The 144,179-nt window shown below is 43.0% G+C and overlaps 4 protein-coding genes and 1 long non-coding RNA gene across 5 annotated transcripts; 3 read left to right on the top strand and 2 right to left on the bottom strand.

The window, feature by feature from the left end:
* Positions 1-3,610: 3,610 nt before the first annotated feature.
* On the bottom strand, positions 3,611-6,140 carry RNF228 (ring finger protein 228). Its single transcript, XM_081191177.1, has one exon. It carries the CDS (start codon positions 5,803-5,805, stop codon positions 4,846-4,848), a length of 960 nt encoding a protein of 319 aa, XP_081047303.1. The 5' UTR covers positions 5,806-6,140; the 3' UTR covers positions 3,611-4,845.
* A 27,817-nt stretch (positions 6,141-33,957) lies between these two features.
* SGPP2 (sphingosine-1-phosphate phosphatase 2) lies at positions 33,958-64,002 on the top strand. The gene is made up of 5 exons (XM_081192703.1): positions 33,958-34,267; positions 42,550-42,708; positions 57,074-57,253; positions 58,567-58,656; positions 63,085-64,002. Exons 1-5 carry the CDS (start codon positions 34,055-34,057, stop codon positions 63,625-63,627), a joined length of 1,185 nt encoding a protein of 394 aa, XP_081048829.1. The 5' UTR covers positions 33,958-34,054; the 3' UTR covers positions 63,628-64,002.
* A 10,183-nt stretch (positions 64,003-74,185) lies between these two features.
* FARSB (phenylalanyl-tRNA synthetase subunit beta) lies at positions 74,186-104,086 on the bottom strand. The gene is made up of 17 exons (XM_081192642.1): positions 103,935-104,086; positions 102,614-102,669; positions 101,786-101,940; positions 100,848-100,920; positions 100,082-100,197; positions 97,916-98,066; positions 97,005-97,113; positions 96,440-96,510; positions 95,878-95,939; positions 94,823-94,874; positions 94,222-94,283; positions 90,565-90,772; positions 90,105-90,185; positions 88,881-88,973; positions 87,681-87,798; positions 85,917-86,069; positions 74,186-74,957 (listed from the first exon to the last, which is right to left on the bottom strand). The coding sequence occupies exons 1-17, from the start codon at positions 103,990-103,992 to the stop codon at positions 74,806-74,808; spliced, it is 1,770 nt and encodes a 589-aa protein (XP_081048768.1). The 5' UTR covers positions 103,993-104,086; the 3' UTR covers positions 74,186-74,805.
* Positions 104,087-104,375: 289 nt separating this feature from the next.
* LOC308586341 lies at positions 104,376-106,467 on the top strand. Its single transcript, XR_014007829.1, has 2 exons — positions 104,376-105,520; positions 105,760-106,467. It is a non-coding gene; the product is annotated as an uncharacterized lncRNA (long non-coding RNA).
* Positions 106,468-110,068: 3,601 nt separating this feature from the next.
* MOGAT1 (monoacylglycerol O-acyltransferase 1) lies at positions 110,069-138,397 on the top strand. Its single transcript, XM_081192677.1, is given in 8 exon segments — positions 110,069-110,434; positions 110,436-110,466; positions 110,469-110,855; positions 124,926-125,104; positions 126,137-126,341; positions 128,454-128,628; positions 131,180-131,379; positions 134,977-138,397. Coding segments are annotated over 8 exon segments (1,422 nt in total). The 5' UTR covers positions 110,069-110,344; the 3' UTR covers positions 135,132-138,397.
* The last annotated feature ends 5,782 nt before the right edge of the window (positions 138,398-144,179 follow it).

Below are 144,179 nucleotides of genomic sequence, written 5' to 3'. Positions count from 1 at the left end.
AATGGTAAATATTTCCATCCAAACCTTTCCAATTCTATGTGGATTGTATTGGTTGCCAGTATTCTACTTGTAACATCAAATGGTAGCTTCAGTTGCATGGTAAGCTTCAGTTGCATAGACTCCATGTGTCTGTTATAATGAACAGACAAATCTGGGACTAAGGTACACCCCTATAATCCATAGAAATCCACCTAACTGCCTCACAACTAGCCAGCCTGCCTTCTACAAGGCAGCTGGTAAGGGGAAGAGAAAGCATCTCTAGTAGTTCCATGCAGACCCAACATGGAAAAAGTTTATAAGCTCTTGGTTCCTGTGCAAGACTCATTCAGTGGCCCATCTCTTGGAGTGCTAATGATGCTCTCATGAGACCTTGTGAAACAATCTGACTTTTTGCAAGATCTCGTTAGAACATCCCCACCTCGCCTGAGAATAGCTAAAACCACATACGTTGAAAGTGTGTAAGAAGCAGGCATAGTGTAATGACAGAATCCAGCTGAGCTGACTCACCTTTAATATAGGTCTGTGGGCCTATATTTAAGAATAAGCCAACTATCCACAGCCAATTATTCAGTCAGCAGCAAACAAAAACAAAACCTGATAAAGATTAAATAATCTATCATAATCACACACACTTTAGAGCTTATCTACACAGAAAAAGCCAGTCATATGGTAATGCAGTTCCTGGACATTTCAAATTTCAATTGGGAGGTGGGACAAAAAAAAAAGGAAGTCCCCTTCACATTGATAGCTGTAGAGATTCCCTGATATCAAATTTTCTTTGTGAAGGGAGATTTTATAAATGAATTAATGGGAGGGTATTTTAACATTTGGGTCTCACATCAGCCTGAAGTGGTACAGTCCAGGAGCAATTTTACCATGCTTGAGAGACATGTAGACAAAAACATATGTCACATGCATGTTCAGAGGAAATTCACACTTGTGTGTTCATCACTATTTCTGTAGGTTCGCACACAAATCTAATTTGAGTACTGACAACTGAATGTGTGAACTATGTCTGAGGTGTGATCACTGTTCTGAAGATTCTACTGATGATTCTACATCTGTAATGGCTTGTTTACATACGAAAGTCACCACAACACTGCAGCCATGAGCATGCACATTTGAACAAGGCCTATGTGACTTTTTGGTGGCAGTAGCCCTTTTAACTTTAGCATCAAGCAATGGCTTGCACATGTGAATTGGCAATCACATATTAATTGCCACAGACAGAACTTTAGTATTATCTACTGTGAAAACACACACAGTATTTTCAGTGGAGAAAAGGCATGCATTCTTCAGAGAGCCCCCAAATATATGATGAATCAATACAATGAAAGGTTGGTACCTGGATGTCTGACCCACCAAACCCAAAAAGTGCATTTGGTGCAAAAAAAAAATTAAAATAACAAATCACTAGCACTCTTTTAGTATTTTTCCCTGGGTGTACTTAAAAAACAACCACTGATCTCTATACTCTGGCTTCTCTTCAGATTGTATTATTCTATAGCACTTGTTATTCTAAAGTGCTTCCTCTCCTCAACAGGTGTGGTCCACATCCTGACAAATGTGTCTCGTTGATTTGTATGGACCTGGATAACACCCAACATAGCATCTATCTTAGTTCCAATTCTAACAAATAGCAGGGCCTTCTTCAGACATTATGTTCCTTATGTGACATGGGAGGGAACAGGGATGAGCTCGTGGTCTCCACCTCCTCATTGTCCATCCCCACAGCACTCCATAAACTGAGGGCTTTCTGTCTGCATTGTGGAGCCTTATCTACTTGTCTGCCTCTTCTTTTTTTGTCCTGTCTTCTGGATCAGCAATTCTCAACCTGTGGGTCCCCAGATGTTGTTGGACTACAACTTCCATCATCCCTAGCTAGCAAGGCCAGAGCTCAGGGATGATGGGAGTTGTAGCCCAACAACATCTGGGGATCCACAGGTTGAGAACCGCTGTTCTAGATTGTAAATTGAGGGAAGGCACTGTCTTGCTTTTATTGATCTGGACTACTACTACTACTAATAATAATAATAATAATAATAATTTGTTTATACCCCGCCCATCTGGCTGGGTTTCCCTAGCCACTCTGGGCGGCTTCCAACAAAATATTAAAAATACAATAAAACAACAGACATTAAAAACTTTCCTAAACAGAGCTACCTTCAGATGCTTCCTCTGCAAGCCTTTATTTATTTTTGGCTGAAGAGTAAGGCAAACGTTCTTTAAACAAATAAATAACTAAATACTTGCTGGTTATGATAAATAGTCTTAAGGAACTTTAAACATTGCTTTTTTAAAAAAAATGAATAAAGTGTCAAACAATTGGTCAGAAACTCAAAAGATGCTAGCAGAGTAGTATCTCCCTATATACATAAGAACATAACATGTTGGCGGCCATGCCAACTGCAGCATGAGAAATAACAGGCCAGCCCAGGCACAGTGTTTAATAGAGCCTTGGTTAAATGTACCCACAGCAAGGTTTAATGGAGGGCTGAGGAGCCCTTAACCCAGCAGTTTAGCAGCTCGCTGGGCAAAGCAACTCACGTCCCCATTAAACACATCTGTAGGGAAGAGAGGCATTTCACAGAGCAGTTTAGTGAGCTCTGTTAAACCTTGAATTGGGTGGGGTTGACAAGCTGATGGGCAGATGGGATCTCACATCCAGACACTCCCGCATCTCCTTCAGACCTTCACTGAAATCTGAAAGCTCTGTGCTTCACTTTGAAGTCCTGACCTCACTATGACATCAGAGATTGACAATTGGAGAGCATGGGGGTGGAATGAGCTCAGTGAGTGAGTGGAAGGAGCCGGGGAAAATTTTTTGGAAGGTGTAAAGAGTAAGTGGAGTTGACAAGAAGAGTGAGCACCAGTGGTACACCTAGGTGATGATGACAGCAACAGCTCTAGCTCTGCTTTATCTATTTGATTGTGTAGTTGGAGCGGGAAGTGAACTGTCCTCTTCATTGTCTTACAGATGCAGTGGAAGGGCATTTCCTCTGAACTCATACAACCCCTAACACCAAGCCACTTCCTCAGCCTTATCCGGGTTTTTCTTATTTGGGAATAGTCTCATTCAAGTACTGTATGTGTGCAGAGCGGTCTTTCCCATAGGGCTTAGTGGTGCGTCGCGCCAGCGCGCTGGCCTCTCAGGAGCGCCCCAGCGAGTGGGGGAGCTGTGCGGCTTTGCCAGCGGCCTCCCCTTTCCCTGCATGCCTGCCAGCTGTGCCCCGCCAACCTTATGGCTGGTGGGCGTGCAGCTTGCCTCCCAAGCCTCTGTAGGGATCGCTCTCCCACGGCAGCATGGGAGAGAGTTGCAAACCCCACCCCACCCCGGATGACTGGAAGTTCGCAGTTTCACCGCCCCGCCCCCACTATCTGTGGTAATTTGGGGGTGCTGGGCAGATATTTGCACCCCGGTGCCGCATCTGCTAAAGAAATGGTAACATAAGAAATGGCAGTTTTACACATTTCTTATTTGCATTTCATAATGCTAGCTCCAATTCTTTTCTCATCTCTGTGGAAATATGAATGGTAAAGAACTCCCAAGGAACAATAAGTGGGTCTGGTTTTGCCACACCTTGCACATCAGAAAGACATACAGTTGCAATCACTTTCTAACCACTTCTTTCATTTTCAAAGAACAAGAATAAAGGAATGTGACATGAAAGAGCTGCCTATTTGAATGGCCTATCCCATACCCCAGCTTTGCTCCAGCTTAACCACAAAAATATAGCAACACATATGATTCTACATCATGATCAACTGCATGGGGTGCCACACAACAAATACCACATTTCTTCAGTATGTCTTGGGGGAGCAGTGCATAATTTCTGAGAGAGGAAAGCATTTGTCTGCCTTGGAAGGTGCACCATCTAATCTAGGATGTGCATGAGGATTGTCCTTGGAAGAAGTGAGGAAAAGGCACTCTACAGAAACTCACTCTGCTTTAAACATTCCTGGAGTTTTAACTTTGGCACAACAAAGAGATGGCAGGGCTAAGTCCAGTCCAGATGCAAAAAGGAACTTTGCAGGAGAGGCCATTGGCCTAAGACTTTTTTCCAGCCCATCATTCCTTCAGGAGGATGAAAGTTTCATTCTTTTATTTCTCTAACCTCTGGGACCCTCCCAGCTTGTGTGGCAAGCTGGGAGATTTATTCCTCATGGCCTTCCCACAAGAACGCGGGAGCTGCCATTGGACAAGTATTGACCACTTCACTTCTACGGAGTCTTTCCCAGCCCTACACAGAGCAAAGGGTAGCCCATAAGAAGAAGAAATCAAAAATCATATTAAGGCAATGCCTTTATTAGACCAGAGCAGTGTGGAAACTTCCAAGTTCTCCAGAACTCTTCAACCATTGAATCACATGGAAGAGCTCAAAATCTCACACACTATTTTGTGTCATTTGGGTTGGCCCAATAAATACATTGCCCTAATGTGGATTTTGGAGTTTTCCCTGCCTACCTACTCAAGGTCCCTTTAACTAGTGTTGAAATTGTGATATGCATGCAAAGGAGAGCTATGGACCCCTCCCTCCCCCCAAAACAACTTCCTACCTAGCATGCAAATCAGAAACCTTGCCAGGGGAAAAGGTGGCAACCCTGCCAAGGGTAGGAATCGCAAGCGTCCGGGTTGCCACATCTCTTGTTCTAACCAGGCTCCTATACCTTTAATAGTCGCCCGACGTGAGAGACATTCGGAAGAGAAAGCTTTTCCCAGCCCGGCTGTGCAAATGTGGCGGGGAAGACCCCACCTGCTTAAACATCATGCAGCTTATCATGCACCGGAAATAAAGGAAGGAATAAATAAATTAAAAGCGGAGAGGCCGCCCCAACCCCGCCAGTCTAGCAGCGGCTCCTGCCCTCGGCAGCCACGCGGCCTCCGGGAGTGCTGCGCCCCGACGCCACCTCCCTGGAGCCGCCGGCCGTGGCTCTGGCGAAGAAGATAGTCCTGGGCTCGCTCCTGGATTTGTAGCTGTACATGAAAGGCACGGTGGAGGCGAAGAGGAGCACGAGGGCCACGCCGAGGAAGATGGAGCCCGTCAGCCACTCCATCCACGCGAAGCCCAGCAGCACCATGGCCAGGAAGGTGAACACCAGGCAGACGCATCCCGCCTTCCGCCGGCAGGAGGCGCAGCAGTGGCCGTCGCCGGGGTCCTCCGAGCAAGAGGCATCCGGGCTGCCCACGGTGATCGTGACCGCGCCGCTGCTGCGGTCCGACGACGGCGAGGGCTGCCGGGCGGGGGGCCGGGGCACCTGCAGCAGCAGCAAGCGCTGGGCGCGCAGGTCGCGCAGCAGAGGCGCCCAGCCGCGCAGCTGCTGCAAGATGCCCTCCACCAGCTTGGTGTTGACGGGCAGGCTCTGCACGCGGCCGTCGGGCAGGGCCGTGCGGTGCCGGCACACCGGGCACGTGAGGTGGGAGTCGGGGGGAGCGCCCCGGCCCCGCGGAGAGTGCTCGCCGCCGCGCAGGTGCAGCTGCGCCAGGCAGTCCTGGCAGAAGGTGTGCAGGCACTCCAGCAGCTTGGGCGCGTGGCGCTCCAGGTCGAAGAAGTTGTAGCAGATGCGGCACTCGTACTCGCCCGAGCTGAGCAGCGCCTCGGGCTGCGGCGGCGCGGAAGGCGGCGCAGAAGGAGCCCGGATGGCAGCCTCTGCAGCAGCAGCAGCAGCAGGAGCAGGCTGCGCCTCGGTCCCTTTCAGCGCCTCCCCCTCCTTGCCATCCTGCCGAGCCCCTCCCTCGAGCTCGCCTGGGTTGCAGGCTTCCTGCTCTGCCTGCTGGTCCATGCTGTCCTCTTTGCCTCCGCGCATCAGGGGGCCGGGGCGGGAGATGCTCACTTTCCCCCTCCCCGGGATTCCGCGGGCTCTTCACATGCTCAGCTGGCCGCAGTTGCGCGTGATGCTCCCCCTTCCTTCCCCTCTCCTTTGCCTGGCGAAGGAGGCTTCGGCACACCCTCGGGATGGCTTGGATCTCAGCACGACTCCCCTCCCCTCCCCCGCCTCCGGTGCCCCTCTTAAGGCTGCTTCTCCCCAGCCCGGTGACGTCACGCGGGTAGCCCCCCTCCCGTGGCCCGAGCGGGCAGAGGCTCTCTCCGGTGGCGGCCCCGCCACTCCCTCTCCGAAGCGGTGGGCCTGCCTGTGCGTGAGCTCATTTCCTCGGAGAGGGAAGCCGGAAGCTGCAGCCTGGCTTAAGGGGGCGGGTTTGGGGGGAGCACCGGCACGAGCGGAGGAAGGGGAGACGGCGGGGAGCGAGACCCGCACCGAAGTGCTGCTATGCGGACAAGGCGATCCACCCCATCCCGTGTGTGTGTGTGTGTGTGTGTGTGTGTGTGTGTGTGCGCGCGCGCGCGCAAGTGCTTTCAAATCTATATGTATATTTATATAGGTATAACAGAGAAAGGTAAAGAGGCAAGAGAGCCTCTCCTCCCCACCAGATTAGTTGCAGAATGCATTAAATTCACTAATTCAAAACGCATTCAAATAAAGGTGCCCGTCCACAGCCTCCCGTGAGTCCCATGCTCCTTTGGAACCTTTTGTGAAATAAAGCTTATTTAACAGCACTATTCTTTTAGAAGTGTTATGGGAGAGAGCGAGAATCATAGAGTTGGAAAGACACTCCGTGGGTCATCTAGTTCAATGCGGGAATATTTTGCCCAATGTGGGGCTTGAACCCACGACCCTGAGATGAAGAGTCTCAGGCGCTACCAACTGAGCTATATAAGAGTCTGCACTACGTTCAGCTGCCTGCTTTTGTTGTTGTTTCTCTACCATTAGGTATCTTGCTGTTAATTTATCCACTAAGTCCCATGTTTGTATTATTAGCCACACTTGGTAAAAGTTTGGGTTCAGCTGTGTGAATGTTTAAATAATGGCTGCACTTAATAAGAGGCTGCAAATCATGCCATGCACATAAGGGGGTAAAACAAACTTTGCATTACAATTTATAAAATTCAGTATTGTCAAAAAAGAGTGATGAGGGGGAAAGGTAAAGGTAAAAGGACCCCTGACCATAAGGTCCAGTCGCGGGCGACTCTGGGGTTGCAGCGCTCATCTCGCTTTATTGGCCGAGGGAGCCGGTGTACAGCTTCTGGGTCATGTGGCCAGCATGACTAAGCCGCTTCTGGCGAACCAGAGCAGCGCACGGAAACGCTGTTTACCTTTCCCCCAGAGCGGTACCTATTTATCTACTTACACTTTGACACACTTTCAAACTGCTAGGTTGGCAGGAGCAGGGACCGAGCAACAGGAGCTCACCCCCGTCGCGGGGCTTCGAACTGCCAACCTTCTGATTGGCAAGCCCTAGGCTCTGTGGTTTAACCCATAACCACCCCCTAAAGGGGAACAACATTATTTTTGTTAATAACAGCACATACAATTTTGGCATGTATTTATTTTTTTATTACCTTGGGTTGAGGGTAGATGTTCTAAGGCAGGGGTGCTTAAACAACTACCTCAGTTTCATACACCTTGCCATCTGAAGAGGGCAGAGCATTAAGCCCAGAGCCTAAAATTACCAACTGCACATCTGTATCCCTGTCCTTGCAGTGATGCTGCTGCCTGCCATAGAACAGCCAGCACTAGACTGTATGGACCAAAGGTACCTTCTTATGCACCTTTTTCAGGCTCCACTGAGTAGCATTGTGGCTGGTTGGTTTTCATTTTTAAAGCATATAAAACATTTTGCCCCATCTTTCTTCCAGTGATGTTCAAGGCAGATCTTAACAAGAAAAGATTGAAACAAAATTCTAATACAAAGCAAAAAACACACAAACAAAACCCAGAATGATCCAAAGCCACAGACAACAAATAACAACATCCATTAAGACCAATTTCCAGCAACATTAGAACAATTTTCCAATCAGACTTAAAACACTTAGCGCCCAAAAGCCTTCCTAAAAATGCTTCAGGGGCATTAGCAAGAGATCAAAGCAGACTTCCCTTCAGAAAGAGTTACAGAGTTACAGAAGAAAGGATCCTTCAAATATCCTGACCCCAAACCATCAAGCAGGGATGGAGAACTTGTGGCCCTCCAGGTGTTGTTAGACTCCATGTTCCATTAGCCTCAGCCAACATCTGGATGACCACAGATTACCAGTCCATGCCATACATAAAGTAATCATCAGTATTTTGATTTGAAACCAACTGGAAGCTATTATCAATAACATGGTGTTCTATGTTCCCAACAGGCAGCCTGCTGTGAACAATTTCAGGCTAACAATCCTAACCTGCCCCCATTGACAGTGCTTGGCATAATGGCTGGGCTACTACCACATCCTCAGCCCTACTGATCATAGAATTGTAGAGTTAGGGACCCTGAGGATCATCTAGTCCAGCCCCCTGCAATGCAGGAATATGCAGCTGTCCCATACAGGGATCCAACCTGCAAGCTTGACTTATCAGCACCATGCTCTAACCAATTGAGCTATCATGGCAGCCATGGTGGAAGGTGAAAGAGGAATGATAAGGGCTGATGTCTTCACATGGCACTTAAGAAAACAGCTCAGGATCTGTCCCATCCCCACCATCCAAACACCCCATTTGGGGGGTTTCCACTGGTTCCCACCAGCAGGGAATCTGCCACCATGGCACTTTCCCATCTTGCAACTAGTGGGAAGCTGGCTGAGCCAGGGTAGTTGGGCAGAAGGACACCTACCAAACCCACCATCCCTAGTCCAGCACAAGGGGAGGATTGCATTGCTCTGTTATTCACCACTTTGTGGACCTGTTAAAGCTCCTGGACACAGGAGGCAGCCTCAGAGTGTGCTGCAGTGGTCCACATTTGAAAGTGTGTGTTATCTTCAAGTTCTAGGAACTGACACACCTGGTGGAGAAGCCTAAGCTGGGCAAAGATGCATCTGGCTACAGCCATCACCTAGACACCCAAGGTTAAGTCCAGGCCCAGAACCACCCATTCCACAAATGGGGCACAAAACGGCTTATCAGAATATCATCAAATAGTAGCAACATAAAATGTTACATGAGAGTTCTTTCTGCCTTATTTGGAAAACTTGCAATGGCTCACTCACTGTTGACCTTCAATCACACACTCTATTTCCTTGGCAGATCTCGTTCTAAAGTGTTCCCTTTACACAACAGATGCAACCCACATCCTAATTGCAAGAGGCTCGTTTATTTTAATGGAACCGAATCGCACTCCATGGCAGCTTTTGCTAATGTGATACAAAAAATAAGAATTTTAATTCTCTTGTTTGCTTTGAGGCAAAATGAATAATAAAAAACCCATTGTGACCTATCCAAAGATAGATAAAACAAATATGAAACAGGTTCTAACATGCTGTGACAGACGCCCTCACTGAAGGTGGGTGCTGGGTAATGTGGCTGATTTTATGGGTGTATTCATAGATTTAAAAAACCCTCCCGTTTCTAACCTCAGAAGAGGTCTATAATTAACTATTTCTGGTAATGTTTTTATTATTATTATTAAACAGCAGCAAAGTTCTGTGCTTCTGTGAAGGCTGCCTGATAGCCACTCTTCCCCCCATCCAGTGGGTGAAAGTATGAGAAATCACTTCTGCAACAAAACTGAATTGTTTATTTATTTACACTATGAGGGTTTAAAGTGTGATAGCTTCACAAGTGAGGACAAAGCTTCTTTTAAGACACACACTCATAACAGAGAATTTCAAAGCAGCACTTGTTTCCAAACCAAGTCTCAGGAAGACTTTTTCCACCTGGAATAGCTATCAGTGTCCTAACTAGCAACACCCACGTAGCCCCTTCCAAGATTTAGCTTCCTCTCAGGGAATCCAAACTGAGTTGCACTACCTGGCTCACCCCACTTAGATAGTCCAAGCTCCCAGCTCCCCACAGTAACATTTAGTCCCTATCTATACCCACTGACAGGTAATCCCTGTTTGAGCCCACAGAGATAGTCAGAACCCCCCAATGCCCACACTGATGGAAAGTCCCTTCTATCCTCAATGACAGATAGTCCCTATCTGAACCCTCTCGGTCAGAGACATCATCTGCCCACAGTGACAGAAAGTCCCTCTCTCTCACTCCTGATTGGCTGGGGGTTTCATCAGCTCTCGATGGTGGCTCTATCACCAGAGGCTGTCCCAGGGCCTCCCCACCACACATGCATTCTTTGAAAACTAGTATGAAACCACATGCTTTAAATACATTTTCCTGGATGTGCGGTATACTAATGGCCCCTAATATTACTAGACAAGGAGTTCCAGAGAAAAAGCAAGGATTGATTCCTTGCAATGAAACAATGGACATTATTTGGCATTTATAAAAGTGCCAGTTCCACAGACTTAAATGTTGAGAGGCTAATGTGTTCCTTAAAGTAAACTGGCCCCATTGGGCTCTGAAGGTAACACATTGGTAAGGTTATTTATAAGCACTTCAACAATTTAACCTCTTAACTCTCCACGACACACCCATTCCCCCCACCCAAAAAGCTGAATGACATCAGAGGGTGCTTATGCTATGTACAAAAGGACTGCAGTTATGGCAGTCACAATCAAACATATTTAAGTATCATAAATATTACAGTACAGAGAAAAAACAGCACACTGAAGCATGCATTCTAAGCATGGGGTGTTCCCTCCTGCATAATCTAAAATGAATGTTTAAAAGGACCCTTGAATTCAAGCTCCCATGTACAGCCTTTTATTTTACAAGTTGTGTACGAGCAAACCCTAGCCATTGTCAATGTTACACAGTTTCCCAAAGTTCAGATCATGCATATGAAATCTCAGATTCAGACAGGAATATTTTAGAGCATTTACAGTTTTAAATCTCAAAGCACAGCAAGCAGGACTTCAGATTAAGCAGCATTTGGAGTTTTACTTTCAAAAGGCATTACGTGTAAACCTAAGGTAGATATGTTTGGAACAGTTACAATGCAAAATATACAGGTACTTATCATCTGAGTATACACGTTCAGTTTACAGAGCTCCTTTACATAGCATTTATCCTTAATCTTTACCGTATTTCTCTTTATTTATTTAGTTTAGCATTGCATTTAAATCCTCCAAGGAACTCTAGGCAGTATAATACATAGTACGCCCCCTTATTCAGATGATCCATTGAGCTTCATGAATGGAGCCATGAACCCAGGTCCTAGTCCAATATGCTGACTCACTCAAAGGGGTCAGCAAATGTACAGCACACTCTGACACAGCAGCTTGGAAACTATAGGAGCTTCAAGACAGACGGCCATTGTCATAGCTTTCCTCAGGAAATTAGGTGGATCTAAGGCATTTCCCCCTTCCCTCTTGGAAATAAGCTGGGAGAATCACAACTGGAACTTTGCCCACAAGGCACTCTGAGTCCCAGACCTCATTTGGTGTAGATGCTTCTTCAGAAACAGGAATGGGGTTTACATTTGCTTTAGGCACTCATTGTTGTTGAAAGTTCTAGCAAGACTGGGAGACTCTAACCTCAATGAGATAGCTACTGCACGCTCAAAATGTTGTACAGAAACACAATAGTCCATGTTCGATTTATTAAATTTTATCCCTGCAACTTGGTAGGTTATGAGTTTGAGGTAAGGGGTTGTTAACCAGTGGCCCTCCCATCTACAGATACATACTACAACTTCCATCATCCCTGACTTTTATCATTCTGGGTAGGAGCTGATGGGAGCTGGAGTCCCACAACAATTGGAGGGTCCCTGTTTCCCCATCCCTGCTTTTGATCAACACAATGATCCATTCAAATTCCAGTGGATACACAGCTCCAAAGTTAGAGTTTAAAAAAACACACAATTGCATCTGTTGTGGGAGTGATAATGGGATCAGGCCACACATGAATTGAGGCTATGACAACCTTCTTTCTTCCTCTGCTGCAGTCCTGAGGAAAATCAGCTATTTGCTTTGGTGAGGGGCTTCCTTTGGTTGCAAGTCCCCACTTGCATATATTTAGCATTCTCAGTTCTTTGAGTGCTAGTCCTTATGTAGTACTGTATGTACCCAAAAAGGCACTGTCCATGCAGAAGAGGGAGCTTTGAGCAGGTTTAGGGGAAGCCCAAGGCTTGCAGAAGTATAGAAAGAACATCACAGGGAGGACAGAGTATACTCATTGGCAGTGGAATGCTGACTGGATGTTGCCAAGAGGGAAGGAAAACCAGGGGAGGAGTAGAAATGGACTGGATTGTCCTGGAAGAAGACAGGGCTGCAGCTAGCCAGCCATGAGCAGAAGCACTTCTTGCTGCAACTTTTTGTTGCAGGTTCCCCTTGTAGATATTAATAGCAAAATCAGTTCTTCGGGTGCTGGTTCTTATGCAGCCAAAGTGTCATTACCAAGAACAAGAAGGGGATATCAACACATTTAGGAGAAGTACAAAAAATATTTAGGGAGAAAAACTATGGGGCAAATGTCTTTCCCACCAAAAAAAACAAAACGTCCAAAGGAGACTGTACACACAGAATACTGTCTGACTGCTGGTGAGAAGAAGAGAAAGGAGTGGAACCCTGAAGAGGAGCATTGCCACACTGCAAGATGTCATACATACACATTTATGTACATTTCCTACAATGTAACTCATGCTATAAGATGCTATTTTTGTAGATGCATCATATGCCTTGTGGGTTTTTGCATGAACATGTTAATGATTTATATGAATGTTTAATGGTGTTTATGTTTTTAAGTATAAACCGCTTTAAGATCTTGGTAACAAGTGAGTAATAAACCTATTAACAACAACAACAACAACAACACTGATAATTCTCTATATGGAGACAAATCCCTTTAATTTCTGATTTCAGCAGTCTTTTAAAAGTTCATTTTCTTCTCTCACAGGGAAGAAGTGAGAACTGGTCAGAAAAATCAATGGAGAAATCAAATATTTTACTGTATCTGTGACCAGGCTCCAGCCTGTTCACCCCAAAACAAAAAGGTACAATCAAAAATAAAAGTTCACATTTATTTTATGTGAAACATTTGATTTTTTGATTTTTTTTATTTAGTTGTGGAATATTTAAAAGTGTGCCTTTTCTGCAGGCAAGGCAGTGGAGCACTGGAAGTGACTTGGAAGGACTGGGTTACACTTTGCATGAGCTGTTTTTTGACTGTGAATGAGCCTCAGCCCCACTTCTTACCAGCAATATTAACAGTAGACTACAGTGCAAAGCAATCTCAAACTAGTGTCTCTGAGAGCAGCTCCACAGCCTTCAATAAGGGTATAATAGAGCGGACTACCTTACACAGTTGCACTGTAACCTAGGCTGACTCCCAAGTTGTAACAGGTGATATGATGTAACTGGGCAACATGGGAGGGTTGTTGTACACAATTAATTCAACTCCTAACAGCAATATAATTTCAGAATTGACAGGGCTGTTGTAAACCATTATCTCTCAGCCACAACCCCTTCCAACACGGGAATGGATGCTTTTGCATTGGTATTTGCAATGGCAGGGCAATTTTTCAAAGGATGATGATGATGATGATGATAAAGAAATGGCTTAAATGCCTCTCTTATTATTATTTGTCTGGGGATGGAAACACATTAAAATCTGTTCCATTGATTTCTACGGTTATCTCCCACTTGTACTGGAGGGGTAGGGTCCATATTACAATGAAAGTCAGAAAATGGGAACCGCCCAAAATCTTGTGGCATTTTCAAGATTAACATATTTATTATAGATCATCTGCTGCCTTAGACGGAGCATAAAGTGCCCCTCTCCAAATTCAGGGTGCACAGTCAAGTCATTTTGGCAGCTTACGCAGAAACACCAGCATGGACCTCTTCCCCCCTCCCTGGCAATAAAAAAACACAGCAATCGTTGCTGAGTGTACATGGCTCCCCTAATAGGGCCAGCCTATTAGGCAGAGTGAGGTGTGGGCAGGGAGCAGTGGGATGGTGCTGAAGGGCAGAGCTGTGCATGCCATCCAGCCCCGTCCTACCCTGGCCAACACCCTTTAAGTTAGTCTGCTGTCCCTTCACCAGTGCTGAAGTACGATGCCGCTGCTAGCCTGGTTAGTTTCTGTGCATGGAATGGAAAGGCTTCCCGAAGTAAGCATTCGGCTGGCCACCGTGAGAATAGGATGCTGGTCTGCGATGGGCCATTGACCTGATCTAACAGGTCTCTTCTGACGCTCTTTGCCTAACGGTAGGGCCGGTCCCCATTAAGCCCTTAGGGTGCCAGAAGTCCACCAGAACGTCTTCAGATGCAAGAACCTAAAAGGGAAGGACCAGGCAGGGTGGGCAAGGAGGGGATTCCCTCTGGTATCTCCTAATCTCTGTGTAGCAGAGGATGAGGCAACAGGGCAGGATGCAGCAGAGGGAGGCCCCCAGGAATAGGACCCACGGGCTCCAGTTCCACAGCAGAGCGCTAATGAACGCTATGGAGAAGAACGCCCCGAAGAGGAGGCAGAAGGCGACCCACACCCAAGGAATTTTCTCCACGAGCCGCTGGGGGCGCCCGTGGCAAGTGTGGCATCCCGAGCCCGGCTCCGCTTCTCCGTCGGGAACTGCAGAAGGAAGCGGCTGGGGCGCCGTCCCGTCGCTGCTACTCCTGCCGCCGCCCTGGTCCGGCAGGGGGCGCTGCTGGGCAGGCTGGGGTGCCGCTTGCGAAGGCCGAACAGGCTGCAAGGGCTCTGGAGGCAGCGGGCAGCTTGTGGCGGCCAGTGCGCGGTCGATGGGCAGGTTGGACACGCGGCCGTCTGGCAGGGCTGTCCGGTGCCTGCAGAGCGGGCAAGTGATGGTGGCCGCGCCGGGGTTACTGTGGCGGAGGCCGCGCCTGCAGCTCTCGGCTTGATGTACCTGGCTCAGGCAATCCAAGCAGAAAGTGTGGAGGCACTCGAGTTGTCGGGGAGGGCGGCACTCCACGTCGAAAGGGCCGTAGCAGATTCGGCATTCCTCCGTCCTGGGAGGGGCGGACACCCCCGCCGGCTCCCCTTGGGAACCTTCCGGCTCCCCATCCGGACCAGCTTTTGCCTTCAAGCTGTTGTCGCCGCAATCGTCTGCGGTGTCGTCCATCGTCTCATCCGAGGGGTGGGGCGCCTCTCAGGAAACCTCCTGCCCTGCCCGGCCTTCCTCTCGGCTGGCTCGACTCCACGGGAAAAGGGGGTGGTGGGAAAAACCGCAGCTCCGTGGGTGGAAAAGCAAACGCTGGGCGGGGGGATATTGGCGGCTGCGGAGCGCTGAAGCCAAAACAGGTGGTCGTTTCTCTCTCCCTCTGTCAATGGATTTCAGCTTGCGTGGTCTCCCCTGTCACTGCTTCCGGGTCTCTTAGATCCTATAGCGGTCCTTTCCAAGTGTAGCCACAGGATGCTCCCCCTCCCCCTTCATCATGAGCTGGTCGATGATGTCATTCGAGGGGGTTCTGCATGGATTGCGGACATGCCAAGCAGTGATTCCAGCGTCAATTTCCGGAAACGATCATTCACTATGTAACCCTTCCATCTCCTTCCTTCCCCTGCGGATAGAAAGCCTGCATGTGGCAATGGTTTTGGTTGTTTTTTAAAAACAAAAAACAACACACACACACACATTTGTATTTCGATAAAGGAGGGCTGGACGTTCTATGAAAGCGTGCAATATGTGTTCATCTTCTGGAACCCCTCCTAAAATCTGAAGGTGGGAAGGAGGCACAGAAAATCACCCACATATGACGCTGAGGCCCTCAAGGCAGGACTGGGGAACCTACCGCCCTCCAGATGTTGTTGGAGTCCAACTCACATCATAATAGAATCCTAGAATTGGAAGGGATCCTGAGGGTCATCTAAGTCCAACCCCCTGCAATGCAAGAATTTCAACTAGCTCATACATGACAGGGGGACATCCATCCTCAGCCTAAAAACCTCCAAGGATGGAGAGTCCACAACCTCACATGGAAGTCTGTTCCACTGTCAAACAGCTCTTATCATCATAGAGTTCTTCCTAGTTTTCAGTCAGTATCTTCTTTCTTGTAACTTGAATTCATTGGTTCCGGTCACAACCTCCAGAGCAGGAGAAAACAATATTGCACCATCTATCATATGGTAAGCCCTTTAAATAAACAGGGGTACCTTGAGTTACATACGCTTCAGGTTACAGATGCTTCAGGTTACAGACTCCACTAACCCAGAAATAGTACCTCGGATTAAGAACTTTGCTTCAGGATGAGAACAGAAATCGTGCAGCAGTGGGGCGGCAGCGGGAGGCCCCATTAGCTAAAGTGGTACCTCAGGTTAAGAACAGTTTCAGGTTAAGAACGGACCTCCGGAATGAATTAAGTACTTAACCTGAGGTACCACTGTATGAAGATGGCTACCATATCTCCACTCACTCTCCTCTGGCCAGGGAAGACGAGAGTTGAAGTACACCACCACCACAGGGCCAGAGGTTTCCATCCCTCTGAGAGTGCACAGTAGGAAGAGCATTGTGGTTCCTTTTGGCTCCCATCCACATTCTTTCAATTCTGCCTTACTACTTATGTGGTTCAAAGAGCTGCCCCTTTAATATTATTAAAGCAGCCAAACCTTCAATCAAACCCAGTGTACCTGTGCATCCTCTGCCCCATCTTGTCTGATGAAAGTGGCATTCAGATCCCGAATAGCTAACCTGGTTTGCATCTGCAACACTGGTAGATGTTGCAACCACACTATGACATTTTGTTTTGTGTCCCTGTGCTTGATTGACTAAGTCTTATGATTTCTTTGCACATTACTCCTGAAAGATACACTTTCTCCTGGTGATGGGGAGGAGGGGATTCATATGAGAAATGAAACCTTTTGTGTTGATTTCAGAGAAAAGATGCACAAGCTTAAACATTGTTTCAAGAGGTGTGACCAAAATATGTCAATGAAAGACCTCTGTAAACAGGGATTAGGAGCACAGGAAAGTTGCCTTTCCTGGGACAGACCAGTTGGCCATCCCTAGCTAGCAGGAGCAGTGATCAGGGATGATGGGAGTTATAGTCCAACAACATCTGGTGACCCAAGGCTGAGAGAGGCTGGTCTACACTAACTTGAAGAAGCTCTCCTGCGTCCCAAATGAGAGTCTGTCCCTGGCCCACTTGGAAATCTCCTGCCTTTCAGGTAGGTAGTCCTTACCAGCCCTGCCTCAGGATGTTGGAGATTTGACCTGGGACCTTTTGCATGGAAAGCATGAGCTCTACCACTGGGCTATAATCCTTCTTCAAGGTTGGGGCAAATTCTGTGATGAAACCTAAAAAAAGGCTAGCATGCTCTGTCCAACAGATTATCACAAAATGATTAAGTAAATCAGTTACAGGTTGTCATGATTATAATAGAAACAAATAGATAAATAGACAGACAGACAGACAGACAGACGGATGGATGGATGGATGGCCTGGATAGTCATTTTAGGATGAAGTAAGTTCAATGGGTAAGTACAAATGGGTAAGTACCAACCTATTAGGATTTTGGCTGTGCCATTTTTGGAGAATATGCCTATCATTGATAAACAAATTGACTTCGCTTTCTCAAAGATGACAAACAGCTGTTGCTTCTTTGTCCCAGAATCCAAGGGTGTGACCTGATATTTGTAGCACCTGGGTGGATCTTTTTTCAGCCTATGGTCTCCTTCTTGGGCCTAAATCTACAAGCTGATCTCATGGATGCAACACCAGCTTTATACCCGCCTCCCCCTTCTTGTGTAGCATCTTGCCTAACTACAAGATCTGGAGGACTTGAAAGCTTGTCACATTTTAGGGATATTTGGGACATTCCCAATAAAGATACAGTGGTACCTCGGGTTACATACGCTTCAGGTTACATACACTTCAGGTTACATTCTCCGCTAACCCAGAAATAGTACCTCAGGTTAAGAACTTTGCTTCAGGATGAGAACAGAAATCGTGCTCCAGCAGTGCGGCAGCAGCAGTAGGCCCCATTAGCTAAAGTGGTGCTTCAGGTTAAGAACAGTTTCAGGTTAAGAATGGACCTCCTGAACGAATTAAGTACTTAACCCGAGGTGCCACTGTATTGCCTAGCTGTGCATTTTGGAATTCTTTTCTTAATTCAGCCTAATGCAGCTACTTTTGCTCTCTTTTTCATTGGTTGTAGACTTTAATGAGAGAATATTAATGCTGCTTCATGGTTGGTAGGTTTGGAAGATGGAAGGTGCAGAGAAACAGTTTGATGGGAGTTTGAATCTGAACAGTTGGGTTTTTAGTGGGATGGTGTTCAAAGAGAATTAGACAGATTCATGGAAGACAAGGCCAACTATTGCTACTAGCCACTACCTCCACAGTCAGACACATTGATACTTCTGAAAACCAGTTCCTGGGAAATGCAGGATGGGGGAGGGCTCCTGTTTGTGGACTTCCCGCAGGCAACTGGTTGTCCATTGTGAATACAGGATGCTGGACTAGATAGGCCACTGGCATGATCCAGCAAACTCCTCTTATGTTCTTAACTGGACTGTAAAAAGCCAGGGAGGCTGCAGGAATCCTACTGTTCCGGGAATCTGATGTGGAAACAGTGGGCGGTTTTAAACTAAATGGTTATGCCTGTACAATCACTTCTAGCTGTGCAATGTAACTTCTTCACACACACCCTAAATATGCTATTGGGTTTCTCCAACCCTCTGGAGCAGATTCAGGGACACAAAGTGAGAAAGAAATAAAATCCTGTAATGCTAACTCTGGGCTTTTCATTGCTTGGGGAAATGATAAGCGCATTACTACACATAGCAGGAATGAACAACACGCACTTTCAGTCATTTTATTTTCTTAATACATGGTTTGTTTGTTTTTTAAATGGCTTATTGCATGATCCAGGGAGTGTCCTCCTAACTGGATTTAGAATTGCAGGGAAAGAACTGGGATTGCAAAGGAAGAAGGATTGAATGTGCTACTATTCCCACCTCAACAACCACACCCCAACCGTAGCTGCTGGCAGCAAAGGAGCATCAGGAACTTCTTACTCATGAGTAGGCTGATGACTCTGGGGCTGAAGATGTATGCTGCATCATTGTTCTCCATCCCGAACCAAAGCTTTTTACACTGGCGCTAGGGTATGGCGGATGGCTCCATCTCCTCCTCTAACAGTTCCTGGGGTTCTTCATTGGCTATCAACCCAGAAAGCCACTGAAAGGGATGCTCAGCATTGGATTTAGGGGGCCTTCCTTCTCCTCAAGATCTTTGACCCACAGGGTGCCTGGTTCATTCTCTGAGACGTCAGTGTCTGGCCCTGGTCAGAGCTAGGCATGGCAGCTTACCATTGAATAGGTACGGACAGGAGGCAAATTCACATGCCTAGCTAAGCTGATGCAGCGAGCCCTGCTGTCTCTCTCTGAGGTGCACAGTTCACATAGACACTTCTGGGAAGGGATGTGCCATGTGGTTTGCTGGTCCCAGCCGAGCCAGTGGAAGAGTCTTGCCGTCTCACCTCTTCTGCACATAATGCAGGCAGATAGAAATAAATCTTTATCAACCAGAGAGACCTCTGCTTTAGATTTATTTTGTAGCAATTTATTTATTTCACGTATATACCACCTTTATCTTCCAATGATATCAAGGTTGTTTATGTCAGGAGCTTGTCGTACACTCGAGTAGGACCCTGGTAGAGACACATGCCCGACTGGCATGTTCTCTCCCTCCTGGTCGTTCGTTCAGGAGCGTCATAAGCTTTCTTCAGCCCGAACATCACAGCAACTGATGCCAACAAACACCGGCACACTTAGGGATCCGCAAAGTCTTTGCAGCTTGCGTAACAGACCTCAGCATTTTGGCTAATCTACTGTATTTACATATAAACACACACGGAGCACTGCAACATGGCTCCCTCTCTCTCTAGCATCAGACAGCAAAGCGAAAAGAACAAAGGACAATAGTCTCACTTCATGGAACACAGTAACACAAACATCCTGTCTCCATCACTTCCCACTCTGTGGAGTCATAACATACACTGTCATGTGATAGACAACAATCCCATGACTGCAGTCATGGAGCAGGAATTCTAACAGTTTACACGGTTCTCCTTCACATTTCATCCTCACAACAACCCTGAAAAGTAGGCTAGGCTGAGAGATGGTGACTGGCTCAAGGTCACCCAGTGAGCTTCAGGGCTGAGTGGGAATCCAAACCCTGATCTCCAAAGTCATCGTCCAACACTCTAACCATTACATCACAGTGTTTTATTGTGAACCAAGGAAGACATCAGACACTCTTGGAAGATATTTTTCGGATTGAGGAACCACTTATTTATATTCTGCCTTTTTGCTGCTTGACTGCATGACTTGACCACAGCTAGAGTTTACGTGGTGAAGGGGAACCTGCCTTATCTTTTATTCATGATATTTGCTCACATTTCCAAGAATGAGAAGAGGGGCCTAACTGCCTTGTGATGAGTATAATGGCTACCTCAATATTTTCATCCCATATATTACAAGTCCTAAGTGCTCACAATGACCTACATGATAAACTTCTGCTTCTGTCTATAAACATACATATTCCTCAATAATTTATACTTAAAAGTGGTTTTGAGCATCATTTCCCATATTTGGGACACAAGTGTGCATACTCCTAACTGGATTTAGAATTGCAGGGAAAGAACTGGGAATGCAAAGGAAGAAGGATTGAATATGTTAATATTCCCATAAGCCCTCCATATATATTATTCAGTACCGTCTCATTCATTCCACTGTTTAAACTGAATGGCAGCTGAGCCTGAATTTCCATTCTCTCCCTTTACGCTCAGTACTGAGCTATTTTTGAAAGCCTGAAAATAAAACCTTCTATAGCTCAGTTGCTTTTCCAATTCATGATGGCCTCGGCTTTTCCTTAAGATTTTCTCATTCATCCAAACAAGTATTCATTTGCTCTTGGCTGTGCATATCATTGCAATCTTTGCTGGAGAAACATGCAAAGGAAACATTTGTCATTTGGGTTCTCAGTTCCCACAATTTGTCTTCTTAATTCAGAAAGCAGTTGGCTCCATATGTTCCAGAGAAAATCTCCAAAAACTGCTATGACTAGGCCGAGAAAACTCAAGGCAGAGGACTCTAGCTTTGCAGAGAGGCGGGAAGTATTTGGACCATATGATGGTTTCAGAGCCAGTCTCATCATGAATTTTAACAATGACATCTTATTTGTATGAACATCTTTGTATAGCATTATTTGAATGAACATCTGCGTGTGTCTGGATGCAGAAATTGAGAAATAGAGGGGTTGAGCATGGTAGGAGCTTTTTGTTGTTGGTTGAGAAGAACAGAACAGAGACTCCTCACCCCTAAACATAGGCTAAGATTTGTAGTTGTTGTGCACTTATTTCAAATAGTTTCGTCTGCAATTGAGTCTTGCCTATCCTTGGTTATTCAGAAAGAGGATGATGATCCAAACCTGATTGTAATGGTTCTAGGGGTTGCTCGTGCATAAGCCGGTGCAAACACCTGGCTGGGTTGGGTTGCCTGAGTGAACCTTTTCTGTCCGGACAGCCACTCACCCGTGGCTGTCTCAATCGCTGGCAGAATCCGTCAGTGGGCGTTTCTTAAACTTCTTCAAGCAAAGAAGCTCTTTGACGCCTAGTCTCCTCCTACTCTCTCTGCGCAAAAGCCTTCTGCGCAAGCAGGGCGTAGGTAGCGGAGGACCTCTACTCTCCCCGCTGGTCCTCGGCAAGGAGTCATGGGACCGCCTCGCCGCTTCCCCCATCTGCCCCCCTTCTCCACTGGTGCTATGCTGATTCTCTTCCCCAGAAGATGGGCTGCCTCTCCCAATCCCGGGACGCTCTCTGGAATCCCTCTGGATTTTGCTCTCTCCCTCCGGCACTGATGGCAGTTCCCTGACACTGATCAACCAACAGCCGGCCCTATCAATTGGCACAGTAAGGAAGCTGTCTCAGATAGCAGTTATGGAGAAAAGGGGTTGTCAGCAGCCTCCCTCTGAACTCCCTAAAATAAGCTGTTACTCTCAGGTGTGGGGTAGGACGCTGTCCCATCACCAGTGCTAAAGTAAGATTCAGCTACTCATTTGTATGTGGAATTGGCTAGGGTGCCATCTTGTCCTTTTCTTCAGGTGGCAATGAACCATGAGCAGGTCCTGGTTCAACCACTCTTTGCTGCTGAAGCAGTCATGGAGACTGGATTGCAGAGAAGAAGAACATGACTTGCCACTACATTCTTTTCCAGTGTTCTACAAGACTTCCTTACCCCAGTTGCTTTAGGTACTAAGAGAGGTGAACAGCCTCAAGCCACACCCATCCCTGAACCAGTCAAGGGTTGTTGTTTTTTTAATCATCCAGGTGCTTTGTTATCCCAGCACCAACGGAGAAGAATCCATGTGTCAAGTACTTAGAACAGGTTTGTCATTTTTTGTCCTCTGATTTCAGTCTGAGCCTTTGATGACCTCTGCATGAATTCTGCTCCAACTTGAGTGGTGGTGGGGAGGCTTGGCTTTAAATGCAAATTACAGTATTTCACATTTCTCCTTCCATCCATAGTAGGGTGTAGGATCTTGATGCACTTACCTTACCTATGAGGTGGCCAAGGGGACTTCGTAAGTGTCCTTTCATTCTTCAAATAATATCACAGGAACATAGCAATGTGGGAAGGAAGGTGCTTTATACAGAATGAAACCACTGGTCTGTCTAGCTCAGTACTTCCTACACGGACTGGCAATGACTCTCCAGGGTTTCACATGGGGCTCTAACAGTGCTACCTGGAGATGCCAGGGACTGAATTTGGGCCCTTTTGCATGCAAGGAAGATGCTCTACCATTGAGCAACTATTACGCAGAAGCAAACACACAGCTGCTTCTGCATAACACATGAAACACTTCTCCATGGATTAAAAAACAGAATCATTTGGGTGGAAGAAGAATGGAAAAAATTTAAAGACTATCTACAGAAATACTGTAAAATTAATGAATGTTAAAGGGATGTTGGATTGAAAATAAGTGGTGTTAGTTAAAAGATTAATAAGAATATGAAAATATGAATGACAATGGTGGAAAATATATATTTATTATAGGTTAAGATGTTGAGTAAGGATGAATGATAGAGGGTAAGGACTTGCTGAACTAAATATCTGAACTGGAATACAAAAAGGGAGGTGTGAGGAGGTCAAGAAACTAGTGAATGAGGTATAAGATATGAAAATACTAATCTTTTTTCTGTTTTCTTTTTTGGTGTTTTTTCTTCCTTTTTTCTATTTTGTTAACTGTTTTTTGTTGTGTACTTCTATGTGTTTTGTTTTGTTTTTTTCCCATTTTTGTAACTTTTTTTGGTTTTTGTATTTTATGTTTAAATTTTGAAGCTTTTGATTGTTTAATAAATATTATTTTTTAAAAAATAAAAAATAAAAAACAGAATCATTTGGGAAGGTAGGATTGGGTTTAAAAAGGTAACGAATCCTACTATTTCATCATTGCTCAGGATAGCGTAGGAAGAATTTGTAAAGTATGTTTTCGCTTTTGTGGTTAAGACAATTGCTACCTTCCACTGCTTCCATCCTACCTTTTAAAATTATTATTTTGCAACCGTATCACTGAGCACATACCGTACATTGAGGGGGAATTGCTTTGGAAAGTCTCCCCCCCCCCGAATTGTGTTAAAACTCAACCAGCCATACTTCCTCATAACATTAAAACAATTTGGAAGAGATTAATTATTTTAAATGGCCTGCAAAACTTCAATGGAAATTACCCGTACCGTTTCGTGCAATGCAAATCATACATAATTACATAGCATTATCTGGTTACTTACCACATAAACAGGAAAGTTAATTGCTTCTATCTGAAGCAGATAAATATGCAGCAGGCAGCTGCTGTACTGCTCACCCTTTTTACTATTTCACGGGATATGTTTACCTCACAATAAAATTCACTTCTTTTGTTCTTATGGTACCTTGAAATAGAAGTGGATGCCAAATGCAAAATAAGCATGCTAATGAGCAGAATTAAAAATATCCCAGTAACTATTAGATCAAAAAAAGCAAAATCTGAATAAAACTATTTAAAGAACAGATTTAATTTGGGGGGCTTACTCTATAAAAAGTGGGCACAGAGTAGTCTGTATAATTCATACTGCTGTGGTCATCTGCTATCTGAGGTAAGCCAGGGTGGTGTAGTGGTTAGAGTGTTGGACTTAGGAGACCAGCGTTCAAATCTCCACTCATGAAGTTCACGAGGTAACCCAGAGACAGTCACAACCTCTCAGCTTAACCCACGTCACAGGGTTGTTATAGGATAATATGGAGAGACAGGGCAAACACGTATGCCACTTTGAACCTTTAGAGGAAATGTGGCATGTAAGTGCAATGATATATAAACCTTTGAGAGCTCCTCAAACCTGCATCCTAATTATTGCAGAAAAATGGGTTTCCTGTTTTGAGTCATCATTTAATTTCAGAATCAAGAGAGAGATTTCCCCCTTGCAAACAGACTTGCAAACCATAGGCTGTATTTAACAAAGTCATGTTCAAGTCATGTTCAATTGAAATTATGGACATGACTAAGGTCCATGCACTTGGAATCCTCTGCCCATTGGATATAACCCACAGTCATCAAAGAAACAGATAAAACCCATAAGACGAACCCTAGTGGTCAGACCAAAGGCTCATCTATTCCAGCATCCTTTTCTCACAATGGCCAACCAGATGCTTTGGAGAACCTCCCTAGTAGGACCTGAGAGCACAGCAGTCTTCCCACTTGTGGGACCAGGAACTGGTATTCAGAGGCAAACCACCTCTGAATGTAAAGGTACTATAGCCATCATGGCTAGTAAGTATTGATAGCTTTGTCCTTCATGAATTTGTCCAATCCTCATTTAAAGCCACCCAAGTTGGTGGTCATCAGTACCTTTTGTGGGTTAAGCCAAATTCCATCTTTTAAGCCAAGTGTTGCTTGAGGAAGTTTGTTTTCTTTATCTCTCCTGAATCTTCCAACATTCTATCTGATTGGATGGTCCTGAGAGTGGAAGGGAAAACAACAACCCTGTCCACTTTCTACACAGCATGCACCATCATATACACCTCTATCATGACCCCTGGAAAATATAGCATCAGAGGTTAGAACACCAGGGTCTATGGGCAGACCCACACCATACATTTAAAGCATAATCAACACTCATTTTAAAGCAGTGTTTCCCAACCTTTTTTGGGCAAAGGCACACTTGTTTGATGAAAAAAATCTCGAGGCACACCACCATTACAGCCCCGTGACGTCAGCGCGCAGTGTCGCGCCGGGAGGGACGCACGAAAGTGTAAGTTTAAATTATTTTCCCTCCCCTCCTGTGTAAAGGGGAATGCACTCTGCTAAGTAAAGGCACTTGCCACAGCAGCGTCAACGTCACAGCACCCACCAGCACCCAAGAGAGAAGGGGTCTCAGCAGCCCTTTTGCCAGGAGGAGGAGCAAGAACGAGAAGAGGAGGAGGAAGAGGAAGAGAGTCCCCCCCCAAAAAAACATTCTCCTTTTGATCTTCCTTATTTGCAATTCCTCATTGCAAAACAGCGGTTGATATACAGCTGATTTTTTTGTTATTACAGTCCCCACCCCCTCACCTAGAAAAACACCACCTGTCAATTTTTTTATTATTATTATTATTATTATTATTATTATTATTATTATTATTATTCCCCGCCACTGCTCTGGGCGGCTGAAGCCCTTTAAGGCTTCCTTCTGTCCACTCTCTGTGAATTACCTGCCCGGAGCGGGTTGGGGGGGCGCTGCTGCCAGTGTCCTCCCCGTCGAGCCTCGCCTTGCCCGGCGCGTGGCGGCCGCCCTTTCCCACACTCTGCCGGCTGCGCTGCCGAGCCTTGCGGCTCGGCCTGTCAGCCTTACCGGGCTTGGTGGGCGGTAATTCCCAAAGAAAGCCGGCGGCGCTTGAAGAGCTGGCAAGCCCCCATTTGCATGTCTGTTTTCCGCAGCCCTTGGAGAGGATTAAGTTCCCTCCTTCCTGCCGGGGAACCTCCAAGCTTTGGGGGTGGGGGGGAGGCAGCAAAGCGAGGCAGGAAGGAGAGTGCGGCTTGGCTGGGTGAGCTTTGGCAGGGGCAGGGAATGAGAGCCGCGAGGCAGGCGCTGTGGACGGAAGCGCTGCCCGCCAAGCTCGCAGGCAGCCAGGCAGGCAGACGGCGAGAGCCCCACGCTGGGCGGCCTCTCCTCGACGACGACGACCCGCCTCTCGCCGCCCGACTCGCCCGCCTCCCTCCCACGGAGGTAGGCTGGTGTGCCGTGGGAGGGAGGCGGGCGAGTCGGGCAGCGAGCACACGCGGGGCGGCGAGCGAGCTCCCTCCCACATCCCATCGCCGCTCGCTTCGGCCGGCCTACTGGGCTGTCGCAGGCGGAAGGCCTGCACATGCGCAAGGTTTTCGCGCCTTCCTCCAGTAGGCCGGCCGAAGCGAGCAGCGATGGGATGTGGGAGGAAGCTCACTCGCCGCCCCGCGTGTGCTCACCGCCGCCGCCCTGCCTCTCGCCGCCCGACTCGCCCGCCTCCCTCCCACGGAACACAAGGCAACGTTCCGCGGCACACTAGTGTGCCGCGGAACACCGGTTGGGAAACACTGTTTTAAAGCACACGGCTTTCCCCAAAGAATCATGGGAACTGTAGTTTGTAAAGAGTGCTAAGAATTGTAGTTCTGTGAAGAGAAATCTACCATCCCCATGATTCTTTGTGGAGAATCACATGCCTGAAATGTGTATTGAAGGTGCTTAAATGTGTGGTGTGGACCTGCCCCATTTATTTGCTAACCGTGCCTAGTCCTCTAACTATACTGCGTGACATTTCATATTTATTTGTTTTTATCCTTGAGGGTAGTATATCTTATACCCCTCCCCATTCATCTTGAGAACAAGCTTATTGTGGGAATGTTCTGGGGTGCAGGAGAGGATATATTGACTAATTATATCCTTATCCAACTTGTGCTAACAAGTTCCCAAAATATCAGCAGAGTTTATAGACATTCCCCTTTAAGTTCGCAATGGTAACGTCTGCACAGGTTCGCTAGAACCTCTATAATAATTACTCTGGACTTCCGGGTTAGCGCCTCCGGCAATGGCGGATTTCCTCTGATCGGGAGGAATCCGCTTTGTGGAAATTAGGGTCTGGACCGCCACGGCGAGGCGGAGACCCATCAAAAACCACAGGCGGGAGAAGCCTGTGGACATGGGATTCGGCAGGCACCTTTTGCGCCTCCACTACTCACGGGGAAACCCGGTTTCGGGGATCCAGAGCGACGTGGGGTGAGCGGCACGGTGCTTCGAATCGACTGCTCTTTTCACGGAGTGAAGCCGCATTGCTGTTGCCGGAGAGCGCTGACTTTTTCCTGTGGACAATTGGACTTTAAACAACTACCCGTGAGTAGAACGGAAAATTGGATCTTTAAACATCTTAATTTGGCACCGAAGCGGGAAGGTTCTAAACAGGAAGTCCGCCTTCCGCTTTTGTAAATAGATTGAAGCAAAGACATTGCAAGCTAAAGTCTGGAAAGTCTTTTGTAAAGGATTAAATCTCCATCGGCTAAAACTACTAACCCCCCCTTGGAAGCAGGAGAAGAGGGGGAAAGTTTAGATTGTTTAAGCCTGCAGGAGAGAGAGTAAAGAAAGATAAATTTCCACCGCCTTGAACCTGGGAACGGGTTGCTAGGAAGACAGACGTTTTGGGAAAGTCCATTGACTGTGAATAAAACGTTTGTTGACAGATAGTTAAAAAAGAGAAACATATTGATTCCAATGTTTCCTTTTGCATTTAAAAGGAACAAAATATTTGAAAAATGAAAGTAATTTTGTTGCTGGATCTGCTTTTAAAAGGACGGATACAAATAGAAATTGTTTCCCCTAGAGAGAGCTTTTGAAACTGTTGTTGGAGTCGATCTGGGGAATTCTCCAGCTGTAGAGATTAAAGATCGTGAGAACCAGACATTGACCTTGAACAAGAATGTGCCCAGAAGAAGCCTTAGTGATTGCTTTTTGCAAGACAAGCGCTTTATTGAAACAGCTACATGAGAAGATGGATTTGATGACTGTTGCAGTTAATAATTTTGGACAAACAGTGAATACCTATATAGAAACCTCTCAGGAACCGACCCAGGAATCAGCTTTGACAGGGCAAGTTGTGCAGAAGACAAAGGAGGAGGTTGCTGTTGAACCTCAAGTAATACAAGTGGAGAGAGCCGCGGCCTTGCAGGAACATAAGCTGTTGTTTTTGAAGACCGAACCTGGAGAAAGTCAGATTTGGAGAGATGGAGTCTCGTTTGGATTGGAGATGGGAAATTGGATAGATCCTCCTATGCAGGGCTGTTCTGGCTTCTGGGATCTGGTTCTGCGCCAGGGGGAGTCTGGAGTTGTCGGGGCCTTTAACTTTGGAGGGACTTTGAAACATGCCTTGAAATACCTTTTGGATTTTAGTGCTGACTATGTCGAGAAGGGATAAAGACATTGTTAGGTTAGAGTCTCCCCGAGATCTACTCCTCAGCGATAAAGGAAGGAAATTAAGAACAAGATCAGCAGAAGACAAAGTAAAGTGCAGGTATAAATATGAAGAAGATCTGCAGAAGGGACATGGAAAAGAGTTAAGAGCCTCGGATAGAAGATCACCAGGTTGATGGACTAAATGGAATGGATAGAAAGGACTGATAGAACCCGAGACCAGGAAGAAGAGACGGTGGATGAAGATTGGAAGAAAGTTTAAAAATTCATTTAGAGAAATATTGTAAAATTAATGAGTGTTAGAAAAAATGTTGGAATGAAACTGTTTGGCTTTAGTAGACATGCTATAAGGAGTTATGTACAAATAAGTTTTAAGTTTTAGGGCTTTTTATTGTAAGATAAGGTTAAAATAAATTAAGACAATTTAATGACAGAACATAGTGAAAGATGGAAAGGATTTGCTGAGATAATTAATAACTAGAATACAAAAAAGAGGTGTGAGGAGGTTGATGAAACAAGATAACGAGAGATAAAGATTTGGGAATATTGGATTTGTTTTTAATTTTTTGTTCGCCTTTGTTTTTGGTTTTGATGTATTGTGTGTTTTGTTCTCTTCTTTCTTTTTATTGACTTGTATTGTTTAATTTCTTTTCCCCCTTTTTTCTTTTTTTCTCTGTAATTTTAAATTCTCAATAAATATCATTTTTTAAATATATATATATATATAATAATTACTCTGGTAATTTCCCCTTTGTTCCCTCTTAAAATACAAGACACGACACAGTCTTCATAAAAGTATAAAAGAGTTTACTCACGTTCTGTTCACAATATGATCCCAGAAGGCAGACAGGCTTAAAAAGGTTACATACATTCAGAATCTATCTTGTAGCAAGATAGTCCTTATCTCCTCCTCTCTTGGCTGAGAGCCAAGAGAGCATCCTTAGATGTTGCTTCATTGAAGGAAAATGGCAGAGAGAGAGGCAAGAGAGAGAATGGCTGCCTGCCCTGTGCTTTTATCATTAGCTGCACAGGTGAGGCCACACCCACCTCTGGTCACATGCGGAGGAAGTCCGTCCCCAGGAAGTTTACCTGCTTGCTGGACAGACATCCCTCCCCATGTTCTAACATGTACACTCTAGGAATGTTGTCATTGACTGCTCCTGTGTTTACATCCCACACTTATAAGGAAGGTGAGGCTGAGAGAGACTGAGTAGCCAAGGTGATGGCCCATAGTGATGATGCACACTGTTTTGTATGCAGGGTTAATCCCTGATATCTATTTAAAACAGGGGTGGGGAACTTTTTGTTGAGGGCTGCATCCCCTCAGGGGTTAATTTGTAAGGGGCTGTATGCCAGCTGGTGGGCAGAGTTTGAGCTGCTGATTGGCAAAGACATTCCTCTTTTGATGAACTAATCCCAAATAACGGATCGCCCTCCTTCAAATTTACCGGTACTTCAGATTAGAATTCCCAGTCCTATTCAGGTCTACGCAGATAAGCTCTACTGGGTTGGAAAAGGTTACAGTAAAATAAGCATACAGAGGATTTTGATTTTTTTCTCCAATACAACTGACCATACAGCTACACACACACACACACACACACACACACCCCTCTACCAACTTGTTCTCAGATAGATGGGGCACTATTTCTTTTCCCCAAAGTCTTGCAACCAAGGAAAAAAAGTTCAAAAAGCAAACATTGATTTATTTCTATTCAATAAAATACAGTGGTACCTCGGGTTAAGTACTTAATTCGTTCCGGAGGTCCGTTCTTAACCTGAAACTGTTCTTAACCTGAAGCACCACTTTAGCTAATGGGGCCTCCTGCTGCTGTCGTGCCACCGGAGCACGATTTCTGTTGTCATCCTGAAGCAAAGTTCTTAACCCGAGGTACTATTTCTGGGTTAGCAGAGTCTGTAACCTGAAGCGAATGTAACCAGAAGTGTATGTAACCTGAGCTACCACTGTACTGCCCTTTCCAGTTGTTCTGAAATTACATAGAAAGGAGCAATTGCACAGGAAGGAACTCTGACAGGATGTGAGAGTGGGGCAGCTTCAGGAGACATTGGGGCTAAATAAAATGAGGCCTAAATAACTTGTAGCCCATGAGAAGCAGGGTGCTCACCTGTGATGTAAAAGCATCAGGTAGGAAGTGATGGCGCAGACCCTTCTCTAAGCCCCTGAAGAGCCACTTCCATTTGGAGTCAACAGTACTAAGCTGGATAGATCAATGGTAGCTTCCTGTTCCTATGGTTATTCAGAAAACATGTGACCAAGTAGCAAATTTGTAAGGGGCCAGTGTGGTGTAGTGGTTAAGAGCGGTAGTCTCCTAATCTGGGGAACCGGGTTCACGTCTCCGCTCCTCCACATGCAGCTGCTGGGTGACCTTGGGCTAGTCACACTTCTTTGAAGTCTCTCAGCCCCACTCACCTCACAGAGTGTTTGTTGTGGGGGAGGAAGGGAAAGGAGATTGTTAGCCGCTTTGAGACTCCTTAAAGGGAGTGAAAGGCGGGATATCAAATCCAAACTCTTCTTCTTCTTCTTCAAATTCGATCCTGTCTGTGTCTGCCTCTCTGTCCACTATAGTTACGTAACTGATTCTTATACAGGGAGAGAGATCTGAAAGTAGCCCTCTGGGATAACAAATGCTGGTGGCTTTGTTTTCCAAGAATTGCAGAAACCAGACTTTTCAGGTTTTTCTGCTCTCATGATCACCACCGCTCACAACTTGGATCCCTCTACGGCAGCATTCCCCAACCCGGTGCCATGCTGGCTACAGCTGATGGGAGTTGTAGTCCAAAACACCTGGAGGGCACAGGTTGGGGAATGTTGCTCTAAGGGGAGCAGAGTGAGTTGCATATGGTTGGAGGGGGTTGTTTTCAGGCAGTTTGCAGAGCTAAACCTGCTTAACTGAACAGTAGAAGGATGTTTACTTCCAGGCCATTCTGTGGGTACTCCTTTTTACAAACAGATTTGTTGGGGAAAGGGCTGGAGTTGTTGCTTTTATATTTAAAAAAAGAGGGGCATTAAGTTTCCTGAGGTTTCTAGGCAAAATGTCTGTGATGTGTCTTTGCAAAGTTTCCACACAAAAATGTATATAAAAGAAGATGAATCAGATACTTAATGTTCCATGATTTTAAATTAATGCTTCTTGGAAGTATCCTGATTGCATTTATGCTGTGTTACCATTCCAAATAATTTCACATTAAGCTTAAGTTAAACTCCGTTAACTCTGGTTTCCTAGAGCAAGGTCAGCAAAATATTGAATATATTTCAAAGGAATTGCATATAACACAATACTTTTTTGTGTTAATTGGCACCGTCTGTTCTACAGGCATACTGATGTTTTTATTTATTTATTTGGCTTCCTTGATTGTGGCACACTGTCCTCTGGGTTATGAACCTTTACAGTCCAATCCTATACAAGCGTACTCAGAAGCCCACAGAATTTCATGGGATTCCCAGGAAAGCATGAATAGAATCGCAGCTTTAATCAGTGGGAAGGTGCTGTGTGAACGAGCTTTCTTTGGGGCATTAGTATAGGTGCAAATGGGGCTGGACCTTAAGATCTCTCCTTACGCTTTGAGCAGAAGACCCTCTCTATTCTGTGTGGCAGAACGCTGGGACCACAGTGAAGTGCACAGCACAAAGCTTTGGAAAGACAACAGCATCAAAATGAGGGCACCAGGCTGTGCTGAGAGCAGTACTCTGTAAACAGGCACATCTGCATTGCAGTCTTGTTTAGCCCCAGTTAAAGCGGCAGCACAGCCCAAAGTAGGCTGGCAGATAAGTAGCACCTGCAAAAGGAAAGAGCGACTTTTTCTACAAAATCAACAATAGACTCAGAGAACCACTTGATGAGCTTTTGATGTTATTTAATCAGCCAGGACAAATTAAAGGTGATCCTATTATTTCAAGATGAGCATAGTGATACAAAGCACTGCTTTATGTGGGTCCCAAGTGTAACGCAGCTGTGTCAGACTTACTGGACAGCACCTCTCCTGATTCTGGCTGAGACACTGGAACTCATACATACTAGTGAATGAACTTTAACTAAGGCTGCAGTCCCAAGTCCACTTACCTTGAATTCAAAGGGGAATCTGAGCAGAAACGGTTTGGCTCATGCTGTAAATTTAGCAAATCTCTTACCTGGATTCAGTAGCTTTCTTTGGCCCTAGCACACCCATTGATTTTGTTGGTTACATTTCTATTCCACTTCCTTCTTATGCTCAGTAACTAAGGCTATGGCCCTAAACAATTTACACAGCAGCAAGCCTCACTAAACTTAGACTCATAGAATTGTAGAGTTGGAAGGGACCTGGAGGAACATCTAGTCCAACCCCCTACAATGCAGAAATATGCAGCTGTCCCATATAGGGATCGAACCTGCAACCTTGGCGTTATGAACACTATGCTGTAACCAAACCGTAAAAGGATTTCCTTCTGAGTGCACAAGATTACTTGGGACAGTGTGTCCCTGCATCCCTTCTCTTTGTCCTCACACAGAGAGGTTGCACCTAGGGGCTGGTTTGGTTGGCCCTTGCCAAAGGTCCAGGCCCAAGGAGGGCACAAAAACCAAACCTCTCCCCTCGGCTTAGAGTAGCTAGAAGCCAGTCTGCCCATCCACGCACTGCCTGGACGGCCCTTCTGCTGCTCTGGTCATCTGGACAAGGTTTTCAGGCTCCTCCAGGTGCCACGGTGGGGGAATCCAGTCACTGGTATGGGGCATAGCAACAGCTCTGCGGGGCCTCCTTCTCAGTTGGCCAGCAGTGCTATTAGAAGTGTGAGTGGACTCAGAGGGGAGAAAGAGGGAGAGAGTAATAAGAGTTGCCAGAGGAGGGAAAGGAAAGGAAAGGAAAGGCAGAAGGAGGAAGAATGGAAAGCAGTGAGTGGAAGGAAGGAGGAAGGCTGGGAGGCAGGTAGACAGACTGATAGAGGAGGAGGAAAGGCAGAGCAGACCCAACCTTGATGGCTGTGGACTTTAGGCTCTCAAATTTCAGCGGTGCCCTGTGTGGTACTAAAATTCAGTGCCCCTGTCTCTCAGGCTCCATTCTACAGCATTGTCACAGCGCCCCCTGCAGTGTGGCACCCAGTGCTGCTGAACCAGTTGTACTGCCCTAAAACCGCCTCTTAATGGAGGAAGTCACTGGAAGAGCGCGAAAGGCAGTGAGAAGGAAACTTTTGGGGTTTCTGGTCCTTGGTCACCGATACATCTCATTGCCAAGGGTGCAAGAGCTGAGGTACACCTCTGTCCCTGAAACAGCCTTGAAGGCACGTTCAGCTAAGAATCAGTGCCTTGTCCAAGTTCCTTCAAGGAGCTTCCTGGCGGAGTGGCGATTTGAACCTGGGTCTCAGCCCAACATCTAACCACCACCAGAGCAGATGCTCTAAATAGCCAGAAGAAAGATCGTTTGCAGTATTTCCCAAGGAAGGTAGGATAGTCAGGCAGCTGTGGAGTTGGCTGGGTTTGAATGGCATTGGTTTCAGCTCCACATGGAGCAGGTTCCTGCAGCAATCTTGCGCTCCTGTCGGACTAAGAGATCACCCTGTCACCTCTCCCGCCTTCGTCATGCAAGGCGGGGCGGGGCGGGGCAAGGAGGGTCGTGGGCAGCGGCAGGGGTGGGCGGGGCCTCGCCGCCTGCACCTGTCCGCGGGGCGCCTGGAGCCCCGCCCTTTCTCCTTGGCTCCTCCGCAACGCGGTGGCCGGCCGGCCGGGCTGGGCTGTGTTTGCGCGCCGCGCCTGGGCGTGGGAAGCGAGTCCCCAGCCGCCGGGAAGGAGGATGGCCTGCCTGCTGGACTCGCAGCCCGTGGCCCGCTTCCAGCGCTGCTGCGGGCTCTTTCCGGCCTCCGAGGGAGCGGCGGAGCAGGCCGGCAAGGTGGGGAACGGCAGCCCCCTCCACCTGCCCGCGAGGGACGTCGCCAATGGGCGCAGCAATCCGGCCAAGCAGCGCGCCCACCCTCCGACCCCCGGCGCCGCCAGCAACGGCTGGAAGGTAAGAAAGTTACAAAGGGAGAGGAAGGGGTTAATTGATACAGCGGCGGGGAGGGGGAGAGGAAAAGGTCCCGGGGCTCAAGCTGTAGCCTCTGACCCAGAAGTGCGTCCTAGAGACAGATAAGGAGCTTGGCACGTTGGGCGGAAGAAATGGCACCTCCTTGAACGCAGGTGAGTTGCGAGACCGCGTGAAATGCTTGCTATCCCGAGGAAACGGACTCTTCTCAGTCGTGCGCAGATTTCCCCTGTCCGGGTCTCTCGCCCCACTATCTCGCTCCTTCCCCCCCCCCTTTTTCTCGCGGAGGCAGATGGATTTCCTGTTGTCCAAGTGAGGAAGGTTAAAGGGAGGGGAAGAGGAAAGAACTGCAGCCCCCGTTCCTTAGCTCAGCAATAATTGAGTTGCAAGTCTAGGACATCAGGGATAGCCGAAGATATTGTGCAGGGCGCTTTTCATTTCAAGCCGAGCACCACAGCCTTCGACCTCGGTTGTGCTGAGCTCGGGTTGACATGGCAGAGCACAGATAGGGAAGGCAGACTCTGCAATATCACGGAACGAGATTGTTGCAGAAGAATTTGGCAGTGTTATACCTACCTGACTTAATATCTAGCAAATTTCCTAGGCTGCTTTATTTTTCAGGTTAATTTTAAATGAAAGCAAATTGGGTGATTATAGGATAACCGCCCACCCCCACCCCAAAGAAAAGGACTAGCGGGTGATGAGATACTTGCTTCAGGATTTGTGAATGAGTTGACACTTTCCAAAGAGTTGCTGATTTGCATTCATTTGAAATAAAGTACAAAATCAGGGCCTAGTGTGACAGAATTGAATTTGACCTTACATAGGTAGGGTGATGGCATTTTCAGTGAGAAACTAGGTGAAGAATTGGACTCCGCCCTTCAATAAAACTGAAAACGTGAACATTGTATTCCTTCCTGCTCCCAGAACTGATTAACTTCTATGATGTCAGAAGAAAATTATAATAAACCTCAGATATTGTGACATCATAAACCTATTGGCTTGGATCAAAAGATGTAAACTTTAAAGGAGTTCCTCCAATTTAGCCCTTACCCCAGATTGTTTAAAGGCTCTGTTGATCCCAAAGCAATACTTTTGGGCGGGATCACAGGTGGTTATAGGGAAGAGTAAGAACTGAGAAACTTTCCTATTGTACAGTTCCTTAAGTAACCTTCGTATCCTAGCCATTGATTTCCTTTGTACCACCAGACTGGAATGATTCTGTACTAACGCAAGCAGGAACTTGATAAGGTAATGTTGGCTTACTCTTTGAAACTGTAACGCTTCCCTTGAGCATGGCAAGGCTGCTTAAGTGTTAAGAGATCTTCCCCCCCTCACAGTACTATGTCATAGAATTCCATGGAGACCATTGTGCACAAATAGAAACAATATGACTCTGTGATAATAGCTATTGTGATATGCCCAAACTGAACTCTGTTGAAAAGAGACACAAATTAATTAATTTTGATTGTGTGGGCACTGACGCACCAAGAATCAAGTGTGCTACCTGCGAAGCACTGCTAAAGAGGGTGTATGTGTGACTTTTATGAAATACTTCACTATTCAGGTGGACTTTGTAGATGAGCTAGTAATATCTGACCACTTCAATTTGTTTATCCTCTTGTCTCTAAAGGCTGGAGGTTTCTGAGCAGGGATCTATCACGTAAATGTACCAAAAGTCTCTTCCCTTTGTATTCTGTCCTCCCATGCTCCATTTATTATCTTATTTGTTTCCAGCTTATTGCTTCTGCACTTTACAGTGCAGTCCTACATACATATTTCCTTGGAATCGCGTCCCATTACGATCCACAGGACTTATTCCCAGAAAAGTGGTTCTAGGGCTGCAGCTTTAATTTTTCTTTCTTATGCTATTGTTGTTCCTTCATAGGAACACAGAAACTTGTCTCATGCCAAGTGCAGCTCTTCAGTGTCCCAGACGGGCAACGTTCTGGGCCCTATCTAGAGATGTCTGGGCTAATAATAATAATAATAATTTATTTACACCCTGCCCATCTGGCTTGAACCTGAGACCTTTGGCTTACAGAGCGGATGTTGCAGCCTTCCCTGCCTTCCCTGCCTTCCTCCTCTTCCTTTTCCAAAATTTGGTTTGTTTCTTGTGTCATCTCAGCCAACTACTTTCCTCCTGAATCAAGTTCATTTTCCTCCCCCCTCCCCTTCTTTTGTTCCATAGCTTTCTCATTTTTTCCTTTCAGATCCTCTCCAATCCAATCCAAGCAAGCCGGTCTTTACTCTGATGTGAAAAACCCTTGCGTCAATCCAACAACACTGGGAGCATCTAACAACACTGGGAGGGTGAAAGGTTCTTCATTCACACTCTAGTGGGATAAATGAGCTTTTTCATATTCAGAATAATGGAAACATTAAAAAAAAACTTCTTTCCACCTTAAAGATCTCTATTGCCTTGCTCTTTCCTACCATTCTACTTACTCTGTCCTTCACATGTCTTTTTTAAATATATAACACACATACTCTATGCTGGTGTGCAGATTTTGTTTCTCCCCCACCCCTTCTCCAAGATGCTTTTCCTCCCTCCTTCCCTCAATCAACACATTAGCTTAGAACTATGCAGAGCAGCTCCAAAGAGCAAATTTCTAACGCAGGTGTGGAGGTTTGGCCCTCCAGGTTTGGCCTTCCAGGTGTTGTTGAGCTGCATCTCCCATCAGCCCCCGCAAGCATGGCCCGTGGCCAGGGATGATGGTAACTGTACATCTGGAGGGCCAATGGTTCCCCATGAAAAAGATGGGGAGTCACTTAATTTCTCTCTTAGAAAAGCCAGGCACTCACATCTGAATGCTGCGGTTCATGGAGAAAGTTTGGGCCCTGTCAAAAGGAGGTGGGGAATAATTCTACCCTTCCTTCCTCTGGTGTGGCAAGCAGCTGATTGGAAGAATCCAATTCTGTTTCTTCTCCATGCCTGGTTCATTTCTGGTGCTGGGCTTTGGGTTTGGACAATTGACTTCAGGAATGATGATTCAACTCTCTCCCTTTTGAGGTTATAATTAGATGGATACAATTATGGATAGATGCATGAAAGTGATGGTGTCTGCCACTGTTGCATCTAGTTTGGCCCCCATAAAGGTAGTTCTCCACTTAAAATCTAGCAAGATCTCGTATAGGGTCTGCTTATGTTATGTGAAACTGACGTTGCCTTGTAGGTGTCTTAAGACCCTAGCTGCCACTTTTACATGATTTCAAAATCGTTAAATAAATCTGCAAAGTATGCTAAAATCCTACTTGCCTTCAGTCCTGCAACATTTGGTAACTGCACAGCAGAGCTAATGTATTTCAAATCTTGGAGGCCAAAATATCTGAAAGACTTGCTTAATTTTGGATTGCATTGCCTTCAGCATTTTACAGAACAATATTAATTTGGCACACAAATTATAGTTACTTTAAAAAATAAGCCTAAGTAGAGTCAGGATTGGCTATTGTGCATTGTGTGGGTCTGATTATGAGTAACACTCAAATTCTAATCCCAAATCTGAAAACACCTATTTACTTGCCTTCGGCAACTCATTTTTCTACATAAAGTAGGGGTGATGGCTACATTAGAGTAGTGGAGCTTAATTTATTAATGTTGTACAACCCTTTGAAGATACAAAGCTCTAAATGAATGCTGAGGATTAGTATTGTCGAATCATGTTCCTCAGCTGGGTATTAAACTATAGAAACTCAATACGATATTGCAATTCTTGTGCTGGTGAAAGGTAAGGAGGAGGAGCAGGTTTGAAGTTTTATGGCATTATGTTTATTGCTGAAAGCAGAACAGGTAGGGGTATTTGTGTAGAAATGCATGTGTTCATGAAGAAAAAATCTGGTTTACAACCACACGTTATAATCTTCTGCTTTAGATGAAGGCTGAGCCAGATCTGATAAACTGATGCAGCAGAATTTTGTGGCACACAGACTCTCCTAAATGGAAGGGAATCACATTTTTGAATGCTCCATGGTGACAAATAGTCCCTGTGCATTGAAAACTAGCATGTCTTTTGAAAATTATTCTTGAAATTACTGTCCCTCCCACGTCTGGAGCTCAGCTCAACTGAATACTGTTTGTAACTAGATCATGTGTTTAATACTTCATAAGGGAAATTTAATAATTTAAGACACTTGCATCCTTCAGTAAAGTATAACCATTTTTAGATTGCTATGGGAGTCTCACAAAGAATTTAGATTTAAACATCCATGTAACATCTCTGGAAAAATACAGGGATGGTGAGTTTAGACATGTCTGCTGCCTAGAACCTGAACAGAGCCTTGAATGCACACATTTTTCATTCTTGTGGGAGACTTGAGCCATTGGGAGTGCCTACAGTCCTGTTTTCACATCACTTTTCAAGGGAACAGGTTGTGAAATATACCAGGGAACGGTCCCATCTACACTGCCACAGCATCTTAGGAAGAAGGACAATCAATTCACAATTGTTGTAATATCCAGTGACAGCTGGAGGTAAGCTTGCAAGTTGCAGGCATCTAGGTGCAGCCCTGGGTACAGTGTGTGGCTCTTTGCCCATCAGAGATTTAAGCTTCTCTCAAAGTCCTGTTGTAGCTGGTCCAGGATAATGTTACAGGATAACTCATGTGCATCACAATAGGAGAGCATTCCCTACATGTTTCTTGGAGTCAGAAAACAGAAAGGCTTAATCGCTGCCAATGATGGCAAGGTGCTTATATCTGGAGGCTATTCACAGAAGTCATTAAAAACTTGTTGCCAACACAGCTGCCCTGCTCTTTAGCTGTTTTCCCTTCACCTTTATCTTAACCACACACAACTCCTCTTGTCCCTAGGTTCTGTGGGATTTCCCCACAGCCTATTGTTTTTCATCTCTCTCCTTTTTTGCACCGCTTCTCATCCTCCCATATTTTCCATCTGCCCTTTCATCATGTCATGCTTCTGTATCCAGGTCCTCTCTGACCATTGTTGAGCTTCCTGCCCAATGTTCTTTGTAAACTGCTTAGAGGTGTTTTATGCTAGTAAGTGGTGTGCATTTTTTTAAAATGCACACATTTTGTTTTTATTTATTGCATGTTCATCCTGCCCTTTCTGCAAGCAACCTAGGATGGTCTACTGTACATAATTTCCCACATTTTGCCCTCAAAATGTTCTTACCCTGGTAGGTAGAGAGATGAGGGAGAAATTCACTTTGCTTTTAAAGGCAAACCAACCCAATTTTCACCAGCAATACATGAACCAACTGTTTGCAAGCAATGCATGAACCAAAGCGCAGTTGTCTTTCAAAATTTGCACTACTCTGAATTTTGCAGTGCAGTGTTCCCACCAAGCAGTGAGTTCAAAAATACATATTCCACGCTAAAGTGTGCATGAAATGAAAACAACATTAAAAAATGCATTGTATTGGGGGAAATTGCCTTGCAAAAATGTGCATATTAGGCTAAACTGCATTAAAAAATGTTTATTTTGAGAAATTCACACTTAAATGCTGACGAATTTTCAAGAGGACTTTAAAAAAAATCACAAACTGATGTGAAAATGTAAAGAACTGAACTTAAGAATGGAAAACAGAGAAACTAAGAGAGATCAAAATTGTCTGTTTCACCTATTCCTCGTGGTAGACTTTGCTGAGAGAAGAATGCATTAAAGTCACACACTGAGCTTTGTGGCTCAATGAGATTTGAACAGCCACCATACCAGACTGGCTGGCAGTTTACTGCTCCCAGGGCCCCGCTTCCATTTAGCTTTACACTTCCTGTCGGCATCCTTCCTCCATGGAAAGCTGCCTTTATACTGAATCAGAGCATTGGTCCATCTAGCTCAGTATTGTCAACACTGACTGCTAGTGGTTCTCCAGGGTTTCAGGCAGGGATCTATCCCAGTGCTACCTCTAGTGCTTGGTGTTTTTGGAGTATACAGTCATGCTGGCTGGGAATGATGGGAGTTGTGCTTCAAAATCTCTGGAAGACACATGGTTAGCGGATGCTGCTTCAGACCATCGTACAAAAAGGAGAGACCTTATGAAACAAGCTGCTGTCGCTACTCACTTTGTTGTTGTTCAGGCTGCTTATCCAGTCTGACCTCAGAGTTCAGTTCAGATGAATTTACCACTGTTGAAGTTGTGCCCCAAAAGTGTCTTCAGTCTATTTGCTTATTCCATTTCGTTGTGTAAAATAACTTATTGTGTAAATATTATGTGTGGAAATGAACACTGTGATGAAGCGGTGCTGTTGCCTGGAATGAAAAGGAAGTATTAAAAATGGAGTTGCCTTGAAGGAAATTACTCTGAAAATCAAGCAGGAAGAAAATATCATTAACGCCAGTTAAGTTATGTGGTTCAAACTTCCCCGCACAATGCATTTCATAACTATGCATTTGTTTGGTTTCTGAGTGGACAGCCCCCCTCTCTCCCTCTCCCTCTCCCCCCTGTTTTCATTAGATTTGCATAGCTTGTTCACTTAAATAAAACTGAGCTTTCCCAAATATAGTTAGAAGGGGACAAATAAGGCCAACCCATCCGTGAGGCAAGGAGAGGTGGCTGCCTCAGGTGGAAGGATTCACAGGAGCAGCAAATCTGGCCTTCAAGGAATGCATCTCCTGCTGCCACTCCTGTGGTGGCAGCTATGGCTGTGGCATGCTCCTTGGAGACTAGATCTGTCTCCTCCCTTTCAACACCTTCCCCACAATGATGCCTCTACCTGGTGGCTTCTTGGTGAATAGGAGGCTATACTGGTCTCATCCCACCCTTTGGGAGGAAATGGTGGGGGCTCCTGGGCTCTGCACCCACTGGGTGTGATTCAGAGTGGGCCCCTTCCCACGATGGCCTTTTGTTCCACTTCAACCACTGGGTAAGGTTGATTTGAGTGCCTCCTGTTCTCAGTGTAGATCTTTATTCCCCCCTTCCATGTTCTTGACATAAATCTTCACTCACATCTTCTTCCCTGATGGGGAAGTCACCATTTTGTGGTTCCTATCTGATGTCTTTCTTATCTTGGCCTATATAATGTTTATGTTTCTTTGTTTGTTATTGTTTTATATCATCCTCAGCAGGATAAGTGTTTCATTAATCGCTGATGGCTATATTGATTTTTAAATCTTGTATCCTGGAGTCTTTTGTCCAGTGACAACTAGATCTAGTGACGATGAAAAATGAAAAGCATCGCATCTAGCTTGGCCTTGAGAACCCAAGAACTGGCTTCCTGTCTTGGGCCAGAATTCCACCCAATCTGGTTTCCTGTCTTCAAAAGTGCCTGGCCACATGCCCTGCAAAACTTGCAAGTAATGCCAGTTTTTGTACTGGCAACTTTGCCCCTCTTTATAGTGCCTTGGGGAGGCAAGGATGTCAGTGAGCAAATGCTCAGTCTGCTGTCTCAGTCACTGAGAGTAAGATGTCTGCATCTGCCTTTGCAACTATCCATGCCACCTTAGAAAGGTGTCCCTCGTCCTTTGAGAGCAGTTGGCTGTTTGGGAAGGCATATGCCTAAGTGGAGATTTTCCTTTTGTTTTCCAACGAACAGCTCACCCCCCCCCAAAAAAAAATACGAGAAGCAAAGGAAAACTTAGAGGAAATGCTGCATCCTGTCCTCTGCCCCCACTGCCTGCACACATCAACACTCACATAAGAACTTTGTTGATTTGTGGGTGTTAATGGCATTCTCAGACTAGAAAAACGCTTTTCTGTTGAGAAAATAAATACTGGTTGCTTGTATCTTGTCCAAGGAAGAAGATTTTCATTGTGTGCCATTCACTGCGATATAGTAACATTTAGATAATATTGCAAACAAAATGAAATGAAGTCTGAGGTTTTAAATAATCAGCCCTATAAGTTTTTGTTCTGATCACAGGGACAGATTAAATTAGGGTGTCTTGGTTCTCCTCCTTGTTATGTATTCAGAACAATACTTTATCAGCATGGTATCTTGTACAACATGGATTTGATTCATTATTTGCTTATTATTTAGTTGGTTTTAGCTTAGGAGCAAATAGAAAGCAGGCTGTTACTTCTTGAGCTACGTTAGGCTTTTAAATTTTTTGGTGCATTACCAGCATTGTTTGTTTTGCATGATGTAATAGATTAATGTGGGTTAAAAGACATTTTTAACAAATTAAATTTTATAAAAAGGCCAGTTAGGCAGGAAATGCATTGCACCCATGTGTTAAAACATGAGGACCCAAATGTCACATGCAAAGAGATCATTTGAATAACAAATTAGTTTCTGGAGGGCTGTTAGAGTGGTGAATGAAGAGCATGAAGAGCAAAACATATTAACCTTTACAAAACAATTTCTCTTAGGACTGTTCACAAGAATACGTTGTAAAGAATTATTTCTACTACTACCTGTTCAGGATTTCCGCTGCAATGGGTCAAGAGGTTTTCTACATCACATTCCTCCCATTCAGTTACTGGAGCATTAACCCCTATGTTGCCAGAAGGCTGATACTTATGTGGTCTGTAAGTATTGCTCGGATTATTACTATATATGTTCAAGTTGTTGTAACATTATCAGCTGTTTTTTCTCTAGCTTTCTGGTTGCCAATCAAGCTGTATAACTTTTGACATTTCTAGCAACGAAAGATCTAGGGACACCCTAAAGACTAACAGCTTTCTTGGACTAGACTCTACTTCATCTTGCATCTAAAGGGAATGGATTCTAGTCAATGAAAATACCTCATACCATAATAAAATTGGTTGGTCTTTAAGATACCACAATACATGCTTTTGTTTTGACTGCAACATAATAGCATGTCCACCACTCTGGAAACAGAAAGGATGATAGTGTGCCTTCTAAAAAGGTAACATTAAAAAACGGTACTTATTTTATAGGTTGAGCTCGATTTATATGCAATTATAATTTTTGTATTAAATTCATTTTTTCGAAAAGTTTCACCTGAAGTTCAAAGTTCTTGTCCCCAGTTTGGAATGTACAAGTGTCACACTTTACACAACTGGTATTGCATCCAGTTGGTGGTTGATTCCTAGCATGTGTTCATACTGTTTTGGGATACACCAGGATAAAAATTTAGCAAACATAACTGCTTGCTCTTGCAGTATTTGAAAATCTGTGGGGGAGGGGGGTTGGGGGGGCGTGTTTGTACAGTTGTGGTGGACATCCTTAAGTTCAATGTTGTTTGGTATCAAGTAGTGCAAAATTAGTCAGTGGCACTTATTTCACTGATTTTTGAATCAGCCCTATACAAGATGTCATTCCATAGTTTTAATATACTGCTTTGAAGCCATAAAAAAGAAACATGGCACCAACCAATCCAACACTTTCAACTCCAGCCCAAACATTCCATTGTGAAGTAGATGCAAGAATCTGTACAGCCATTCTTGCACCAGCACTGAATAGCCTTTTGAGAAAAGGTAGAGCTTACCTTCATTGATATTCACCCCTGACAGTGTGTGTCCAATGTCTCTGCAGGAGATGGTTGGTTGGTGAGTGCTGTTGAAGGCGACAGCCCTAGCCACCAACTGAACTTTGCACACACACCTGATAGACACCTGGGCACATAAATTGTGTGCATTGGCAGCCTCTTTTGCACTGTGTCGAAGCCAGCAGGGAATACTTGGCAAGGATCCCTGTTTCTGTGACCAGACCTCCCTCAGTGAATTGGGGCAATAAAACACTCAGTTACAGAACTTCCGAGCCATGTTATTGCTTCAGTTTTCACATGGGTTAACGCTTGTTGCAAATTTGCACATCTCTTAAATGCTCTCCACGCTCCATGTTCTAAAGACAAACAAACAAACCCACCTTGCCATGTGAAAATGGAGATCATATGATCCTCCCATGCAGCTGTACCCACCTCAGTGACAGACAGTGTAAATTGGCCTTCATATGCTGTAGCTGAACTGAACCTGGCAAACCTTGCTTTTTAAGTTGAAGTACTCACGCCAGTTGGTTGCACTGGTTCTCCCTCATCGATGATTTTAGACTTGCTAGCTTTTCAGGAGTTTTAGGCCCAGGCTTTCTGGAGGACTTTATTCATCCACACACACCTGCCTGGGCTCTGAGATCTTTGGGTGAGGCCCTTCTCTCAGTCCCACCACCTTCATAGGCGCGCTTGATGGGGATGCGGGAAAGGGCCTTCTCAGTGGCTGCTCCCAGGCTTTGGAACTCTCTCCCTAAAGAAACTAGACTGGCTCCCTCCTTGTTGTCCTTCCGCTGGTAAACAAAGACTATTTTATTTCAAAAGGCCTTTGGGGACTTTTTTTAAAAAAAGAATAGAAAAGAAAGAAATAGCTTTGCTGTGCTGTACTGTACTGTTTTTGGTATGTATATTTTAAAAGGTTTAAATTCTGTTAGATTTTAATTACTTTTCAGCTATTATATTTTAGCCTTTTGTATTTTATCTGTGTTGTTTCAATTTGTGTAAGCCGCCTTGAGTCTTGCTCTGGGGAGGAAAGATGGGATATAAATAAATGTTATTGTCATTGTTGTTATCAGAACTGGACACAGAATACAGTGGTGCCTCGCAAGACGAAATTAATTCGTTCTGCGAGTTTTTTCGTCTTGCGAATTTTTCGTCTTGCGAAGCACGGTTTCCCTGGGTATTAACGGTTTTAAGAAAAAGGAAACAAACTTGCAAGACATTTTCGCCTTGCAAAGCAAGCCCATAGGGAAATTCGTCTTGTGAAGCAACTCAAAAAACAAAAAACTCTTTCGTCTTGCGAGGCATTCGTCTTGCGAGCCATTCGTCTTGCGAGGTACCACTGTAGTTTGGGCTAACCGACTGAAAGCAGACAGTGAGCTTTGTCCCCCGCTCTATATTCATTCTCCAAAATCCATATTCATGCCCGTATTTTGAAGCTGCTTAATAATATAATTCTTGACATAAACTTAAAACTTTTTGCAGCTGTGTATAGTAGTGACCTCTGCTGGAGCCTGCTGGGTGTTACTAAGAAAGACCAAACGGATGCATGGAGTGTGTTTCACCCTCTGTTCTCCCTCTCCCTTGTAGTTCAGATGTTTTTTGAAAAATCTCAAACAGAAAAGATGAGAGGGAGAGACCAATACGTTCCATTTTTTTGAGTAAGATGCATCACTTTAGGCAATATCTCTGGTTCCAAAAGAGAGTGTCTCCCTGCTAGAAATAGACATCGTTTTCATTCCCTGCATGCTGGAGATAATATATAGGTACATTCAATAGTTTCTCCCAAGGCTTGGTGCATTCAAATGGCCATTCTTTGGTTAACACACAGGCAAGCCAGTTGCTTAATTTGCTAAGTTAAAAAGTATGTGGAGTTGTGACTCAGTGGTGGAGAATCTGCTTTGCATTCAGAACGTTCCAGGTTCAATTCCCTGCATCTCCACATAGCACTGGGAGAGAACCCAGTGTGAAACCCTGGAGATCTGCTGCCAAGCTGTGTGGACAATACTGAGCTAGGAGCATTGATGGTCTGACTTGGTTTATGGCAGCTTTCTAGGTTTCTAATTTTTTTGGGGGGGGAGGGGGCATTTTTAGGCTTGTCAGTATATCACAGCGTTTAAGTATTGGGAATGATGCAGTAGCCACTTCTGTCTGAAAACTATATTTCTGCTAGAGTTAGCACACACAAAAAGTGAATTTATAGGTAGCTTGTGTTTAACAACGTTCTACGCTGCCTGGTATTGGGAGATGTTGCTGCTGCACTCCTGCATGTTCCTCAGATAATGCCATTCGACATTCCAGAGCAAAAACTATGACGTCTCCCACTTGGGGAGACAAACCTAAAAAGTATTGTGGTATGTACCTGCTTTCTCACACCAGCCCTGACATCCTCTGCTTCAGGAATGTCTTGAAAACCTCAATTTCATAAGGAAATGAGAAGAGCCTGATAGATCTGGCCAACAGCCCAACTAGTCAGGATCCTGAACTCGTGGTAGCCAACCAGATGCCTGTGGGAAGCATGCAAGCAGGATGTGAGCACAAGATCCCACTGCTCTCCTGCGGTTTCTAGCTAGCAAAAAGGAATTCAGAAGCATTACTGCCTCCCATTGCTAAGAGTCATTGATAGCCTTGTCAGGAGTTCAGCCTACACTCGAGTAGGACCCTGGCAGAGACACATGCCCGACTGGCATGTTCTCTCCCTCCTGGTCGATCGTTCGGGAGCCTCAAAAGCTTTCTTCAGCCCGAACATCACAGTAACCGATGCCAACAGACACTGGCACACTTGGGGATCCACAAAGTCTTCGCAGCTTGCGTAACAGACCTCAGCAACTCAGCATTTTGGCTAATCTACTTTATTTACATATAAACACACACAGAGCACTGTAACATGGCTCCCTCTCTCTCTAGCATCAGACAGCAAAGAGAAAAAGAACAAGGACAATAGTCCCACTTCACGGAACACAGTAACACAAACATCCTGTCTCCGTCACTTCCCACTCTGTGGAGTCAAAACATATACTGTCATGTGATAGACAACAATCCCATGACTGCAATCATGGAGCAGGAATTCTAATAAGCCTCCTCCTCCATGAATTTGTTTACTCCCCCTTTAAAGCTCTCCAAGCTGGTGGCCATTGCGGCTTCCTTCCTGTGGGAGTGAGTTCCATTGTTTGTCGTAAATCTCCCAACATTCAGCTTCACTGAATACTCACAAGTTCCAGTGTTATGGGGGAGGGGGACATTTCTCTGTGAATTTCCTCTATGCCAGGCATAATTTTATCAACTCCTGTTGTGTCACCACTCACCTTGTCTCTAAACTGAGAACTCCCAATTGCTTCAAGCTTTCCTCATAGGGAAGTTGCTTCATCAGCTTTCATCAGCTTCTTCCAATGTTAACTTGGACATTATATATTGCCTCATTCTTCACATGACAGGAATGGTTTCAGCAGGTTTTGTTCATGAGAAACTGAAGTTCTGAGCAAGTAACCTAAATGGAATGAACTGCCATGCAGTTTTCCAGTTACATTGTTGATCTTATTTGACTGCATTGACTTGGCAAGAAGATGCAAAGCAGTCTTTAAAGATAAAGGTAAAGGTACCCCTGACCATTAGGTCCAGTTGCGGACGACTCTGGGGTTGCGGAGCTCATCTCACTCTATAGGCCGAGGGAGCCAGTGTTTTTCCGCAGACACCTTCCGGGTCATGTGGCCAGCATGACTAAGCTGCTTCTGGCAAACCAGAGCAGCGCACGGAAACACCGTTTACCTTCCCGCTGGAGCAGTACCTATTTATCTACTTGCACTTTGGTGTGCTTTTGAACTGCTAGGTGGGCAGGAGCTGGGACCGAACAATGGGAGCTCACCCCGTCCCAGGGATTCGAACTGCCGACCTTCTGATTGGCAAGCCCTAGGCTCTGTAGTTTAGACCACAGTGCCACCCGCGTCCTAAAAGCAGTCTTTATTTGTACTAAATTAAGACTGGTGTGGAAATATGTAGGCTTTAGAGTTTTGCAGAAGTACACACCCCTCCAATGCCTTAATAGGCATGTATCTAAGTTTTAGCAGTTCCTTAGCAATTTGGAAATTGTTGCCACATTGGTGAAAATAAGAGGGCTTTGCTCCAATCTCCTTGATTTGTTTTATTGGAGATAAGAAATCTGGTTTTGAAGAATCTGTAGTTGGGGAGGAAACTGAATGACAAACTGATCAACTCTGAAAAGCAGGTGGTGTAAAACATATATATATATATTGCATTAGTCTGTGTCCCAAAGTTTACTGGAACACTCATGGATCAAGGAAGTTGGTTTTCCCATTGCCAGGGTGCACAAGGAAATACAGAGAACACAACTCCTATTTGAAACAGGCTTTTAAAGCATGTGGGAGAAGAATTTTCCACCTGCTTAATCTCAGTGCTATTGTAAGAAGATTGTTAAGCTATTTGACTATCATGGTTCTCTATATTGTTCAGAACCTGTGGGGACAGGAATTGCTCCATAGCAGGAATAAACCTCCAGATCTCTATCCTTGGCTTTCGGAGTTCTGCCCAGGCTTCACCCTTCTCCACAACATGCCCAGTTCTGCACACACTGTGAGTGCTTTTACCTGACTGGACTAAGAAGTTTTTGGGTGGTGGTCTAGAAACCACACCGACCTTTGTGTATGAAAAGTTCCTCAGGAGGGAATGTGGCCCTGAAGCTGGCAAAAATTCCACACGCCTCCCTGCTTTATAGATTTACAAATGCACACCGGCATGTGCTGCCAGCTCAGGGACTCAAGCAGCATATTTATGTGTATCTATGTTGAAGGGCTGAGCAGTGTGGACTTTGGCAGGGGAGTGTTTCATGTAAACTGATAGATTGCAGAAAAACAAGATGCCTGGCAGTAACTGGTGGAGAAATATTAGTGGTTGGATGATTTATTCCACCCCACCCCACCCCAGAAAACCAAGAGTGTCTCTACAAAGTGTGCACTGAGGTTTTTTCCAGCATTTTCATGATTGATCTCATTTTTGCTGTTCAGAGCATCTGTTCAGACCCCTCAAACATTTCATCAACAATGAATGTGCCTCATTGTATTCAATCATTAGATTTTAAAAGTGTGTGTCCTGCTTTTTGATGTAAAATACAACCATTGCAACTGTGTCAAGAGTAATTTTGACACAAATTTTAAAATGAGGCTTGTCTCAAAAGTACTATTTTACAACATGCAGAGAATAATATGCATAAACAAAACAGAGAGAGGAGCTGAGGGAAGTCTTTGGAGGCTGGGAGAGGGAGGGGGAAATGTAATTGGTTACATTTGATTCATAATTTGATTTGTTAAATTTGTTTAATAAAAAATATTTTTTTTAAAGTACTAAAAAGCCAGAGGCAGCAATGCAACTAAGTATTCTTTTTTAAAAGCAGGATACAGAATTAGAACAAATGTTTATAAAATAAAAGACTCTAGCATGCAGGATTGTTGAAAAGTGTGTGTGTGTGTGTGTGTGTGTGTGTGTGTTCCTGTGTCTCCATATTGAAAACCTTGTTCATAGGACTCCTTCAAAATAAGAATTAGAGCTCGAGGACCACGGAATCCACCAAGCTGATTGGGTGCTGGCCACTAAATTCATTTCTACAAAATCCTCATTGAGAGTTAAATTACAACTGAAAATTATCTATCTGTACAAATACAAAAACCGCTGCATTAGTGATCCTTCCCGTTGATCTGTGCTGGTAAATGGCATTAAGCTCTTCAGGTGGGCATGCTCTGTGGTTTTTTAAATAACTCTCATAATCATGAGGTCAGATGATAGGTTTCCAGAAGAAGTCAAAATTTCAAAAGAGCTTTCTAATAGAAAAGCATTTCACAAACTTGAGAGCATCAATACATTGCTTCCCCCAAGGAAGAAAAGAACCAGCAGCTTGCTAATAACTGTGGGTTCTCAAATAATCCTGTGCATTAGGTCCCCTAATTACAGCTGTGTGTTCCAATTTTGTATCTTACTTGGGACATTTAATTCCATTTGCCTCTGGTGTGTGTCACTTCTTGGGGGTTTTAGAGGAAACCTGACATCATGCGGTCAGTGTAATTGCATGCAGTCACAAGAGGAATTCCCACAGCCTCCAATCGCTAGTCAACAAATGCACCCTGCCTCAAAGCCCAGACAGTTAATGCAGAGAAGGGGACAGCATTTCTGGAGAAATGATCCCAGTGCAACGTGTCTGCTGGAGAAGGGATGAAGGTCCAAAATGTTATTGGACAGAGCACGGGCAGCTAACACCTGGCCCAGGAACCCGATTAAACCCTCAAGCAAAATTTTCCAGCACCCCAAGATCCCACCAGTTTTGGTGGTGGTGATGAAAAACAAAACAAAAATACCGTATTTTTTGCTCTATAAGACTCACTTTTTCCCTCCTAAAAAGTAAGGGGAAATGTGTGTGCGTCTTATGGAGCGAATGTAGGCTGCACAGCTATCCCAGAAGCCAGAACAGCAAGAGGGATTGCTGCTTTCACTGCGCAGCGTTCCCTCTTGCTGTTCCGGATTCTGAGATTCAGAATATTTTTTTTCTTGTTTTCCTCCTCCAAAAACTAGGTGCATCTTGTGGTCTGGTGCGTCTTATGGAGCGAAAAATACGGTAATAAAGACACAAGGTTGTGGTGGGGCAAAAGGTTTGAACTTTTCTGAGCTTGGGTAAAGATGCAAATTGCACCTTTCTGGGCCACCAGGTAGGCCATTTGAGAAAATAAGAGTTGGTAACTGGCTCTCCTTGACTGATCTACTTATGCCCCTGTGTGTACACATGTGCAGGAGTGTGGTGTGGCCACAGCTACTTGTGGCATGCAGTTTCCCAGAGGTTTGACCAAGGGGAAATATGGTCCTTGAGATAGAGGCAAAGAATTGGGAAGGGAACGGTGCCACTAAAAGAATAGTATGTGGGACCACAAGAATTGTGCTATCTGTGGCGCGAACAAGGCAGTGAATATGTGGTGGTTGAAAAGTGCTGGAAAATCTATCGGGAGAAGGCCATGAGGAGGAAAGGCATCTTTCAAGTTGATGTGCCACTTTTCTGCCATCGTTGGTAGAATCAAGGCAGCTTAATAGAAGGTCATAAACACAATGGAATAAGAACTCCTGCAACATGATATGATATAATTAATGGCAATGCAATCAGGAGAACAGGCCATTCTTACAGCAATAGGAAAAGCAGAAGATCTGCTCTACCTATCCACCCACCCAAACATTTACACAAGAATGAAGCAACATCTGGAAAAAAGGGGTGCATCTTGGAGTATTTTAAATTTATTTTCGAGACTTCGTTAAATGAATCCCGGTGATTCAGCAGCACTCTAATTAGCCATCTTGGAGAGCACATAAACATCTAAATGCAGCTGTCTTCTGTTACAGTAAATGTTTCTCTCTCTCAAATTAGGCCCACTTCCAAGTGGAAAAAGCCTTTGTGTTGAAGGTTGCATTTGAACGCCGACTAATTGGTTAAGAGCCTATAATTCGGTATTGGGTAGGCAAGGAAGGAGGTCGGGTGTGTGCTTCCACTGCTTGGATTTGAAATCTGAGACCAAGTAATTCCTTGTATGGATTAGAAATTTAAGTATATAGGAGTTGTGAGAGAACATGAAACCAAAGGTGCAAGCAGCGTTTATATCTAAAGTAATACAAAAGTGAGGGGGAGGGAGCAAGAAATCCCTCTCACTCCAAACCCAAAATAATTAAAATAAGTGAACAGGGAAGTTCTGCCACATGTCTAACTTGACATGCTCTTTTACTCCTTTACTGGTACTCTAAATTATGGACTATATACCAGATTTGTTTCTAATCTTGGGCTATCAAAATGGTCCAATCACATTTAGGCTGTTTTCATATATATTTCAGAAGTTCAGGAGCTTTCCTCTGTATTTCTGCTGAAAGAGGAGAGAAATATGTTGCCTTTTGTATTCCCATATCCCCCCCCTTTGTTTACTGTAGCGCCTCTTTCTCCTTCTGTTTCCTAGACCTATACTTTGACCACACCACAGTACCTTCCCCCTCCTTCCAGTCTCTTCCATACATACAACACTTCCTGTTTTTAGATCTTGGGCTGCAGCGTTCCTTGGAAATGAAGGAGTTAAAACTGAGCTCTAAGAGGAAGGAAAGCATTGTGAGGTGTTTCTGTGCTTTACTTCAGTTTTCTAAATGTTGTGCAGAAAATTAGTCATGCTTTTCCCCCTCAGTTTTTGTGAGTCACACAATTTTAATCCCCATGCATTGCTTTGAAACTGTCAGCCTTGCTATCTTGCACTATCCATTATGTTTCCATTTTGCTGCTGCGGTAATGGGACCAAGAGCTCTAAATTCATTCTCTTCCAGTGCAAAAAAGAAGCATGAAAAGCATACTGTTTGTATTCTAGTTGCTCTTTAAAAATTCCCCCTGTAGTTGGTCTGTATGGGTCAAGATCTGTAATGAAATAATAATAATAATAATAATAATAATAATAATAATAATAATAATAATAATAATTTATTTATACATACATACATACATGCCCTACCCATCTGACTAGGTTTCCCCAGCCACTCTGGGCAGCTCCCAACCAAATGTTAAAAACACAATACAACATTAAACATTAAAAACTTCCCTAAACAGGGCTGCCTTCAGATGTCTTTTAAAAGTCAGATAGTTGCTTATTTCCTTGACATTTGCTGGGAAGGAGTTCTGCAGGGTGGGCGCCACTACCGAGAAGGCCCTCTGCTCGGTTCCCTGTAACATCACTTCTCACATCACTTCTCACAGTGAGGGAGAACGCCCTTGGCGCTGGACCTCAGTGTCTGGGCTGAACAATGGGTGTGGAGACGCTCCTTCAGGTATACAGGGCCAAGGCCATTTAGGGCCTTAAAGGTCAGCACCAATACTTTGAATTGTGTTCAGAAATGTACTGGCAGCCAATGCAGGTCTCTTAGGACCAGTGTTATATGGTCTCGGCGGCCACTCCCAGGCACCAGTCTAGCTGCCGGACATCCTTTAAAAAAAAACCTTTGACAGAAAGTCTTTAAAAAGAAGAAGAGAGAGACTTGGAACACTAGCTGTAAATAAAAATTGCTTTGAGAAAGAACATAAGACTCTTCATATTTGCAAAATCACTATCACCTCCATCATGGGATCATGGACAATTCTGTCCCAAGAAAACATTCTATAGTGAGAGGACACGGGGTAGGAAACCTCAGACCTGGGGGCCAAAGGTGACTCTCCAGGCCTCTTTACCTGACTCATAAGATTCTCCCCAGGCTACACACTTTCCAAAGACACACTCCCCTCACTAGCCCTACTTTCCACTCCCCTTGTGAGTTTTTTGTTGGCTGGGATGCATCCTCGAACTCACATAATGATTGCCTGAGTACACGTTTTGTTTGTGTGTGTGAAGAAGCCAGCCTATAGTCCAAAGGCAAAATCACATTTTGTTGCTCTGCCCTCTTTTGCCTCTGGCACCATCCCCACCACTGGCATGTGGTCTGCAGAAGCTTGCCCCCAAGGAAATCAGGTCCCACTAGCCAGAAAAGGATTCCCCAGTCCTGCTAATATGGTTTTCAGGTTTTGACTTGTAGAGTTTTCAGGTTTTGACTTGTAGAGTGACTTAATGAGCAACAGTTGGATTAAAAAGTTAAAAACAAACCTGTCTGGCACCAGCATCTAATTTTGCACGACCATCCCCAGGGATGGGCCTTCATGTGCAAACTGGCATACAATTCCTGCCCAGGAATTTCCTTGTATGGAAGTTTCACACTCTTTCAGGACACACAGTAAGTGCATCATTCCACAAACCATTCATTGCTCATGCTTTCAATTACAATGGTACCTCGGGTTACATCTGCTTCAGGTTACATATGTTTCAGGTTACAGACTCCGCTAAGCCAGAAATAGTACCGTGGGTTAAGAACTTTGCTTCAGGATGAGAACAGAAATCGTTCTCTGGCGGCGTGGTGGCAGCAGGAGGCCCCATTAACGAAAGTGGTGCTTCAGGTTAAGAACAGTTTCAGGTTAAGGACGGACCTCCAGAATGAATTAAGTACTTAACCCGAGGTACCACTATATTACTATTCATTCAGTTTATATCCCACACTTCCTCCCGTCGAAGCCCAGAGCAGCAAACATAGAAATAATTGTGATATTAAACGGTTATTATCTTATCTTGACTAAAGCCTTATTAGTAATTCTGCTTCTCTCACACACTGGGGGGGGGGGGATTGCCCTCAAGAGTGGCATTTCAGGTCTACTTTGTCATGAGCCAGAGTCACTTGCCCATAGTTTCCTTCCATTCATCAATGGAAGGAATCATCAAATGCCTGAGTAAACAGAACAGCTTTTTAATCTCCCCCCCCCCTTCCTGAAAATCAATAATCAGGAAGACAGACAGACAGACCTTATCAGGGAGGGCATTCCACAAACAGGTAACTACCATTGAAATGGCCCTGTCATGCCATGTTCAACATCACCTGGGCAGCCCATTTGTGTGATGTAAGTGCATCTTAAAGCTATCCTACAAATTAGTGGCCTTAAAAAGAGCAAAGACTAAAGCCAATGGTTTTCCCAGTAGTGATGTATGGAAGTGAGAGCTGGACCATAAAGAAGGCTGATCACTGAAGAATTGGTGCTTTTGAATTATGGTGCTGGAGGAGACTCTTGAGGGTCCCATGAACTGCAAGAAGATCAAACCTACCCATTCTTAAGGAAATCAGCCCTGAGTGCTCACTGGAAGGACAGATCCTGAAGTTGAGGCTCCAATACTTTGGTCACCTCATGAGAAGAGCCCTGGAAAAGACCCTGGTGTTGGGAAAGATGGAGGGCACAAGAAGAAGGGGACGACAGAGGACGAGATGGTTGGACAGTGTTCTTGAAGCTACCAACATGAGTGTGACCAGGAGGCAGTGCAAGACAGGAGTGCCTGGCGTGCTCTGGTCCATGAGTTCACGAAGAGTTGGACACGACTAAACAACAACAACAAAGCCAATGGCAGCTAAAAGATGTTGCCGCTAACTAAACTTGTGACATCCGCTTTTGAATTCTCAGCCATCCAACAAAATACAAGAAGTGATTCGCTTTGATATCATCGCTGGCTACGTTGTACGTGACAGCAGTAGTGAGCCAGAGTACTGATCACTTTTTAAGTGTTTTGAATCCCAGTGTCTTGTCTTCAACCATTCTGCAGTTGTGGTTCTGAACCAGAACAGTCGCTTCTTGTTCAGCAAAACTCATTTGTAAAAGTGAGGATGAAATGATGACAGAAGAGCATTCACACAAAAAGCTAAAATCCTCCCCAAAGATGCTGATGTGACCTGATGAGAAAAGACCTAGTTAGCCTTTTGCTATGATCTTGACCTCGTGACCCAGTTGAAAAAGTCACTACAGGCACTGTCCGTTACTAAATGTGTCTCATGGTCATCAAAGGAATTGTAACACTTCAGAAATGAGTGATTCATGCAGGAATTGAAGGCAAAAGCTGCAGTTCATGGGCCTTCAGTCTTGATTTTGGGATGGGGATGGGGTGTTCTTCAATAGTTCTGTGACCTTCACTGCTGCATGTGTGAGAGCATTCTGGGAAAGTTCCTTGTACATGACAGCCAAATATTGACTCTTTAGCACCACGTCTTTATTCTTTAAGACCTTCACAGACATATTTAATTAAAATTTAATCAACTTAAAAGGAGCTGCTTAAAGGCAATATAATATATTTGGGGTTTTAGCTCACCAAGGAGGATTGTGAATTAAACACAAAAGGAGGCCAGGAAGAGTCTTGGAAATAAAAGCAGGAAAATGATATGAAACTTATTCTGGAGGGGGATATCTGAGAATGTATAGGGAGTCCCAAGGAGAGAGAAATTTCATATGGTGCTTGGTAGGGAAGAAGCAGGGAGATAGAAAACACAAATCCCATGGATAGCAAACCACTGAGAACCTCTATGTCAGGCATAATTTTATCAACTCCTGTTGTGTCACCACTCACCTTGTCTCTAAACTGAAAAGTCCCAAATGCTGCAAGCTTTCCTCATAGCTTCTTCCAGTGTTAACTTGGACGTTATATATTGCCTCATTCTTCACATGACAGGAATGTTTTTAGCAGGTTTTGTTCATGAGAAACTGAAGTTCTGAGCAAGTAACCTAAATGGAATGAATTGCCATGCAGTTTTCCAGTTACATTGCTGATCTTATTTGACTGCATTGACTTGGCTAGAAGATGCAAAGCAGTCTTTATTTGTACTAAATTAAGACTGGTGTAGAAATATGTAGGCTTTAGAGTTTTGCAGCAGCACACACCCTTCCAATGCCTTAACAGGCATGTATCTAAGTTTTAGCAGTTCTTTAGCAATTTGCAAATTGTTGCCACATGGGTGAAAATTAAAGCGTTTTGCTCCAATCTCCTTGATTTGCTTTATTGGGGATAAGAAATATGGTTTTGGGGGATTTGTTTAGTTGGGGAGGAAACTGAATGACAAAGTGATCAACTCTGAAAAGCAGGTGGTGTAAAACATATATATATATTGCATGAGTCTGTGTCCCAAAGTTTACTGAAACACTCATGGATCAAGGAAGTTGGTTTTCCCATTGCCAGGGTGCACAAGGAAATACAGAGAACACAACTCCTATTCGAAACAGGCTTTTAAAGCATGTGGGAAAAGAATTTTCCTCTTGCAGTGAGATATGCTAGCACAAATTGTTATTTTTTCAGGTCTTTAATAATCTAGCTCTTCATGGCTTGCCATATCTTTACCCAAGGCATATATTTGCACAAGAAACTAAGTTCATAAAAAGTGGAGCCCTTTTTTTTTCCCTTTTAAAGATGAAATTTGCTCTTTTTGTTTTGATGGTCCCTGCTGTGAAGTTTAGCATTTTTAACCTGCTTCTTTCTATACACTCCAGTAATATTTCCTGTTGTTATTTCGTTCACAGCAATATAAACTACAGAAAGCCAGAGGTAAATTATGCAATATTGCTGGTGTAACTTACCTCTTTTCCAAACTCTAAACAGGATCATGGGCTCCCCTAGCAGAGGGGTAATAATCCCTTAAAACAGAGTTTGACATACACCACTTTTTTGCCAGTATAACTTTCTCTGGTTCCACTTTTTTGCCAGTATAACTTTCTCTGGGTTACTTAGTCACATGTCTCTCCCCGCACCCAGTGTCTTGTCCCCACCATTCCCCTGAAGCATCCTTTTGTGGGGACTTAATTCAGTGTCAGCTTTGCTAGCTGAGCCCCAGTTGAGCTGGGATCAAGGAGCTATGCCGGTATATATCTGGCTGAGCTGGAGAGATGCTTATATGCTGGTCTCAAAAGTACCATGCCAAGATGACAGGAGTGAATTGCTGTAACTGAAAATGTGTCTGAGACTTGAGGGGGGGGTGTGCTACTTGGGTGAAAGGCAGGGTATAAATGAAATGAAATAAGCACATCTCTGTTATCTGTGTGCTGTCTCCAGGTGGTTATGTACATTGGCCAAGTCTCAAAGGACCTGCTCAAGTGGCCCCGCCCTTGTTCTCCACCTGTTGTCAAGCTAGAAAAAAGGACCACTGCAGAGTATGGAATGCCATCCACACATGCAATGGCAGCAACCGCCATTTCTTTTACATTTGTGGTTACAACTGTGAACAAGTACAAGGTAGGCATGCAGTGTGATATGCTGGATAAGGCAGATCTTTCCAAACTTTTCGTGTTGGTGACACACTCTTTAGACATGCATCATTTCATGACACAGTACAGTAGTACCTCAGGTTACAGACGCTTCAGGTTACAGACGCTTCAGGTTACAGACTCTGCTAACCCAGAAATAGTACCTCAGGTTAAGAACTTTGCTTCAGAATGAGAACAGAAATTGTGCTCTGGTGGCACGGCGGCAGTGGGAGGCCCCATTAGCTAAAGTGGTGCTTCAGGTTAAGAACAGTTTCAGGTTCAGAACGGACCTCCAGAATGAATTAAGTTCTTAACCCGAGGTACCACTGTAATTCAGTTTTATTAGCAAACTGGAGGTTAAACTAACCCCTTTCCAGCCCCAGAAAGTGTAGCCTCTCCAAAAACTTTGGCTTAAATCTAAGAAGTGTAGGCTTGGTGTGTTCCCTTTCTCTCCCTCCCACACCATCTCAGGCAAACTTGCCCCACTGATCTTGCCACACAGGGGCAGCTCTAGCTGAATCCAGCATGATCTAAAAGCCTTTCCCTTTTACTCTGCAACCAGACCCCACATTCTACACATTCATCTGTATAATGGCATCATGACCACTTTGTTTTCAAGCCGTGACCTAATAGTTTCTGTTATGTGCCTTTTCCAGTGATCTGAATCTCTCTTTCTGATGTGAGCTTTTCGCTCAGATCATTCCTAAGGATTTATAGCCAATTTGTTTGTTTGTGCTGATGTGAAGTTAGAATATTCTGTTCCATTTGGCTCCTGTCTGCTATTCTGTTACATAGCCATACAGTTTGGAGACCTTATTTAGGAGCCCTTCACAATTGAATTTTGTATTCTTGACTGACTTTGCCATCTGCAAATGTGGCTACATCCACTGCTTGATTCCATATATTTATGAACAGGTCTAACGGCACAGGTCCAAATACGGGGGTGAGGTCCTCTTCACTATCTGTTGGCTTCTTCATCCAGTGTTGGTCTAAATAGAGTGCAGCTTTTGCATTTTCCATTCCTAGGGCTCAGTAGCACCTGTGAAGGTTGAAATTTTATCCTTTTCCAACAATTGTAGGTGGTGCATTTATTCTAAGGATAACATTACAAATCATCACTGCTAGTCCAGGTTGTTTGGAAATGTTACTTGAATACATCAAACTTCTGCTGTTCCAGAATGCAGTTGATTCTGAATTAGAATGGCCTGGCCATTGATAAAAGTCTGATGGTGCCTTATTTGATTCTTTGTGATATATGCAACTGCTATTAATGTTTCTTTCACTCTCCTTTTATGTTTACAGTACCCACTTGAACTAGGCCTGCTGGGAGCCTTCTTATTTTCAACTCTGGTATGCCTCAGCAGAATTTACACTGGAATGCACACAGTTTTGGTAAGGTCTCTCCTTAGTTTATTGCCCATTTTTTAGGGATTTATATCCTGAAGCATGAACATAAACCAGTGCACGTTAAAAGCAAATGGCACACAAAAACTGCCTAAATTGTATTTAAGCCCTCTTCTAGAAATAGCACATAAACTTGCAGCTCAACCTATTCTGCATCCATTTTCTCTCTTTTCGACCTATCTTTTCCATGCAAAGCTCATGTATGTAACATATAATAAACAAGTAAGGCTGTTGTCATGTTGCAGTTCTCTTGGTGGCTGACAGGTGGCTGCTGCAAATAACAGCATGATGGTAAACTTCTGATAGCTGTTGGCCATTGGATGAGGAAGACAGAAGAAGGCAGGTATAAATAAAGGGAGGGGTGGCTTTGGTGGCCTCTAAATGGAGCGGGTGGGGTAGATGGGGTTGGTAAGTGAAGCAGAGGCACAGCCCCTGGTTTATAAATAATATCCTATGCTTGAACATCATCAGCCTCTCTCACTGCACCCATACATTGAGCACCATTCTTTAGGCATCTCTTGTTTTTACTGTAGTTACCCCTTGGGGCAAAGCCTTACTGGTAGAATTAAGTACAGTAGCTTGCTAGCTTAGTGGTGAGCTGGACTTTCTGCTCCTCCTTCTCCCAGGGCTACAAGTATTTCTGGTGACTGGGAAGGGCTGCAAAGCTGGGTGATTTGCTTGCTGGAATGCATAATCTTAACTCATAGTATGTTACATGACTACTCCTACATGTAGCCTCTTTCACTGAAAATTAGGCCTGATGTAGCTACTGTAGTGAGAAGAGGTGTGCATCATTTTTCATAGTGCCGCTAGCTGATTCTATACCATGAGCCTCCTGGATTCACACATGACATTTGCTTGTTTACCATCCTCATCAGGCACATTGGTAAAGGTCTTGACCTCAGTAGATCAAACCAATAATTTGAAAGGGAGGATGTCTCCAGTCTAGATTTAACTAATGACCTAAAGTCAGACAGTAAAAATTCTCTGCATATTTCCCTTGATAAGTGATAAGAAGAGACTTTTCTAAATTCAGATGGGGTTGGTGGTAAAGAAGAGAGAAGCCTTTGTTGACATTCTTGAAAGAACAAAGCTACTTTAATTTGGGTGGGGAGGGGAGTCCCCTCCTTTCAATAGATTTAAATTATAGTTCTGTGAGATTTTTTTGCTATCACAAGAACATGAAATACAGTGCAGTCCTGTGCATGCCTATTCAGAAGTAAGGTCCATTCCATGAGACTTAGTCCCAGGTAAGTAACTGTTGAATTGTAGCCTTAAAAGATTTTAATATGGTTGCATAATTGGTTTATATATATTTTTTGTAAGTCACTTAGAGGCCTACTGTGGCATTTAGCAGTATATAACATAATAAAGACTAATAATAATAATATAGCAGCAAAAGAATGTTCTGCAATTTAAATCTATTTGAATAAACTTAGTTATCTGTATCTAATGTAGAAGATTTCTTGAATCTTGTCCTGATCCTAGAATAACTTCCACTCTTCTCTCTCACAACACCCTGGAATGTTGTAGATTCCAGCATCATGGAGGATGTAAAATGGTGATCTGACCATCAACACAGTTGCTACTACTATCACCTACAGTGGAAAAAACAAAACTAAAAAATAGCAAAATTGGAAGTCTGTGCTAATGGTGAATTCCATCCCTGAGAAACTGTTGGAGAGATTCCTTGCTTTGCTCTTGCCCTAAGAAATTCAACAGTGCCCACAATATATTTGCATCTGCACCCAAATATGGAGAATTTCAAGAGGCCATTAGTGCATAGCTCTAGGGTGAACCACTTGGAGGTTCTGTTTACCATCAAGTGGTATATACATTTTGTTTAAATAATAAGTAGCATATTATTACAAAAGTTGGGTGTCACACCCCCCACTCTCTACCAAGCAGTAGCAAAATTTCAGGGGGGTTCCAGGTGCTCACCCAGGGTCTGTGCTCCTTTGGAAAATTGAAAATGTGGTGGAGACGGTCTTAGCTTTAAGAAATATGGTTGATTCAGCTATTTACACCTTCAGTCTGCATAGAGGGAGTCAAGCTCTTACAGCATAGTCATCTCAAGAAGGGCTTGTTTCCCACAGCAGTGCAACTTTGGAATCAAAGGCATCACAACCAGTCAGCCTTCGGCCAGCCGTCCCAAGATGGATCTCAGTCTTCTCTTTCCACCCCCTCTCTTCTTCTTCTCACACATACCCCATCACCTTGGCAACCTCTGCCTGCCCAGGCCCAAGAAGGGCCATTAACACCTTTTGTCATGTTAATGCCTCTATCCCAGGTGAGCCCCTAGCTTGGAAAGGAACCTTAGCATGTATTTATCCACTGGCCTGCAATCTTCCCTTCAATACTCCAAATAATCAAAATCAAAATTTCTAGGGTTTAGCTCCCCTGCACCCTGCATACCGATAATATTCTTCATTTTACATTCACCATGGACTGCAGATGTGTTGACATGATTTTAACATGTTATTCTTCTCGCATGTAATTGACAGTAGCTGAAGTCCTCTAAATGGTCCTTTCTTTCTTTCTTTCTTTCTTTCTTTCTTTCTTTCTTTCTTTCTTTTTTGCTTCTCTTAATAAATTCCACTCTGACCTGACAAAGCTGGTTTCAGGCTGCTCAGCAGCAATCCAGACTTCAGTGTTAACATATGTTTTTGCCTGAAGATGCCTGTGCTGATCTACGGAGAGGCATAACTTAAATCCTTTGAACTGCATTCATCTACTTTTGTGATGGTTTTCTCCTTAATCTTTTCATTAATAGAGCTTCCTCCTTGTGCAAAAGTGGATGAAGGAAACATAATCCTCCTTTGAAATTAAGAGATTTAACAGATTATGGGCGGGGAAGGGCTTGGCATGAACAGAAACCTGTTGTTTAAACTTGCTTTAGATGTGTTCCTGAAACTATTTGCTTCAGTGAATTTGTCGCCAGTTTTTATTTGGGGGTTATATTGATGGTTTCATTGTCCTTTGGCAAGCAAAAAGAATGAAAATATCTATAGGGTTCTCCATGTGTACGGTGTGCACCAGAGGTGCCAGTATTTGGGCACACTTAGATATTTTTGAGTGAGCACTGTCAGCATCACTCTGGTCACTTCTGCCCCCTTATCCCTGCCCCACACACAGCAGGAAGAGTGTGTCAGCAAACACACTTTGCTTTTACAAGGGCTCTGGGTTAAAGTCAGATCTGGTAGACTTGATGTGAGCCTTGAAAAGCACCCATAGCTGAGAGAGAAAATGCAAAAGACTTTGATTCTTCCAGCTTTCTTCTTCCTTCAGCTGCATGCACTTTTTCAAGGGAGAAAAAGCTAACACCTTTGTGCTGGTACTGCAGTAGAAGTTTCAAATATGACCATAAACTCAATAGCTTTAAAATGATAATTATAACAACAATGGGAGCACTATGGAGGAAACAGAGAAATTCATAGAGGCTTGGGAAGAATGTAGTCTGGATTCTCTGGAACAAACTGAGAAAGTACTACATAAATATTCGGGATAAAAGTTCTCCTGCTTCTTGTTTTAGCCTTTGAGTTTTGCTGCATAGGAATATGGTTGCTGCTGCAAATACATGAAATGGTAGGAAAATAACTTTTAGCAAAGAACTGGTGCAGAATGCACAGAATGTTACCAGGCAAGGAAATCACCTGCAAGGAAAAAAGTTTTCTGGGTTGATATAAATAAGGTAATTTTTTTTTTGTGCTGCCAGGTAGATGAACCTATATGCACACTTTTCAACGGGCATGCAGTTGTTCAAGTCCTTATCCAAATGCATTCTAAAGGAAGTGATTCATCTGTTAATCATTAACCTGGTAATACATAAAGCAAGATGACACAAGTTCCAGGGCCATAGCCTCAGAGGCCAAGGGTTGCTATGAGACTTTAGAGCCCTTCCTGAATTTTCAGCATTTTATTATTTCATTTGATTAAAGTTAATCTTTAGCCCCTGTACTTCATTCTTGAACAACCATGCATGTTTTCCTTTATATGCCCGTAAGTAAACTGTGGCCCCACCTTCCTCTGTCCCACCTAACTGGTTTGCAAAAGACACTAAGAGGAGACGAGCATTTGAAACTTTTTTGGTTATGAAGTTATACATTTAACTTAAATTAATTTGCTTAATTTGCCTGTATTTAGGCTTCCTGGGTAGCCTTAAGGTCCATTTAATTTGTCAGCGGTCTTGCGAAGCTCCAAAATGCATTAACTTCAAAACAATTTGGCTCTGTTGTTCATAGGTTTTCTGCTCAGCATAGTTACATGTTCAATATACATAATATGCTCAAGCATCACAGCTCAGTGATCTTTAGCAATTCATCAGATACCCATTCTTACAGTTACTTTGGGAGAAGGATGGTCTGCTTGAAGGAAATAAGAATGCGCTGTACGCCTAACACCTCTATGTCTTTCTAGGACGTGATTGTTGGCAGCCTGATCTCAGCCATATTAACTGCTCTGGCTTATCCAACTTGGGACCTCCTTGATCACCTGATGCTGACCAGCCCCTGGTGCCCCATGTTCTGCATCGTTGTCCCCCTCATCTTATGCTACAACTACCCCAAACTGGATTACTATAGCCCCACTAGGGCAGACACAACCACTATTCTGGGAGCTGGAGCTGGAGCAATTACAGGGTTCTGGATAAACAACCACTACGTTTCAAATGTTTCGGCTGAAGAAGCGACACACAGCATCCCTTCGGTCACTGGCGAAATGCTCTTGATGGTTCTTGCACAGTTTTTGGTGGGAATTGCTGTACTGCTGATTATACGGCAGATCATCAAAAGCCTGGCTCTTAAATCACTGTGTTCTTGGTACAAGGTTTCTATTAATGACATTGAAGCTATGCAGCAAATAGAAATTGAAGTGCCCTATAAATTTATAACCTATTCTACCATCGGCCTGAGTGCTACAGTGCTTGTGCCATTGCTGCATAAATTATTGGGCTTAAACTGAATGGTGCACACTTTTTTTAAAGAAGCAGTCCTGATTATAGGGTGCAATAAAAATGCACGCAGAAGCAAAAACTTGAGCAGCAAAGTGTCGTGCCTTCCTGCATAGCTCTACAACACAGATAATAGTGGAGATCTAAACTGAGTTTCCAATCATTTTTGTTCGCTGCAATCTTTTAACACGCTGTGGCTGCTTCAGCGACTATGGCTGTCTGAGCTAAGCGTTTAGTGCAACTAGAAGCCTGCCATGACAGACAGTCAGATCTGTTCTTCCTAGATCTAGTGGTTTGAAGAGGTTCTTCAGGGTTGTCAAACCTCAAAACAAGCCCTTCAAGGGATGCAGCCAGATCAGGGTAGTTGGAGAAGAGCCTCCCTTTTAGAAGACAAAGCAAAACTACAAAGTAATTATCCTTACAAGCTTAACAGTCTGAGAATTGGGAGGAAGATAAGCACTCTCAGGGAGAAATAAGATGCTGTAAACAGGGAAACTGGGTTGGCACTGAAGCTGGCTGCCCATCTAGCAGGATGACGAACACTGGAGTCATATCTTGCAAAACAGACTCCCAGTCATACAAATTCACATGTATGGGTATAATTGTGTTGTGTTCTGAACATATCCATGTTATTAAATTAAGCTGTGTCATGTCTGAAGCTGTGCTCTGGTATGGTATGCTATGGCATTGGCCCAGAATGTTGAAAACAATCACTGCTGCTGTGACTTGTAGGCCACCAAGAAATGAATTGCAAGGACCAAGTAACTGACGGCAAGTGCAAATGTGATTGCAGATTTATTTTTTAACTAATAAGATCTTCATGTCCTCTTTGTTTCCACTAATTGCTCTTGTGCAAAGTGGTATTTCCCATTGGCAATGAAGGCTCCAGCAAGACCTGTGAAACAACTGTTGCCCTTTTTGGAGCTTGAGGACAGGATGAAACTAGCATTGGTCTGACTTTGACGCTGCCATTCCAGGTGTTGGTAAATTGCTATCTGCCTGCTGCTTTACATAGATTCCCACTGTAGGGAAGCAAATATAGCACTTATCAGAGCCTTTAAATGAAATGCTGCTTAGACATGCAGATTTGAGAATTAATGTCTAAATGTTAACCTAACTTTAATATAAACAACAACAACAAAAACCTAAACTAGGAATGGCTTAGGATGGGAGGGCTATTCTGTTCATGTCTTGCCCACGGGTTTCCAATAACGGCATCTGGTTAGCCACTGTAAGAACAGAATCTTGGAACTAGAAGATGCTTCCTTCTGATCCATTAAGACTGTTCATATATCCTTAAGCTTCAGTATTACATTAAGGGTATAACTCCTACGTATATTCCTGCAATTTGAACTTGTCCTATAAGAAATACAGGGCTCTCATCTTTCTCGCCATGCTCATTCTTTAGTTAACATGTTCTGTAAAATGTGGGGGTTGTATGAAGGCAAAGACCTGAAACCCACGGGGATTCTAATGACAATACAGAACTCCCCTGGAGCAGAATTTTTCAATATAAGTGGGGTTCTCTTCATCATGCTAAAGTAGACGAACTTGCAAGGTAGTGCTGGCATATATGGTATACTTGCTAAACCCCTCAATCTTCATCTAAATTGGAGGTGAATCTGTTGAGCTGGTAGGCAAGAATATGGGTTGTAAGAGAATATAAGGGTCCCTCCCATCTGCCAGCTACTGCATTCTCAACATCTCAGCAAATTATCGGTGTAACAGCAAGCTTGAACAGAAATGTGTGGTTGGACAGGGATATATATTTGCAAGTAAATTTATGTGTCCCCGCCTTTGCAATGGCTTCAGATTTAGCTGTAGCTCTAAAACTGCTCTTTTAAATGCATCTATTTTATTCTTTTATGATCACGTATGTATGCTGCGATTTATAAACCACAACCTGCACAATTTCTATTTTTGTATTGTTTTACTGTAAGTTGTAAAGTGTATTCTGAAAATTCTGACTTTATTCAAACTGAAAATGTTTCCAGAAACTATTTTTTATTAAAGCTTATTTTGTCACATACATTGCAAGTGTATTATATAAAGTAGGAGGCTTCTATGAAGCAGGCAGGCATAAATGCCAAGTGGGCAGAAGATTGAAGGGCAACCCACTATTTTCATGCAGCAGATTTTTTGTTCATAGAATAGAATTGTAGAGTTGGAAGGGGGTCTTCTAGTCCAACTGCCTGCAATGCAGGAATCCCAACTAAAGCATCCATGGCAGACGGTCATCCAGCCTCTGCTTAAAAACCTCCAAGGAAGTAGAGTCCACCACCGCCAGAGGGAGACCATTCCAGTGTTAAATTACTCTTACTGTCAGAAAGATGCTTAGTTGGAATCTCCTTTCTTGTAACCTGAATCCACTGGTTCAGGTTCTACCCTCCACAGCAGAAGAAAACAAGCTTGCGGCTTCCGGTGGGGCGCGGATCCGGTTGCAGGCGAGGGTTTGTCTCTCCGGAGAGAGCTCTAGCTTTTTTGCCGAATTGGGAGTTTTGAGGGCGATAAAACTCCCGCTAACCCTCTGGAGGGTATCCAGAGGTCTAGGTGCCCAGCAGCGCCGAGGTGCCGTTTGTCTGGTCGTCAGGTAGCCTTTGAATAAAGGTGAAGAGAACAACGATACAAGCGGCGGCTTATTGGGTGGCCATTACAGCGGCAAATCAGCGAAGCCCCGAGCCTGCAGGCTAAGCGTCCCGTTCTCGACACAAAGAAACTCAGACACTGAAAAGAAGTGTTGGAAACAGTGTGATTTGGGAGGCTAAGGAAGTATCTGAGTAGAAAGAAAAACATCCGAGGTCAGCGTAAGTTTGTCTTCAATGGAACAAGACGCAGCGCGGTTTGCAGAGCCGAAGGAGAAAGTAAGTTACTGCTAGCGGCTACAGTGTTTGTCCCTCTCATAGACTTTCATAGAAGTCAATCCTTCTCCTGGAGCAGAGGAGAAAGGGAAACAATTGAGGGAGGGCAGAGAAATACGATGTTGGAAGGGACTCAGTCGATATAGCAACAAAGACAGTGTTGTATAAAGAGGATAAGGGAGAGTACTGTTGAAAGGACTACTGTTGAGACTTTTGGGAGTCGTTATGCTAAGCAGCTCTTAAAAAGCTGTGAAGAAAGGGAAGAAGAAAAGTACTTTGGGCATTGTGAGTTACTGTTCTCTTTTTTGTTCTCGGACTTTTCTTATTTGTTATTTCCCCCTTTGGACTCAATTTTAGGGCCATAGAGTCAGGAGTTGGGAGAAAACAGTGTGAAAAACAGTGTGAAAAACAGGCAAACAGGAAAGCCTAATTATCTAATTATCCAATTACCTAAGCATTTAAGCACCTAAGGACCTTGCTCTCAAGTTTAAAGGGACTGACTCCCCACGGTGGACTGTACTAAGTATTGCATCTCAATTTGGGAAGCCGACTGTTTTGGGACTAAGAACCTTATAAGTCAAGCTGTTATCAAAGGACTGGTTGGAATAGCCCAAATAGGGGCAAGAAGAATACAAATTAGGATACCACTGCGACGGAAGATCAACCATCCTCCTCTAAGCCTTAGAAAGGAGGACAATACATAAACATATTGGCTAAAACGAACGTTTAGAGAAGAGGGGTTTGGGGTCCTCTTTCTACCTTTGGTAATCTACCACCTGTCTTTACGTGTGGTTAACATTATATGTTGTTAATATACAAAGGGGTTTATAGCAACTTTGGAGATTAATATCCCTTAGGGGTTAATTGAGCAACTGGATAGCCCAACTATAAGGATAGGAGGATACATACCGGGAGGACAGGTGATTTAGTGACATACGTAGCAATACAAAGGAACCCACGAGGTTTAAAGAAAATGTCACACACTCAAAAGAAAGGGGCAGAAGGAGGAACCCCAACTGATAGGAGAGCCTCAAAACAAGAAACTGAATTTAAAACAGAAATATTGAGGATGTTTGCAGAAATAAAGCAAAGTGAAAAGAACTTAGAGACAAAATTGGAACAGGTGGACAATAAAATTGGAAAAATGGATAAAAAGATTGAGGAGACAGTAAGTGAGTTAAAAGGACAGATTAAAGAGGTTTCAAAAAGAGTGGATGAGGGATTAAAGAAGACAAAGCAGGAAATGAAAGAAATGAAGCGAGAAGAAGAAAGAATGAGGAATGAGATAGCAGACTTAAACAGAATACAGGAAGAAATAAAAGACTCTATTGCAATGAATGAATTAAAACAGAGGGAGATTAATTTAAGACTGAGGCAAATCCCGGAAGTACAAAATGAAAATATAAAGGAAAGATTAGTAAAAGAAATAGCACAGTGGATGGAGGTAGAGGAGGAAGATGTTGCGAGGACAATTATAAATGCATATAGAATGAAAATAAAATCAAGTAAAGCCAGGAAATTCCCAGGGGACTGTTTAGTCACATTTAAAGATAGAGAGATGAGAAATCTGATTTTGCAAAGAAATAGGGAAAAGAGACTTTATATTGACGGACATTACATAATCATATTTAAAGATATTCCAATAAGGCTGTTAAAACGAAGAGAACCCTATAAACCATTAGTGCAACTGCTCAAAAAGAATAGGATTGACTTCCGATGGGAATTTCCGGAAGGTGTCTCCTTTTTTTATAAAGGGGTTAAAAGAAGATTAACCAGCCCCGAGGAAATAGGAAAGTTTACAAGAAGATATAAAGAGCTTCAGTCGGGAGAGGAGGAGTTGAAAGGTGCAGAAGGCGGACTTAAATTGAGGGAAGAACTAGAGTTAGGGGAAGAGGAAGACCAAAGCAGAGGAGAATTAGAAGAAGAAGAAGAGGAGGAAGAAGGAGAGGAGACAGAAAGGATATAGAGTAACACCTAAATCAGAGTAACACTTAAATTAATATGTCTTTAAAAATATGGAATTGGAATATTAATGGAATGAACGATAAGAAAAAACGGAATGGAATCGAACGCATCTTAAAAAAGAAAAATCTAGATATTATATGCCTCCAAGAAACACACGTGGCCAGTAAACATAAAAAAATCCTTATTAATAAGAGGCTAGGGAATGAATTTATCTCTTCGGATAAAAAGAAAAAAAGAGGAGTAATACTTTATATCAAAAATAATATCGAAGCACACCAATTATTTAAGGATGAGGAAGGGAGAATAATAGCAGTTCGCATTAAATGGCAAGGTGAAACGTTGATAATAGTGGGGATCTATGCTCCAAATGGAAATAAAACGGAATTTTTCAGACTACTGGAAGAGAGATTATTTGAATACCTAGATCAAAAAATTATAATAATGGGGGATATGAACGGGGTGGTCTCAACGGAAATAGACAGACTAAGAAAAACAAAGACAGAAGGAGGGAAACTACCTAAGACATTTTTTGAAATGGTCAAGAACTGTAATTTAGTAGATATATGGAGATTGAAACACCCCTTGGAGAAACAATATACATTTCACTCTGAACCAAATCAATCGATGTCAAGATTAGACCAAATATGGGTATCAAATGAACTAACAACAAGAATTACAAAAACCGAAATCCAGGCTAAAGTTATTTCTGACCACAATCCCATAACAATGGAGATGAGGGGAATTGAAAAACGAACCTTCAGATGGAGACTAAATGATAATCTGTGGGATGACCAAAAATTTGTGGAAAAAATACGGACGAGACTATTTGAATATTTTACAGACAATTTAGATAAAGGGGTAAAAACAAGTGTGGTATGGGATGCCAGTAAGGCTGTAATGAGGGGCCTGTTTATTCAACAAAATGTGTGGAAAAGAAACAACAAGGAAAAAAGATCTAAGGAGATTTTGAGACAGATTATGGATTACGAACAAAAATTGACTAAAAAACCAAACAATGAAAGGATATTGCAGGAAATAAAGTCCCTCCAAACACAATTTGCAATGTTAATAAATAAGGAGGTGGAGTGGAATATTAAAAGACTAAGACAGAAAAATTTTGAATTTGCCAATAAGTCAGGGAAATGGCTTGCATGGCAAGTCAAAAAGAGAAAGGAACAAAAAACAATTAACAAAATACAATTAAATGGAGAAGAGGTAATAGATCCTAAAAGAATTAGAAAAGGATTTGTGGACTTTTACGAGCAATTATATAGAAACAAGGATAAAAACAACAACAGGAAAATACAAAGATATCTAGAGGAAAAAATGGTGAGGAAAATCTCGACAGAGCAAAAAGAAAGGTTAAATGCCACAATTTTTAGAGAAGAGGTGGAAGAAGTGATAAAGGAATTGAAAAGAGGGAAAGCCCCTGGCCCGGATGGGTTCACTTCAAGCTATTACAAAGAAATGAAAGATATATTGATGACTCCGCTAGTTAAAGTGATGAATAACATCTTAAAAGAAAGAGAGATCCCAAGTACTTGGAAGGAAGCTTTTATTACAATAATTCCAAAACAAGATGCAGATCTAACTCAAGTAAAAAATTACAGACCCATTTCTTTATTAAATACAGATTATAAGATCTTCGCCGGAATCTTAGCAAAAAGATTAAAAAAGATATTAATAAAGGTCATCCACAAAGACCAAGCGGGCTTTCTACCGGGAAGACAAATAAAAAACAATACAAGAAGTATAATTAATATAATAGAATATTTATCGGATAGATATGACAAACCAGCTAGTTTAATTTTTGTAGATGCGGAGAAAGCCTTCGATAACGTAGTCTGGGATTTTATGTTGAGAAATTTGGAATTTATGGATGTGGGTCAAGAGTTTTGGAATGGGATAAAGGCAATATATACAGAACAGAAGGCGAAGTTGATAATAAATAATGTCATCACTGAAGATATAAAAATCTCTAAAGGAACAAGGCAGGGCTGCCCTCTTTCGCCGCTCCTCTTCATAATTGTTTTGGAGGTCCTACTAAATGCGATAAGGCAAAATAAACAAATTAAGGGGATAACATTAGGTTCAAATGAATACAAGGTTAAAGCTTACGCTGATGACGTGGTTTTAACGGTGGAAGAACCTATAGACAGCATAAAGGGAATTTTGGAAGAGATGGAGGAATTCGGGAAGTTAGCAGGATTTAAACTGAATAAGAGCAAGACTAAAATGATTGTTAAAAATCTGGACCAAGACAAGATACAACTACTACAACAACAAACAGAAATTGAAGTCGTAAATAAGGTAAAATACTTAGGTCTTTGGCTCACTAATAAAAACATCGATTTGTACCAAAATAACTACATCCCGGTCTGGAATGAAATTAAAAAAAATTTGGAGATTTGGGCCAGGATGAAACTATCTTTTTGGGGAAGAATATCTATGGTGAAAATGATGATACTCCCAAAAATGCTATTCCTATTCCAAACGATACCCATAATTAAAGGCACCAAAAATTTTAAAGAATGGCAAAAGGCGATTTCTAGATATGTCTGGGAAGGAAAGAAGCCCAGAATTAAGTTTAAGTTATTAACAGATACAACGGAAAGAGGGGGCTTTGCCTTACCAGACATGAGATTGTATTACGAGGCCGCATGCCTTTGCTGGATAAAAGAGTGGATAAAGCTGGAAGACACAGAATTATTGGATCTAGAAGGGTATAAGAATAGATTTGGGTGGCATGCATACCTGTGGAGGGATAAAATAAGAGTACATAAGGGATTTTGCAACCATATCTTTAAGGGTCCTTTGATAGAGGTCTGGAATAGGTATAGGAATATATTAGAACCAAAAACCCCACATTGGTTGTCCCCATTAGAGCTGATAAGTGTAAAAAAAGTTAACATGGAGAAAAAATGGGGCAGGTATGGAGAAATGGTAATGAAGGAAGGGACGAAATGGAAAATAAAACCATATGATCAGGTTAAAATATATACATATGACTGGCTGAGCTACTTCCAGATAAATGAAATATTTAAAAAAGAGGTGAAGGAAAGGGGCTATGAAGAAAAGGTATCGACATTTCAGAGAGAGATAATAAATAATGATCGTAAAAATCTGTCAAAAATGTATAATATACTGTTAGAATGGAATATGAAAGATGAGAAAGTTAAAAAGGTGATGAGTCAATGGGCAAAGGACTTCGGCTACGAGATTCAACTAGAGAATTGGGAAAAACTGTGGAGAGTGAATATAAAGTTCACTGCATGTGTGTTACTAAGGGAAAATATGATGAAGATGCTATTCAGATGGTACATGACACCTGTTAAATTAGCTAAGATGTATAAAACAGACAACAAATGCTGGAAATGCAGACAAAAAGAAGGAACGTTCTATCATCTATGGTGGGAGTGTACGAAAGTTAAAGGCTTCTGGGATGAAATTTACAATGAAATCAAAAAAATACTAAGCTATACCTTCGTAAAGAAACCTGAAGCTTTTCTATTAGGATTGACGGGAAAAGACATCAAAAGAGAGGATTGTAAAATCTTCCAGTATGCGGTAACGGCAGCTAGAATTGTGGTAGCGCAGAAGTGGAAACAGGAAGAAAGCCCAACGATAGCAGAGTGGAGACTAAAACTGATTGAATATGCTGAGCTGGATAAATTAACAGGGAAAATTAGATATATTAAGGATCAAAAGTTTATTAATGACTGGGGGAAATTTGTGGGATATCTGGAGAACAAATGTTTTGTAAACACAACGCTAGTGGGATTTAAAGAGGCACTGTAAAGCATTAAGAGGTACTGCTTATTGGATATAATGTATGAAGGGAGGTATAAATGGCAGTATGAACGATTGGAATGTGCTATAAAGAAACAAATACGAATGAATGTCAACGACGCTGAAGGAAGTCTAAAATGTATGAGATGTATGCAATACGAATATAATGTACATATATGGAAAACTAATAAAATTTTAAAATGCAAAAAAAAAAAAAAAAAGAAAACAAGCTTGCTCCATCCTCCATATGACAACCCTTCAGGTATCTGAAGATGGTTATTGTATCTCCTCCCAGTCTCCTCTTATCATACCCAATTCCCTCAACCATTCCTCCTAAGGCTTGGTTTCCAGACCCTTGATCATCTTTATTGCCCTCCTCTGCACAAGTTCCAGCTTGTCAATGTCCTTCTTAAATTGTGGTGCCCATAACTAGACACAGTACTTCAAGTGTGTTCTAACCAAGGCAGAATACAACAGTACTATGACGTCCCTTGATCTGGACACATAACTTCTGTTGATGCATCCTAGAATAGCATTAGCATTTTTTACAGCTTCATCACTGTTGATTCATGTCATGCTTGTGGTCTACTAGGACCACTACTTGCCTACTGGCAAGCCAGATGTCCCCCATCTTATATTTGTGCAGCTGGTTACTCCTATTTCATTTTGTTAGCTTTGGGCCAGTTCTCCAATCTGTTACGGTCATCTTGAATCCTGAGTCTGTCTTCTGCAGCATTAGCTACTCCTCCCAGTTTGGTGTCATCTGCAAATTTGTTGAGTATCACTCAATTCCTTCATCCAAGTCATTTATAAAGGCGTTGAACAACAACAGACCCAGGACAGAACAAGGAAACATTAGGGGGTACTCTTCGGGTTCCGTCAGCCAACCAGCTACAAATCCAAGTAACTGTCCAGCCCACATTTACCAGCTTCTTTGCAAAGGTATCATAGGGGACTTTGTCAAAGAATTACTGAAATCAAGATACACTACATCCACAGCACCCCCTGATCCACCAAGTTTATAACTATATCAAAAAGAGAGATTTGTCTGGCACTACTTGTTTTTGAGAAACCCATGTGCAGCATTCTTTTTAAATTGGTCACACACTGACTAATTGCTCACATTACTTCTTCCCAAGGTTCTCAGTACAGTGGTGCCCCGCAAAACAAATGCCTCGCAAGACGAATGCCTCGCAAGACGAAAGGGTTTTGCGGTTTTGCGTTGCTTCGCTAGACAAATTTCCCTATGGGCTTGCTTCGCAAGACGAAAACATCTTGCGCTTTTTTTTTTAAGCCGCTTGAAGAGGCGCAGCTGCGACGGACCGTGCTTCACAAGACGAAAAACATCGCAAGACGAAAAGACTCGCGGAACGAATTCTTTTCGTCTTGCGAGGCACCACTGTACTTCCATTTTGTCGCAGTTCCTTCCTGTTGGTGAGGACCAGGTCCAAGATAGATGAGCCCCTTGTTGCTGCTTCTACCTTCTGGGAAAGGAATTTGTCAGTGAGGCAACTGCAGAATTTGCTGGCCCTTACATTCTTGGCAGAGTTTGAGTTCCAACAAACACTGGGGTCATTGAAATCTCCCATTACTGCCTTCTCTCTCCTTTTTGGTAATCTGCCGTTGGAAGGCATCATCCAAGTCATCAGTCTGGCTAGGAGGTCTACGGTATACACGTTGCTTACATATAATGCTATTTCTCCTCCCCTCCTGTTTGGTCTCCTCCTTTTCAGCATGGCAACCCAAAGAGTTCCTTTAGATAGATGTGATAGCTTCCAAAAATGCACTGGGGCTTTCTCATTTCATATTCCAGTGGCAGTTTCTCTGCCAGCACATAAGAAGTCAGGAGGGTGATAAGATGGTGTTCTGGCACACAGGTCCAGTTTGAGCAATCTCAGCCCTATGACAGAAGCAGTGCTCACCACACCAGTCTTTCTCATGGGAACTTAGGTGTATATAAATACAGAACCTTCAAGTTTTATTTTGATCCCTTCTTTACAATAAAACAGGTTAATATACAACAGTATCTATTATAGAAATCTTGCTTTAAAACTGCTGTACTTTACAAGAAATGCACATTTCTCAACCCTGAAGAGTTCATATCAACCCTATACAAAGAAAGCTTAATTCCTCAGTTCTGTTCACATTTGTTCAACATTTGCTATAATCAATTATGTTATTTCATGCAATAAAAGAATGTGATTCCTGTTATGCAGCTATAATCTGTTACAGTTTGAGATTCAGCCTCTGGAACATTCTCGAGAACAGATCATGTTCTTTGCCCATATATATTCATGGTAATATATTGAACTTTTTTATTTTTTACATCTGACTGATGGCTCAATCTGTTAAGAAAAGCCCTAAAAAAACCCCTGAAGGAAGTATTATTGCACTGAAGGAACATTTAGCAAAGAGCAAAATAAGGCTTGTCTATTTCATTGCCTAATTTATTAAAATTAGGGACAGTGCCCGATGGTAGAAACAGACCATCTTGGAAACAGAACTATGTGGACTTTTGCGGGGGGGGGGGAGGAAACAGAACTATGTGGACTGAAGAAGCATGCTGTTGTCAGGATTTCACACGAAAGGCTCAATTGTGATTTCTAGGGCAGAGCAGGGCATGGTGAGCTCAAATTGGGTGACGACGTCAGGGTGGAGTACTCCTAGCTTCCCAATAATCTGCCCTTTTGCAAAGATCTCAGCACAGCGTCCAGGGAAAAAAGCAGGGTCTGAAAGAAAAGGGGGGTGAGAGAAATGAATGTTTCTCATAATAATAATAGTAATAAATAATTATTATTTTATTATTTGTACCCTACCCATCTGACTGGGTTGCCCCAGCCATTCTGGGCACTGAACCTCAAGTAAACATCAAGAGCAGAAGGGTGTGTTACATGAGAATAATTTTTGCTAAAACAATGAAAGATTGCTTCTCTTATAGCCCAATTTTATTAATGCCAGAGAAGAAATATTTTTTGGGGGGTGGGGGATGAACCCTTAAGTAGACCTGCTTCACATTTCCAGGGCGAAGTGTAAGGGGTTGGACTACTAGACGATGCCTTGGGGATCCTTCAACTCTACAGTTCTTTGATTCTACATTCGGTGTACAGGTTACAAGCTTTTGCACAGAGTGAGTAAGAATGATGAATCCACCAAAGCTGCTTCATGTATAGTGAAACAAAATATGTCAATGCTTGGACAAATCATAATTCAGCTAAATAAGACTTATGAATGAGCCCCTGTACACAGCTGCTTGACCTTCTCTTCATGCAAGAGGAGAAACAAGCCATGGAGCCAGACTTAATACTAAATGGCTGTTACATTCAAAGCATGGAAACTGTGGTTAATGGCTTCCAAGCAAACAAGGATATGAAGACAACTTCATATCATGACTTATTATCCTGGCTTGTTTGGAAGCCATTAACCGTAGTTTCCCAAATGCACATGTTAACAGGCTGCTATAGTTAACTGTGATTCCTGGCTTGATTCACCGATTCCCACAAAATAAGGAAGGAAGTCATTCACATATACGTGGGCAACATTCTGTGGGCCAATGAGGATTAGTGAAATGGAACTACTAGTCTTAAATAGACAAAATGGCACCAATAAAGGCTTACCCTCTTGCAGTTGAAGTGATTTTGTCTCTTGCTGCACCCCTATGTGTAATCAAAATCTCCTGTAACTCATTCAAATCCTCTGAAACTAATAAAACTAAATGACCAATCCATGCATTCTTTTTCTCACGGTAAAGTCACACAGTAACTTTACCATGTAATTCTAATGCAGTGAAATGTTCATGAAACACATGGGAAGAACGCTATAAGATGAGGTCATTTTTAAAAATCTTTCCTCACCCCCGAAAATTGTGGTGGATGTTTCATAGGAATCTATTGTCAAACAAAAACTGTATTAATAGTCATCCATCAAAGACTTTCCTGTGTTAAAGAGAGCAGAAACTTGGGGGTGGGCACTGGGTCCAAAGCTACGACCTTCACAATCCCTGAAGATGAAAGATCGCCAGAGGTGTATCTAGGGGTTGGGTAAGTTGGCCCCTGCTAAGGGCGCAGGTCAGGGATGGGGTGCACCCCTCTCGGCGCCTCACCAGAAAAATCTGGACACTGCCGTGGGCTGTCACTACAGCCCTGTAGAGCTCCCTCCCCAGTCGGCCAACAGCGCCGGTGGTTACTTTGTGCAATGAGACTCCCCCATGAGGATGTTGCCACCTGGCCCTCCCTCCTAGCACGACCGCTGCTTCCTGCCCTCCATTCCCCCTGCTTGTCCCAAGAGCAGACTTTCAGCTGATGTAGTAACTGAGAAACGTTAGGTGAGGCTCTGAATTTACCACAGCCGAGTCACTTTCCCATCGCTTCTTCATGGCCTTGACCAATTTCCATCATAAGAATATTCAGATGTTTGAATTTTACTTTGGTGCCCACAAAATCAAGTTCTTATTGCCACAGACAGAGAATATTTAAAGTGTCCCAGGGCACCCCAAAGGTTGAGGCATGAAGGTATACCATCTCTATAATCTGTAACTAAAAATGGGCAAGGCACCAAGTAGTTTGTAATTAATTCAGATATACACACACACATTGTGGGAACAGAAACTCTAAAACTAGCCTTGTCGTAGGAACACTACATGCAAGCAAGAGACAAAAATCACAGTTCATAGTAAGATTGTCACTTCTAAAGTGCTTTGAAGTTCAAAGAATCTGTTATTAAAGCTTTTACACTATGCCCCTAAGAACCAATAATTGCCTGTGTGTTCAGACTGCAGGACCGCTTTGATTATTCAGGGCATAATTCTTTGGCCGCTAATCCAATCAAGTACCTAGTCTTTAGCACATTTTCTGGCTAATTGACCTTCAAAGGGCTTGTTGAATTCTCTGTGTGCTTGCCGGTCAAACACCTTGCATGGCTTTTCTTCTCTTCCCAATTCCTTCCCTTCTTCCCATGTTTGGGAGAAGAAGATTAAAGGGATAATATTGGGTCAGAGTTGGGAAAAGCTTTAGCGATCATAACAATTATATTCTTATAAGGAGATGGGGGAGAGTATTAGAAGTCAACACTTAAGTAACTGAGAAGCAGGAGACATGTTATTCAGCATGACTACTGAAGTCCTGGTCACATTTTCCCTCAGATAAATGGTTATTTCCTGAACATAACTGGAACAAACCAGATGACTGAAATATGGTGTACACAAAGAAACAGTGATAGTCATGCCAGCAAATAACTTATCCTCTGGTGGTTCTCCAGAAAGCCTATAGAAATCCTCCATGGCTGTTCCTGTTCCAGAAGTTTAGCAAACTCTAACCACGCAAGTTACATCCATAAAGCTTAGATTTTGAAGAGTTTACACCCAAATATTTTGTAATATGTATCGAAATGTGACAGTCAAAACTCTGAAATGTCAGTTCACATTAGAAAAAATATGTTACTAAATACATGAATTGTCTTCAATCTTTCAGGGATTAAAATGTAATATCTTTATTTGTTGCTCATTTCATAACAAAGTGTTTAAGCTTTCCTAAATTTTACTATGTAAATTATTGTTTGATTTTTATCCTGCCCTTCCTCCAAAAGGAGCCCATACATAAACAGAAGTTACATATTCTCTGCTGCACAAAAGCAATACTTTTACTGGTCATTCTATACGGCATATAAATCTTGTCCATGATTAAATATGGTTTTGCAAGAGAAAACACTATACTCTGCACACTCAAATATTCCCAAACTGGCATTAGTTACACACTGTCATAAAAAAGAAGAAATAAAAAAAATTATCACTTGCAGAACAGGAAATCTGATCTGAGTAAATGGCTTATGCTGGAAGTGAAACAGTTAATAGCCCCCAAAGTTCTTAATAAATGCAAGCCTAATCCCTCAATTCAAGAGCAGCCTCTCATCTCTTTTCATCTCTTTAAGGAACATCAAAAAGAAAAATATTTTACTATACATCTGAATCAGTGGGACAGGTGTAGTAGTCTCAACAGGTAAGAAGATACAAAGTGAAAAGGAATAATTACCTAGTCTGTCCATTCTGGAGTTAGGGGACCTGAACTGTCTTCAAGAAGCAAGAGGTTTGTGCTGCAGTTCTTTGAATAAGTATTCTGTGAACTGCCCTGAGACCTCCAGGTATAGGGCGGTATATAAATTCAATAAATAATAATAAAAAATAACTGTTCTGTAACATCTATAAGGAAGTTTGTTGTTGAAAACATGCCAAAGTTTCCATTAACTATTTACCAAGATCTGAAATTCACTACCTTCCTTCTGCACTTTCCCAGTGTTAACTCCCTGTAAAAGAATTTAGCTTATGAACAATAATCGCAGTCGATCAAAAGCAACCACGGTTTACAGAGACAGTAAAAATAAATTGCCCACAGACTTGGTTTTCCCAGGCAAAATACTAGAGTTGCATTCTTCAAATGCAGAATCCTACACACTTCTTTACTTACTTGCAATGAACTTATTGAAGGAAAACATATTACTGTAGTTCTGGGCAGATGACTCAAAACTTTGTACAAAGCCAACATGTGGAAAGAGTGAGAGGGGGACTGAGGCAACAGAACGCACCCACAATTTCCACCCATAAATCATACCTTATACACAGAGCTGCTGGGTGTCAAATGGGTGCTTATATTATAGGCAGTTTACTTCTCTGTGGAGTGTAAACAGACAGTATTTCGGAGGTTGGTTTGTTCTTCCTAAGTATGTCTGAAGTTCTCTACCCTTGTGATCCCTAAGACAAGATGTACTCCATGGATGCAGAAACACTTGCTAGTTACCTTGAATGCACAAGACTTTTCATATGATTTGAAAGTACCAAACAAGATAAAGTTCTCCACTACAGGCATGTTGTGGTGCTTCTATTTGGTGGTGCTGAAGACAATAAGAAACATTAGCATATAAAGATAACTGCTTCACCATCACTGTCTGAAGAGCGCTAAATTTTGGTGCCTATCTACAAACAATTTGAACAGAAGTGTCAAAATTGCTCAAATAGTATACTGTCAGCCTCAGCAAGAAATGAACCCATGCATAGACCCTAAGTGATACTGGAATAATTATTCATTCTAAGGAAGTTCAACTGGTCCATTGGATCCAAATGCTAGGGTAGAATTCGTATCTTGAATATCTTCAAGGTGATGCTGACAGTTTAATGGGAAGGTCTCAAAGCACAACTGCGGCTTGTGTGGGAAGATGTCTCAGTATATTGATGGATTTTGCTGATGGCTTCAGCACCGCGTGACTTGCCTAGACTGGCATGGAGATTATATTTTAGGGTCAGAATTTTGGCACAGCAACATATTTAGCAAGAACTATGCTAGTATTTTTTCAGTGGCTTCAGGGACAGACAAAGCCTCACAAACACTGTGCCAGCTTTCCACTGATTTCTTGTGAGCCCACTTCACAGGTAGGACTGTCTGAGAACGACAAAAATATGACAAATCAAATCAAGATATGAACATGAGCCATGTTGGGCTGGGACCTGGGAGACCAGGGTTCAAATCCCCACTCAACCACGAAGCTCACTGGGTGGATTTGGGTCAGTCACCATCTCTTATAATAATAATAATTTATTACTTATACCCTGCCCGTCTGGCCGGGCCTCCCCAGCCACTCTGGGCAGCTCCCAACAGAATATTAAAAACATGATAAAACATCAAACATTAAAAACTTCCCTAAACAGGGTTGCCTTCAGATGTCTTCTAAAAGTCAGGTAGTTGTTTATTCCTTGACATCTGATAGGAGGGTGTTCCCACAGGGCAGGCGCCAGTACCAAGAAGGCCCTCTGCCTGGTTCCCTGCAACCTCACCTCCTGTAGTGAGAGAACCACCAGAAGGCCCTTGGAGCTGAACCTCAGTGTCCGGGCTGAACGATGGGGGTGTTGCCAGCAAGACAGAGGCAATCAGGTAGGCCTCCATCGTCGTCTCTGGACGATCTCCGTTCTCCCATTGGAACAGTATCAGTCAATTAGCGACACGAGCCTCAGACACATTCCAAGACTCGTGCACACACTTTTTGCAGAATTTCCACAACGGAAGATTCACCCAAAGAGCATATTTACAGCTTTATTCAACGTTGGTCAGAACAAAGGAAAAACATGACTGCTTGCATTCGGGTCGAGGAAAACAGCCAGAAAATAAAATACATTCTGCAGACCACCTGAATGAAGCTTCTGAAGGACCACTGGCAGTTCACGCTCCACAGTTTGGAAACCCCTGTCCTGGGAGGTCACTAACTTGCACATTATGTAGGGAGAATTACAGCACATTATGCTCCTTTCACCGATCCCAATAAAGGGAACAGAGTGAAAGATTTTGATCTCAACACAATAAAGTGTTTGATCTCATGGCAGAGTGTCTAGAGCTTTCCCCTGTGGCTGTGAAACATTTCAAATGACCTCTAGTGAGAGAACTAAGTAAACTGCAGAACATCAATACAAATTCAGGAAGAAACACAACCTAGAAGCAGTCTTTTCATGGACTTGGAATCCTACCTCCTTCTAAGAGTCTCTGCATTTACCCTTTCCACAGATGAATGTAAAAAAAATTAAATTAATAATAATAAATGAACTATGTCCTGCCTCTATTCCATGATGGAACTCAATACAGTATATAGAAACTTTCTAGATAGCCTCCCATCCAGTCTCAGAACTGTTTAGTTTAAGCAAGGTTGCCTCATCTTGTGCCTTCTGACAATGTCCTGGGACCAGTTAGAACCAATTCATAACAGGATAGGAGAGATTATATGTAGCAGTAGGTGGGAGGTTCTCTCCCTTTGTATCACCCTAAACACTTGCCATTACATAAACATTTAAGCTGGTTCACCAGCTTGCAGTTGCTCCTATAACTCAAGTTACTGTAGGATTTATAAGGTTCAGTAGTTCATTTTTCAGGCTTTAAGAAATATAAGAGATTTGGCTCAGATATGTTGACGACACCTTTGTAATTTGGCCACACGGGAAAGAAAAACTAGACAGCTTCCTCACACATCTCAACAGCCTACACCCCAAAATACAATTTACTATGGAAATAGAAGCCAACAACCAACTTCCCTTCCTTGACGTCCTAATCTACAAAAAACCTGATGGCTCCCTAGGACACACTATCTACCAGAAAAAAACACACACCAACCGCTACTTACATGCACAATCACACCACCACCCTGCACAAATAAACTCCGTAGCCAAGACTCTCATCTCCAGAACCAAACGCCTGGCTGACAAAGACCACTTGACAACTGAGTTACAGAATCTCTCAAATGTGTTAATCGCCAATGGATACCAGCAAAACAGGGTTACGAAGCTAATCCAAAAAGAAACACCCCCCAAAAACCAAGACACAGAAGAAAACAATGGCATGGCCCTCCTTCCTTATATCAAGGGCACTACAGACAAAATCAGCAAAATCCTCCATAAACACAATATCAAAACAGCCTTTTGCACCAACCAAAAAATAGCCAATATCCTCAGAAACCCCAAAGATAAAATCCAGTTGGAAAACCAAGGGGTCTATGAAATACCCTGCAAAGTCTGCCCAGCCACGTACATTGGACAAACAAACAGACGAATAAATGCACGTATCGCAGAACACAAGAATGCCGTCAAAAAAGAAGAAAAAACCTCCTCTCTTTTCCAACACATGAAAGAAACAGGACACGAAATTAATTTTGCAGATTCCAAATTGCTCTTTAACATGGAACATCACCACAAGAGAATAATCATGGAAGCCATCGAGATAGAGAAACACCCTCACAACATGAACAAGCGTGACGACACGTCCCGCCTGCCAGACATCTGGAAATTAGCCCTCCCCACAAAAACCGACACCAGGACCAGAGGCACACAGAACGCCATCACCTATCAACCACACCAGACCCAAACCCAGACCCTCTCCACAGATAAATTACAGACTCCATCCGGTAGCCAAACCATAGTGGCACCTCCGGATGCTGCACCCCCCTGCAATCCCTACACAGATCTGGCTGGCACAGGGCACAAAACCACAGCTCGCCCCTATACACGAAGCCAAGCCAGAGCACAACTCAGTGCAGTACAGCCATCTTCTCAGAAAAATCTCTTCACAAGCTCAAAAGGTCAAGACACGAAAGCTATAGCAACTAATCCACACTTAATGACCCACCTAAGTGGTACTCAGAATATCACTCAAGATATCACTCAAGATATCCCCCAAGTAATTAAGGAACAAAAGAAGAAAAGGCACAATAACCTGGGAACTTCTTCTCTGCACCACACCCCCTCAACAGTATTTATAGGAACTCAAACACTGAGATCCTGCTCTGTTCCAGTAACAAGAAGCCGAAAGCACCAGCCTGAAGATGACGAGTGAGACCTCGTCGAAACGTCGCCTAGACACCCCAACTCTTACACGGGAAGACACCCGAAGACACCAAAACCTACATTCCTGTACCCGTGAAAATCTACGAAAGCATATATATATATATATATATATATATATATATATATATATGGCAGAAAACTAGCTTATTAGGTTTGCATAATGCCTGACTAAAACAGCCTGCAACACATTTGTAACGCAAAAACCATTACAAACTATAGATTATAGTGTGACAAATCAAATACAAATGTTTCATATTTTGGTTTCTTTGTTAGGAGTTTATTACTAACAGCATGCTTTTATTTATTTTTTTCTTAAAAAAAAAAGTTGCAGCTTAACTTCTGACACATCTTACCAATCTCCAAGACTCCAAGGAAAAATGGCAGGATGCAGAAATTATTCCCCAGCAAACTGCTTTGTGGCCAATCAAAGAACTAGTTGTGGACCTGGCAATAATTTAACTACCACCACTGTATGGAGCCCCAGCATGACCTGTGGGAGATTATACGGAAAATGGCCATAGGCTCAGAAATGGAAAAAAAACAACAACTGAGGTGTAATCCCTGCTCTGGTAACACGAGAGGAAGGGGTGGGGAATCCCTTTCAAATTACCAACTGTCCCCCAGTATAATAATCAATGGAGTAAACTGAGAATGTATCCTATTGTGAAAGGTCTCAAACAGCATTGAGACTGGTTGCTTCTGAGACTATTATTTAACATTTTCATCAAGTGCTAAGTGAAGCATGATCAATGGGTATGGCCAGGTGGACATCTCAAAATGACATTGAGATTCTTGGAACATTACAACAAATGTCATATTGTAGTTGTGAGAGTTGTTTTCCATTTTATGGTAATACAAATGTGCAGTGCATATTTCAAAAATTGCAAATAACTCTTACTGCCAAACCTTAAATGAAAAGCTGTCATTGCGATTTACTGTCATTAGGATTTTCCACACTGCGCCACACCTTCAATTAAACAAATGGAGCCCAGAAATAGAAAGAAGTGGAACACTGCTGAGATGCATCACCAGCGTTATTGCACAACTTTCCCAATGAGCACTGAAGAAGGTCCAAGACTTTAGAATGAGGCATTTACATCTCAGCTGTCAGGCTTCCAAGCGTATCTACATTATTAGGGCCACACATGGAACCTGATGTTCATGCAAAGCAGATCCTACAAAGATAGCAGAGTCTGCAGGCCTGATATTTTTCTCCTGCCCACCTGCCAGCTTCAAAATGCTCTCCAGAACACTAAGAGGCCTTCCTGAACTGCAGTGTCTGCAGTACATGACTGCTTGTGACAGAATCAACTGAAACCTGATGAAGGAACCTTACATAACCAAGGAGCTCTGCTTGTGCAATAAAAAGAGTAGAAAAGAGTTGATATCATCTCACTGGCAGAGGAGTGCCTCTAAAGCCTTATGCTGTGATTCTTTCTAGCTATGAGAGATCATTTTAACTGGAGAGGATGGGGGGGGGAACCTTCTGTTTTGAGCAAAGATCTCTACTTTTTGAAAATCATGGGAGGATTTTTAAAATGTATTTCTTCCATTTAACCCTACCTAACCCTGCTCTTCCTCTGAAGAGATCAATGATGCTTAGATATGGTTCCCAGACAGCTTTCTATCCAAGCAGCTTACAGGACCAGACATGCTTTGATTCTGTGTTAGACTGTATCATGTACCTTTGGACAGTTCTCAAGATCTAAAGTGGCAGTCCTCATGCATATACCTGGCAGAAGAAAGGACATGCCCGAAAAGGGACTTGAACCCTGAATAGTAAGATTTCAAGGTTGATATTCTAAAAGTTTAACAATTCAGGCCTTTAGACAGAAAAAACAAGTACGGGAAGGGGAAGCTTCTCGTCCATGTGTGCCCATAAACGTATATTTCATCTATTTATGGATCAATCAAGGAACACTGAATGTAAAGACAGCACGTGACAGTCTCTAAGCTACGCAAAATGAAGTTTACAGTAATAGTCTGCTAATTTCAACGGAAAGCTTGTTTCATATCGTTTAACAAATTAATTTAGAAAATTGCAATTAAATTTTTGAAAGGGGTGCTAAATTTTGGAGATGTATTTATGACTCTTAATAAGTGTCAGATGGTAAATATTTGGGATTGTCCCAGAATCCTTTCATAAAGGAGTATGGTTTCATCTTTAATAAAACTTGATCACTCTAGGCTAAAATTCTCTCCCAATATACTGCAGGGCTCCAGTTACACTAAACATCAGTGTGAAGGCCTGGGGAACATCACAATTTCACCCATATTTTCAAGCATCTGTAATTGTTGCACAGGTGTTGCTGCAAGGGCAAAAAGGTTGTGACCCTGAGATTAACTTAATGGATATTTAGGTATTACGGGAACAGAAGGTGATCTAATAACCGTGGTGTGCACATATGGAACAAGAACGAACATATACAGTAAACAGACACCTTTTCTAAATTATGAAATGAGCCAGATCATTACACAGATCTTAGCAAGGCTTTTATATTAAAAATGTACAAAGTTTTAACTGAAGTCACATACTTGCAACGCACACACTGAATGAAGTACAAGAATTAAACAAAAGAGCATCCTTATTGCAATTTATAGGGCAATTTTAATGACAACTACACAGCTAAGCTTCATTTCCCTCCCTCTTTTATAAAAGCTACAAGAAATTTGTAGCTCAACCTAACGTTGAGAGACACAGGCACTTCGTCATCGCCCATCACCCCCCCCCCCCAGTTTAAATATAAACACACCTCAGAGAGCTATTTACAGCTCATTTTTAAAAGTGCATTAGGGACTCTCATTCTTATGGATAAAAAAGGATGGCCTCATGCTACTGTCCATTGGACATTCAGTTCCTCATGTTTCATTCAAATGGTATGAAGTAAAAAACCCCCGCTGTACTTCACAAACACCTGAGGTTCCACGAGGAAAATTGTGGTGCAACACTGTATCAACCTTTGTGATAAAATACCTACCATCTGTATTGTTAGAAAGATCACTTCGCTGCACTGAAGAACTACAGAGCGACCAGAAGGAACATTGCCTCCTTACCCCAATTTTGGGAATTTACCTCTCTTCAATGGCCATGTGGCCCCATCTCTCTCTGTTCAGGAGAGTTTCCCCAAACTTCTGAAGTTTTTTGGGAGGTGAAGGGGCTAGAGGGGGTGAGAAATTCATTGCTGCTTCCTTCTGCTTGCACTACAAGACAAGTAATTGTCTCCATATAATTGCTTTACTAGATAGGCAGTATATAAGGCTCTGATCCACCTGTTCAGCAACTACATGCAGGTAGGGTCCCTGGCATTTTCTGTGCTCCCCTTACCTTCAGTTGCTTTAATATAATATCCCTTCTCTTTACTTGGTGGGATATCCAGCAGCTGCATGACTCTATCCAGCAATCCATGAATTATCTCGAAACCAGGGTTTTTGTTATAGTAGACAGCACAAAGATGCCTATGGTTTCTTGTACCGACATCTGGAGAAGAAAGAGGAAACCAAAATTATTGGCTTTGCACAGACTGCATTTTATTGCTCTTGCCTGCTTTAATCCAACTTTGTATCAGTGTTTATTTACAGTTACACACTGACCATCTGTAGATCAAAAGAAAAATACAGAATGTAATAACTTATTAAATAAAAGTAAATAAATAAGAACAAGCAAAAATAAAAGGTCTTTTCCGAGGCTTAGTTCTTTTGCAATATAAAACTCTGAATTGTACCACTTCAGACTAGTTGTGAGCGTTGTCAAGACTGAATCTTTGACTTTTTTTAAAAAAGAACCTTCCAACTCATAGAAATCTAGCATGTCAAGAAAAAGCATTTTAGCCTAGCCTTCTGCTTGGCATGCTGATTGTTGCTATAGTGTATAAACGCCACAATTATACACAGTTTAGTGTGATCTGAACAAGGCCTCAAAGGGCCTCCGGCTCATCCTCATCAATGGAAGAATGAAGCATATAAAATGCAATGAAAAACACAACTAGCATATACTGTAACAACAACAAATTTAAACCTCCACCTGCAGTCTGAAATGACACAGTCCAGGCAGAGCTTTATTACCACAGAGAGGACTCGGCCAAAGTCTGAGTCATATCCAGGCAGTACTAACAGCTCTAGATGTCTCTCCCTCTCTCACACACACACACTCATGACATCCAGATTTGAAATATTGTACTTGATTATGAAGTTCATTCATTACAGACCAAATAGAGTGTTTGCTGCCAAATCTAAGGTAAGCTTTCTCAGTTCATTCTAACTAACTCGGAAACTATGGCGTCATTCCACAAAACAATTCTGCTGTGTTTTAAAAAAATGGACCAGCCAACTATATTAACATAAATTTCATATGTATTGTAGTGACTTCAAAGCACTGTCTGAAAAACCTGTTTAATACAATTTGCGAGCCAAGAAAACGCAATGAGAAATAAAATTGGTAAACGCTGCCCTCTAGCAACAAAATTTCATAAGACACTTGCATTTGGGTGAAGTACATCTTTTTTTACCATGTTGTTTTACAAGGTCTCCAAATGATTAGTTAAGACCCATGAATGATCTAATTGCAAAGCTCTACGTAGGGCTCCTGAAACATGGCGGATAGAATAAGTAAAAGGACAAGTGATTTAAAATATCAATTCAAAAGAGAGACATTTCAATAAAAACAGAGAGCTATTGTATAATCATCAACTTTACCCACTGAGTAAGTATATGCTGAAAGCATTTCAAAATTGAGGTATCATCCAGTCTAGTACAAAAGCAGAGCGGCCACCTGCAAGGGGATTCCCTGACATTCAACAGAGCCCTGTTTCGCCTTCTGCACCTATGTGGATGCATGAGAGCACTCAGCTAGTGCAACAGGCCATGGCAAGTCTATTTGTGCCTTCCAATGCATACCTCTATGCTGTAGCAAGCAGAGCGGAAAGGCTGAACAGGGATATGGTATTTCTCATTCCTCCTGATGCACTGGCTGAGCACACCCATGTATGAACCCATGGCAGAGGGAAAACAGGAGATCTATCAGTGCGCTCAGGTGGGACTCAATCATGCCCTTGATTTCTGAAGACATTAGCATTTACTGAGATTATCTTACCTATGGTGGAATCTTTCACTACAATGTCAGAGATTTCAAAGAGTTTCAGAGGTAAAGGCATTTTCCTATTAGCAGCAATAGTTTTCAGAAGACCAGGCAAGAGAGTAGTGCGCGCCACCTGTAGGGCACATAGGGAACTTTATATATTAAACTTGTCTCTATAGGTAAGAACAGGGCTCAGCAAACTTTTTCAGCAAGGGGCCGGTCCACTGTCCCTCAGACCTTGTGGGGGGCCGGACTATATTTTGAAGAAGAAGAAAAATAAATGAATTCCTATGCCCCACAAATAACCCAGAGATGCATTTTAAATAAAAGGACACATTCTACTCATGTAAAAACATGCTGATTCCCAGACCGTCCGTGGGCTGGATTTAGAAGGCAATTGAGCCGGATCTGGCCCCCGGGCTTTAGTTTGCCTACCCATGGGTAAGAACATCTCCAACTGAGAGCAAGACGTGGCAACATACACAAGAGTCAAGTATCAGCATTAATAGGAAATATATTTATTTCTCCCTTATTTCTCCCCTACACTTCAGCAATTCCCAGCCTCTTACAGTCCGCCAACACAGACCAACATTTGCAGGACTGTCTATGTAGTAATTATCTAAAACAAACTGCCTGTGGAAAAAAGCAATACTATTAAACTGGAGAATACAAGACTGAAATTAAATATTGCAAAAGATACTCAGGACTGACCACAAACAATGCTACCTATAAAACATGGCCTATGAAAGGCTTCTGATTGACATATTTCATACTTACAGTGGTGCCCCGCAAGACGAATGCCTTGCAAGACGGAAAACTCGCTAGACGAAAGAGTTTTCCGTTTTGGAGGTGCTTCGCAAAACGAATTTCCTATGGGCTTGCTTCGCAAGACGACAATGTCTTGCGAGTTCCTGCTGGGTTTTTTTCCTTCCCCCCTCCCTTTTTCTAAGCCGCTAAGCCGCTTATCAGCTGATCCGATCAGCCGATAAGCCGCTAAAAGCCGCTAATAGCACTAATAGCGCTAATCCGCTAATCCTTCAATGGGCTTGCTTCGCAAGACGAAAAAACCGCTAGACGAAGAGAATCACAGAACGGATTCTTTTCGTCTTGCGTGGCACCACTGTATATGCCACAGTAAATAAAAGTTTTTCATTAGCCATAACAAGGAACAAGCAGTTTTGTATTCTAGCCTAAAACTCAATTTATAATCCTCACCTGAAATTCTGCTGTTTTGGGATTTGCTATATGCACAGCTTTCGTTGTAGAGATGTCAACTCCCAGTTTATTAGCAATGTCTTCTTGGGAACACTGATATGAAAAGAAACAAATTAATTAAAACCCAACCAAGTTAAATAGAACTCAATTTCAAAAATTACTAATAGCAAAAAATAAATATCTAGGAATGGTCAGGATATGAAGGCTGGCAACACTAAATCTAACCGGGCTGGTCTGTGTTTAACTTTTTAAATTTGAACATGTAGTGCTGCATTTCAACACTAGTTATGTTATCTATTAATTTAGTACATTTGTTAGCCATTTTCCGGCATAAGCTCCTGAGACGGTGCAATCTTAAAAACACAAGAAATCTGAATATAATCCAGCCAAACCATAAAACAACAATGGAAACTAGCTATTCAAGATACTGGAAAAATAGAAGCATTTGCCTGGAACCAGAAATTCATCAAACTTCTTGTCCAGTGAGCTTCACTGGTAAAGCATGCCAAACGCAGCACACCAAGCCCTCCCTTGGGTCACCAACTGCCTCCCCTCAAATAATGGCAGAACTCAAAGGAGAACCTCTGATGAAGAATATATAGTTTTGGACAGATTTTTTAGGACAAAGGCTGGTCCTTCAGAAAGCCAGGTCTCAAGTTGCTTACAGCTTCAATACTTAACATATTTAACAGCGAACTGTGCCTAAAAATGGACATTGCAGCTCTTTTAAGAGCAGGTGAGATGTTCTCTGTAAGACTGGGGTGTGGAACGCATGACCCTCCAGACGTTATTGGACCGGGCCTGAGGAGTTCCTTTTGGCTCAGGTATTAGCAGATCTATTAGTCAAGCTCCACTCTCTTTAATGTAGGACAGGACCAGCATAACTTACTGCCCCTCCAGAAAAGATGTTTCCAACAGGGCCTCAGTTCTGCAGAATCACTCTTAACATCATTGGGCAATGACCAGCTTGCTCTCTTACTGGCCACAACCTTCCAAAAAGGAAGGTTCTTTATTTTTCATTTTCTCTCTTCATCCTGCTGATAAGCTCAGGCAGGGTCTTAGAACTCAAAAAAACCAGAGCAACTATTCCTTTTTCACAGCTGTGAAATTTGTTTACACTGAAACATTAGCAAATCAGAGCCTGACAAAATGATCATACACCACTCCTGATGCCTGAATCCTCATTGAGATTATAGCAGTCTTAAATAGTTCTTTAACACGCACCAGAGAAAAAGTGAGCACTTCGGTAAAGCCTGCCGCTGCCAAATCTTGTCTCAGAAGTTCTGTGAGCTTATTGAGAGGAAGCTAGAGGGAACAGAAAATAATTTTGTCATCTTTCAGCTCAATGAATATCATGGAGATGACTGCGAGAACGGCTTTTCAAAAAACAGCTACATCTGGCCTTGACTGAGGAAATGCAGTTCCCAGTTAGAGATTTAATATGGCCTCCAGGTTTAAACGTTGCCCTCCCCCTCCCCAAGCCCATCCACTGCAGGTCTTTGGAGTTTCTCAGATCAGTTGGGCATCTGTTTTGTATCCCTGCTACAGTAAACTCCCATTGCTAGAAGACATGACAGAATATTGTTTTAATTCTTAGGCGCAGTTTTCTTCTAAGAACCCTTCTGGCATACTTCTAGCCTTTAAACTGACAATACAGACTGTTTACTTAAGGGTGCAATCTTACTTGATTAGCTATGGTGTATGTTTTCGGAATAGTCATCTGAATGTTATTATAGCCATACGCTATTGCTGCGTCTTCTATGATATCACATGCATGGATAATGTCAGCTCTGGTAGGAGGGATTTCAACCTCTATATTGTTCCCATTCGCTATGACGTGTGACTTCAAACACATCCTGGTGAGCAGCTTTGCAAGGTTTGATGGAGTCTCACTAAAACATAAGAAAGAGTAATTTTAAAGGAAAATATCACATGGTTTCATTCTGAAGCCACTGCCTTTCATTTTCACAGCGATCAAGCTAAAAAAAATGCCAAGACTCACAAATCAATCCAGGAGATAAAATAGTAGTATTTTTGCTGCACAACAGCAAACCTTATGATACTTGGTGTTGAACAAGTCCTTAAGACCTTTAAAAAACAAAACAAAAAAACTGCCTTATAATTTTCAATCACCCGCATTGGCATTTCAAGCAAATATCGTTACCCCCTCAACTTGCACCAACATTTATCCTCTCACATTTATGAGAGGAAGTACACAAATAGGAGTTTGAAAAGTTGCACCCAAGAGAAAGTGTGAAGTAATTAAAATGTCCCAGATCTCAAACAGACTGGTTTCATCCAATAAAGTGAAGCCTAAGTAAAAGATGAATAGTGCCTGTTCCTGACTGGAGCTCCTGCTAGAATTATATTATCTGGTGTGTATTTTCTTTTTACTTCTCGAGGGCAAGAGATCAGGGGTTGTATGGTGCAGTGCAGCAGTGTATAATTATGGTGTTGTACGGTACTATCACTGTTGAAAGGTACTATGCAACTACAATGTCCCTGACAGATGGTCAACCAACCTATAATAGAAATAGGCTGCTTTGCAATGGACAGCACATATTTGGATACAGTTAATCAGCATTCCCTATCCTGGTGTCTTCTAATCGATTTTGGACAACAGCTCCCATCAGCCCCAGTCAGCATGGCCAACTATCAGAGATGATGCAAGCTGTAGTTTAATAACATCTGAAGGTTGGGGAATAAAGGGCAATAAAGGCACACAGCATCTGATGACTAAAGGCTCAAATGGCAACATGGTTGTCCCCTCCATACCTAAACCAATGCTGTGATACAAAACAACATACCATCTCCAATCTCCCAAGTACCTTAGAACTGGACACCTAAATTTCGTAGCACTATCATCAAAATGGAAGAGAGCAGTCCCAGGAGCAGAAAGGTTTTAGAAGTTCAGCAGAGACATACACCTTAGCATGGGTCCCAGTTTGGCCCATAAGGCCATTTCCCCCAAACTAAACCCACCCACCCCACACCTGATGCCAGCTGCCAATCCAAACCACGAGCCTTAAAGTGTTTTCCTGATTGTGCATTAACAAGAGAGGTTTGCTCTCGCTGTCAGTCAGGGGCACACAGCAGTGCAACTGATCCCAGAAGAAAGCAGGTCCTGGTGGCAACTTCAAGCTCCCTGGAATCCCATGGGGAGCTTCATAGCCAGTCAGTCTTTGAAGGGATCTGCCAAGAGCCCTGCTCAGTACTATCAACCAGCTGATCAACAGGACCTCAAAGCGCCGTGCCGGACTCTTTGCGACATCAGGTGGTTGACTAATTTGACCTGCAAATGATATGGGAAGGAAGGACATGGCCCAATAGCCAGATCCAATTCCCAGCTCCTGTTGTACAGATTAAGATTTCAGGTGTGGCATGGGTGGACGAGATCATGTGCCACTGAATCCGAGCACTGACATATGGGAGATGATTGGCCTTTAATTTATTTAATTTGTATATTGCCCTTCATCCCATAGATCTCAGTTCACAACATAAAAATACAATATAAAAACACAAAATACATAATAGAAACAAGAGCAACCCCCCCACACACAAACGAATACCCCTGCTCCCTCACCTCCTTCCACAAACACATTTAAAAGGGTATAGGATGTTAATCAGCCAAAGGCCTGGTTGAAGAGGAACATTTTTGCCTGGCACCTGAAGGTGTATAATGAAGGTGCCAAGGTGGGGAGAGCATTCCACAAATAGAGCCACTACTGAGTGACAGATTTCCTGGTAGCAATGCTATAGCTAAAGAAGTATTTCAGTGGAACAGTAATACAAGTAGAGAATGTTGGATGTGTTGGGATTCCATTCCAGCCTTTGCTGCAGACATGGGTTTTTTACATGTCACATGTCTGTTTACATTCCAGGACAAATTGCTGGTGTGAGCGGAACTTCCGCTCTGTATTGCTTTTGTTTTTAATCTCTCTCTGAGAAGACGGCAAGGAGAGATGCCATGTTTTCTTTGTCCTGATTTATGTATAATAAATGAGTAGTTTAGTATGTGCCTACAGCTTCAAGCCTCTTCTGTTGCACAGTTCACACTGCTGAGTAATGTGTGCTCAAGTCTGCAAGCTTGAGTCACTGATGTACATCGGAGCAGAGGTCGATGAATCTCCACATCGGCAAGGCTGAGGGGAGATGCTCCAGCTGGGGCCGAGCCAGCTGGCCTTTCGACCCCCTGATTCCAACAGGATGGGTCCATACTTGACTTCATTGTCAAGTATTTGTCTTTGTTCCTCCCAATGAGGAAAACTATAACTTGCATTTCTGTCCCCAAATGAGTCCCACTAACACGACACATGGCAAGTGCTTTGGAATATCATGATATAGTACATGGCATCTTAGATTGCTTTTACGGGGTGCTATATTATGTGATAGGTTTAATATGGTTGTGTTTCAGTGATGCATCAAGACCGTGTTTCTCATCTTAAGTTTATGCATGTTGTTGAACCGCTCCTTTGTTTTAACAAAGGGAGATATGTAAATAAAGCAGCAACAACAACAAATAAAAAGGTACAGCTTTGGAGCAACAGTACACATCCATTCAGAACTATCCAAGGAGAACGATTACTGAATGGTGGGTGCAACATTTATTCAGAGCAGTAGTTGGCACTGTGGTATTTTGTAAGGTCATCATGATAGTTCTCTAGCCTGTAGCATCACACACTGAGTTCATTAATACGTACAATAGAACACTTTGAGACTTGAAATTTAAATAAAGTGGTACCTACGGCATTCTTGGCTCTACCAAACAAATTTTCATTATGTTATTATTTTATTTTAGTTGGATTTTTTGTTGTATTTTGATATTTAACTGTACAGTGGTGCCCCGCAAGACGAATGCCTCGCAAGACGGAAAACTCGCTAGACGAAAGAGTTTTCCGTTTTGGAGGTGCTTCGCAAAATGAATTTCCTATGGGCTTGCTTTGCAAGACGACAATGTCTTGCGAGTTCCTGCTGGGTTTCCCCCCCCCCCTTTTCCTAAGCTGCTAAGCCGCTTATCAGCTGATCCGATCAGCAGATAAGCCGCTAAAAGCCGCTAATAGCGCTAATCCGCTAATCCTTCAATGGGCTTGCTTCGCAAGACGAAAAAACTGCTAGACGAAGAGAATCACAGAACAGATTCTTTTCGTCTTCTGAGGCACCACTGTATATCCAAAAAGTGGGTTATATATCATAAAATATGGATCTCTAGGGTTTAAGCACCTCTCTGTATTCTCACCAGATCCTAAAAATGTATAAACCTAACAAGCATTAAAAATGTGACACAAATGCTGTCAATGGAACTATGTGCACCCTTCAAAGGAAGACAAGAGATTTAGCAAACCTAATTCCAATTTTCTTATTCAGTATTTCAGGCTTTATCTTTTCCCGACGATAAGCCAGCTCCTGCAAAGAAGAGAGGAAGTTTTAAGTATAGAAATCTATTTTCTCTCTAAGCGTATCACTCTCCTACATACGTAATTAAAAACCTACGGGGAATTTATGTGCCACTCAGCACCCAGAACAATCCAGACCATGTTGGCAGAAGACCAGAAAGCCTACCTGGACAGAGTGAAGCAATCAGCTTGAGGTGGCAGGATGAAGGTAGGGGCGGGAGTGGCAGAATACACAGGCTCATTTTTAAGTACTGGCCCTTCTAGGGAAATATTTAGGCTCCACTTCAGGTTGCAAAGCGTCCTGGCACTGCACTTGAAGATGGTAAGTGGGACAGTTTTGGGGAAATAGTTGGAACATTACCCTGTAAAAGAACTCTATGATGTGCAACGGAACAAACAAGGGTACCCAAAGTGCTCTGCAGCAGACATGCAAGCCGGGAAAGAGAAAATACACCCTGTCTTATGACTCCTTTCAAAAAATCAATGTGTATTTATTAGTTTGCATTTATGAAAACAAAGCTCCGGTTGCATCACTTCTGCAATACTCACTGGAAAATTGTAGCTTTTTCCATTAGGGTAAGTTACTTCTGCTGCTTCAACACTGGAGGAGGGAAAAGCAAACAATGTTTAACTTGCGGGATACAGAAGACATGAACATTTTTTGTTTTTGTTTTAAGTGCTAAGGTTAACTCATGTGAAGTCAAATCAGTAATGATTAAATGGGCACAGGATTTAGGTCATAATATACAATCTGAAGACTGGATAAGACTTTGGAAAGTGAATTTGAAATTTACGGATTGTATATTGTTGAAAGAGAATTACATGAAAATGATGTATAGATGGTACATTGCAGCAGTAAAACTGGCAAAAAATGTATAGAACAGAACAAAAAAACTGTTGGAGATGTAAAGAATCATAGAATCATAGAGTTGGAAGAGACCACAAGGGCCATCGAGTCCAACCCCCTGCCAAGAAGGGGAAGGTACATTTTATCATATGTGGTGGGATTGCAGAATCATTAAAAACTTTTGGGAAATGATATATAATGATTTTTTAAAAATGTTTAAGATTTTATTTGTTAAAAAACCAGAAGCTTTTCTCTTAGGTATTTTAGGACAAGAATTGCTGAAAGAAAAACGGAATCTATTTATGTATGTGACAACAGCGGCAAGAATCTTAATAGCTCAAAACTGGAAGACTGGAGAAGTACCATCAAAAGCACAACGGCAAGAAAAGTTGATGAACTATGCAGAACTGGCCAAGTTAACAAATTGCATGAAAAGGATAATAGTGACTTTGAAAAAGAATGGGAACCTTTTACAATATATTTGCAGAAACGAGAAGAAGAAATGATCTCGTTGGCTGGATTTAAATAAACATTTACAACTTTATTTACTGAGAACAAGTAGTATAACAATGTGATAACATATTAAAGTATACAAACAGCAGAATGTATCATTTGATGTAACAAATCAGGAATGGTAGTTGATGGAAGTCAACAGGGAGGGAGAAAATTGGAAAATGTAGGTTTAGTAATGTTATTGGTTATTTGTTATGAGAAAAGAAACTTAATTTAAAAATTTTTTTAAAAAAGGTTAACTCACGTGAATGGCTTCTGACAGTATTCACTGAACATTGTGACAAGGATGTCAAGGACAATCTTCGCCTTTAAGAATTATATATATATACTGTTTAGTTTCATGTACATATTTTAAATACAAGACTACAATGTTAGCTCACAATAAGATACTAAAGCAGTGTATCACCTTTAAAAACTAACTGCTCCCCTCCCTGCCCAAAAAGTGAGGCAAGAGTTATCCAACCCAATCCCATTGGTTGAAGTCAACAGATTTTCCTGAAAATGAAGTGAGTGGGTGCCTGTGGCTGGCAGACGAGAGGATCAAGTGGATTATTGCTCTAAAATTAAATGTCCAGAGGAACAATCAGTCCAACAACTATGAGATTGTAGGATCTGGTGACTCCATAAACACCACCCTAAACTCTCATATAGACTTTGCCGAATATATATTTCTAGAGATTAATGTATGCTAGCAGCTTAGGTCAGCTTCAAAGATTAACCATTTCCAATTAACTTTGCAAATCGGAATTATACTTTCAGCAGAATTATACTGTTCAGCATCTTGCTGCTTTATCAAGCTTATTTACCTTGGTAAGATCTGTGGCTGTACATTCAATGAACACATTTCTGGTGTTAAGACTTATTTTTGTATGGTCCCCTGGAAAATACAGATACAGACATTTGAAGTCGTTTGATGCTGCAAGAGTGCTTTTATTTAAAATATGGGCAGGCTTCTAGACCTTGCCAATTTTTTTCCCCATACAGCAAAGACTTCACCTCAACTGAACACTGAAATTAGAGTTACAATTTGGTCCTGACAGGCATACTGATGTAATATGTACATTTCTGAACAACACTTTGTTACATTTACAGTCTACATTTCATTTTCTCAAATTTCTACACTTTCAAAACAGCTTATATTCTTCTTTTAATATAGATTTGAGAGAATCAGACTGAGAGAATAGATGAAAAACACCCTCAAAAACAGAAAAGGTTACTATGCAACACAGGTTTCAGCAAAGAGATAGTATTGTAACTGTATTGGTATAAGCAAAATAATGAACTTCACCAGACCCTAACAGAAGAAGAAAGTCATGAGGTAGCAGATAGAAAGTACTAAATTAACACAAAATAAGAAAAGCACAATCTTACCATTAATTATCGGTGGCATTGAAAGCACAACACCATTGCTATCATAGATAACTGGGTAAAGGGGTTCATTTTCAATAATGTGTAGATAATGCCTCAGATGGCTATCCGTCTAAAACAAATAAAGCAGAAATATTTACATTTTTTTTCCTAAGCAGTTACTGCAAGGTATCATCCTGCGATTGTAGCACCACGATATTATTTAAACAAAAGGAAAACATAACACTGCTGCTTCTAACAGATGTGTTTCATTCCTAGCATAAAAAAATGAAAAAACATATGCTGAAGTTTCTCCAGAGAAAACATGCATGGGGAAAAATGTGAATTGAGCATCATTATGATGTTTGGTTCAACAATGTAACTTTCTTCCATGTATTTTGCTTTAGTCATATTTTTCTTAAACTCCCTATCAATTCCAAAACTGGTTTCCTATGTAGTATGGGGAGCTAATGGGGGGGGGATGAAACCTCATTGTACACAGAGAACTAGTTGCATCATCTTCTAAATTAGGGCAGTCCAAATTTTCATACCAAGTGGGCCACAAGAGTAGTTCAACACACACTGGATTAAATTTCCATATCATAAATTAAAATGCTCACAATATATGTAAAATTAACATACACAATTAATATTATGTGTGTGTGTCTGTGTGTACACACAAGCACACATAATTAATAGTTAATTATTTAACTATTAATTAAATAGTTATATTACAAATTTAATACACAAATAAATGTGCTTTCATGAATAAATGACAAAAATATTTTTTAAAGGCTTTAAGATTTTTTTTTCTTGAATGCCGCTGAGCGCTGCCAAAAAAGGCCTCGCAGACCACCCTGTCTAAATTGTGAACAATGTGTCTCTACACCTGCATTTTTCTTGAAGATACATCTTATTGATTTGTAGTCACCTACCCTGTACAGATCCATGATTTCAGAAGCATTGTATTCCTTGTCCTGATTCAAAGGTTTGAATTTAATTTCAGATGGCGGCTTAGCTGTGTATGTAAATGGGCCAGAGATTGTGTCAAGATCATGGGTACCAATAGCTACCAATGATCTTTTCCTATAAAATGAAAACAAGACAAATTAGCAATGAAGATTCCAACCACTCCAGAAATTCCTCATTAAAATATACAGATATCACAGAGGGGAAGCAGGCAGAGGGCCTTCTCAGTAGTGGCGCCTGCCCTGTGGAATGCCCTCCCAGCATATGTCAAGGAAATAAGCAACTATCTACTTTTAAAAGACATCTGAAGGCAGCCCTGTTTGGGGAAGTTTTAAATGTTTAATGCTGTACTGTGTTTGCAATATTCGGTTGGAAGCCGCCCAGAGTGGCTGGGGAAACCCAGCCAGATGGACAGGGTATGTATGTATGTATGTATGTATGTATGTATGTATGTATAAATAAATAATCTTCTTTATACAGTGGTGCCCCGCAAGACGAACGCCTCGGAAGACGAAAAACTCGCTAGACGAAGGAGTTTTTCGTTTTCTTAGCCGCTTCGCAAGACGCATTTCCCTATGGGCTTGCTTCGCAAAACGAAGCTTGCCCCGCAAGCTCCGGGGATAGCGGGGAAGCGCAGCGCGTCTTCCCCGCTGTCCCCGGACCTCTTTTGAAGCAAGGGGCGGCGGGGAGAAGATCGCTTCTCTCCGTTGCCAGCCCCGCGATCTCCGGGGACAGAGGGGAAGGCGCGCGCGCCTTCCCCTCTCTCCCCGGACCCCTTTTGAACCAAGGGGCTGCAACGGGGAGAAGCGATCTTCTCCCCTCCGCCCCTTGCTTCAAAAGAGGGGACAGAGGGGAAGGCGCGCGCGCCTTCCCCTCTGTCCCCGCAGATTGCGGGGCAGGCAACAGGGAGAAGCAATCTTCTCCCCGCCGCCCCTTGCTTTAAACAGGGCCAGGGACAGAGGGGAAGGCGCGCGGCGCTTCCCCTCTGTCCCCGGACGGTCTCCATAGGAACGCATTGATTGATTTTCAATGCATTCCTATGGGAAACCGTGCTTCGCAAGACGAAAAACTCGCAAGAAGAAAAAACTTGCGGAACGAATTAATTTCGTCTTGCGAGGCACCACTGTAGAAATATTAAATCACTTCTGCTCAGTGGTCCAGTTGTCTTAAACAGCCTTCAATGTTACACAATAATATGCATATCAAAAGAGACCATGAAAAAAAGATTTATCCAAGCTTCTTCAATTAGCCCTGATTTTTTTTAAAAAATAGCTAAATGCTTTAAAATATAATGAAAACAGGGGTGTGGGTGGCGCTGTGGGTAAAACCTCAGTGCCTAGGGCTTGCCGATCGCATGGTCGGCGGTTCGAATACCCGCGGCGGGGTGAGCTCCCATCTTCGGTCCCAGCTCCTGCCCACCTAGCAGTTCGAAAGCACCCCTAAGTGCAAGTAGATAAATAGGTACCGCTTTCTAGCGGGAAGGTAAACGGCGTTTCTGTGTGCTGCACTGGTGCTGGCTCGCCAGAGCAGCTTCGTCACGCTGGCCACGTGACCTGGAAGTGTCTCCGGACAGCACTGGCCCCCGGCCTCTTAAGTGAGATGGGCGCACAACCCTAGAGTCGGACACGACTGGCCCGTACGGGCAGGGGTACCTTTACCTTTTACCTTTATAATGAAAACATAAAAGACCACCTTCTTCTTCAATCACAACTTTTCCAAGAAATTGATCCAGTTGCTCGTCCCCCACTCTTGCTGCTGCAAGGCAGCACTGTATTTGAACCCAGGCTCATGGCTTTTTTCTCTCTTTCTGACCAAACCATAAGCAGTAGCAAGCGTTTGGTCTTGGCTTACTGCTCCTGCTTTGCTTGAGGAAAACAAATTGTGAGCTCAGGATTGGGTGTTAATGTCAAACCAAACCATGATGTAGCTCCCAGCAACATGGGAAGGGAGGAGTGAAGCAGCAGTGATTTGCACACTGTACACAAGATTGCTGTGTGTTCGCCTTTACATTATAGTGAAGCTTAACTATGGTTTAACACAATGTGTGAATGCTGCCAATGATTCATAATTCACCATTTAAAAAAACAACAACAATGTAATTTGTTCAACTGTATGCAGTATTGCCAACTAACCTGCATATATTTTGATGTAATTTTTCTTGAAGATCAATAAGGCTATCATAGCGGTTCTTGTCAAGAGTTATATTACGAAGCACTGCAGCCACAGCATAAGGACGGACTTGAGTAGTCTGCAATGTGTAAGGGTACATTACGAAGATTAGGGAATTTGACAAAGCGGGGTGGATTCTATTGTGCCACTAGGAAGCAATCCCAAAACACAGAATATTTTGCAATTAATTTTCACTTTGGGGGTGGACTCCACAAAGAAAAAATTACCATATTCTATCATGAAACTCTACCTAGGAGCAAGAAAAGGTTGACCAAGATCCAAAGAACCATGGAATGAGTTCTGGGATCCCTCAAGGTTGCTTTACATTTGCTTTTATCAAACTACAAACCCCATCCCTGCAACCCACCACCTATACAGTAATATGGTAAACTGTGTCTGAAACTGAAGAGTTTTTCAAAAGCAAGCTGCTGTAACAGCACAGAATTCTGAAATCCAAAGATAAGAAGTGAACATTTCACTGAAACAGTACAAACTCCTTGCTTGGCGTTTAAACTGTGCCAATATTCACAGATTAATTTGTCCTCTCACATGCATATATTCCTGAAGATACACACGGTGACCAAAAGCCTTACTACAGCTAACTTCGAATTTTACTTTAAATCCAATAAAGCATAGACTTCAGAATTCCTAAAGAGAGGCCCCATCATCATCACTTATGACAAACATTCATTGAAGTGTTATGTTGAGATGTAATTATGTTTTATTTACCTCTTCAGTGATGGTCAGCTTTTGAATTTCACCATTAGGTGGTGTGATCTTCTTGTATCTTGGAGCCCTAATTCTAAAATATTAAGCAGTGAGATTAACATTCAAGAACAATTTTTACACATATACAAGAAAAAGTAACAGCACTGAACCATGGATCCATGTTGTTCTCCAAACAACATATGCAACTCCTAAATATCAAACTCCCTTCTGCCACCTTCTAGTCAGCCATGCACACACGTGCACATAGGGCAAGAAGAAGTCTGTACCTTAAATATTTTAAATAGAACCAAACTTTAAGTGTTATTCAATATTTTAAAGCATCTAAATACAACTGGAAACAGTTGGTACCTTTTTTTGCTAGAAAGTATTAAAGTGCAGAGGTTGGATGTCCATCCATCATGGATGCTTTAGTTGAGATTCCTACATTTGAACTAGATTGAACTAGATGACCCCTAGGGTCTTTTCCAGCTCTACAGTTCTATCATTTTATCATTAGAGATAAGTCTTACTGGATTCAATAAGTGGCTGAGGAAATATGTGTAAGATGTAATGGGTGCTACTATCAACACATCATTTTGCAGGAAAATGTTGCTCAAATATAAACAGACATCCAATGAATGCAAATACAAGTTACATAAAACAAATAGAACAGAGTAAAATCACGTTTCTAATAATACTCAACTTTTCCTTGAAAACATTAGAAAATACTGTGAGTTGGACTTAAGAGTATGTGTGTAAGTCAATACTCTTGCTTCCTAATGCATTGCAGTGCATTTGGAGTGCTCTGTAGATCTGTTTTACTTGCTTTAGAAACTTCAGCATCTACAGCCTAGTTACACAAATGCTTTTCAGGAACAGACCAAATGGAAGTGTTTTACCTAAGCACTTATTAGTAAATGAATAAAACAGGTTTGCAACATCTCCAAATACTACGGTACCTTTCTTTAAAGACCTGAAGTCCTCTGACGAGACCTTCTAAGCAAAGAAGGTCATATCGGTTAGCAGGAACATCAATTTTATAGAGAATGATTTCTGATGCACCCTCAGCCTTTTCACCACCTTTCTCTTTGCTTATTATTTCCTTCTCGGAAGTCTGAAATGAAACAAGCGTACTTCATAGGAAACTGTTTTGAAATCAGTAATACATATATGAAAAAAATAAAATGAGTTTGGTTAATGTGACTTTCATACAAACATGCAGATCACTAATAAAACACAGTTGTACTGAAGTTTTAAAAAGAAATGGTTGTCTATACCAGCCAGAGACATACAAATGTTTGACAGCACAACCCTAACTACTTTTACTCAGAATACCAAATATGTTACAACTATATTTTTAGCAAAACTTGTATAGTGAAGCAGCTACATAACAGTGACAAGCCAAAGACCTTTTTTTAAAAAAGAAGCTATAAATTCTACTGACAACTAATTGCAGTCATTACTCATTAACACACTATTAAGTTTGACAGCAAAATAATAATACTGTACAGACTGGTTTTTCAGACCTCACCATTTGGAGAAACTTTTAGTCATTAACTTACTATAATAAAGTTCAACTACAGCCTGAACTTAGGAAAGATTATATGGAATAAAAAGTACTAAAAGTATACTAAAAGTATAGTTTCACTATACTAGTAGGCTGTTCATTGAAGAGGGTCCTAAATATTCAGGAATAAAGTTTTGTAGGATGGCAGCTGGATTACACAACAAATGCCACAAATTAAATATCTTTGCAAGCAGATATGTTAATAAAAATAATTACTTACAATTTCATCAAGTTCCAATCCAAACTCAAAGCATAGTTCATCAAATTCTTCATCCGCTGGAAAGGAATTTGTTTCATTAATTCTGGCATGTGCTAATATTTACAGTAAGTCAAAATGGTTCAGTCCTTGAAAAGGGCAACTGATTTCACCTGCTCGGTTGCAGAAGGGGCCAGAAAGTATATTAATAACTCCAGTTCTGCAAAGTATCTAACTTCCCACTCCTACTTTAAAACATTGAAGGTATCTATACGTAATCCATATATATCATTTTGCAACTTGGTATAGTATCTCTCTTTGTGCTTCCTAGCACAGTAATTTAACATATGGTTACTAATTGCCAGTTGACAAGTATTCTTATCAGCTACATATAACCTCCCATTTGTGTTCCTCATCTAGCCCTTTTCACACTCTATATTATACCTCTTTCCCTCTTCATTGTACCAATTACATTTACTACCTGTGCAGTTTCTATTATAGAATGGGAAAGCCCACAGCTACGACAAACAAACAAATCTGAATCTAAAACAACAACAAAAGGCACATGAAGCTACAACCTTCTTCCAAGTATGTACAGCCATAATTTTCAACCACTGGTACCTCAAATTAAGTAGAAATGGGGAAAGGACCCCTGGTGTTGAGCCTGCTTGCATTGCAAGGGGCTGGACTGGATGACCCTCAGGGACCATCCCAACTCTATATGTAGTTCTATGATTCTACAGGAACAAGGGCTGGGCAAGACGCCTTCTGCTTTTCCCAACTCCTACAGATGCATGAACAGATCATAGCTGTCAACTTTTCCCTTTTCTTGAGAGGAATCCTATTCGGAATAAGGGAATTTCCCTTAAAAAAAGGGAAACGTTGACAGCTATGGAACAGATCCAGTCCAGGAATTCAATGCTTCCTTCCTTTGGCTGTGGAATGAATGAACAAAACCTCTTTCATTCCTTCTACAAAAGATAGAGGCACGCCTCAGATTTCAGTCTGACCTGAAGCTAAAGGCATCTTAATAAATAATAATAATAAATATATTATTTACACCCCAGCCACTCTGGGCAGCTTACTGGGGCACACGCACAACCCCCGCACCAGGACCCAGCCTTCCCCTTCTCCAGACCCCACACCGACCGACAGACCTGCAGGAGCCTGTCATTCCTTGCTTTCCCTTTCCCTGCCAGGGACCCCAGCAGCCTCTCAAGGCCTGATCCTGGACACATTCCCCCCAGCTCGTCTCCCTGGATTCCCTCGGCATGAGGGATGCCCAAACCCCGCTGGCGCGAGAACCACCACCACCACCCCTCGGCCCCCGCCGTTCCCCACTTACTGTAGCTCTTGCCCAGCGCTTGGAAAAGCAAATCCCGCTTCACGCTGACAGTCGGCATGGTCAGCAAAAGAGACGACGGGGCAAGAGCACCTCACTGCGCGTGCGCCAAGCGCGCCCCTGCAAGGAAAGCCCTTTCGCCGGGTCGGGCCTCGGGCCCTTTCCTTCTTTAACGAGTGCTGGCTAAATCAATGCCTGATCCGCGCCGCGGCGCTCCGATTCCTCCCAGCTCGCCCGGCTCACCCAAGGGCAAACATAGGCTGTCATGAAGATAGTCGAGGGGCTAGATCATTATCGCGGCGCCTCCGTCAGCAGATGGGAATTCGCCTGCTGTTTGGGTGATCTTTGATCAGGCAAGATGAAGACAACTAAATAACGTTTGCATCAGCAACACGCTCTGCCCATAGACTTACGTAGGGCTGGAAGAGAATTGGCAGCCCCCCCCCCCCGGCTTCCGGACTCATTCAGTTCCGCCGCCTGCAAGCGAGGCAACGTGTTTGTCTCTGAGTGCAAATGCATAGAGCGAACCGAATCTGCATTTAGCTGCGTGCTGGCTGCGGGGCAGAGAGCTGCGAGGGGGCGAGGGAGTTGTTAATTTAACTTTGCTGTGTTTTGCTTTTGGCTGAACTTTATGCATTAACTGCCTTTGTACCCCAGTGTGTTTTCATCGTGGTTGTGGGATGGGTACAGATGATTGACAGCGTGGGGTCCTAGACATGTCTGTAGGAAGGAAGCCCCATCGAGTTCAGCGGGGCTTACTCCCAGGCAAGCGGCCCAAGGTGTGCAGCCTGAGCACATGGATACAGTTAGCAAACTGAATTCACGTGAAACGTCTCTATATCCTGTTATATTTGTTCTGGTTTCAGGCAGGTAGCCATGTTGGTCTGACACAGTCGAAATAAATTAAAAAATGGTCCAGTAGGACTTTAAAGATAAAGGTAAAGGGACCCCTGACCATTAGGTCCAGTTGCGGATGACTCTGGGGTTGCAGTGCTCATCTCGCTTTATTGGCCTGGGGAGCCAGCGTACGGCTTCCAGGTCATGTGGCCAGCATGACTAAGCTGCTTCTGGTGAACCAGAGCAGCGCACAGAAACGCCGTTTACCTTCCCACTGGAGCGGTACCTATTTATCTACTTGCACTTTGACGTGCTTTGAACTGCTAGGTTGGCAGGAGCAGGGACTGAGCAACGGGAGCTCACCCCGTCGCGGGGATTCGAACCGCTACCTTCTGATCGGCAAATCCTAGGCTCTGTGGTTTAACCCACAGCGCCACCCGTGTCCCTAGTAGGACTTTAGAGACCAACTAAGTTTGTTCTGAGTATCAAGCTTTCGTATCTGAAGAAGTGTGCATGCACACAAAAGCTTATACCCAGAACAAACTTAGTTGGTCTCTAAGGTGCTACTGGACAACTTTTTATTTTTTTGTTCTAGTGTCTATGTCCTGATAGGAATTTGCAGCGGAATCCTGTATCTGAAATGTTCTCTTTTCAACCAGAAAAATGGAGCCAGCAACAGTTTTAAAAACTTTTATATGACAGCTGCTGTCAGCCACCTTCAGTCTCAGCCCCAGGGCCAAATCAATACAGTGGTACCTCGGGTTACATACGCTTCAGGTTACAGACTCCGGAACCCAGAAATAGTACCTCGAGTTAAGAATTTTGCTTCAGGATGAGAACAGAAATTGTGCAGCGGCGACGCAACGGCAGCAGGAGGCCCCATTAGCTAAAGTGGTGCTTCAGGTTAAGAACAGTTTCAGGTTAAGAACAGACCTCCAGAATGAATTAAGTTCTTAACCCGAGGTACCACTGTACAATTTGATGTTCAAAGTGAAGAACAAGATGGTGCACTTGCACACGGACCTATTTCTACATATAGAAACTGATTGAACTGGCATTTGATGCTTATGTCGGCACTGGTGACAGGGCAGCAGGCTCCTGAGGACAGCAAGATAGCTTAGGGAGCACAGGGCCAGCCACTTGCCACCACTCTCTCTCCCACCCCCAAAGCACCAGCTACTCCTCTTAAAGGTAGGGCTAGCCCTGGCTCTTTAATAGAAAGTGGTTTTAAACGTTCTCCCAAACTGCCACATGAGGATATTAACAGCAGGTGACATTGCATTTACCTTGCATTATACGGTCGTCATATGCCACTCAGCTTCAGTTCCAGCCCAGGCTGTAATGTCAAGATAACAACCCTCATAAGCCAGTCTGCTTCTCTTACCATGCTTGCTGCTCCCCCCCCCCCCCAAAAAAAAAATACCAGCATATCTCTCAGCCTCTCTTTCACATCACACCCATTTCACACCATGTATGGAGACAACAGCACTGGAGAGTTTATTTCTCCTCTCCTGCAGCAGGAAGCATTTGCCAGACAACTGGGCGGGGGGGGGGGGCACAGAAAATTCAAATATTTAAAATGCATTAGAACAAGTTTGATGGACGAGTGCAAACTTTGGTCTTTACTTCTACTATTTTGTGAGATGGATATGTTTGTAATGGTACCAATCAGTGTAGCATTAAAGTCATAAGACTGAAACATGTCTCAGCATTTTCTGTTCCTTATTCCATCCTTGATTGATCTCCTAACAATGAGAGCCACAGTGTCAAATAACCAAGAAATCTCAACCACAGCCCAAAGAACATGTCGTAATTGTTATGTCTTTGCTGGTTTACCATGCTTCAAAACGCACACATCTTTCTTTCTTTCTTTCTTTCTTTCTTTCTTTCTTTCTTTCTTTCTTTCTTTCCTATGTAAAACTTTTCTGTAGAAAAATTGGACTAACTCCCTCACTGGGGGTCTTCAAGCAGAGAGTGAACAGCCCTCTGTTGGGGACACTCTCGTTCTGATTTTCCTACATTGAGCAGGATGGTCCCCAGTTCTCCAATTTGGGGGAACACAATCACTGTAAGAAACAATTCCCAAAGCTATAACAAGATAGTATTTTGATTTGTTTGTAAGGAACATAGGAATCTGCCATATACCAAGTCAGACCATTGATCCAACCAGCTCAGTACTGTCAACACTAACTGACAATAGCTCCCCAGGGTTCCAAAGATAACAATCCCAGTCCTACCTTAAGACGCCAGGGATTGAACCTGGAACCTTCTGCACACAAAGCCGATGCTCTGCAGCTGAGTCTACAGCCCTATTGATTTCATGGAGTAAGTAATACTATTGCTTCATCTGGTTCAGTATTGCCTATGCTGACAGCAGATTTCTACAGTTTCATTCAGGGAACTTCACCAGCCTTTCGGGAAGTTGTTGGGGACAACCTATGACCACATGCATGCAGCGCAGGTGCTCTACCACTGAACTGTAGCCTGTTACTTCCCCATTACCCTGCAGTAATGCTGCAATTCTAAACACATTTACTAGGGAATCTACTTGAACTCAGCAACAGTTACTTCTGAGTAAGCCTGTTGAGGAGTGCCCTGAAAACATAAAAGTAGGATTACCATTTAATGGCTTTTTCACTGTTATCTGCCCCAGTCCTTCTAAAGGAGGGATGGTGAAATTGTAGTCTGCCCCCCCCATGCTGTTGTACCATAAACTCACAGTTTATGTGGGGGTTACATTCCAGGGGTCACGCCTAAAGCCATAATCACAAAAAAGTAAAAACACATTGGGTTCAATGACATGTGGAATTGCCAAAGTTTTTTTTTCATGGACGCCTGCCCCGATTCTGCACCCCCCTTTTAAAAAAACCAAAAAACATTTTTTGCCAAGTGTGTTAAGCTGAATGCACACAAGTTAAATGCATGTAAGTTGGGGGTTAAAGGTAAAGGGTAAAGGGACCCCTGACCATAGGTCCAGTCGTGGCCGACTGGGGTTGCGGCGCTCATCTTGCTTTATTGGCCGAGGGAGCCGGCGTACAGCTTCCGGGTCATGTGGCCAGCATGACTAAACCGCTTCTGGCGAACCAGAGCAGTGCACGGAAACGCCGTTTACCTTCCCGCCAAAGCGGTACCTATTTATCTACTTGCACTTTGATGTGCTTTCAAACTGCTAGGTTGGCAGGAGCAGGGACCGAGCAACGGGAGTCCCGTCGTGGGGATTCAAACCGCCGACCTTCTGATCGGCAAGTCCTAGGCTCTGTGGTTTAACCCACAGCGCCACCCGCATTACTGTATTTCAATTCCCAACATGTAAGAGAATTGTAGTCCAGTTATATTTGGAAGACCATGGGTTCCCCACCTCTGACCTAAAGAGATCTGTGTTGGACTGCACATGTCAGATTAGGAACTGGGCGCGTTCGTCTGGTGCAGCAAACACAACCAAGTGACATTGTAACTCAATTTATTATGTCATGATAAGCTTCTGTGGACTCCAGTCCACTCCATCAGTTACATCTGATGGACTCCAGTCCATGAACACTTCTGCCATAATCAATTTCTTAAGTCTTTAAGGTGCCACAATATTTTGTTACTGATTTGCATTATATTGCTTTCAATTTGAATTTGCATTCCCACATACATTCTGGCACTTGATGCAAAAAGACATTTTTAGAGCATAAGAAGACTAGAATTGGGTGTTGTTGTTTTTTTAAAAAAGCACAAACTATTGGTTTCCCCCAGATTCCACGTCTACTAGCCCCACATAAGGGAAGATGCAGAGGAGAAGTCAGGAGTCAAAATGGGGAAGAAGCAAATGTAATACCCTGCCTTGGCTGTGGACAGGTTTGTGATCAGTAGCAGAGGGGAAGTGTGTGAGCATGAGTCTTTGAGTAAGTGACAATGAATGGAAGCAGGAAGAACCCAACTTAGGTCATCATGCAAAGCATTTAAGCAACTAGGCTGAATCATGCAGATGAAGATTGTTTAAGGTATACCGAGTTGCTACTGATAAAATTAGTCAAGGATCAAGAAAAAGAAGTTTTTTGTTTCAATTTTGGAAGTGTAAATACAGAGTTTCAATGCTACGTATGTATATTTCTTTTTAAAATGTTCACAAAGGAAAATGCAACTAACTTGAGAAACCTCATGTCTTCCCAAATCTCCTATTAACCCAAAGGGAGGGAAGTCAAGATAACGAAATCAGGGGAAAGGGAATTCCATCGGTAGGCAAACTGAGCCAACTTGTAATATCACCTGGAATCCATTGTTCTGCAGACACTATGGCTAGCCTTCATGAACTTATATATGGATTTATTCTCCTCAACTGTTTGTGTACAGGGGAATACCCACTTACGTGAGGGTTCCGTTACTGGCTACCACCCACGTCAGTGGGATGAGTGTATGTGCCATCTAGTCTGCCTCCAAACTGCCCCCTTTGGGTGCTGCAAATGGCACATGTCAGCAGTCGAGTGCGTTCTGATCATGCATGAGTGGGGAGGAGCCTGTATATGGGTGCCAACTTGAATAAAAATTGGGTGGAGGCCAAGTAAGCTCCGCTCTGCATAACTGATCACATGATGGGGCACACCCACACCATTTGAATGGCAATGCCCATCAACTTTGGGGTGGCCCAGCTTCTTCAACTATTTTATTGGCGGGGGGTGGGTGGGAGGGACTTTGGCCCCAGGAGTTGGCTCCTATGATATGGTTTTATACAAGGTCAATCAATATATACTCTAAATTGAGGGGGGAATTTGCACCTGAACCATGTCCAATTAAAAATTGTCCCCAAGACCCACGTCACCAGTCACCATTAACACCAAGCCTCCTAAGCCCAGCTCAAATGGCCAGTCAGTGCTAAGAGGTCCAGGAGAACCGATCTGGTCACCCCACCATCTTTCCACTCTGTGGTGTAAGTCATCCTCAGGAATGACAAAGGGCAAATCCTCACCATACATTCAAAGCACAGTCAACAGGCATTTAAAGCACTTGACTCCCCCTCTTAAGACTCTTGGAAACTGTAATTCCCCCTCACACAGAACTACAATTCCCAGAATCCTTAACGAACCACAATTCCCAGGATTCTTTGGGTGGGGGAGAAGCCATGTTTAAATGTATGCTGTGAATATGCCCTTTCAAGGAGGGTTCCTTGCAATAGCCAGCGGCTTCACACGAACAAGACCCTTTTGTCTTTTCTGCAGCTGTAATCGACGCCCCTGAAGCAAATTGCATTTGCACACAAATTATTGGATCCTTGAACTAAGAGACGGCTTATTGCATGGGGGAGGCAGAAAGGAGCGCAGGAGGGGGAGAGCTGCGCCCAACAAGTAACTTACTCCATCCCGTTGTTGGAATTAAATGAAAAACACTTTTCAGTTATAAATGATAGCAATGGATAAACTGATTTGTTTAAGGCTGTGCAATCCTAAACGGGCTTACTGGGACGCTAACTGCCTCGAAAGCAGCAGGGCTTTCCTTGCTCACAATAAGGACTTCAGGGAAGATACGTTTCGAATGGATCATGTGGCAGTGTGAAATAGATCGGAGATCTAAGAAAGCCCCCACAACTTAGTTTGTCCATGTTGTGCCGCGTATGCCCTCTCCCTTTCCCCGGCCACAGGCTCCCCCTCCCCACGAGCAAGACCGCCTCCGAGGGGCTCTGTTGGGGCCGCCGCCACGTTCCGCGACCGGCCCAAGGAAGCAGCCCGGCCGGCAGCCAGGGCGGATCCTTGCAGCCTAGGCGCCGGGGAAAGCGCGGACCGAGGCGCAAAGCTCTCGTCGAGGTCTCCAATTCACGATCCCGCTTGGCTCCAGGGATCGCGCCGGCGGCAGGGCCCCGCCTCGGGATCTCCAAACTTGGAAGGGGCGATGGGCTCTCTCCACTGGCCAGGCGCAGCCCGGCCCGCGAGGAGGACCCACCCCGGGGGAGGCGAGAAGCCGCGCTCACCGTTGCCCTCTGGGCGCCTTCTGGCGTGAAGCCTCTCCGGCGGCGCGCCATGAAGGTCGAGTTCGCCCCGCTCAACATCCCCCTGGCGAGGAGGCTGCAGACGGCCGCCGTGTTTCAATGGGTCTTCTCGTTCCTGCTGCTAGGTAAGCGCGTCTGCGCCCCGTCTAGGTGCCCGATCCTCGCCTAGTTTGCTTGGACGTAAACAGAAACTGCAGCAAACGGATGTGTTCGCGCCGCAGGCTAGTGAAATTTAAGCCTGGTTGAAGCTGGGAATTGTCGAGTTGGTAGGGATCACGAGGGTCATCCCCCTATAATTAAGGGATCTCTTTACCCAAGTAGGACTCGAACCCACGACCTTGAGATTAAGAATCTCATATTGTACCGACTGAGTTATCCCAGCTGTCGAAGGGGATGCATATACGATCGGGCTATAATGGAATTCTGTGCAGGCAGCTCAGTAAGTTTTACTTCTGAGTAAACATGCATAGGATGGGGCAGGGTTCGAGCTCATGCACGGTGCAAGTTGACTCGCAAGTAAGTCTCACTAAGCTGAGGTTCAATTCCAAGCAGCTATGCTGTAAGCCTGCTGCCTTACTAAGGAGTAAGTAGCCTTGAAACAAAGCGGGATTTAGGAAACCTGAGCAGAGTCTGGCTGTTGGCTTGCGGTTCTAAACGCGTTTGCTAGGAAATAAGCCCCTCCTCACTTGATGTGACTTACTCCAGAGCAAGGCAGCAAGCCAGTGCACACGTCTCTGTGACGAAACCCCCATTTAAAGCAGTGGGGCTTGCTTCAGAGTAAAAGTGCTTTAAGCTCAGACTGCACCATCTAGAAACAGGCAAGATGCATTCAGTGTCCCACGTGGGGATTTGGAAAACTGCCTACTGGAACTTTATACATTTGCGATGAGCTTTGCGCGCTCTCGCGTAAAGGTTGTGATGATGTGATGGCTCTAGCGTTCTAAGAGAGCAATCCTATGCAGCAGAAGCTGGCGGAAAGCAGTGTTAAGTGCTACCCCACAAGTCACGTGACAGAGCCGAATAGGTTCAGGCTCCAATTTAAGTCCCTCCTCTCTGGTCCCACACCCAGAATGCCCCTTTTTGGGAAGTTACATTTGGCCTCACTTCAACTGGCTGAGCTGGGATGAGAAAATTATGCAGGGCCATCTTTAGCATATACGGTGCCATGGTGCAAATTTCCCACCCGCCCCGCCCCCCCCCAAGTTGTTGAGTTTTTTTTAGGGAGTCTTGCACTGCTAAAAACATACCACCGATCGCGCCAGGGAAAGCAGCACACAGGTTGCGCCAGGTAAAATAGCATATCAAAAAGCCACCAGGGAAAACAGCATCACCGGATGGAAGGGGAGGCGATGCACACTTTTGCCCCTTCCCAAAGAGAAATCAGGAGTTTGCCATCCTCGGTGGCGTACTAAGGTCAGGTGGTGCCATTTAGGTGATTGATGGGTTAAGCAAATAAATTTTGATTACAGTACAGTGGTACCTCGGGTTAAGTACTTAATTCATTCTGGAGGTCTGTTCTTAACCTGAAACTGTTCTTAACCTGAAGCACCACTTTAGCTAATGAGGCCTCCTGCTGCTGCCGTGCCACTGGAGCACAATTTCTGTTCTCATCCTGAAGCAAAGTTCTTAACCCGAGGTACTATTTCTGGGTTACTATTTCTGGGTCTGTAACCTGAAGCGTCTGTAACCCGAGGTACCACTGTATTTGTATACTGTATTACCAAAAGATCATGATCTAGGATTCCATGATCAGCAGAGATGTCTTTTGGAGATATTTAAAGGACTATCTATACCCAGAAGTAAAAACTGCTAGAGTACTGGTCTGCACCTAGTGACACATTTCCAAATTATTACCGGTAATTTTGGATCCCGGGGACCAATGGGCGGGTCGGGGCCGGTTGGCCACGAGTGGGCAGGCAGAGTAGCTTCATTTAGTCAAGTGGGTTGGTTGCAAAAAGAAGCCTCGCACCCCTTTGGCTCCGCAGGTTCGGGTTGACATGTCCATCATGCCTTGTACCAGATCTCAGTCTGAAAGCCAGAGCACCATCAAATTCCCAAAGCGGAAACCGATTAGGAGATGCCACAAACCTCTAGAGAATGAGGAGGCTTCGAAACTGGACACAAGCCCACTGTCAGTTTCACCCCAGAAGCAGGTCTTGCCTCTCAGCCCGTGTAAACGTCTTGGAGATGACAATCTCTGCAATGTCACCCAGTTGCTGCCTTGCTCCCCGAGTAAGCAGGGTAAAAAAAAAGAATAGCTTTCCATCCACTTCTCCCAAGGGCCGGGCTTTACTTTTCAACGAGCGTTCAAACCCCAGATCTCCAACTAAGGGCAGCAATTTGGTTCCCTCTCGCTTTTGTGGTGGTCAAGAAACCCCTAACACTTCACAGCAGCATCGCCACCCAAGGATTATTAATTTTGGAGGGTCACTTTCTCATAACAATAAACTATTTCCCTCCACCCAGCTAGCAAAAAATCACAGTTCTTTTCAGATAGTAACTTAACACTGCCCTTGCCACCCGCTGCTTTAGTGAACAGGATGAAACCCTTCTGAGCACAACAGGAGAACTCCCATGGTGCTCAGCCTTCCATAAGTAGGTTCTGGAAATGGCCCTGGAGCCACTGAAGCACAGGGTTCCCAACCCCCACCTCCCTGAGATGCTCCAAAAGGATACCATGGTACTGAAAACTGCCAGTCCATCACGGGGAGCAAGCAGGGTCTCCCAACAACTGTCATCAACCATGGTTACTAAGGCAGGTTCAGTGGCATGGCCAGTCATGAAGCCAGACTAGAACGTATCCAAGTTGTTGCCTCCAAGCAAGCCTGGACTGTTGCCACCCTTTCTAGTGCTTTGCTCCCAAAGGGGCTATTTGCCAGTGTAATGGTTGTTTAACTACTGAGCCCAGGGAGATCTTCTTAAGGCAGGGACACGCCACTGCATTCAGAGCTACAATAACTCTCAGATAAAAAGGAACCTGTGAAATTCAGAGCTACCCAAAATCCTGTCTGGCGAGCAGATGCAAGAGTGCTGATTATCATTGTGATGATGGTTATTCTTTTTCAAATGGAGCTACTGCACCCCACCCTGGGGTCCCTTGTGAAGAAGGGTGGGCTGAAAATATTTCAAGCAAATAGCTAAATGAGGAAAGCCCTGTTAAGTTTTACAGCCTAAAACCGGTTAACAATACAAAAGATTACAACTGCTTTTCTTATAATCTGCTTCTGAAGTCAGAGCGGTGAGACATTTTGTTGAAAAGGGGCTTTCGTTGTACTCTTTTTGCTGCCTGATAAAAACATTTTTGTTTACCCAGATATTGAGAATGCTGATGTGTTCTTCGTTTATTGCTGTTTTCAATTCTTTGGATGTTTTAATTGTTTTCACTAATAATTGCATTGTATTATTCTTTCTGTAAACTGCCTTGGGGGTTTTTTCGGGGGGGTTTACAATCACTTGTTATATAAATTTCACGAAATAAATAAAAATAAATAAATAATATGTTTAAAAACAAACAAACAAGCATATCTTCACCCGCATCCTAGGCAGCTCATCCACGTGGCTATTGCCATATGATTGCCCCCTAAGTAATTTATAACTGCCTGACTTTAAGACTCTTCTGTGACATACTAGAAACAGTACTGGATGTACTGGAATTATTTAGCGTGTGTGTGTGTGTGTGTGTGTGTGTGTGTGTGTGTGTGTAGGATAGTAATTTCTAACAGGAGAAGCTACTCTTGCAAGTTAGAATATGGAGACGAGGTGGAGTCAAAGAGATACCAAAGTTATTGTGTGAGTATAATCAGATGCAGCTATTGGGTGGGGGGGGGGGGAGAGAAGGAAAGAAAAATAATAGTAGCGCCATGGTGAAGTGCTACAGTATAACCCATGCCCTACTCCTTAAACCTGAATGATGAATAGAAATGGCATTAAGAAAGGAGTGCTTAAAAAAAACATGCAAAACAAATATTTATTGTTCCTTCATTGAGATGGTTGTGCAGGGCTTCAGTAGCCAAGCCTTCCTCTTCTCCCCTATAAAAACATAACATAACCATAACCAGTGGCTACTAATCAGCTCATTATCCATTGGAAATAACCTTCTGAGATCCTTCACCATAGCTGCCGAGCCATTTGTTACAGCAAACTGAAGTCAGAGCTTCAATTTTCCAATCAAGTATTGGTTCGCTGAGACTTTTCTGTCACATTACTTTCCTCCCTTCACCTTCTTGGTGAATTTTTTTTTAAAGCTTTAACCACAGTTTAGCTGTAATTTTTAAGAGTAGTTTTTGTGTGAATTACCATAGATCGTTTGATGCTGTACTACTAACTGAAAACAGGGCAAAGAGGAGTTACTAAAAATAGCCCTACCAACCAGTGCAGAGTTTTATATACAACCATCCAGATGGAAAAGATCTGCTGGTTTCCAGTCTGCTGCTTGGACCAACAAAAACTGCACAGCCCACCTGTGACTTGAAAAGCTGTCTTTCTGAAAGCACTTCCTTTGATGGGAAATAAAACTTTTCCAAAGCCACAAGTTTGCTTTGTGAGCTACCCTGCGCTTTTGGAAAACTAGGCTAGACATTTTTCTAAATAAAGTCCAGGGACGCGGACTTAGAAAAAATATTGGGGGGGGCCCGGGAAAGCTCATGAATAATAAATAAGCTCATGAATATGCAAATAAAGTGGCTCCGGCCCTAAATAGGGCAAGCCACGCCCCCCAGCCAGCCGATTGGCTGGCTGGGAGGTGTGGCCAGTCGGGATTCCCCTGTTCTCGCGGGATTTCCGGCAGTGCCTCCGATTAGGGCGCGCGGCTGGCTGGCTGGCGAAGGAGCAGGTGAGGAGGAGGCGGGGGACGGCGGGGGCGCTCTGCTGAAAGGGCGCCCGCCCGAGATTATTGGGGGGGCTGAGCCCCCCAAAAAATTTTTTTGAGGGGGCTCGAGCCCCCTCAAGCCCCATGGAGTCGGCGCCTATGATAAAGTCCATGGAAAAGAATGGGAAGGAGAATAAACTTGGGTCACTCTTGGCTGCCCAGACACCAGAGTTTTTAAGAACGAAAAGTAAGCCTGCTGAATCAGGCCAATGGCTCATTTAGTCCTTCATTCTGTTCTCACAGTGGCCAAGCTTGCAAGCTGGATGGGAGCACAGTGCACTCTGCCCACTTGCAATTTGCAACAACTGGTATTCGGAGGCATAATGCCTCTGTCTGTAGTGGTAGAGCATAGTCGTCACAGCTTGTAGCTATTGATAGCCTTGTTTTAGTAATAACAATAACAATAACAACAACAACAATCAATTTTATTTATACCCCGCCCTCCCCAGCCAGGGCCGGGCTCAGGGCAGCTAACACCAGTAAAATTACAGTAGAAACATAATAGGAAAAAAACCCAATTTAAAATACAGGTTAAAATGCAATTTAAAATGCAGCCTCATTTTAAAAGTAGCCCAAAGATCACAACCATAAGGGGAGGGAAACATAAGGGTCAGACTGAGTCCAAAGCAAAGGCCAGGCGGAACAGCTCTGTCTTGCAGGCCCTACGGAAAGATGTCAAGTCCCGCAGGGCCCTAGTCTCTTGTGACAGAGCATTCCACCAAGTCGGGGCCAGTATCAAAAAGGCCCTGGCCCTAGTTGAGACCAATCTAACCACCTTGCGACTTGGGAACTCCAAAATGTTGTCATTTGTGGACCTTAAGGTCCTCCGCGGGGCATACCAGGAGAGGCGGTCCCATAGATATGTGGGTCCTAAACGTTTTATAACTTTTGAAATAGTTCTTCTGAAATCTCTTGCTTAAAAGATTCCAAAAAAGGCCCTGATGATGACTGAGGTTTTCTGAGGACACAAAATGTCAACACAATATGCTAAAACTTTTTTGTATATATAGGAGATTAAGATTTGTACATTTCCTTTTGAGAAGCTACTATCTTTGCCAATATGAGTTATATACAGCTGTTCAGTTTTGCAGTCCTAAACCCATTGATCTGGGAGTAAGTCCTACCGGTTTCAGAAAATACTTCCAATTGAATGTCTTTAGGATTATTGCCATTGCAAAACAAGAAATGTGATCCATTTCCTAAGCATAAACGTATACAGCAAAACTCAGCAGGATAGGTTACCAGGTCACTATTACATATGGAAGCAACCTAAAAACAACTAATTAGTGGTTTTATTAAATGTACACTACTCCCTCAGCAGCATAGCAAATACTGTAAAGGCTGATTAATTGTTTCATGCTCTGAATTGCATTCTTCATTAAAGTGAAGCACTGGACATTTGGCAATTCAGTTGAGGAAGTTTGAAGTACAATATGTGTTCCATCACAATTTGACTATACAGTAGTGCCCCACAAGACGAATGCCTCGCAAGACGGAAAACTCGCTAGACGAAAGAGTTTTCCGTTTTGGAGGTGTTTCACTAGACGAATTTCCTATGGGCTTGCTTCGCAAGACGACAATGTCTTGCGAGTTCCTGCGGGGTTTTTTCCTCCCCCCCTTTTTCTAAGCCGCTTATCAGCTGATCCGATCAGCCGATAAGCCGCTAAAAGCCGCTAATAGCGCCAATGAAACTATGTACCAAAGTTCTGAAAGCAGGTTGTAATTGAAACTGATATTATTGTTGGCAAACAGGTTGCCCTGGATGCTAAATTATGCCTCATCCAATTTTGACGGCCAATTCTGACCTTACTTCTCCGCCATTAATTCTATATATCTGTTGCTTGCCCCTCATCTAGTGATCTGTCACAGGTGGAAGGATGCATCTTGTTATTCTATAGATCCATTGCTTAAAAAAAGTCATGTTCTTTATCATTTCCAAAAAAGCTTGACTCATAAAACATGTGCCGCCAGGGTTGATGTGGACCTTACCGACTTTGCTTCTTTGGGGCCGTTTGTTATTTATATGACCAAACAATCCCATGGTTGACACATTCCCACTAAATATGAGTTTATTTGGCAACATTCATGATTATTTGGTACAAATAGGAACCCTGTATTCCCAGTCACCTGGGCGGGGTACAAATATAACAACTACTACTATTGAAAAAACAAATAAAGCAAACTGTAGTATTTACCAAAGTCTTAAGCATCCAGAGATTGTGCTGATGATGTTTACATTACTTTTATTGCTGCTGCTTACCTTGTGAGGGGTGGCCCTGAGGAACGCCAATCAAGGGACTTCAGAGAAGTCTAGTATGGCTTCGCACACACTGTAAATTGTGAACAGCTTGGTGTGGAGTTTTCCGGTTGTTAGTACTACAACAGACTTTTGAGCCAATGCTACAAATGCAATTTCTCACTGGAGAGAATGCAGAACTTGGCTTCCAAATTCCAAATGTGTGATGTGTGGAGTGTCGCATTGTATGTCTGAGCCTGAATGAACAACCAGGAGGCACCTTTCCTTCAACCAGTGTGGCTAGTATAGGAGCAGTCAGAGCTGCAAGAGTCCCCTTCATAGCAGAGCTCTTGTGTCCTTATGAAACACTTCTCCATGGCTAATATAGCAAAAAGCCATTTGCATGAATTTGTGAAAATACTCTCTTGGAACTTTCAGCTTGTGGCTCATTTGTCCTAGCATACATCTAGTTTCTGCCAGAGGCTGCTCTCCAAAGCAGAACAGACAAAGATAGCAGTTGTTCTCTTATTAATCATCTGTAAAGATCAAGGGCATGGTGACACGAGGAAGGCAACTGCATGGGGCTTCACGCAGATGAAGGAAATCAAGTCTCCCATCATTCCTGCTCGGCTCAGGCAAGTTTCTGTATATGGATGGGGCCTTACTGAGCATAGTTTTTTCCAGATCTATGAATGGTTTATGTAGCGGAATAACTGCTAGGGAATTATTGGCATCTGTCTCAAAAAACAATGGACTCTGCCTCGGGGGTGAAATCAAACCGCTGGAAGATCACAACGTCTGCTGTGGCTGCAGAGACCGGTAACTCATAACTGCTGCTTCCCAAGTTGTTTTTGTTGCATTAGCAGCACTGAAGTAACCTCTCTGGGGTGCAAGCCTGGGCAGTGTTTATTATGGAGGTCTTGGACTGTCCAGATGACAATTCCCCTCTCTTGGCCTCACTGATGTGGCCCAAAGGAAAGCAGAGCAATACATTTGGCACCAGCTTGGCTGCAGGTATTGCCAGAAGGAGGTATACAAGACACCATCCAGGTATCTTAGAGACTCCATTCTGGATTTGTGTAGAATTTGCTCCTTAGTCTTTTCTTCTCCTGCAGATGCCCCACAGGGTGGCAAGTACAGATTTTTTTCCCCCAGGGACAGTTAGGACCAGAGTTTTCCTTCGCCTAGATGGGCTACCTTCCTGGGTTGGTGAGCCACACCTGATCCTCACTTCCCTCTATGGCGCGTGCAGAAACCACCTTTTTGACCGTTGGACCCACTATTGGTCTTGTCTGCTCAATCTTCTGGAGCCTGTCTGCAGGGGAAGTCCCCAACCCACTGAGGGTTTGAGAGCCATTGGCTACCCTCCCCTGGTTTAGTCAGCCAGATGGAACATTTGCCAGAATGTGGCTGCTGTCGCATGCTGACAGCTTCTAGCAGCCACAGGTGAGAGCTGAGTGCAGGATGGGGACCAAAGGTGGGCAAGCTACCCCAGAAGTAGCACGATGCATCTCCCGCCAGAGGTGTTCCTCCTAACCCCCCATACACTCCATACAAGAGAATAAAATGTTGCAAATAATTGGCAAAAAAAAAAAAAAAAGATTGAATCTTTACCACAGTATGCAGCCTCGGTCCAGTATACCTGAAACGAGCGTCTCCACCCGCATCATTTTGCCTGGACACTGAGTGCCGAGGGCCTTCTGGTGGTTCCCTCACTGAGAGAAGCCAAGTTACAGGGAACCAGGCAGAGGGCCTTCTCGGTAGTGGCACCTGCCCTGTGGAATGCCCTCCACCAGATGTCAAAGAGAAAAACAACTACCAGACTTTTAGAAGACATCTGAAGGCAGCCCTGTTTAGGGAAGCTTTTAATGTTTAACAGACTACTGTATTTTAATACTTTGTTGGAAGCTGCCCAGAGTGACTGGGGCAGCCAGATGGGTGTGGTATAAATAATAAATTATTATGCCACTCAACGTGCCCAGTGGTGCAGGGCAGGACTTTGGGCAGAAGTTCAGGGCCTCACTCAGCAGAATGAGGAGGAGCCACCTGCCTCAAATGCAGCAAGGCTGGCTTGCCACATTTGAAACACGGCCATCGAAAGGAATTGCAATCCCACCTCTCCACATTCTTATACCGTTCAGCCTGGAGTCTAAAATTACCAAATGGCTCGCTTCTTTGTCGGTGAGGATGAATTGACTTTCTGTCATTCCATCCAATGCTCTGACAGCTCCTAAACCATTTATTATTCATTAATAGAAGCTAGAGGCACAGCCTCGGACAAGTGTTTCCTGCTTAATCCAATTAGTGTAATAATGTTTTGTTTGCTGAACACCCAGCGCGGATTAAGCACAAGGGAGACAACTTGCTTCAGTGCAATGACTTTGTGTGGTGCTTTTCTGTTAGGTTTTTCTTTTATGCGTTGGATCCCAAATAATGTTGCATCTATGTTGTATGTCTGACTGGAGTCAGGCTGTTTAGATGAGGAGCTATACAAGTGAGTCAAACTGGAAGTCTGGCTCCAAGCACTTGCTTTCATGTATGTTGCAGTTCCATACAGTTTGAGGGTGAAAATAGGGATGTTGTCTGAATGCCAACACAGCTCTCTCCATCGCTGCACATTGCTGAAAGCTCTGCAATGACACCTCCTGCCATGTAACAGAAGCACAGTTATCTTCTTTTTAAACCTGGGGAATCTCTAATCTCACTATGAATCTGCTTGTGTATGCTGTCTAATACAACAAGTGGGTATTGCAGTGCAAATAAATGTTGCAGTGTGTTGGGCTCCCTATTCAGGATTCCGGTTGCTCCATTCTTTTCCACCACCCTGAGCAGTTTGCAATCCATAGCCACTAAGCACACTTGGGCTGGATCTAGACACATCAAAGAAGCGTTTCAGTTAAACACATTGCAAACTTTGTATGAGAAATTGGGTTAGCAAAAATGGAACTCCACAGCGCCATCTGGTGTCACAGTATTAGAATGCATAAACAATGCATATACAGTGGTGCCTCGCAAGACGAAAATAATTCGTTCCGCGAATCTTTTCGTCTTGCGATGTTTTGCGTCTTGCGAAGCACGGTCCTTCGCAACTGCGCCTCTTCAAGTGGCTTTTTTTAAAAAAGCGCAAGACGTTTTCGTCTTGCGAAGCAAGCCGATAGGGAAATTCGTCTAGCGAAGCAACGCAAAACCGAAAAACCCTTTCGTCTAGCGAGTTTTTCGTCTTGCGAGGCATTCGCCTTGCAGGGCACCACTGTAAAGCAATTTTTTTTTTGCCAATGTAGCTGAGTCCTTGGTCCTCATAGGTCTGTTGGTGAATCACTCCCCTTCCTAGGCTTTTCCCCTGCACACTGCAGGGTCCCCAGCCCACTATCTTCTTCTTGTCTGTGAATGTTGCCATTTTTGGATGCGAAAGCAACAGCAATCACAATCTGAACATCAGAAATAGAGGAGATTATATATATTTATTATATGAATAAACACTTACATCAGGAATGGAAGTGAAGCTGGTGCTCTTTTGTGAACTGGCCACTACTATTTATTTAAAGGGAATCCTCAAAATTGTTGCCAAAGCCCCCAAGAGACAGTTTTTTACTAGGAACAGGTACAGTGGTACCTCTGGATGTGAACAGGATCCGTTCCGGAGCCCTGTTCACATCCAGAAGCGAACGCAACCCACATCTGTGCATCTGCACGGGTTGCGATTCGCCGCTTCCACACATGCGTGTGACGTCATTTTGACCGTCTGCGCATGCGCGATTGTCGAAACCTAGAAGTAATGCGCTCCGTTACTTCCGGGTCGCCGCAGCACGCAACCCGATAATACTTATCCCGAAGCTACTACAACCCGAGGTATGACTGTACTGGAAACCACAGGGGGTGCAAAGTTCATAATCATAGCAACATATATTCAGGACTTTACAAGGCTGTCATCTGCTGGTAAGTCTAGTATTCAGCAGGGAGCAACAAACTCTGGTTCAGGTGAAGGAATTGCAAGATCTAGGCTAGGGAGCACACATGTAAACACACTGGAATCCTTGAGCTCTTCTTTCCTAATAGACAGCTTGTTGTAACACACAGTACATCTAAAGTCATTGTGTTTTTGGTTCCCTAACCCACAGCCCTCAGAATATCCTTGGGGAGTCTGAAAAAGTTCCCCCACCCCTGCTCCTAGGTCATGTGGGGTATTATTTCAGTCTCACTTCCTCATTGGTCATTAATGTGTCACCTATGGCCCTGTTTCCTTCAAGCCAGCCTGTTTCCCTTAGGGACGTAAAAACTGATGCCTATCAAGGAGGGAGGGAACCTGCCCAAACCACAAGATGTTTGTGCCCTGCCCTCAATTTCATTTGTGCTAGAGGTGAAACCCAGCAGAGGGATAACTTTAGAATACACTTTCAAGAATAAGTCCTTGTCTTGGAATATCTGAGGGAAAGTGCCTCTGGTCAAGAGAAACACATTTAGGTTGTGTACACATTTAAAGCACCCCATGCCAATTGAATCTTGGGAATTGTAGTTTTCCCCTTGCAGAGCTAGAGTTCCCAGAACCCTTAACAAACTACCCTCTCCATCTCCCATTTTATCCTCACAACAACCCTGCGAGGTAGTTTAGACAGAGATAGTGACTGGTCCAAGGCCACCTGCTTAAGATTTATGGTGTTTAGCAGGGGCTTGAACCCTGGGGAAAACCAAAGCTTGCAATTGGGTAGGAGAAATCACGCATGTGGAGAAAGTCAGGGATAAATTGAACAGGAAGGTGCAGGAACTAAACTGAAATTAAATGCAAACAAGAGTGGTGCACTAGCTCATCCTGGATGGGGCTGGTGGCAGTTGTAGTCTAAATGACTGACCATTTACTCTTTCAGGTCCCTAACATTGCTCAGAGTGACATGCAGAGACTGACCAGTTGAACTGCCTGTGTCACTGTGTTGCCTTTCGCCCAAAATATGTTGTTGTCCAAGGTTTATGTAACTTGGTCTTCAACTTACTTTTAATCAAAGCTGCTTAAGAACTCTCTCATGTGTTTGTTGTTGATCTTTTTAAAACCATGAGCTTTGTTAACTTTGCTTAACAGGTCATTCAGACAAACACAGAAAGAACAGTGGGTGTGTTAGTTTGAGCCTTAGTCTTTCTGAGTTCATTTGGCTTCCTACCCTAAGGAAAGCAGGACGCACATCTCAGGGTAAGCCCTTGGTTAGTACAAAAGCAAACCTATCCTATCTGCTTTTGTTGCTATCTGGACTGTGTGGCAGCCTTTGTGAAGTCTTTGAACAGCCCTGCCAGGTACTAGTCATCAAACTTTGTGTGACTTTCATACCTCAAGGTCATGTTGATGTTAAGCCATGTGGAATCCTGCCAAGGAGCTGAAAGGGTAGTAATTCTGTCAAGCCGTGAGACTATATTGAGTCATTGTCATGTCAGGAACTTGCTTAGCCACAAATGGAATACGTACATCTCGGCTTTTGGAATAAGTTGCAAAACTTGTGCTGCAAGATACTTGTAATACAAGAACTCATGACCACTTGCTTGATAAATCAAGGGGAAAGTTTATCATAACTGTCCTCTCCCCTGAAACGTTCTCAGGATGCCTTTGCTTTAAGTTCTGCACGTACATGGGATTATTGTGCAGGCCCTTAATCTGTTAAAGTTTGGCACTGGGAGAAGACTCTCTCTTTTGAAAGTGTGTTACTCAAGAAAGATCTGGCCTTCCATGTCTTTCACGCTTCCAATTCCTTTCTGTCTCCTTGTCTCTTGCCAAATAATTTCTAAATTGTGTCGGATTGTGCATCTTGGATACAAGCTATATTACAGGAAACAAATGTATTTGATTTGGATGAGAAAGAAAATTGAGAGTTTAACAAAACAAAGTTTGGCTTTAGACAATTTCTTCTCAAGTTCATTTCCCTTAAAATTGTGAATTCCTATACACGTCTACTTAGAAATATGTTCCATTGATTTAAATGAGCTTACCGCTAAGTGAATTGATGTAGGATTGAAAGCAATGGAGCTTACTTCTGAGTAGACATGAACAGGGCAGCACTGTTGGCTGCCTATTTTCCTGAGGCTCTTGTTTGCTGTATCTGCCACTGTTGTGCTAGCCCTGATATTGACTGTGGATATCTGAAAAGCGACTTTTGCATCTATTCATGTATACATGTCATGATTAGAATAGTTTATCATTAGTGTGGTTGAAAGGTTCCTTTTTATTCCCAAAGCTAAAAATAAATTATTGCCCAGCTTCAGCTTGAAACTATCATGGAATTGTAGTACTGAACCACATATTCTCAGCAGAATGATTAATATTTATCATTTTAAATTATCCAAGGCAGGACGTTATGCCTCTGTGCTCTGATTTCTGTTTTTATCAGGCAGAATGACAAAAATGAAACAAAATAAAGGAGAAGCCTTTGAAAGGGCAAAATAAAACCCCCAGCATTTGATGAAAGATTTCAAAGGGTATACAGTGGTACCTCGGGTTACAGACGCTTCAGGTTAAAGACACTTCAGGTTACAGACTCTGCTAAACCAGAAATAGTACCTTGGGTTAAGAACTTTGCTTCAGGATGAGAACAGAAATCGTGCAGTGGCAGCAGTGGGAGGCCCCATTAGCTAAAGTGGTACCTCAGGTTAAGAACAGTTTTAGGTTAAGAAAGGACCTCAGGAACGAATTAAGTTTTTAACCCAAGGTACCACTGTATATTGTTAATAAGCAAAAACAAAAAAACCCCTTCTATCTCTCTGTATCACATACTGATATAACAGTGGTGACCTTAGGCATAGGAATGCAAAGAATAGGATAGAACCCTCCACTGCTGTCAACAGCAATATGGCAGTGTTATGAGTTTTGGGGACAGAGAGCAGGTTGTATGTTAGAGTTGAGAGCAGAGAGTTGCAGAGAAGCAAAGTAGCAAGCTGGTGTGGCTATGGGGGAAGCACCCTTGATGGATTAGGTACAAGGAGAGAACCCTCAAGAGGCTACTGTTGGCCAGCCATAGGGATCATGATGGGAAAGGAGAAGGAAATGGCAAGGAGGTAAAATTATGAGTTGCATTCATCATATCAAATGTTTTGTGTTTTCTGTGTCTGTGTTTTTAGCACAATGCTGCTGTGGAATCTTCATGATCTTTGTGTTTGGAGATTACTGGTTTATCTCAGCTATTTATGCGCTCTGGCTCTACCTCGACTGGGAAACCCCCCAAACTGGGGGGCGAAGATCCAAGTGGGTCAGAAACTGGACTGTGTGGAGATACTTTAAGGAATACTTTCCAATTCAGGTGAGTGAAATATTTTGCAGTGAAAGTTAATGTGTTTGTGTGTGCCCACTTGTGCGCTCTGTGTATGTCCCAGAGCATGGTGAGGAAAGCCAATGTAGTTGGCATCTCGTTAGGATTCCACTTCTGTTTTGTTCCATTATTATTCCTGTGCTGAAACTTTGCACATGTGGATGCCCAATGTGAAGAGGCCATCACAGAAACATGGCCACACGTTGCACTAAACCATGGCTGAGCACCACATTATGGTCCTTGGGCTTTCTACTGTACACTCCCCTTCTGTCCTCCAATGTGACTGGAAGAAATGGTTTTGAAAGCTTTCAGTCCTTTTCTTGCTTAACTACAGCTTGCTATGCAATCCTAACAAACCAACTATGGTTGGCTTGAAACAGCTTGAGCACAACAGGACTTATTTCTGAGTAATTGTGCATAGATTGCATTATAACACTATGGAGCTGAGATCTCTGTGTGTATATTCTCTACAAGTTCCACCTCTATTTCTTATTTTTTAACCCAAATTGAGGTCTCTTCCAGAGAAGCTGTTCTTTGAGCAATCTTTCTTATTTGTGGGTGTGGAGGTTATGCAACAGGACATCAAGAGAGGGTGGTGTAGTGGTTAAGAGCAGTAGTCTCGTAAACTGGTGAACCGGGTTCGCGTCTCCGCTCTTCCACATGCAGCTGCTGTGTGACCTTGGGCCAGTCAAACTTCTTTGAAGTCTCTCAGCCCCACTCACCTCACAGAGTGTTTGTTGTGGGGGAGGAAGGGAAAGGAGAATGTTAGCCGCTTTGAGACTCCTTAGGGTAGTGATAAAGCGGGATATCAAATCCAGACTCTTCATCCAAACTCTTCTTACCCCACACTTTCCAGAGCATTTCCCCATAAATTTCCATCTCATCAAAATGTCGGGGGGGGGGAGCAGGTTTGTTTTGCAAAAGCAATAATTAGCTTTCGTTGTGGGATCTGAATTGGCCAGTATGCAATTGCCAGTCAACTTTTAAATGAAGAGTGAACTTCTTACTGAGCCTTTATTTCAGCTCATAAAAACCTCAGATTTGGATCCAAGCCAGAACTACCTCTTTGGGTTTCATCCTCATGGCGTCCTTGTCGCTGGAGCTTTTGGAAACTTTTGCACAGAATACACAGGTTTTAAGAGGTTATTCCCTGGTCTGACTCCATACCTACACATCTTGCCTTTCTGGTTCAGGTGTCCTTTCTTCAGAGACTATATTATGTGTGCAGGTAAGCAGTAAACGCTAGTAATTCAGGTGTGTCTGTTTTTCCAAAAATGGAATTGATGTACAGTATTTTTTTAAAAAATGCGACCCTACTTGATTTCCAAAGCAACCAAACACAGTTAGCATAGCAGATAATAACGGTGGGCTGTATTTAACATATCACTAAGGAGAATGTTCTGCCAGTTTCAGGAGTTTTCCTTGTGCAGCAGAACATTATTCCCCTCTGCTACCCCCATACACCAAAATACAAGTCACAAAGATTCAGAACTGTAGAACAGCCATCAGAAATGGAGCTCGCAAAAAGATCATTCACCAAAGGCCTTTTCGAAAAGCCACGTCTTCACCAGCCATTGCACTGTGGGTTAAACCACAGAGCCTAGGGCTTGCCGATAAGAAGGTCGGTGGTTCGAATCCCCGTGATGGGGTGAGCTCCCGTTGCTCGGTCCCTGCTCCTGCCAACCTAGCAGTTTGAAAGCATGTCAAAGTGCAAGTAGATAAATAGGTACCGCTCTGGCAGGAAGGTAAAGGGCGTTTCCGTGCGCTGCTCTGGATCGCCAGAAGCGGCTTAGTCATGCTGGCCACATGACCTGGAAGCTGTACGCCAGCTCACTTGGCCAATAAAGCGAGATGAGCGCCGCAACCCCAGAGTCAGCCACGACAGGGCCTAATGGTCAGGGGTCCCTTTACCTTTTACCTTTAATGCTTTCACCTGGCACACTTTGTTCACCTCGTAAAGTAAGCTCTGGGACATGGCCTGATTCTCACAGCCCTATTCAGGTGTTCTCCATCTTCTGATAAACAGCATTCCACATCACCAGAGGATGCAGAAAGAGGAGATTCCGCTCTACAGATGTACTCCTCAGTGTCTGGGTAGTGAAGGGCAGGGGGTTGCAGATGGGGATGAAGGATTTAGCTTCATTCACCCCCTCACATGATTATTAATTGCATGAGCAGGGCTGGATTTACATATAAGCTAAACAAGCTATAGCTTAGGGCCCCACTCTCTTGGGAAGCCCCCAAAAATTTAAAGGGAAAATAAAACTGGACGTACATTTCCAAAATATAAGATAAAAAACAAATAAAATAAAACCTACATACAGCAACTGTGTTTTGTGTTGTGGAGGCTCCTATGATGTAAGTAATGGGCCCCGCCTGCTAGCCTGCTCCCTAAAATATCACTGGTTAGATACCTATTAGGTCCATAAATTACCATATAGCATATATTCAACACAAAAAACAGTGACAATTTGTTGTTGACAAAGGACAGCTGGACATATAAAGGGCCCCATTACCTTCAGTAGCTGAGGGCCTCATCAAACCTAAATCTGGTCCTGTGCTTGAGGGGGAAACACCCAAACAGGGGTCATCAAATTCAGTAGTAACAACATGTAGGCTTTAATGTTTCATAAGTTAAAACGGTAGTTTGTTACAGAGCATATATAAGAAATAATTGGATATTAACTACAGATGAATCCACCATCTTTTGGGATAGCTTAAAAAAAGGACATAAGAGCAGAACATTGAAATCTAGTCAGAGTATTAATAGCAGCTAAATGGTGTACTCCCATAATTCCCACAGAACAAAAATAGTTTCAATAAAATTTGTTTTCTTGCCACAGTGACAGAATTAATGGAGCTGGTATGCTTAAGGGAAGGTAGACAGAGAAATGAGCAATTTGAGAGTCAGTGGGCCCCTTTTAAGTACATGAAATGAGAACCTCAGTTAATTTTTTAAAAAAGCTTTTCCCACTGCTATCGTATTCAATTAAATAATTTGATCTTTGATGTTGTAGATATTTAAATAAACTGTAATATGAGTTTTTAGAAAACATATTTATATTTGTCTTATAATTCATTAAGGGCACAATCTTAATACAGGATTATTTCAAAATAAACTGTAAATTAGTGACTCTTAGATTGCATTAGATTGCATTATGCAATGCATTATGCATTGTCATTTGTAGACTGTTTGCATGTTTATAATAAAGAATTAACTACTGTACGGAGCACAAATTTAACTTCAGATTTTTTTCATTCCACCTGACTAATGGTTTCCATGCAACACTGATCAGTTGATTGGGTATTCTGTTATTTATTTATTTAATCACACTTTCAGGGCTGGTTTCAGCATCCAAGAAGAGTGTGTCTCATGTGCTCAGCCACGAAGGCGGTGGAAATGTTGCTGTGATTGTAATTGGAGGAGCAGAAGAGTCTTTAGATGCCCGTCCTGGAAGCTTAACTCTTAGCATCCTCAAAAGGAAAGGGTTCATTAAGGTGGCTTTGAAACATGGGTAAGTTCTATGTGTAGACCTCACCCATTAAGAATAAAGTGGTAACACACAGGACATTAACTGGGAACCATGAGAACTTGTCATTGAAATAAGATGGAATGTAGGTACCCAAAACATGAAATGGACTACAGTGGTACCTTGGGTTAAGTACTTAATTCGTTCCGGAGGTCTGTTCTTAACCTGAAACTGTTCTTAACCTGAAGCACTACTTTAGCAAATGGGGCCTTCCACTGCCGCCGCGCTGCCGGAGCACGATTTCTGTTCTCACCCTGAAGCAAAGTTCTTAACCTGAGGTAATATTTCTGGGTTAGTGGAGTCTGTATGTAACCCGAGGTACCACTGTACTTGATAGTATTCTATATCTTGTCGTTGGCCACCGTCTGTCTCAGGAGACAGTGGAGGAGTGTGTCTTTGGGGGTGAAGTCAAATGGTTGGAGAGTTACAGTGCTGTAGAGACTGATATGAGATAGACATGTTTTGTTGTGCTGCTGCAGATACACCGTGGCGTTTCTTCTCTCTTCAGTCCTCCCCAGCAGTCATCCCTCCTCTGGTCACTGCTGAGGATACACAACCTACCTGTCTGCCTCTAGCACTGGGGTTGTCTGCAAGGCATTCTCCAACTTTTGCAATGCAGTTCCCCAGCCAAGTAACATCATAGTACAGAAGCACACCTGCTGTGACACAGTGTGCGTTGACATGCATTACATTAGGGGAAACTGCTAGAGAAAATTGCATGCAAAATCTGTCAATTGCAGTTCTCTCGGTTTCTCATTTTCCCCACCTTCAATTCAGTTCTCCATATTTCTGCAGCAATCTGTGACTTTTTAAAATCATCGTGAAAATTCATCAGCCTTTTAATGTGAATTTCTCCTAATACATTTTTGTACGGAGTTTCAACTTTTGCAAACAATTTCTCCTAATATAAAACATTTTTGTATGTTATTTTCACTAGTATATTCTTCCCTCCCCACCCCCCCACTCCGATATGTGCCTTTTCGTAAATGTTGGTTGGAGAACTGAATCCCAGAATTTGGACAAGTGCAAATTATGAAGAATTCTCACATTGTTTTGGAAAGTGAGAAATTGATCAATTTGGCTTTAAGTGTGAATTGAATTAAAATTATCCTCCACCCCACATCTATATAAAAACGAGGGAAGAAGTGCAGCGTTGTGAAATAGATTCCCCCCCCCAATAACAAGAACCAAATATTCACACACAGAAAAGAGCTGTCCTATATATGTCTAAGAGTCATTTAATATGCAAGTTTGAAATTGCACATGTAGCAACTTCCTGTTTCATGACTTTTTTTTTACTGTGTGCTTGCAATATTTCTTTGTAAGTGAGCTATTAGCCAACAGCAGTCCTATGGGCCATTCCCTTCCTGTGGTTATTGTTCCCGATTTCAACATTTCTTGCATTTACTGTCATTTCTAACTTTATATCTTGGTAAAAGAGGCAGCCAACTACAATTTCGTAAAAATCCCATGCAAGCTTTTTCTGCCCTGTGCTCAATACTTCACTGATTTTGGCTGGGGAGAGGGCTGCCTGCCTGGGCATGTGCCCTGTCTGTCCATGCCAGAATGTTTAGGCAAGCATATGGGCTGGCCATGCTTAGGTTTGGCAATAGTCCATACTGGCATGTGGTCTCCACATGATTAGCCAAGGGTGAATGGAGCCCTCAGGCCAAAATAAGCTTAGCCACCCACCTCTGATGTATGCAGTGCTATTTTTCTAGAAAAACAGGTGCTGGAACTCACCATGAACACCTCCTTCATTCTCTTAGAATGGAAACAGTGCCCACATGAGAGGTGCTAGAACTGAGTTCCGGCTGAAAGAAAGCCCTAGATGTATGGCATCTGCTTAGTTAGCCCCATTGGACTAACCTGGTTTAGTCCTGGACTAATATTGCATTTAGTTGTGTAAATGGAGGCTTAGTCCTATTGCCTGTTGAGCTTTTCCTAGGAGGCAGTAGGTAGCAACATGAATTTTTAAAAACATCTACCTGGCATTTACAGTGTAATTGTCATGAACATGGAAGGTCTGAATGCTACCATATGTGCCAAAGTTATTTGTTGTTATTTAGTCATTTAGTCGTGTCCGACTCTTCATGACCCCATGGACCAGAGCATGCCAGGCACTCCTGTCTTCTACTGCCTCCCACAGTTTGGTCAAACTCATGTTCGTAGCTTCAAGAACACTGTCCAACCATCTCGTCCTCTGTCATCCCCTTCTCCTTGTGCCCTCCATCTTTCCCAACATCAGGGTCTTTTCCAGAGAGTCTTCTCTTCTCATGAGGTGGCCAAAGTATTGGAGCCTCAGCTTCAGGATCTGTCCTTCCAGTGAGCACTCAGGGCTGATTTCCTTAAGAATGGATAGGTTTGATCTTCTTGCAGTCCATGGGACTCTGAAGAGTCTCCTCCAGCACCATAATTCAAAAGCATCAATTCTTCGGTGATCAGCCATCTTTATGGTCCAGCTCCTTTAAATGGGCATACTTGTCAACCCATTGACGTGAATTATGTCAACTGTGTTGTTGCTTTTCTCTGGCAGGGCTCAACTGGTCCCAGTGTTTTCTTTTGGGGAAAATGAACTGTTCAAACAAGTTGCAAACCCCAAAGGATCAAGGCTCAGAACATTGCAAGAGAAACTGCAGAAGATTATGGGGTTTGCATTGCCTTTGTTTCATGGCAGAGGAATCTTTCAATATAGCTTTGGCGTGATGCCTTACAGGAAACCTGTTCACACTATTGGTAAGTTCTTTTTGCTCTCTTTTTGCTCTCATATGCACATGTTTAATATACAAATCTGTGTCAAGAAATAGTAGCTGCTTAGCCTTTGCAAACGGTTCCATATACCATCTAAGCACCAAATGCAGAAGAGGAAGAAGTTTGAAATAAGCATTTGTCTCTTTCCTGATCTTTTATTTATAGGTTTCCTCCTCTCCCCTGCCCTTTGACTGTGTTGTGTTTATATGTAGCTCATAGAATTTGTCAGCAGAAAATAATCTACATAACATGCTTCAATTCATACTTTATTACCCGCATCCCTATGTTGTACGGTCGGTGTGGTATGTTGTGTTAAGAACATCATAAGAGCCTTTGTGGATCAGACCAATTTTTTTTTTAACTATTATTTCCATTTATATACTGCTCTTCTTACAAGATCCCAGAGCAGTTCACAAGTAAAATACAAACCAAACAACTGCAACAACAAATCAAATAAGATGATATATTAAAATCACCAAAGCTTCAATACAGCAGTGAGATAATAAATACTTTGATTACATATCCAATAAAACACTGACAGTTGGGAAACTCTGGCCCGCGAGCGCTCCAATTGGAGAACAGCCTTTACCAAAGTTGTCATGGACTTTGAAGATGCTCAAACTCAGGATGAAAGGGAGAAACGTGCTAAGAGGATAGCACATTTGGCAAAACCTCCCCATGATCAACTCCTGCCAGGAAACCTATGTCCCCACTGTCGTAGGACATGTGGATCCAGAATTGGCCTCCACAGTCACTTACAGACTCACCGTTAAGACCATGTTCATGGAAGACAATCTTACTTGGATATGAGTGATTCCCAGAGGAGGAGGAGGAGGAGGACTTGGACCAGAGAGATTTGGGTTCCTACTGTACTCAACCAAGAAGCCCACTGGGTACACTTCAGTGATTGTGGATCCCATTATATCCCAGCTTGCTTACAGATCCCATTATCTTTCAGCTGAACTTATTATATAGGATAATTATGAAGATAAAATGGAATAATCCCCATGCATGTCTCCTTGAGCTCCAAATAATTAGTGATTTAAAAATGTCCACTTACATTCCCATTTGGTTATCTACCAAAACCAGGTTATTTCAGGAGTTTGATAATATGTTGAGCAGTTTGTACTTTTTCCTATATTGCATTCCACCAATCCTGTACTTTGCGTAGTTTTCAAATGGTAAACTTCTAGCAACACACCATATTCTTGAGGTCTTGGGCAAGTATTATGTCAGCTGCTTTAAAATGTAAACAGAATCATAAGAGATGTTCTAACCACTTTTGTCAGGAGTGAAGAGAGGACTGAAAACCACTTCTGGCTCAACTTTTGATTAAGAGAAGTGCTCTTCTAAAAAGTGGCGTTTTGCTTGCTACAGTATGATACGCCACAGAATATGTTGAGAGGTAGATTTGCATTTGTAAATACAAGTTAGAGATCATTAGAGGAGGTGTAGGAGAGAGGAGAAGAGGTTAAGAAAAGAACGAATGCTAACTGCAAAAACACTAGAACCTAAAAGGACAGGTGCATTCCTTTGTGCACTGACTGCTTAATTTAAACTGACCAATGCATGAGCCTTTTAGGGTGGAGCAGGTTCCAGGTGCTGATTCAACCTGATGCTTTATGAAAGTGATTTAAAAATAGAAAGAAATGCATGGTGGATGTGACTGAACAAAATAACTAACTTTTGGAAACTGAAAAGTATACAAGAACAATTTGCAACAAAGACACAGTTCTGTTCAACAAGAACACAAGGAGATCAATTGGCATACTGGTCATTTTAGACTGTGAATGCCTAGGTAAGTATAAGGACAAGTTCTATGATGTTTTGTATGCCTTTGTATCTTTGAGTACTTGTAAACATATCCCATGCATATAATAGTGTCCAAAATTTACAAACTAGTTCTAGGTTTAGATGGCATCATAAAGAAACAGGTTGTTCAGATAGCAGCAGTCATTTGATTATAAATATTGAATAAGGAAAATGAGCCCATTTTACTAGCCCAATAAAGTACAGTGGTACCTCGGGTTACATACGCTTCAGGTACAGACTCTGCTAACCCAGAAACAGTACCTTGGGTTAAGAACTTTGCTGCAGGATGAGAACAGAAATTGTGCTCCGGCAGCACGGCAGCAGCAGGAGGCCCCATTAGCTAAAGTGGTGCTTCAGGTTAAGTACCGTTTCAGGTTAAGAACGAACCTCCGGAACGAATTAAGTACTTAACCCGAGGTACCACTGTACTTCCATTCCTTAATAGGCAGGTGTCTGTAATTAACAGAGCTGCAGCAGAAGTCCTTCCCACTTGCAAATCTATTTTCTTTGGACATATTGACATACTCTGTTTTCAGAATGGCTTCCTTTCGGCAAAAGAATCTGTCTTCAGTATGTGAGACTGTTTGGAAAAGCAGTTCGTTGGATGTAAACCACTTTGATTTAGAAAGCAAAACAATAAACAATCGAGCAGTATATAATTTTTACGAAATAAATAAAATTGGGAATTTTACTTTTCATGTGACCATTCATTTTGTTTGTTTTCACTTGCAAATTGATATTGCCATTCATACTGTATGTACATGAAGAAGTGTTGTAAGCAGCAACGTTGTATAGATTCATAGAATAGAATAGAATAGAATAGAATAGAATAGAATAGAATAGAATCATAGAGTTGGAAGAGACCACAAGGGCCATCGAGTCCAACCCCCTGCCAAGCAGGAAACACCATCAGAGCACTCCTGACATATGGTTGTCAAGCCTCTGCTTAAAGACCTCCAAAGTAGGAGACTCCACTACACTCCTTGGCAGCAAATTCCACTGTCGAACAGCTCTTACTGTCAGGAAGTTCTTCCTAATGTTTAGGTGGAATCTTCTTTCTTGTAGTTTGGCTCCATTGCTCCGTGTCCGCTTCTCTGGAGCAGCAGAAAACAACCTTTCTCCCTCCTCTATGTGACATCCTTTTATATATTTGAACATGGCTATCATATCACCCCTTAACCTCCTCTTCTCCAGGCTAAACATGCCCAGCTCCCTTAGCCGTTCCTCATAAGGCATTGTTTCCAGGCCTTTGACCATTTTGGTTGCCCTCCTCTGGACACGTTCCAGTTTGTCAGTGTCCTCCTTGAATTGTGGTGCCCAGAACTGGACACAGTACTCCAGGTGAGGTCTGACCAGAGCAGAATACAGTGGATCTTTGTTAACAGCTTCTGATGAAGTGGTGACACTGATCCTGCCAATTTCGCCAATATTTCCTTCTTGGACATTGCTGTTGCTCTGCAACAGAAACAAAACAGAACAGAACAGTGTGCTCTGCACACAGAACTATTTTTGAAAAATGTATTCAGGAAACCAACATAGTAAAGGGTATCTACATGCCTCAGTGTGAGTGGTACTGAAAAATCGATAGGTAGATATTCCTAATGTCCACATTTGACAAGGTCATTTGTGATGCTCTGCTAATGCAGGAAAGTTTAGGATTTGGATAGCTCTCAAGATCCTTTACAATTTATGAAAGATCATTAGATATTTCAGAGCAATTACACAAATGACTCTCATTGGGATTTTCTTATTTTGTTTTTGATTTTGCAGTTGGGAACCCTATTGCGGTGAAACAGAATCTGAATCCCACCGTTGAAGAAATTAATCAACTCCACGAGAAATATCTGCAGGAACTCCAGGAGTTATTTGACAAAAACAAAGAAAAGTACGGGATATCAGAGCACGCATCTCTCACATTTACCTAAATGCAGGTTCAAGTACAAGGAGAATCTGATTCAGAAGTTGCTTGCTGGTGAAAAGCAACCTTTTACCCCATCCAACCCTTCTCTCCAACAACTTACAAGAGTTACAATCTTCTTGTGTAGCTGGGTACAATGTGACGCATTTGCTTTTAAAAAAAAAAAGATTTGCAGTTCTCTCTGTGTTTTTGTATACTGTGTTTTGCTCTATTGTCTGGGAATGCATTTTTATTCCTTCTCTCAATGGATGCAATTCTGTAACAAAACATTGCAAATCTACAAAGAATCCTAATGCTTTTTAATCTTGTGCTTTTTCCGAGACAGACTCAATCTGTAAGCACGGATAATTGGTCTGTACTATGTGAAGAAAGTGCTCATGGAATAAGTCTAGGGCTCCCATGTCATCAGTCTTGTTCCTCCATTTTTCCTACCTTTGAAACAGGTAGGGATTTTGCAGAGGTACGCTCTTGCAGAGTTCAGTTAGTATCCGAGTGGTTGCAGCAGAGAAGCCTTTGGTTTGTTTGTTTTTCTGAAAGAGAACTGTATTGTGTCCATCTGAGTTGACTGAATAATTTTAAATGTTTCTGATGAATGCTCGTGTATGGCTTGTTGCCTAGCTATTGATCTGTATTTAACTATGCAATGCAATATGTGGCATATTCAGCATTCCTAAGCCATATGGTATTGTACTTGAAGTGATTTAATAAGCCAAAGATGCTCATTTAGCAGGGATGGGAACTTTGTACTTTTGTAATTGGTGTGTTTATTTAGAAGAGTAGTGTGATGAGGCAAAATTGATGATTCTCTGAAAGTTTGTTCACAGCACCCCTCCCAAATGATAATGGTAATAGAGGAAGACAAACCACTTTTGCTTCTAAAGGAGCCATGCTTTGTGATTTTTTCCCTTTCAAAGCTCATTCACCAAAGAGACAGGTGGGAAGAGGTGCAATTAATACTTTGCAATGTAACTTTTAAAATATTAGAACTGTGTTGCATATTCTCTAGCTTTCAGGTTGAGAGCAACAATTTCAGTGGGGCAGAAATATTTTGACAGAAAAAAGTATTTGTAAACAATCACTCCCCTCCTTTTCTGTTCTGTATTATTGTTTTCCCTGGAGGCAAGTGCTTTTGCACCTATTTCCGCCCACTCTGCACTGCTGTCTTTCCTCATTTAAGTCACATAGTGATTCCCACTACTAGAGTATTGAGTGAACAGGATGACATCATTGCAGCCCAAGGACAAGGAACCTTTTTCAGCTCCCGGCCTGCATTCACTCTGTGGGGTCACATGACAGTGGTGAAGAGGGCCAGAGCAATGGATGGCATTCATTACCTTTCCACGGTAGGTTAGATTTTACACTCCCTCTTACACTCCTCGCGATGCTCCATCCAGGCAAGCAAGGAGCATTAGCTGAGTTCAAGGACACATTCCAGCCAGGCAAAAACTCCAAGGAGGCTGCAAAGCAGTGCTGATGAGGGCTGAGTGGGGTGGCTGGGGAAAGTCCCAAGAACAAGATAATAAAGGCCTGAATGGCTGCAACTGGCCTGTGGGTCCGAGATTCCTTATCCCTGTAACCAATTAAATACAGCAGTGTATTGGATGGCACTGGGATCAATTAAGAAACAGGATAATGCTTCCTGGTTTAGTCACATGAGTGACCCCATCAAATCCGCTTGATTTTTTTGTTCTTTCCAAAGCATGTTTTTTTAGTAATCAAAAAGCTTTTGGCAGAGGGAAAATTAAGTCTAAGTATTATCAGTGGAAACCATGAAAAATGAGTTGGTGAAACAGCTCAGCCGGTAGAGCACGAGACTCTTAATCTCAGGGTTGTGGGTTCAAGCCTGACATTGGGCAAAAAGGTTTCTGCATTGCAGGAGGTTGGACTAGATGACCCTTGTGGTCCTTTCCAACTCTACAGTTCTATGATTCTATGATCTGAATGTGTACAATTTCAGGCATTTGTTCCACTGGAAGCATTTGTCAGTTCAGAATTACACACACACAAATAAATTCTAAATTCCTAATTTATAGTTGCAGAGAGTTGCACCAACTAACCAAGCATGTAGCTGTAGTTTTTCATTTGAATCGAGCCCCCAGACAACTAGATCATGCTTTGGAGGCATTGAGATTATTCCAGTGCAACTGAACAGCTGCTTGACATGAGTGATGTAATGCAAGAACTTAATTAAACAAGACTGAGAGGAAAATAAAGAGATAATATGAAAATTTGCCAATATTATTTTCCTCTACGAACCACTCATGCTTGAAGAGGGAGCTGGAAGTGGGGAGAAAAGAGCATATATTGTCTGGTCCGGTCCTTTCCTTTTAGTTTCTGATGGGAACGCTTGCTGAGGGACAAGCTAGCTAAGGCCGGACATCCTAGCAGCTGCTCTCCCGATACACAGAAGGTTGGTTTGCTGTCAGCATTTGCTTCAATTTCCCCTTGATACCACATTCTTGGTTCTTATGTCATTCTCAGCACTGCTGGTTCACAAAATTATTCAAAGCTCATTACTTCCTCATGCACCAGTTCACTTAAAAGGAGGTGTGTGTGTGTGTGTGTGTGTGTGTGTGTGTGTGTGTGTGTGAGAGAGAGAGAGAGAGAGAGAGAGGTTGGTAGGTCATGGGTCATACCGCCACTGATTGCCCTATACCTAAGACATCAATGATGGTTGGCCCCACTGAGATTGGCAGAACGGAAGGCTGGGAGTCTGACAGTAGGCAGAGTCAATGACAAGCAGAGCCATCTCATTCTAGTTTTGTGCCCAGTCCTCTGCTGAGTTTTACAAGGACAACATGGGAAACTGAAGAGAAGGAAGCCGACACGTGGGAGTGGTTAAGGGCAGATTGACGTTGGTGGGACAGTGTCCTGTTCATTCTAATGGACCCATCTCCACTGCCCACACTTTCCCTTAAAACCCCCAAGGAAAAACTGTTCTCTTACCATCTCCAAGCCCTCCCAGAAGAGAGTGACCACTTGCTAGTCTGACTAGCAAGTCTGATTTAGCAAAAGGCAACTTGCTACCTTCCAAGTGAAAGCAGTTCAGAGTGGGAGTATTGCTTCCTATAATAATCACATAGGTAATCCTAGCCAATCAAGAATAGCCCTTCAACAGGCGTTGCAGTGTGTTGAACATTTTTGCAAAATACATACACACAAACTGCTGTTTTCTGCTGCTCCAGCCTTGTTGCTGTATTATGGCTTTTTAAAATACAGATTGATTATTTTGTTGAACGGAAGCTCAAGAAGAATAAACCATTTTGATATGAATATGTGGGTGTGCTTACATGTACTCAATCTTTTATGTGTGTTCTTTCATAATTATCTAGCAGCCCATTGATGAAGAGATTAGCTTCATGCGGTTTTAGCTTAGCCAATGTCTTTCCATCATGGTTTTATCACAATATCTTTATGCTATTTATATTGGCAGACAGTCCACTAAGATAATCTGCAGACACATCATGTAGTTCCGCTCCATTCAAAGGAGCTGGGTGTTGGTGATTTTCATATTCTTTCCACAATGGCATGTATGCAGCATGCTGTAATATAATGAAAATGAAGAAAGAAGGAGGTTTGATTAAGGCTACAATCGTATTCCCACTTACCTGGCAGGAAGCCCCATTGAACTCTTTGGGGCTTACTTCAGAGTAGACATGCACTGTAAATGTCTTGATGTATTAGTGTCTCATTACTGAACGAACGAAGGAAAGGAACAGCTGCTTCCTAGTATAAGGCTCTCAAATTTAATAATGGAAGATCAACATTGCAGCTTGTTGCTATGGAAGGGGAGAGAGTGAATTATCATTTGGAAAATGAGAAGGGGAGGATAATATTATTAGTGTTGTGTATTTTCAAAGTAGTCTTAAATATTAAATATCTTATCCTTTGCAACAGCATTATCCTCCTATTGTGGCTGGATTCTGAAGCAAACACAGCCTGTTGACCAACTACTTTTCTGAAGTAAAGTGAGTGAACTCCAACTCCCATCAGCCCCAGCGAGTCTGGCCATTGGCTAGGGATGATGGGAGTAGGGATGGGGGAGATATTTGATTCAGGTAGCATGTAAAGCCGAATTAATCAAATTTGCACTTTCTGAAACAATATGAAAACACAGCCATCCTTTGAAATTTGCAGTTAACTGAATTTTGGGGTGTAGTTTTCCAACCAACCAAGGTCAAACAGTGGTCAAAACAGCATACGAAATGTGTTTTATCAGGAAAAATTTGCATTAAAATGCAATTTTAAAAATCATGATAGGTTCTTCCTGGGGGAAAAAAATCTCAAATTGCTGCAGAAATGCAGAGAACTGAATTTGAGAATGGAAAAATGAGCAAGTGAGAGAACTGAAAGTGACAGAACCATCCGCCCCATAGGAGCATTATAGTTCAGTAACATCTGGAGGGCCAAAGGTTTATACACCTGATGTTAAGGAAGAAAACTAACTGATCTCATATTTCAAGGAACATGTTGACTTTACCTTTGTGTAGTAATGCAGGAGTGGGTCATTTCTTGCAGCCAGGGCTTTTTTGAGACAGTACTTACTGGTATAGAATACCAGCACCTCTATTTTGGTCCCTCATGGCAAGTATTTTGTCCTGGCACCTACAGCACTTCTATCAGTATACCTCATATTTTACCAAAAAAAAAAAAAAAGAGGGTTCTGCCTGCAGTTATGCAAGACAAACACACCTGCTTTATATTTCTTTAGCTCCACTAGATGGCATATCTCCTTTCTCGCCATCCATTTGTTATTTGCCAAATTGTGGACGAGAAAGAAATAGCCTGGAGAGAGCAGAAAGTGAAAACCTACTCTCTGCTTCATTTTTGTATCATCAAAGCAAACCCCTTTCTATTCCTGTGCTAAATCATCTTTCAGTGTCATGAGCAGTGGCTTATGGGTATGATTTTCACATTAGTAAAATATTCCTATGGTCTGAAGGGAAACCAGAGTTTCATGTTAGAAACACCAAGAACGAGGCCAGCACGTACATAGCCAACTCCTGAATCCACAAAGGTGCTGTCTGCAGGAAATTTTAAAAACCTTAGAGATGATTTCTGCCAAGCAAGGAGGCAGGTGCCATTTAAACCAACGTAAGAGAGAAAGTCATCAAAATTGGGCTGTGGTATATAGCCTTTGCCCCTGTTTCTTCCACCAAGGTCCATTCCATCACCCAATGCCAAACATAAGAACCCCTGCAACTGGCCTTCTTTGCTCTGTTACTCATGAGAGGAGTAAGAAGCCTGTTTGTAAGTTCCTAGGTCAGTGTAGGTGGATTTGAGCTGTTTGTCCATCTGCCTTCATCCCTTCTATTCTTAATAAAGCTTTATTTAATTGGGTTGTTGGAGTCCAGAATGTGTGTTTGCTAAACTCAAGGATTTTTGTAATCTCCCATGTGCCCTAACTGCTGGGTGCATTCTACTTGGTATAAGATTTGGTGTGTTAGAGAAAAGGAAGCTATTCTGATCTCTGGGAGAGTTTAAGAGCTAAGTGCTGGCTTCACTCCCCAAGTGAACTAAGAGGGATCTGGCTGGAAAATGCAGGGTGTGTTGTCTCAGGATCCTTCCCCCCTTTTTTTCTTGAGCATGCCAGGATCCTGCTCCTGCAAGTTTGAGAGACAGTGGTGTGGTAACTGTTACCGGATAGTCAATACACATCTGGCCTACTCTACAAGGCAGTTGTGCAAGGCCTCCTCCTTCCATCAAACACACCAGAACTAATGGTCCTGCTGTACAATCCTGTTGCATAACAGTTGCTTTTAAACCATCTAGTGCAAAAAAAAATCTGTGAGCAATGCAGCACAGCATGCTTCATTCTTAAAGCTTATATCTGTAACGCTATGATATAAGTAAATGCTAATTGGGCATATGCACCAACTTGCATAAGTTGTATGATGGGAATGATTGACATATGTGTGTGTAATTATATCTGTGTTTAATGACTGGTGAGTCTAACAATCAAGTGGGTGATTAGATGAAGTTGTAAGCTTATAAAGCAGCCTTGCAACTAAATTAAGAAAAGCTACCAGTTTAACAGGGGAAAATACTAGCCTGTCCACCCAATCCCCACTCTTCTATGTTCATACTTGTATTGATGGACGGTTGTCTTGTTTTAAAAGAACTGACAGACAGCCGGTTGATGGGAGCAATATTTGACAGTGCTAATCTGTATTACATAGGATTAACCAGGCTGAGTAATTAACTTGCATAAGCCCTTTAGGGCATTTAGAACACCCAAGGCATTCTTTATATTGTGATGTTGTAAGGAATACTGAAAGGCAGGCAGTATTCCTTGCATTACAATAATTCATTCATTTTAGAGGAATGAAAAGCAAGGATGAATATCCTGTAGTACAGTGATTCCCAATTAGCTAAAAAAACAACACCTCAACAACTTTGCTAGTATCCGTATTTTTACATCTAGAAATATGGCAACCCTACCTAATTGGGAACCACTGCTCTAGAACAACAACAAACAACCTATATCAGTGCAAAAGACAGCAACATATGATCACAGATTAGCTAATTAAGATATCTCATTACCCAAACCAATCCGTTCTATTTAGCTTGCATTCCACTGGTGATCCTGCTCCTCTTCCCCTTCCAAACTTGCATATACCACCATTAAACCCCCAAGTACATGAATCGATTTCATGTAGAAGCAAACATATTGCAGTCCTATACACACTTACCCTGGGAATAAGTCCTGTTGACATACTGGGATTTACCTTTCAGCAAACATGCGTAGGATTGCACTGCAGAACCATTTATGTTTCTTCTGAACTTACATGCAAGTCAAAGACAGTTCTTACAAGCAGCAGGGAAGAGGCATTCAGGATGTCATAATGCTTGAATTTAGAAGTTAACTGTAAATTGTTCCACCTTCATTAATTCAACAAAATGAAACAACACCCCACCCCTGAGACACACTTGCCAATAAAGTCTGTCAATCATTGGCAACCAACTTTGCCAATAATGCCTGCCTGATTACTTCCCATGTCCTACCCTGGGGGTGGAGAACCTCTGGTTCATGAACCAAATGTGGTCCTCAATACCTCTTCAACTGGCCCATGGGACTCTCTCCATGCCATGCTCCTCAATCTACTACTCCATGCTAGCCTTGGATTTCTTTTGACTGACTAGAAAGTGTCTTGTGGGCTGTGATAATGCTTTTTGCTTTCCTTGATGGAAAGGTGGGTGAACAGAGGGGTCTCAAAACCTCCAGCTGCAGCATGAGTTGAATGTATCCTATTGTACAAATATAAACTGCATCCATTGCTCTGCTGATTTTTGCCTCTGGTCCCCGCCCCCCAATTATACCTATGAGGGAATGTGGCCCTGAGGCTGGAAAACATTCCCTACCTGTGTCCTACTCAAATGCTACTGCCAAACTCTGACCCTTGGGGAGAGCTGGTTGTGCCCAAGCTAATGTAATATTGACCACAAATTAGGGGATAAATGTTGAGGGGAAACTGACCAATGTAAAAGATTAACTAGACTTTCCTAGGAGCTGCTCACATAGGCATATCAAGTCCCACTAAGCCGTTCCAAGAAAGACATTATGCCAAATATAATGTATTTTTACTGCCCTGACAGAGAAATCCACATCTGGGGATTGGCCAATACTGCCATCTTATCAGGTGAACTCTCACCCACTGAACTTAGTTCCTTCAAGATAAGATTTGAATTGGGCACCTCTTTGTAACTATGCAAGTTTGCATGGACTTTGACTAATGATCTTTCTGCCCTTTGAGGCTGAACATGGTTACAGACTGAGTCTACAGAGCTTTTTTTCCTCTGACATCAAGTGGGGTGGATTTTTTTTGTTGCTGTTTTGTTTCATTCGCAGATCCTAGAGACTGCTTGCTGCCTGTTTACAGCAGACAGAGGATAGCCTGTAAGGTACAGAAGTGGGCAGGCAGAGACATGCACACTACTGGAGAAAATGTTATAGCGTTCTATTGGAAAAGATTTAAGCTGCATTCATTATACTAGTGCAGGGGTCAGCAAACTTTTTCAGCAAGGGGCCGGTCCACTGTCCCTCAGACCTTTGGGGGGGGCTGGACTATATTTTGAAAAAACAAAACAAAAAATGAATTCCTATGCCCCCAAAATAACCCCGAGATGCATTTTAAATAAAAACACACATTCTACTCATGTAAAAACACATTGGTTCCCGGACTGTTCCCTGGCCGGATTTAGAAGGCGATTGGGCCGGATCCGGCCCCCCATGCCTTAGTTTGCCTGCCCATGTACTAGGGCTCTGAGCTAACAATGTTATAGGGATTCTGACAAAACATATAATCCACTTCTGTATAAACAACCACTGCAATGCTTGTACATCCAGATCTGGCCCCTCTTTAGGAAATTCTCCTTTATGTTTTTTTGCTGACCAGTGTTCTTGGCAACCATTCACAAACACAGAGAAGAATGAAAATTCTGTACTGAATGTTCCAAACCAATCAAATTAAAGGATTCCTTGGTCTGACAATCTGGGGAAAGAGGCAGACAGCTGTTGCTTAATAGTGCACGTGGACAGCTGTTTCTAATCTTATGGGTGAGAGTATTACAGCATTTGTCTGAGAAAAAGGTATGGGTGTGTGTAATACACATCTGCAAAATACACATTCTGACTTCCATCCATTTCCACCTGCTGCAAGATTCAACCTGTCTTAAAAGTAAGCCAGCTCTACAAAATGTAGGCAGTTGTTCTTAACGGTTGCTTGTATGCCAAGTGAATCATTGTGGCTGTAATCCAAAGCTCTAATTCACAGGCCAGAATCCCTTTTTGGAAGGATGGGCTTGGGTATGTCATAGTGTGAAGTACAAATTGTCTCTACCACCATTAAGGTGCCCCATGTTTTTCTATACTCTATCCCTGGCGTTTTTGCCAGTTGAAGACATATCATTATAGGCAAAGTATGGCATCCTTAACAGAGTTGCTTAAGTTACAGATAGGTAGCCGTGTTGGTCTGCCATAGTCAAAATAAAAAAATTCCTTCCTGTAGCACCTTAAAGACCAACTAAGTTAGTTCTTGGTATAAGCTTTCATGTG

Source organism: Podarcis bocagei, assembly GCF_964188305.1.
Source record: "Podarcis bocagei genome assembly, chromosome: 4".
NCBI lineage: Eukaryota > Metazoa > Chordata > Lepidosauria > Squamata > Lacertidae > Podarcis > Podarcis bocagei.
Note: the sequence above shows the minus strand (reverse complement) of the source record. Positions and strands in the feature narration are given on the sequence as shown.

Coding starts and splice junctions, on each gene's coding strand:
- FARSB (XM_081192642.1), bottom strand. CDS start 103,992: ATGCCGACTGTCAGCGTGAAGCGGGATTTGCTTTTCCAAGCGCTGGGC. Junction 95,940..96,439: donor CAGCCACAGATCTTACCAAG/GTAAATAAGCTT, acceptor TAATTCTTAAAG/GCGAAGATTGTCCTTGACAT. Junction 94,284..94,822: donor GAAAAAGCTACAATTTTCCA/GTGAGTATTGCA, acceptor TCTTCTTTGCAG/GAGCTGGCTTATCGTCGGGA.
- RNF228 (XM_081191177.1), bottom strand. CDS start 5,805: ATGCGCGGAGGCAAAGAGGACAGCATGGACCAGCAGGCAGAGCAGGAA.
- SGPP2 (XM_081192703.1), top strand. CDS start 34,055: ATGGCCTGCCTGCTGGACTCGCAGCCCGTGGCCCGCTTCCAGCGCTGC. Junction 57,254..58,566: donor CAACTGTGAACAAGTACAAG/GTAGGCATGCAG, acceptor TTATGTTTACAG/TACCCACTTGAACTAGGCCT. Junction 58,657..63,084: donor CTGGAATGCACACAGTTTTG/GTAAGGTCTCTC, acceptor ATGTCTTTCTAG/GACGTGATTGTTGGCAGCCT.